The sequence below is a fragment of the Ixodes scapularis genome, unplaced genomic scaffold (assembly GCF_016920785.2).
Source record: "Ixodes scapularis isolate PalLabHiFi unplaced genomic scaffold, ASM1692078v2 PGA_scaffold7__128_contigs__length_106722199, whole genome shotgun sequence".
Lineage (NCBI taxonomy): Eukaryota > Metazoa > Arthropoda > Arachnida > Ixodida > Ixodidae > Ixodes > Ixodes scapularis.
The window spans coordinates 104,877,291-105,021,469 of NW_024609882.1; the positions used below are offsets into that span (position 1 = coordinate 104,877,291).

At 45.9% G+C, this 144,179-nt stretch overlaps 3 protein-coding genes across 3 annotated transcripts; 2 read left to right on the forward strand and 1 right to left on the reverse strand.

Moving 5' to 3' along the window:
- Positions 1-50,603: 50,603 nt before the first annotated feature.
- LOC115316744 lies at positions 50,604-52,146 on the reverse strand. The gene is made up of 6 exons (XM_040212213.1): positions 52,131-52,146; positions 51,861-52,048; positions 51,590-51,786; positions 51,286-51,499; positions 50,932-51,186; positions 50,604-50,834 (listed from the first exon to the last, which is right to left on the reverse strand). The coding sequence occupies exons 1-6, from the start codon at positions 52,144-52,146 to the stop codon at positions 50,604-50,606; spliced, it is 1,101 nt and encodes a 366-aa protein (XP_040068147.1).
- A 4,395-nt stretch (positions 52,147-56,541) lies between these two features.
- On the forward strand, positions 56,542-112,990 carry LOC120841333. The gene is made up of 5 exons (XM_040212214.1): positions 56,542-56,852; positions 57,054-57,169; positions 57,953-58,062; positions 58,810-58,950; positions 112,961-112,990. The coding sequence occupies exons 1-5, from the start codon at positions 56,542-56,544 to the stop codon at positions 112,988-112,990; spliced, it is 708 nt and encodes a 235-aa protein (XP_040068148.1).
- Positions 112,991-113,096: 106 nt separating this feature from the next.
- Positions 113,097-114,131, forward strand: LOC115314635. Its single transcript, XM_029973762.2, has one exon. It carries the CDS (start codon positions 113,097-113,099, stop codon positions 114,129-114,131), a length of 1,035 nt encoding a protein of 344 aa, XP_029829622.2.
- The last annotated feature ends 30,048 nt before the right edge of the window (positions 114,132-144,179 follow it).

The window sequence follows — 144,179 nt, forward strand, 5'->3', positions numbered from 1 at the left end:
AAATATAGTGAAAATGTTTTGACAAATATTAATGACATGCTGCTAGAACCAGTCACATGACCATGTCAATCTGAGTAAAATATTCATTTGAGAATGTGGTGACATGCACAAAAACTCACACACATAAAGAGGCAAATCCCATAATAAACCAGTCCGAGACATCCCATACAAAAATGGCCTATGGTCGTCTATGGAAAATTCAATGGCAGGCTATCACCCCCTGTAGCTTTGCATGGTCGGCCTTAGAAATTTATAGATACACCTACAGCCAGCTATAGAAAAGTTTAGGGCCCTGTGTCTAAAGACTCAGGGATATGTTTCAACAACAACAACAACAGCAACAACAATAACAATAACAATAACAACAATAATAATAATAATAATAATAATAATCAAGAATCAAGAATCAAGAATAATTTTTATTAGGTGTCCAGGAACGACCATGCGGTCTTGGTGCTGGCACACCGAAACTTACACACTACAAAAAAGTAGGAAAAAAACATAAAAAACTCAAAACATTGAGTAAAAAATATGATACATATAACGCATGCTGACACAAAGATACGATATACACAACAAGGAAAGAACGGAACACAGGGTCCGAACGCAGAGTAGGAAGACTACCACAACAACGAATATACCTTCTTAAAATAATATATAATAACATCACAATCACCGACAGGTTCAGAGAGACCCATACAAGAATCTGAGAGATCTGACAAATTCAGTCACACAAAAAATATCAAGATCACTTCCAATGCCATTATATGCCCGACACATACGAAACATCGGGTCCAAGATATTTAACGTTCGAGGAGAGTAAAAAGACGTTGTCAAACGGGTCGCTGTCCGAGGAACTCGCAAAGATATCTGTGAGAGCAGTTCTGAACAGTCGGCCATACCATGAAGGACTATGAAAAGGAAAACCAGATCTGCCTTTTCTCGACGGTGAAATAAGCTGTTCAAATGTAGGACGTCCAATACATTGTTACCCTTTGATAGAGATGTTTCATCTCGCAGATATCAATATCGATAAATAGATAAAAATTTGTTTTGCACTCGCTCCAGCCTTAGGAGGGTAGTTTTACAACTGCCATTCCATACAGGAGAAGCATATTCGAGTTGAGACCTTGTCAAAGAGCGGTACAGGGTTACAAACGTTGTGGGGTTTTTAAATACTCTAGTCGTTCGACAAACGCTACCGAGCGCGCGCAAGGCGCAGGTACTTATACGAGCCACATGGCTATGAAATCTCAAGGAGGAGTCAAAAAGCACTCCCAAGTCCCGCACTTCACTAGAACTGCACAATACGTCTGAGCGAACACTGTAAGGGAAACACGTCGTTTGCGTTTTGCGACTATAGGACATGACCTTGGTTTTCGAGCTGTTTAGTAAAAGACCGTTCAGTGAACACCATTTGCTAAATTAGTTTATGTCCTCTTGTAGAAACTTGCAATCTGAGATAGTTCTAATCTCCTTAAATATCTTATAATCATCAGCATATTGCAAAAAAGACGAGTTTACAATCTGCTTACACACATCGTTCACAAAAATAGAAAAAAGAAGCGGGCCCAGAACTGATCCCTGAGGTACCCCAGACGTGGCCGTGTACGTAAAAGAATACGCGCCGTTCGCACGAGCGACACATGTTCTATTAGACAGATAATTCTGAAACCAGTTGTGTAGCTTTCCACAGACACCAATACCACAAAGTTTTGATAAAAGAATGTCATGGTCAACCACATCAAACGCCTTACTCAGATCAAAGTAAAACACGTCGAGCTGGCCTCTTTGGCACACAACTTTGGATGCAATGGACATAAATGAAATCAAATTTGTTGTTGTCGAGCGTCCTGCTACAAATCCGTGTTGGTTGGAACTTAATACATTTCTTAAACGAAAGGACAATGTTTTGTGGACCACCGTTTCGAAAAGCTTCGAAAATGTACACAGCAGAGACACTGGCCTGTAGTTTGATGCAGTGGTACGACTTCCAGACTTGTAGACTGGGACTACGACTGACTTCCTCCACATATCAGGGAACACTCCTGCTCTTAAGGAGTTGTTGAAAATATCATAAAGGATGGGCGTAAAAATTTCGTGAAATGCTTTTACAAGTGTTGCTGGAATACCATCGTGACCTGTGGACATGGTAGGCCTCAGTTTTTTTATGCATTCCTGGATCATTCCCTCATCCACAGGCAGGGAGGAAATGGATTCGTTCACGCTAGGGGATGGCGGCTGTTGGTACCCACTCCTATTGTGTTTATCTACAGAACTGAAATGACGCGCGAATATATCACATACACTGGACGTGGTCACATTCTCCTCATTAAGTATAATATCAGGATGTATCAATTTTCCTCCTCGAGAACGAACATGTCGGTAGAGTTTTCTTGGGTTTCTCCCCAATTTGGACTCCACTGACTCCACATATATCTTATGATCAATCCTCTGATGTTGCTTACATAGGCGTCTATAATGAACGAACTCAGCCTCCCACCTGAGACTGCCAGTCTTTTTAAATTTGCGATGAGAGAAGCTTTTTTTCTTCAGCAACTTTTTTAAATACGGAGAAAACCACGAGGGAAATTTTGAATTGGTATGCTTCTTTAGAGGAATGTAATGATCCATTCCCTCCTGCACCGCCGTGGTGAATTGAAGAACCTGATAATTGACGTCAGATGATTGCAGGATAGGGGACCAGTCGTACGTAAAAAAGTGGTTATATAATCCCACATAGTCACCAGCAGCGAAGTTATGCAGTTTGTCTAGGTAAGTGAGACTAGCAGCCGGTATACGGCTGACAGGTACATTCAAGGTTATAGCCACCTCAAGTGCAGGGTGATATTTGTCTGTCGGTACTAAAGGCAATTCACTCTTAGTTACAGAAACGTTATCAATGTTTGAGAAACAAAGGTCAAGCATAGCGCCTTTACTATTTTTAACCCTGCTGAACTGATTCAGGGCCATGAAAGAGGCAAAGTCAACAAGATGACCGGCCTTCTTTGCACCGTAATAATTACTTGAAACAGCACTGTGAGTTTCCCAGCACACACCTGGTACATTAAAATCGCCAATTACTAATAGTTTGCATTCACCCAGTTTGTCTGCTATATCCTCAATTCCAAGGAGACAATCATTAAACTCCTCGGGTTCAATGTAATAATAATAATAATAATAATCAATAAGTTAGTGTTTTAACAGTGTCCAGGGACATCCAATTGTTTTTCTTGCGGGCGCAATGCAATAGAACGCACAAACAGACGCTTGCGCGCTCGCAGTCGCACTCATACACGCGCGCACGCACGTACACACGCATGCACACGCGCAAACCCACGCCCGCGCGCAGACGCACACACACGCATGCACGCGGACGCATCCACACGCGCGCGCACAAACACCCACGCGCATGCACGCACACACACGCAAATAATTACAACAAAGGAAACGTTGCTTAAGTTAGTTTCGGTTTCGGTTTACACAAAAAAGAAACAACCTAAAGTTTAAATGAAACCTAAGATTTACTAACTTTTTTTAATGTTTTACATTATTATTTTAAGGACATTTTTATTGTTACTAATATAATAATAATTTGCTTAGTATCGTTCTAAAAAAAATAACAAAAAATAAAAAAAAGTAAAAGAAACTCATGAAGACTGCGCAAGACCATCGCTATTGCAATCAGCTTCCGTTGGGCTTGGTTGAATTGTTCGAGAGGCTTCGGAAACCTCTTTTTTTTTACGTTTTAGCCGTTTTAGTGGATATTTTTAGATATCTTCCTTACGAATATCGTGTTCAAGAATAGCAAGTGATGACTGAGAGCTGGGAGACGCTGCGTCTTGCCAACGCCCGTAAGTTCAGATCCACCCATGCACGGCTTGTGCAAACGCCGGTAAGCAACTTTCTTTTGTTTCTGCGAAGTGGGCTGCTGTTTCAAACTTTGTCGTGTACCGTTTGCTTGCTAAGCTATGCTTGATTCTAACTATGCTTCTGCCCTGTGTTATTTTGTTATTTGAAAAGAGCGTATCTTCAAAACCTGTGGCTCGCTCCGGTGTGTGAGAAAGATTCCCGTGCGGCGGAACCGTGGGCATGTTCTGGGCGCCGTCGTGCGGCGCTCGTCCGACGACGCTTGTGCGGAGCGTTCAAGTGCCGTCTGACGGCAGTTCAAGCATTCAGTAATCACAGGTCATGCTAGTTCTGACGTCTTGCCCTAACAGCCGCTCGCCACCGATTTGTTTCATAAAGCGGGAGCGAGCAAAACGTTACAAGAGCGAGCATGCAGCATGATTTTTTGCATAAGCTAATAATGCCTGTGCCGTAGAGACGCGCGGTCTCTTCGTCATATTTCCGAGGGTAAAAGCGCTAAAAACAACGGACAAACAACGCCCTGTGTTGTTTGTTTCTTTTACTTTTCCGTTGTTTTTAGAGCTTTTACCCTCGGAAATTAGGTCATTCGCGTTTACCGAACCGGCACACTTCTTAAGTTTACGATTGTGTGATGCAAAAAATAAGAAGAGTTTAGATGTCACGTTTTTTAGTAGTGGCGAAAGCCCTTACAAAAATCAGAGCGGCTAGAAAAAGCAAAAGAATGAAAAAAGGTGGAAAAAAGTTAACTAATGTCAAACCTGAATATTTGATGGAGTTCAAAGACTACCACCGTGTCAACTCTCCCGGTTATTCTTTTTGTCAAAGAATAATAACCAATCGTATTAAACAAAAAAATGCCAACTATTAATTGGTTACAAAGTCGTAATTGGTGCAGTGCAGCCCTACGCTACTCTACTCTTTTGATGATATCAGGTAATGTGTAAATGTATAGGACAGTTCATAGCAACCATTTATGCTCGACCCATTATATTGAGTTTTTTCTTTATATAAAAGTTATATGAAAAAAAGAGCTCTTCCTAAATTAAGCCGCACTACTGAATGTACACTAGCGTGTAACGTTTATGTATGTTCTCAGCAAAAGAAAAGGATACATTAAAAAAAGGCCAATCATTTTGTTTCCTCTCTGTTAGAGCGTCTTTCACGTACACGGAAAATGTGGGTGTCTACGTCTAAAAGTGTGGAATTGACATTTCCTGCAGGGCTGGAAGGCCTGACTCAGTTTGGTTAGCAGCTTGAAACCTATGGGAACCTGGGGAACTGGACCACAAGAGTGAGAGTGACACCCGCCTTGCACTTTTTGAACGACGGCACCATGAGGAGGGGGGAGCTGCCCTAAAGTGAATGCAATAGCAGGTGGGTCGTTCCAGTGAACCCCTATACGGATGATACCAAGCTGAAAATTATTAATGAATGTGTTATTAAAAACATAGAATGTGAATGGCACGGACAAGAGGGAGGAGATCAACACAGCGCTGTGTTGTGTTCATATCCTCTGTTCCCATATTCTTCATGATTTCTTTTCAATAATTGGCTACTAACTAGTCCAATCATCAGCACTAGTCAATAAAGGTATGCTGCTGTTTATTAGTATGCATTAACACCGTACTTGCAGTTGAATCCTACAGTCATTTATTAATAAACAAAAACGAGGGTGCAAGCTAGCTAAACAGGCTAAACACATAATTTATTAAAGACGGGTTCTCTGAAGGATGACACAAACGCAGAGAAGTATCAAACACAGCTGAGTATTAATGGGCAAAAAATGAATAGGCGACCCAAAAAAGAAAACGTAGGGGAAGACATGAAGTCAGTCTTTACAATTTCTCGTCTGCTTGCCACCACTTTACAAAGGGAATTCCTTCCTGGGCCTTGCAGCGTTTGACTGTTCACAACCCCTGACATACCCGAGGACAGTAAACATAAAAAAGCAACCTACTAACATTTGGGTAAATGTGATTGAACAAACAACAGGGAATGCCTTGAGCTTTCAACCTAGGAAATAAAAAATATGCACAACATCAAGATTTAAAAAAACAGACGGACGCATCACACCTGTTTCTAACAAAAATATAGCCCAAGAAACTTCTTCCACTCGATGGCAAAAACACAGGGAAGGCACTAATAGATTTCTAGGTTTCATCATTGTTAGTGATTCTTTCAGTATACACTTGTGGTCACTCTCTTTAGTCAAAATTATTTCATCGTCATCATTCATTAAACCATCATCACTGTTGTGTTCTTTTAGGCCACACAATTATTACATTAGATCACGTGTTTTGACACAGCTGAACACAGATGCTTATTTTTCTGCAACGTTTATACTAAGTTCAATCGGTCCTTAATGCAGGGTTTTTTCGCATGAAGTGTTCTATGGGTCGAGCGAGAATTTCTAGCGGTCCTTGAGACATGTCGTGCTGTAAACTTATGTATTACTGGCTTTTCTTTGTTACTTTGTGGGATATGGCAAGCGATATTGAATTTATTGCAGGTCCCAGCTGCACCAAGCGAGTAGACTCACCGTCAAAGACCGCAAGCCGCTATCTTCAAGCCGCGCAAAGTGTTCTATGAGGTAAGCAATCATGTTTGGCAGTCTTTGGTACATGCAGTGCTGGGGGTTTATGTAAAACTGGCCTTGTCCGTTTGATCCAGTTTTACTTCAGAAAAAAGTGGACCTCTATAGTGGGATGGTGCACGGCTGCATGCACATGCACCCGGTATTTATTATATTTATATTTTATTATATTTATATATACATATATACAAAGCTTTCTATTTTGATTTAAACAAAGTTAAAAAAAAAAAACGGCATGAGTGTTACTTGGATGTTGACTTCAATGTGTGTTTGTGGGGCTCAGAGGACATTACATAAGGGGAAAACCCTTAGCAGTATGTTATTCAAAACTAATTAAGCAAAATGTTTTAATAATGGTTTTATGGGGTATGTTTCAATTCTAGTTTCAAAGGCAGTGAATAGTAAAGACTAACACAATTGACACAATTTGCGAATGGCAACAAGTTTCGAAATATTCAGTGCTAAAAATCTGCCTTTTCGTCGCCCAATTCTAAAATCTTGCGCTCAGAAGGCCTCAGGATGTCGTGCGGACGTGGTTGCTTCGGACGCACCTTCACTATCCTGGAAGTATGCCGCCGATGCCTCCGCCAAGGACACACTGTCGAAATAGTGACGACGTACCCGGTATGACTAGGTCACTCTTCTGCCCAATATTAACGGCACGAAATCTTGAGCTCAAGCTGAGCACGGTTTTTGCATCCGACATTAAAAACGCAAAAGTCGGACAATGAATACCTCCAACCCGCTTGGCTTTTTGTGAATGGTTTAAATAGGGATAGCCTTTAATAGTAACTGGCTTTTAACACTGCAGTTGCAATATGGTTCATAAAGCCATGAATTACAAAGCTAACAGATTTTGGTCAATTAGTCAACGTACTGTAACAGTTATCCCCTTTACTAAAGTGCGCCGAGTCCCACGAACACGCAGTGAAGAAGACATCGACAGAACTTTCACGGCCTTTTTTTTAAATTTTGTTAGGTTTCAAATAGAATGCTGTGCAGAGTGTATACACGTAAAATGACTTGTAGAATGTAATCATGTACATAATTGTTACAAAACTTTGCTTTTCACCCAATTAAGTATTGCATTTGTCATTGCAACCTTTCAAACATAAGCAAAGCATCCAGTTTGGTACTCAAAGTGTATTCTATTCGGCAATAAATCAACGGACTACTACTTGGTTCGCCTTTGGCTTCATTGTGAAAATAATAGGCATGTGCGAATCATGGATTTTGGCTTAAAGTGGATAATAATTTAAGATTATTAACTTTTCAGTTGAATGTCACATAGTTTCTGCACCTCTCTCCAAGCCCGTGAATTCTGGGTCCGTTTACATGAAGTCATCCAGCAGCCGCAGGTTACCTTTTGGGCCGCTGAGATTGCTCTTCTCTTGACGCAGACAGCTGATTGTATATTTTGTCAGAACACCTTTGTCTGTCACGCATTCGAGGGGTGCATTGAGGTGCAAACGCAACAAAGTATCATAGATAGCTGTAGAAATATATTATCACGAGCACCTTTTAATGTGTAATCACCCCCTCCACCGTTGAAAACCGTAGCCGTCAACCTCGACACGCTGCATGCTGGATTTTTGCTGCACCGGTTGGTGTTCGGATGGCCGGCGACTGTACTTGAAATGTAGCCCTTGAAAATTAATTTCTACAGCTACATGCGAAGCATTTTGAGGTTGGCTGTTTTCTGTAACCTTCATCTTTCGGTTTTTCAGTGTAGAGGAGGAGGAAAAAAATTAACATTGGCCAAGGGACAAATATTAGCATGTACCGTTATGGTCAGTCGGCAGCCCTATAGGGTTCATAAATGCAGGGTGGCGAGGTGAGAAGGGTGCGTCTGTGGCAAACATAGATTGTAGCACCTAAGCTCCCCGCCTTCTGTCGGTGTTTGTCCCTTTTTTTTTTTTTGCAACTTGACTTCCCTTGGCCATGTTCGCTGATACCGAAAAGAACCCATTATCGCACCCAATGAACGCTGGCGACCGATGACACCGCCTGACAAAGTGTGTCTGCCCAAACGTCCCTGCTTTTTGCCTTCTTCTTTTAGAGATATTGTTTCTCATCTGTGCATTTGTTGGTGGCCTCTTACCCATACAATAACCTCAAATGTACACAGGAAGGCTGCTGTCAGCAGAAAGAAAACCGGCCGCTGTAGAAGTTAAAAGTGAGAGCAAAGCAAAAAATCACCCATTGCGAAAATAAACCAGTGATGCGTGGGATTTTTCCGTGGCTTTTTTTTTATCTTCAAACCTGTCAGCTCATTTCTAACAATAAATGTAACAAGATACACGAGTCTAGCAGCGTATCACAATACATCGCAAAAGTATTTCACTACTGAAACACAAATAGATTTCGGAAATGCATTTCGGTACAGAAATAGAGATACTCACAAGTGCCCCTAAGATTATATCGCAATACTTGCATGTTGTGATGTTGCCCCGATTGTAATTCTTCATTCGTTTTACATTGCTGTGGACGCCGGTTACTTGTTCCAACATAAGCACTGTATGCCTGTGTGGAGGCTGGTGCTCATGGCCTTAACTGCAGCGAATAATAGCAGTTGACAAGAGCAAACATGTTTTGGCCTTCTACATTAAAATATGTTTTGCTTTATCCTTTTACCTAACGCAGGACGAGAACACCCCACCGGCACCATGTGTCCTCTAAAACAAGCAAGAGCTGGACGATGCAGACTTTCTTCACCTTGTTGAGGATCGTGAGCGCTTGTTCCCCGTTTTGAATGCAGAAGAGGGGCTGTGCATGTTGTTGGCAGCATATTGGCTTTTCAGCATCCAGTACGAATGCAAGGCCTCCAACACACTGGTTGCTCTGGAGAGGATTTTCCTTGGCTTGAGCGACACCAATCCACGGACAGTCGTAATTAAATTTTTGAACAAAGTTTGCAGAAAGGTATGTGGTTGAAGAGATGTTTTGTGAGCCGTTTTAAAAGTGTATAATCCACTTTTCTCGCCAGTATTATCAGGTTAATTTTTATTTTGCTTCCAGAACGAATTATAGAAGGTTTTATGGAGGCATGTTTTTTTTTTCTTTCTTTAAATGTTGGGCACTTTCTTTGATAACTAATGCTGACCTCCTGTAGACGAGGTGCTTAGAATTTAGCAGTACGAGTCCCTTATCCGTGGTCGTCTTCCAGAACTTTATAATTTTCTTTGTACGTGAGCAAGAGGATAACGTCTTCTACTGAAACGTTTGCTTTTTTGTCGTAGAGTGCAAGTTCATTCTGTAATATTTTTCGTTTCATGTTTGCAGATAGCATTCTTTATTTCATGGAATGGCATACATTGTATTTTCTATTTCTCAAGGTTCAATAAATGTTCAATTTAACACATTCTAATTGATGTCATGAGCTTCACCTAATGAAATACTGCTGTGCTTCAGTTAAGGGCTAAACCACCTCCCTCTACCCTGCTTCCAATTAGTAAACAGATGCGCGTAGGAGACAAGTAAGCGAAGCGTGTTGCCTGCAATCCTCTGAGACAAACAAAACATGTCAATTGATCTCCAAACAGGAAAACTTTACATGCTTTGTTTGTGGCAGACCATGATGTTCACAATGGTTCAGCCGTGCAGTGCGATGCTTGGGGCCACTGCTTGCTCACTTAGAGTTCGAGAAAGGGGAGTGCCGTAGCCCTTCCCAATTGCCCTCGGGGTTATGATGTGGCGTGCAAGGAGCTCCTTTGTATTACTTCTTCATGAGGTGAGCTGTGTTTAGTGTGACTCATTATTTCTTTATCACATGCCTCGTATGTGGTGATGTGGCAATCCCTCTAAGTGAAAAAGTGTAAATGTGTTCAGTAAACATGATGAGCTGTAGATCATATAATAATAATATAAGAATATGCAATACCATATATGATTTTCGTACAATTTACAAGTTCTGATATGTGTATTGGACACATTCCAATGAAATGTTCACTGGGGTCTATACTTCATTTCACCCTTCGTCCGAGCGCGGCGGACGCTACCAGCCAATCCAGCGTCGAGAGAGCGTCATGTGACCTTGAACTCCACATAACCAAAACGTAGCATGATACTCTCCCGGCGCCAGATTGGCTGGGGTGGCCCGGCATCCACTGGGCCACCCCAGCAGGTGCCCATTTCATGCCAAGCACCCTTTACCAAGGGTGTCAGCAAGCACCCTTTGTGAAGGGTGCTTTCCTGAACGCCATAAGGGTGTTAGCCAAGGGACAAACTGATTTACACCCTTAAGTGTGTAAAACCCTTTAATGTGTACTCAAGGCTTCTCTTTCCCATTAGTGCCAGTAAGCTTGTGTAAAGTGAAAAATATTGTAACTGAACAGTAGAGAGTTTTAGTAGATTGCTCCCATGACTCCGATAACGACACCCGATACTCCGCCACCGCCTCCCTTACGCATGCATGGTATCGTTATCGGGGCTATCGGAGGTATCGGAACGATCTACTAAAACTTGTTGCACTGTCCCTTCACCTAAAGTTACTTCTTTTTATTTATTTTTTTTTTACTGCTGCACTACCGGGGGATTTTAATAGTGGGACAACATACCATCCCTGAACCCACGACGACTGGAATGGTGGTCGCAACCAGCGTCGTAAGACTTAGTACTCAGGAAGTCCAATAAATATTGAGCAGCCTTGCAGCAGCTTCGCGTGTCATTACTATGCAGATGTTTCTGGGGTTGAGTTCTCAAACTTGACCTCCCGAAACTCTTGACAGTCTTCTCAGGGCTTAACACCCAAATTTTCTGGCAGTTTGTGATAAATTCTGTAATAAGTGTATAACTACAGACACTTTCGGCCAGTGACTGGCCCGCAGTCAATGGCCAGTGGCTGGCCAAACGTGAATGGCCAGTGGCTGGCCGAAAGTGACTTGCCAAAGGTGAATGGTAAGTCACTGGCCTTAAGTGAATGGCTAGTCACTGGCCAAATGTGAATGGCCAGTCACTGGCCAAAGGTGAATGGCCAGTCTCTGGCCTAAAGTGAATGGCCAACCACTGGACAAAGGTGAATGGCCAGTCACTGGCCTAAAGTGAATGGCCAGCGACTGGCACAAAGTGAATGGCGAGTCACCAGACCAGGACGAAAACACTTCTATTGCCGAGCACTTTGGCCAAGCTTGGGCCATCGAAAATCTGGTTGGCCATAGTACAGTTGCCAGCGATGGCCCATTCACAACGTGCTGCTTGGGAAGCTCTTTCTTGATCTTTTCCATTAAGGGAATCGGGATTCTTCGTGGAGTGCTCAGAGACAAAGGAACTGCATCCTTGCGTAACTTAATCTTGTAAGGCTGCTTCACGCAGCCAAGGCCTTGAAAAAGTTCCGGAAACTCGCCCTTTGGATCGACTATCCCGTTTTTCGTGTCGACTACCGCACTCAGTCTCTGCACAAGTCCCAACTCCACAGAGTGGCCTCTCGACAAAAGTGGTTCGTCTAGCTCTTCTAGGCAATTGACATCAGCGGATAGGCGCTTTTCTCTATGGCGAATATCTGCTCTCAGTACACCCAGTACGTTCAACTCTGTTCGGCTGAGCCTTTTTACTACTCTTTTGGCCTCAGCCAGAGGCAGTGCACCGAGGTACTGTCTGTAGATTCTTTCTGGAATCGCAGTGATGTCTGCCCCCGTGTCTATCTTGAAAGACACTGGAGCTGCCTGGACTGTCAGTACAATCCTCCATGCGTCTTCCTCGGCTGATTCAATGACTCCAAGAAAGGCGGGCTCTTCGGCTTTGATTTCTCTGACTGTCATGGAGCTGCGGCAAATATTTGCAAGATGTCCTATTTTCTTGCACTTGTTGCAGGTTGCTTGTTGAGCGGGACATCTATTTCGTGAATGAGAACACCGGCCACACAACGGACACGTTTCCTTTGTAGCCTCTTTGGAAGACCCTCTCGCATTCACCTTGCGCCTCAATGGTGACGCCGCGGACACTCGATTGAGACTGTCTTCTAAGTGAAGATCAGCTTGCTGCTTCTTCACAGTCTCTGACTGACGTGCCATTGTGGTTGCTTTTTCCAATGTCAGCTTCGCGTCGAGCTGCATCCGCTCGGACAACTTCCTGTCTCGGACGCCCACTACGATGCGGTCGCTGATCATTTCGTCGTGTATGTTGTCGAACCGGCAGTACTTGGCCAATCCATGAAGTGCTGTTATGAAGTCTTCTACTGACTCTAATGACTCTTGCACTCGCGAATGAAATTTGGCCCTGTCGTAAATTTCGTTCCTTCGAACAATGAAATGCTCTTCGAACGCATTTCGTACTGCGTCGTACTGCTGCATTTGCGTCTCTGTCAGCTTCAGCGAGCGAAGAATATCCTCGCTCTTGCCTCCCATGCAGTAGACTAAGGCGTTGACCTGTTCGGAACCGCTTTTTGCTTGGAGTCCACTCACCACTCGAAATCGCTCGAACCTCCGAATCCACTGGGGCCAGTACTCTGACTTGGAAAAGTCGAACACTTCCGGTGGATGGCATGCGAAGAGTGGAGCCGCCATGGCGATCCGAACATCAGGTTCTTGAGAACTGCCGACTTCTGTTGCCATCAGTTCGCAGTCGTCGTCCTGGTACACTTCTTACTAAAGTCCTCTCAGGGCTAACGTCCTTAACCAGTCCCTGCCACCATGTTGTGTTAGCATAGGGACAAGAACACAACCATTCCTTCTCGAGCCCAGACAAAGAGTGTTCTTTACTTCATCGTCCTCTAGCAGCCCCCCACCTCCGGCACGCGATAACGCGCGTAACCTAGCTTACTGAACATAAACGTCGGTGAGGTAACCTTTAAGTGCACATAAAGAAGCCATTCCTGGTAGAAATCCCTGAGCCTTACACTACGATTTATCCCGTTTCGTACGTGCTGATTTCAGATGTTTTATTTGTAATTTATTTTGATGTTGCAATTTGTCATTTATAATTTCCGAACCGGTTCGCGAACCGGTTCAGCGCCCCGAACCGGTTCCCGAACCGGTTCGCGGATCGAATTAATCGAACCGGAACTGAACCAGAACAAAATAAATTTACCTGAACCTGAACCGTAACCGAACCCGTATTTTTTTCGGTTCGACACACTGGTATAAACAAACACAGAACCACAAACAACGCACTTCCAACAATCACACAAACTTGTTTTTCACCTTCCAGTGAAAACTAGATTACCGCGCATATTTACAAATGTCGACGCAACTGCATACGAATAACGACAAAGAACAAAATTGCAATCTGTCGTGCGATTAAAAAAAACGATTGCAGCATTTTACTTGCGTCCTACATGACCAAGAAAGCCCGTAAATAAGTTGTTTCTCACCTGTCGATCGTATCCATACGTCCCACAATATCCGTGACGAACACATTTGAACACGAACTCCAAGAAGCTCTGTCGAGAGAGAGGTCTATCAATTAATCGACCAGAGTCTTCGTTGGCTAGTTGTCACACGTCACTCAAACCGTAGGCAGGACTTGTTTCCCATATCCACGTAAATGCCGTGGTATCAAGCGAACACAAAAAAAAAACTACCCGAGACAACGGTGGTGACAGAAATACGACGGAAAACAAGTCTCAAAAGTACCACACACGAGAGCAGCGGCGACGAAAGGCTTAACGTTGTCGACCCATCTCTTGCTGGTGTGCTCTCCCTGCGACAATGACTGGATTTCGATTCGGTTTCCTTCCCTTCTGAGATGTCTCGGCGTTCCTTTTCAAACAGTCAGCAGCTCAGCAGCTCACACACAACGTAAATTTACCAGAATCGGAGCCATGTGGCATCGGCAGCATCCAGCCGGTCCTTCGGAAAAGTGTGGGGTGCTGCGGAACTGCACGTAGTCCCGCGGTTACGAAGATACTCATAAATATAAATTTGGTACTCTCAACCTTGGTAGCGCGTTGTATATTACGTTTATATTATATATATAATAAATTGTACAAGACTGCGCCTTTAAAACGTATATTAATGTCGGATAAACGCGCATGAACGAACACCACCGCGCCGCTTGTCGAGGAACATTTTTTTTTTTTCACGTCGATAGCGTATTCTCACGTGGTTGCGCCATGGACTTCCTTCCTCCGCCATTGTGTAGTAACCTCTCAGAGCGCTATGGCCTTGTCTTCTAGGAAGTGTTGCACTGACACCACCACATCGCTCAGAACGCCACCAACGGCAATGCTTATAACCACGCCAGCCTTGCTACGTCAAGATGAAGCTGGTGGGACGAAGTCACGTTTGGTGGCCGGGCATCAATGATGACATCACGGCCAGAGTGGGCAGATGTGCGGTCTGCCAAGTGCATCGGAAGGCTCCACGGGCAGTGCAGCAGACACCGTGGCCCTTCCCGGAGCGTCCGTGGTCACGTTTCCATGTGGATTTCGGATGACCTTTTCAAGGTGTCTACTTCTTGGTGTTGGTGGACGCGTTCTCCAAGTGGGTGGAAGTAGTCCGCGAGCCGTCACCGTCGGCAGAGGCTACCGTGAAATGCCTGAGGTCCATCTTCGCAAGTCATGGGTTGCCAGATGTGATAGTGAGTGATAATGGTCCCGCATTCACAAGCGCACAGTACAAGTTGTTTCTGGACCGTAACGGGGTCAGGCCAATACTTATCCCTCCATACCATCCAGCCTCGAATGGCGCCGCAGAAAGGGTGGTACAGACTGTGAAAGAAAAACTCAAGAAGTCCGCGCCTGGGGATTTCGAGTGTCAGATCGCAAGAGTGCTGTTCACGTACCGGACAACACCACATGGTCTTACCGGACGCACCCCAGCAGAGCTGCTCATGGGTCGGCGCTTGAAGACAGCACTGGACTTATTGCGGCCGGATCTTCGGGGCAAAGTGCAGTTCCGACAGTTGCAGCAAAAACTATACAGTGACCGGTCAGCACGAGCAGAGCCGGTACCCCGGCCGGGAGATGCTGTTTGGGCCAGGAATTTCAGGCCGGGACCTCGTTGGGTACCTGCGATTGCTAAGGCGACCACCAGCGCATTGTCGGCCGAGGTTCAGCTGACAGATGGTGCAGTTTGGAACCGTCATGGAGACCACCTGCGGCATCGGGTCACGGAGGCTGGACTAATGGATGACGAATCGGGAGAACATCTGCCGCACTCCATCGGGCAGCAACTAGAGGAGGCAGATGGGGCAGCTCCAGATGGGCAGGTGGAGCTGGCGAGCGACTTCCGGTCCGGCATCACAGAAAAACCAGGGCTGTCCGTCAGCCCAGCAGGCAACTGTCGCCCAGAGGTTCCAGTAGCTCAACAGTCTCCAGCACTTCGAAAATCTACGAGAGTCCGAAAGGCGCCGCAGCGTTATTCGCCATAACCACGGACTGGTGGGGGAAGGGTGTTGTGGCAGCAGCTAGCGCCACGTACCGGGCGGCCGCCTCGTGGGACAGCGTGCAGCGGGCACGGGACAGTTGGAATGCTGGCAGGCCGATCTCGGCTGTGGGCAGCGTTTGCTCCGTCATTTTGTGTGTATACTACTGTACATATAAACCTGTAACAACTACTTTACCTCCTTTCGCAGTTCTTTGACATAATTTCTAATCTCCTTAACATTGTAGTAAGTGTCACCTCTAAATTTAATGCATTCTGCTCGGATCCCACGGCGCAGTTCATTCATCGCCTTAGCGAGGTCGTCGGTATCCCTGCTCATGTTTGCAAATCAATCTCTCGCAAATAGAAGAACACTCAGCCTGGCAGCAGTGCACTCGAAGATATTTAAAGAAACTGACTAATATCGCCAGCCTACTGAGGAAAAGCAGAAAGACTTAGGGCCGGTTGCACCAACGCCGCTTAGCCCAAAGCGGAGCTTAGCCGGGAACTTAAGCTAAGTTTTGGTTTCGTTCGGTTGCACCAAACTCGCTTATCGCTAAACCCAGCACTAAACTACGCTTAACTGAAGCGCTCAACATTGGGCGCTTAGTTTTTGGTTGTTTCTTAATCCTGGATTAAGAACATGGCGGCTGGTTTGTGGCGGTCGACGCGGTGAACGAAATTGGTTGTACGAAGTGTTTTAGGCTACAACAGCGTGAGAGTTTCGACAGAATGACCTTCGATTGTGACAAGGATGCAAAATATCGTCGCGTGAAGTGTTTATCGACCCCTGTTTTCAAGTTGGCTCTCCACTTTCTGTGCGTGTTAGCCCTAACCGAGATACGTACGGAGCTGTGGGGCTCACGTCTGTCTTCGCGTTGGTTATTCTGTCCACGACCAACTCTATTGATTCTGTCAACGAGCTTATTCGTATGTACTTTCTGATTTTCGCATAACTGTAACGTATTGTTATTTACCACTTTGTTTATTTCTGCTTGCAACGCATATCCTTCAATCGATCTCGGCGATCAGCTGATTCTCGACACCTCTGCCGTTTGCATCAGATTGCGGCGCTTTTAAATAATGAAATAGCAAAAATTAAATTTTTGTCGTTTTCTGAGTTTCGAGACAATCTTCAGTAAATGTTCCTTGTCTCGCGAGTAGAATCTTGGCTTCAGAAAACTGTATCGTTTCATAACCGTAACTTTTCTGGTGATCGCGCTTTTTAGGAATATTTTGGCGACGACAAACCGTAACGACTACAATACGAGATTCGTTCAGCGCTGTATTGGGGCAGGCTGGGGCCGGTGATGCGAAGAGACGACCGTTCTCATCGGCATGATGTGATGTACTAGGGGGAGTTTTCGTACTTCGAAGTCTGCCGCCGTCTATTTGTATGAACTCCAGATCTGCCTATATCACTCGCGAACGAGCTTCTGGTTCTCTATCAGCAGAAAATTAAAGAAAGAAAACACGGTTCTGGGTGACCTTTGCGTGTTCGAAAATTGACAGTTTGTACGGTCATCAAGGGATCTATCAACCAGTAGTATCGTTTTGGTGTATTGGTAGTTATACCTTCTTTCCCCTTCACTAAAACAAAATATACGTAGTTCTATTACCAAAGGGTTTGACACAATCAAGCCATTTAAAGGTGTCATTTCTGTGGTGACTGCACACCCCTTTCTATGCAGTCACCAACGGTAGAACATGCCGATCTCAGTTGCGGTAGGCGCACTGTGCAGAAAAAGTTGGTCCACCAGCTGTTGATCGGAAGCGTTCTGGTACAGCATCCAAATCACTGGATAGGAGCATTGTTTTTAACAAATGGGCTTTTAAGGCAGATGTTGAAAGAGATCAGGTTTGGTCTTTTCCTATGAGATGAAGGCTTCGTTTGCTTACACGACATCATGACACTAGTTGCAGCACCAGAGACGATTGCCTTAGGGAGGAAAGACAGGGCTCATGTTTGCATCTTAATGTTGGTGGTTAAGACCCCCCTTGAAAACAGTTGCATGCTGTGACTATCACATGCATTAAAGTTTTGTTCAACATCCCTTCAACTATGTGCTCCCATTTTGTTTGCTTAAAATGCTGTGTGCAGTGGCACAGGCAGGGGGGTAGTTTGAAAGGTCAAACCTGTCCCCCCCCCCCCAAACTCCCTCTCTGAAATCATCACTTTTTCTTTTTTTGTTAGTAAAGCAAGACAAATATTGAAGGACTACCACCCGAAGGTTTGGGACGGCTGTGCCTGTATCCGTCAGTCGTACAGTACATTGACTACTTTACGCAAATATGAAAGAAAGCCCCCCCCCCCCAAATATAATTCATGCTACACCAGTGACTGTGTGTATGCATACATAGACATATCCACCTTATGGAAGGGCAGTAGGATGTAGAGAAATGGCTGTTTTCCTGATTTCAAGTTCAGCCTGACAACTGGACACTGCACTTTCTGGCATTGTGGCAACAGCAATTCTTCATAACATGGTGCTTGAACTGATTGAAGCAGTACTTCCTGTGGATCTGAAGCTGTAAGGCATTGGTGTGTTTTCCTAGCTATGCCAACCGAACAGTCGCCTTGCAGGCTCTGATAAGAGCAACACTAAGACCATTCTCATCAACTGTGTGTTTACAACAAGCCTAAGTGCTCCTAGGCATGGCTTCAAAATGCTGAATGGGTATCATGAGCAACACCATCCTTTGACAAGTTTTCTGGTCAACAAGTGGATGCTCTGTATTGTAGAGAATCATGTTTACCTTTAGTTTTTAATAATTTCACAACTAGCTTTTTTATAAGTAATACATTTTACTGTACTCATGTATAATGGGGCAGCTTCTGCAGTCGTATTCTCCTACAATTCATTTGTGCGAGTGGTCTGGTACATCATTTGTACTGTTGTCACTGTCCCTAATCTCATTTTGTAATTGATAGACCAGAAGTCCAAGTTGGGCTAGTCTCATATTTGCAATAAGGAAGTGGTAGACTTAACACTTTGCCACCCCAGGCAGTCTAAAAGTGCCGCCTCCCCCTACACTCGCGTAGACATACATGCGCACAGATTGTTTCACCCCAGTTCTAGGGTATTCTTGATGGTGGCCTGGTACCACACCGTATCAGAATCTATTCACCCTGTGGTCAGTGTACTGTGCCACAGCATATATGCTATGGCCCTCTCGGTACACATGTTACCACATGCTGTTCAGTATCGTTGAAGCTAACAATCGTTAGGTAATCAGGTCCTTCAATATATTCCATTTCATTATTAAAATTAAATATAATTTTCACCAATGGAATGTGCTTTGTTGCAATGCACAAGTGTTGTGTGGTGAAGTAGGCATGAAGAAAACACCCTACACTGGCCCACAACGTTTTTTGGCAATGCAGTGGAGGGTACAGGCACGCGTTCCCTCTCCCATTTTGAGCGCTGAATAAAGCTGTGCGCGGGCTCTCCTCCTCTTCACTGCATTGCCAGGAAAAGTTGTCGCCAAGTATAGAGTGTTTTCATGGTACCTACTTCACCACACAACACTTGCGCATTGCAACAAAGCATGCCCCAAAGATAAAAATTCGATTTAATAATTATAATGAAATGGAATATAGTGAAGGACGTGACTACCTAATCTAAGGAGCCGACCTAGTGCTTGTAAGAGGTGGCCCGCTCCGGGCCACCTCAAACTACCTCCCTCATATACCTGTAATAAAGTTTTTCAGACAGACAGAGTACTGTATTTTAGTATTTTGGCTGCAGTTCGCATTTCAATAGATATTTATGCTTAAATTACTCTTGGCTAATAGCTCGGCACTAGCCCAAGAGTCATGCCTTGCTTATTCAAACTTTTGATCGTCAAATTGCTTACGGAAGTGGTTTGCATAATTATCAAAAACACAAAATATTCATGAAGGCTGATTTGGGCATCTTAATTATATATTTGGGAAAATAATTTACTAGGTAAGGGGTCGGAAACCTGTGGCCCACGGGCTAGCAGAACGATAATCACTCATCTAGTACACAGAAGATCGGAAGGTCACGTTTGAAAGTTGCATGTAAAAACCCCAAGTTAGCAGTCGTGCTGCATATGGAAGGTTTGCCCTCTACAGTGGTGACAGAAACCATCTAATTTCATAGCTGAGTGACTCAACACACTCTGAAGATTAAACATCCCATTTGATTTTGACGTTTATGATCATAATAAAGTCAAAGTAGATAAGTTTGAATCTATAGAAAGATATAAATTGCATATGTAGTGGATATGACCATACAAGGATGCCTTGGTATAAATTCTATATGTATTCAGTTACCAAAATTGGCTCATGAAATAAAGAAATCGAGAAATATGTATGGTCAGAGCCAGAATATAGGCGCTAAAAAAGATTCATGTTATACGACAGTGATTAAAAAATTATTAGCACTTCTGTTATCTTGAACCTAGAGTTGGTCACTCTGTCTTGTCAGCCCTTTTCGTACAAGGTTGCTGTCTCTACGGTCACTGCTGTGCAGGCAGTTGTGACTATGTGGTAGTTGTGGCAGTAGTGCAAGAAAGAATGGCTGCCCCGTCTGTAATTTGTACACGGCTCTCCTGAGCCGAAATGAATATCTATGTGTCTATCTACAAGTGGAGGAGTCATTGTTTCCGTGCTCTGAAGGGGTGTCTGGTGCCAATATCTATCAAAACCTTTGTGCACACTATATCATGGAAATGTTTTGCTGAAAAGAAGTGTGTTTGAATGGGTACAGAAGTTATATGAAGGATCCACAAGTGTCAGCCATAACGGAGCTTATGCCCGTGCATGTCGACGACTGATGACGACAGTGAGCGTGCTTGTGAGCTCATTCTGCCGGATAGACAAGTGACAATAAAAGATGATAAATAATTTGCGAATCAGCCAAGGCTTTTCGCATGTTATAATTCATGGCAGGCTTGGGTTTTGAAACATTTTTATCTAAATAAAATCTACAGGCGTGAATCATTCTTAATCACCCTTGTATTTAAGATTTTTCATCTTTTTTTCTTCAGTTTATTATTGACAGATTTACTGCTCCCACCGGAGAGCATGAATGCTAGATTGTGCTTTGCCATTTCTGAATGGTGTTCTCTTTCAATGAGTCAGGTTTTTGTTTTAAGCCAGTGATTTTCGGAACCTGTAACCTCTTCCCTATAGATAGTTGCAACTGCCACAGTGAGAGAAAAGATCAGTATAGTCATGTTAAGTGCCTCTAGAGGCTGGACATGCTTGAACCATTCTTGTAGCCTCATTTTGCAAGGTGCTGAGACACACCCGCAGGGCATTGGGGGACCTCCAGACGGCACTGAAATGCTGAGGACTATCACGTGATCGTCGTCGTCCCCAAATCATAGTCAATCATTGGTCTTTGACAATGCTGTTGCGACAAAGATTTCTATCTGGTGACCCAACGTCCCTCCAGATAGCACTGAAGTGATAAAAACTACCACGGGATGGTCGTTATCCTCAGGTTGTAGTCAGTCATTGGTCTTAGACGGTACTTTTACAACAAAGTTTTCTATCTGGTGACCCAACTTGCCTCCAGACGGCACTGAAGTGCTGAGAATTACCAAGGGATGGTTGTCATGCTCCGATTGTAGGCAGTCATTGGTCTTAGATGGTACTTTTACAACAAAGTTTTCTATCTGGTGACCCAACTTGCCTCCAGACGGCACTGAAGTTCTGAGAATTACCAAGGGATGGTTGTCATGCTCCGATTGTAGTCGCTCATTGGTCTTAGACGGTACTTTTGCAACAAAGTTTTCTATCTGGTGACCCAACTTGCTTCCAGATGGCACTGAAGTGCTGAGAATTACCACGGGATGGTCGTTATCCTCAGGTTGTAGTCAGTCATTGGTCTTAGACGGTACTTTTACAACAAAGTTTTCTATCTGGTGACCCAACTTGCCTCCAGACGGCACTGAAGTGCTGAGAATTACCAAGGGATGGTTGTCATGCTCCGATTGTAGTCAGTCATTGGTCTTAGACAGTACTTTTACAACAAAGTTTTCTATCTGGTGACCCAACTTGCCTCCAGACGGCACTGAAGTGCTGAGAATTGCCACGGGATGGTTGTCATCCTCAGATTGTAGTCAGTCATTGGTGTTAGACGGTACTTTTACAACAAAGTTTTCTATCTGGTGACCCTACTTGCTTCCAGACTACACTGAAGTGCTGGGAACCATTATGGAATAGTCATCGACCACAGATTGTAGATTCACTTTTGAAATAAAAAGTGTGATCACTTAAAATTATTCAAAATTATTTACATACGAAAATGTAATCCTAACATAGTGCAAACATATAGATGCTTACGGAACTAGATCATGTAAAATTTACTGAAAAGACAGAGGTTACTTCAGTTCATATTACGGATGCAACACTGACATTAAGCACATTAAGTTTCCCTGGGTAATATCTCACTGTGCTTAGGTGTTTCTAATATTTGGTGGCTTAGCCTGAATTTCCCTTTTCCGTAATGAAACTATACTGAATTTGTACGAACTTCATTCTGTTCAAGACTTGCTACATCACGGTAAAAATCAAGTGAACAAAGCTTAGAGACCGCTAACCTGGGCCGTGGAAAAATAAACTCGTGAAGCTATTCAACGATAGCTGTTAAACAAAACCTGTGTTGAAGAAAGTGTTGGCGGGTTGTTAGCTTATATTTCAATCTATTGGGTGACTATGTCTGACCAAGCAATATGTTGTAAGCGAGACTTTCAGTGTTATCTAGAAAATAGCCTGATAAGTAGAATTTCAATTGTGTAGTTCGTATAACTCACTTCAAGAGTGTGCAATAAGACAAACCATCAAAGGAAGCTTACATAATTGTTTATATAAATGTGTGTACCTTTTATGGACAATCAAATCTCATTAATTACATATACACTAGACATGTACATATTTGCATAGTTCAACAAATGTGTTTTTTATGAAATGGTAACTTGAGTTAGTTGGTAATTCACAAATAAAGACAACAGTGAGAAAGACAAATATGAAAATAAAAAAAAAACACAGCATGAAGCTTTCAATAAAGGGCGATTCTTTATGTATAAAGCCATAAGAATAAGCAACAATAAGAACTTTATTCCGACTAGTTCAAGCCACCTTTTGAGATGACATACATTGGAGAGTTTCAAGTTCATAATATAAGAGCTTCAGTGACCGAGAAAGCTCAAAATTTTCCCGATTGTGAATGTATTAGCTTGTTTCGTGTACGCCAACAGCCTAGCTACCGCCTCTCAACCTTTTGCAATTTGCAATAAATGCAGTCAAGGTCACAAAGAAGTTACAGGGAAAGTCTTGCGTAATTTGTCTAGTGCATTCTTCGATTATAACCTAACCAAACGACTAGGGTTTGAGTTATTGTTTTAAGGATCCCAAGGCTGCTCAAACCGGTCACCGTGGTTGCCGTTTTCAGGATATTGGCGTACTGGGGCATTTATAAAGTTGACAAGTAATCTTTGCCTGTGGCGGGACACATCGAGTTAAAAATTCACTTCTTGTTTTTTTGTGAACTCGACAGTGAAACTGAAGTCTGTTTGAGGCTGCAGCGGATGTTCAACGACGGTACAGTGCCGTTCTGTCACCTTTCTGATAGAAACGAGTACGGTCGTTGCAAGGACCTCGCGGCGATCTCTTGACGACTTCTATTCGACGATTTCTAAGCATTTTCGCAGCTGCCGTGGCGAGTTCGTCACTGTTTTGAACTTCATCGGTCTCAGGCATGACTTGATTTTAGTAGTCATCTTACCTGCCAACTTATTCTCAACGATGTTTTGTCTTCAGCGATGTAGCGAGTGGAGCGTCCTTCTCACGTTCAGTGAGATTTGGGCCCCCGATCAAAATGTAAGCACGAAAACTACTGTTACTGTCAAGATATTCTGTTATCAACCGATATTAAACACACAATCACAGATGTAAAGAGCATACATGTTTATTTAAAGCTCTCACTCCTGTTTTTAAAAGTTAAGCGAGAAAATTATTAAATTTGGAGACCTTAAATTCGTTACTCACCGAAGAAATACAGCGAAAAGCAGACGCCTACGACGCCTACAGCAGCAGTTTTTTTGTTTACATCACGTGATTCCTCTCCGCCAATCATATTCGTCCCTCTGAGCGTTCCCTAGTTTGCTCTGTTTGTCCCTACATTCCCTACGCAAATCCACCGTTTAGCTAGGGGCGCATCTGTAAAGCCGGCTTAACCTTGGTGCAACCGGAATTTAAACCCGTGCTTACCTGAGCTCGGTTTAGGGCGATAAGCCGGCTTAGGAAAGCGCCGCTTTGGGTTAAGCTAAGCGGCGTTGGTGCAACCGGCCCTTAGCGTGGTACTTCCAGCGTGCACCGCTCGTGAACTGTGATGACGTCCGTCCGACGCTGGCTTATCTAGGCAGGTTTTGTCACCCTTGGCGCTGCTCCCGGCTCCCTGCTCCTCTTGATGACGTGACGTTGCAGTACGTGCTGCGCTGATGTGCTGCGTCAGCGGGCGCGCCGAAGGCGACTTCACCGCGGGGCTCGTTATAAACTGCGGTGGACAGGCAGGTAAATTTAGCGTGCTGGCTTTCGGCGTGCACTGCTGTTGAACTGTCTAAGTGCCGAGCTGTCAAACTGCCGTACTGCGTGCTGCGCATCAAATCGTTGTCCTCAAATGAGGACAACTTTTTCTTGCAGAAAAAATCTTCTTTCACAGCCCTCTTACATTTCATTCCGCACTGATCACCAGTTCAAAGCTGGCATTCCATATTGCAGCACAAATATCGTTCTTGATTCATTCCTACGCAAGGCCGGCTCTGGGAGGAACCGCCTTTCCCAATCGATCAACTCCATTGAAGACGTCTCATTCTCCAAGACCGTCATAAAGGAACACGTTTCTAATCCTGCACAGCTTTAATTAGTATTTGTTTATTTTTTTAATATTGTACGTTTTGATTATGCATTTCTTAAACACCTTGTACCTGAGGTCTGCACGGTCGGGGCCCACCCGCGTGCTCGGGCTTCACGTGTACATTCATGAAGTTTCTTAGGGGGTTTAAGAGACACCATAACGGGGGAGACCCAAATGCTGAAAGCACGTGTTCGTGTTTCTATATGTTTTTCTACGGTTCGGTGTGTGCCCAGTGAATGTTCCTTTAGAGCACTATAGTCGGATGCAACCTGAGAACAATCTTTTAGCTCCACCCACAAGCGCATTGCGCCCATCTGAAGTGCCTCCGCCGTCGAGAAAGTAGTTCGCTAGCAACGTTGCTTTTTCTTTCTCCAGGAAACGTGTCTTAAACTACTACAATATTTATTTAATTCATTCAGAACATTTAAATAAGTTAGAATACGTTTTTTGTCAACGAAATAGCTGTTTAGTAAAGAAAGAAAGTCATGTCCAATGTACCGTCTTCCCAATTCATTTTCTGTCCAAGATATTGTCTAACATACCGTCTTCCAGCGCCTTCGATTGAGGGAAAGCGGTGCTAAGCCTCGCGCCCGCTTCGAAATTTTCGTTGGCGATATCGTCGCTGGATTCTCACGTTGTCGCGCAAAACCTGCTGCAAACGCATGCCGATACCATTAAGATCTCGTGGCGTAACCTCGGGCACGTAAAACACGGTGCAAAAAATCAGAATAATTGTCACGAGAAACTAGCGTCGCGTAGCTAAGGCCAGCAGCCATGTTGAGCTTTTTTTTTTTTTCAAAAGGATCGCGATTGGTTTACGGAATCGTGACGTCATGAAAACGATTGGCTGGCGTTTCTCGGCGTAGGATTACATTTTCCTCTGAGAGGCATTTCCGGTTTTTTCTTAGCTTGCAACCGACTATAGTGGCGCAGCAGTCATTTTCGTCACCGCGGTGGCGCTGCCGCCGTACAGTCACTTCTTCACATCAACACGCACACGTATGCCCCTATACAGTACACAATGCGCACACTCGCAGGCGCAAACCATATGTACGCACGAGCGCGTGCATCCACAATATGGATGAAAGGGTCCCCCCAGGGGAGCTTTTCCTAAACAACTCCTCGCAGACCACAGCAAGAGACGGCGATATTTTTGATACTTTTCTTCGCTTGAACGGAGCGGGAGTGGGCAATATAGAACTTCCTTCGTCTTTTGTCCGAACCCGTCATGATGTTTCCTTCCTCTTCAACTTTGACACAATGTTTTGTTTACTGCTGCTTGCCATTTTTAGTTCTTAGTCTCTTCCAATACCCGGGATCGGTTGCGAAAAAGAACGAGGGGGTGATTTTTCTTAACGAGCTGCCAAGCCCGCAAATTAATCCAAATAGTAATTCCAGAAAAAAAAAAGTATGCTTGCTGCATCGACTATTGGGTACCGCAGTAAACACATGTACTTCTGGCAAGCGAGCTCTCACGCCACGCAATTTGTGAAGTATTCATATTATGCAAAATTACAGCGGGCCTCGGCGTGCTCATGAAAATCAGCGTCGGGCCGGGGCGGGCCGGCTGTCGGAAATGGATAGCGGGACGTGGTCGTGCAGGGTCCAAGACACAGCGGGCCGGGCTGGGCCGGGCCCTAAATATCGGGCCGGGCACTAAATATCGGGCCGGGCACTAAATATCGGGCCGGGCATTAAATATCGGGCCGGGCCCTAAATATCGGGCCGGGCCCTAAATATCGGGCCGGGCCCTAAATATCGGGCCGGGCCCTAAATATCGGGCCGGGTTCTAAATATCGGGCCGGGCCCTAAATATCGGGCCGGGCCCTAAATATCGGGCCGGGCCCTAAATATCGGGCCGGGCCCTAAATATCGGCCCGTGCAGACCACTAGCTTGTACCACCCTCTCTGTAACACTCCCTGGGCCCTGAGGGTGTTGAAATGAATAAATCGTAGCAATGTGTTCGTAGCGTGTGAATGCGGCAGGCCCCGTGTTGTTGGTGTTGCGGCATCGAGACGCCCGGTTATATTGCCGCATATGAAGAGGGCCTTATATGTGGCGTTTTGTGTTTTCGAATATATTTTTCTTATAATATTTTGGGGTGCTTTATTGGGGTCTTCTTTTTCCCAGATACCATTTGGCGTTTCTCAATGTCGGAGAACAAACTGGTGTCGATCGGGGATTATATTGAAAGAAGCACGCCCGTGAGACCCCCCCCCTCACTCCCCCCCCTCACTCCCCCCCCCCGGAAAACGCGTGCTACCCGAAAATGAGGAAACCATCCCGGTGCCTCACGGTAAGCCCAATGCGTTCAGGAGCAACACGAAGCTGTTGACATAGACTTATTTCCGTGGAGCTTTCCAATTCAAAGACAGCTCCAATTCACCAGATTTGTGCATTATCAGTCGGGCATTACGCCAACCTCTTTCCCCCTACATGGCGACCCATACTTGAAGTGACGGGCGGAGCGATGATATAGAAAGTGATGCCGCACTACCGCCGCGTATCGCCGCGCAATCAACGGAAAAATAACAAACCTTCCGAAGTAAATAGACGAACTGCATTTCTTTTAGAGCGCAGGTCTTAAGCGCCCGTTTCTGGCTTGAGCGGCGTCGGCGGCGCCGTCGGCGTAACCAAGGTCATCCCAAGGTCACTCCAAGGTCACGTGACCCCCCAGGTCATGCGACCCCCAATGTCACGTCACCCCCGAGGTCACGTGACCCCTCCCAAGGTCACCTCAAGGTTACGCGCCCCCCAAGGTCACTCCCACGTGACCCCCAAGGCCACATGACCCCCCCAAGGTCACGTGACCCCCTCCTTCCAAGTCACGTGATACCCCCCAGGTTACGTGACCAGCTCCCCCCGAGGTCAGGTGACACCCCGGAGCATATTAAAGAATGAGGGGAGGAGGAGGAGAAGGAGGGGTCTACCTTCCCCTCAGTACCCTTCCCTCCTCCTCCTCAAGAGCTGAGCTCCAATTCGGCGTTACAGGGAGTTGTAAACGGCTTTCACTTTTTTCTCTTGAATCTCGGGGTTTTATGGCAAATCTTGGAATTATAGTAGCGTTTTACAGGGACAATAGCAGTGGCTAAATCGCAGGGCCCGCGCCGACTGCTTCTATACGCTCCGTGCGGGAACTATAGGGGGCGCTTTTAAAAACGCGCGCAGCGCCGCTAGCGGAGGAGCTGGCGTTCGACAGTGAAGCGCATTCAGCAGCCTGCGGCGCCTTTTCGCATGCCAAGCTGCGGCGGCGGAAGCGCGCACGGACAAAACTTTTGTTTTTTTGAGCCGATACGTTGAGGGTGACGTTGCATGAGTGCTGGGGCAGAAGGTAGCTGTTCTCCACTTCTTATATATTGAGTCTGAGTCGTTATTAGGGGTAATATCTCTAGTTGCGGCTGAAAAAGGAGTTGGTGCAATTTTCCGAAAAGCAAGACGGCCGCCACCATAATTGCTCTGAGTGAGAATTTATTTCGCTCGTTGCTGTAAACGTTGGACTGCTGGAACGATGATATTTGGAGGCGAGTGAGATGTTCACTAAGTTTATGCACGAAGTGTGCCAAGTTTCATTAAGACAACAGGTGTCAATGTTATGTTTCTAACGAATAAAGAAATAAAGCTGTACGGGGTATGCAAGATTGGACCCAAAATGTTGTGTTATAGCGGACTGTGCAAAGTGCAGATTTATGCACACAGGTGTTTGGACTTGACAGTAACATGAGACAGCACTTACAATACCAAAAAGAGGTGGCATAATTAAACCAGGTGGGAATTTGGTTTGGGCGGCGTAACTCAATGGGAACCGGTTTTGACCATGAAAGGGCTGTCAAGAGAGTACCACTGGTCGTGGGAGGTGGAGACGTTACAGGTAGGAAGGGGCTAGTGGACTGTACTTCCAATTGAAACATTTTTACGAAAGGTGGTTCCAAAGTTGTGAAAACAAAGTTGTCGGCCAACACACGGTTTGGCCGTCAAGGGCTTTTGCCGACAGCTGTTGTGTAATAACCTGTTGTGCGAGGTGCTGATTTTCGGCGTACAGGTACTTTGACATGATCTTAACTTGACACAACACTTATTATACCAAAAAGAGTTGGCATAGCGAAACCAGGTGGAAATTTATTCTGGTCGGCGTAACTAAATGGGAACTGGTTTTGACCGTCAAAGGCTGTCAAGATAATACCACTCATCATGGGAGGTGCACACTTTACAGGTGGGAAAGGACTAGTGGACGGTACTTCCAGTTCGAATCACTTTGCGATAGGTAGCTCTAAAGCCGAGAAAAAAAAATTGTTCTCTACAGAACTCGGGGTGTCAGCGTTTCCACATCCAAAAGAAGGCTGATCAAGAAAGCACACCACATAAACTTCCATACCCAAACGTCGATTCTCCAGTGATTCCGAGTTTCATTGTTGTTTTCTTTAGATTCCTATTTGTCACTTTTTTTTTTCTTTTTTTTTACCATTCGAATTTTTCCCCATGAAGTACAGATTGCGTGCCATACATGTCCGGAAATATCATCGACACGTACAATGGGGACAAAACTTCTCTGGAGGGCATTCCTCCAACGCAATAGGTGACCGGCGTTTGAGCCGGAAGTTTCGTCATCCGAAGCGAGGCACCACGTGACTTCACGCTTCCGGTTCGTCCGGTGCCGGTCGCGGTTCGTCCAGCTGCATCAAGAGCCCTTTTAGGCGTGGTGGCCGTGCTGTATTCGCGGTGAAAATGACTTACAGTTCCACGGTACGTTGTTCTAACGAAAGCCATAGAGGGAATAAGATGTTCCACTTCCCGTGTAACAAAGCATGGAAGCAACGATGGGCCGTCGCTGTTAAGCGAGTGAAAGAGCGAGATGACCTGTGACAGACAAACGTCGGTGACCGTTTATGCGCGGCCAATATTGTTACATGCCAGTACAACGTGTTCTCTCTTTCTTCGGGTAGGGCCAGCGGGAAATAACGATCTCTAACAGTGTTTTGGCACCCACCAAAAGCGTCTCGGTTAATCCACGAAGGGGTGAGCAGTGCTTGTCGCACAAGGCATCTGCGAGAACGCGGGATGAGATCTCGCAGGCAATCAGTTCATGGCAAGACGTTTCGTCAACATACAGTGCCATTGCCAGGCCGTTTAATCGTTACATCGACAGTTCGGATTAACATTTTCTGTGATGAGCCGCCGCAGACTGTTCCCGGGAAGCGGCGTGGATGGGCGGCTTGCTATAATATAAATAAACAAAAGGACAGGTAAGCTTTTTCTAATATAAAGAAACAAAAGCAAATGGGCAGGACCTTCATATTGACGGATAATAAAGCAGTAGCACGACCCTGCGTAGCTCATATAAAAATCGGTGCTCGTTTGTGTTCTTACTCGACATCATTAAAAAAAAAAAAACGTGCGGGAAGGGGAAAGGGGGGGGGGCGGGTTATTGTAGTTCACGGGGGACAACTGAGTTGAAGTACCAAAAACGCGTGAGTGTTAAAAAGCAAGGATTGTCACGTAGTGAGATGTCGACGAAACTAACTTTCGCACGGAAGTGGCGTTTTAATCGCGCGAGAAAACATACTAGCTGAGTTTAAAACGCCGTCTGTCCGACTTCTTTCCCCGTCTTAAACTTTTGATTGCCTGGAGATTTTCTTACCCAGGCTTAGCTGTTCTAACAAAGAGAGAAAAGTATGCCAGACCTCCGACCGGGCATTTCTGCTGGCCGTGTCTTACGGCTTACATTCGCGCCTATTTCAGTCGGTGATGTGATCTAACGTAACCATCAAAAATAAACAGAACCCAAATGAAAAACGCTGGGTCAAAAGGAAAACGAAACAACCAACCTGAGTTTTCATGCGAAGATCCGGAAAGCGCGGTGCGAGTGCAGCTTGCCGCCGGCCGCACTCGCTCTGCGCTTTCGTGACCGTTCTCGATGCTTCTGCGTACCGATTAGTACTTAACATATCCGTAGAAGTAACTTGAGACGGTCAGAAGTGTGTAAGTCACCCAGCAGCAGAGGAAGGTGGCCCGGATTGGTCGGGTTTCAACACCCGCACACGCTTCCTTAGCCGTTATGGGGCTGCGTCGGCTGCTAGCTACGAACCAGAAGTGAATATTACCCAGAGTTCTTTGAGGCTGCTGCCAAACGCCGGTCACCTATTGGCACTGCATACCCGCGAGTGTGGGATGGCATTTCAGTTCGTCCCATCGGCGCTAACACATGTCGGCGTTACTGGTACGAAAACACACGCAGAGCGCAAAGCGGAAGTGTAGAATATGTCAGCCGTGCCGACACAGTGGCAGACATGATCGGGGACCAAATTTTTCGCGTCGTACGGCACGGGTCCATCGTTTTCGCTATCCCACAAAACATCGGCGAGGTGAAAAACTGTGAAACTTTATCCCCACAAGATACGACGCATAACTATTGAAGCACTTAATGACGCAGCACAGGCAGCACTTCATGCTGTTAACCCAGCGTAACCGCACGCACCGCTCCGACTTCAATGCATACCTACGTACGCAGCGTGGTTTCGGTTTCGTTTTCTCTGGGGTTCTCACTGCCTACCTTCGGTACCAGCCGCTTGGCGGCGCGCCAGTCGCGTCGCACGGAGTGTATACTCCATCTCACAAGCATCTGCAGTGCAGGCAAAGGCTTGTGCAGGAGCGCGCGGCTCTGGAATGTGCATGCTACGCACGAGTTCTTGCGCAAACGGAAGCATTCTGTCGAGCTACCCTCACGCACCTGTGCTTTTACTGTAGAGTCTGTGAGATGGGGTATGAACCCCTTCCGAAAGTCTGCCCTCTGTTCGAAGTCGTGGACTACCCGCATAATGGCGGACACGAGCGCGAGCTTGTTGCGTTCGATCGCACTTCGGCTGCACGAGCCCTCTTGCAGCGGGAGCACAAGTCGAAGCTACCCGTTTGCGCTGTTTGCACGTTCCTGGGCGTCGGTTCTTACACCATATAGCGAGTGGGTCAGTTCTTGTGTCAATCGGTACCTAAATTTCGAAAGTGGTCTATACTGCGGGCTCTGACAAATTCTCGATACATGAAGTTCCCCATTACTGTATGATGCCTGGTTAAGGCTGCTTCACACATTTGTGTCTGTTTAGTCCACATCAACCAAAAACAGGAGCAACAATGAAGGAACCGGGACAACTATGGCTCCCTATTCTTTCACGAGGGAACATCTTGGATTGGTTTTCACGCTGTGTGCGGCAAATAGTTTTCCGGTGATTATGTTCTTGGTGTCGTTTCAATCATTCTGAACTTGACCAACGCAACTTTATGAACCAGGCTCGCTAATATAAATAATTTTTGAGTACTTAACGCCCTCCATTATATCCCAGGAAAACAACATCGTAAAAACTACACTCTAAGAAAAAACGGGTGTAGTCGGGTGTATCAGCAGCACATGCACCCCTTTCCTGAAAGATGCACCCTCAGTTGCCCAGCCAGTGTATTTGTGCACCGACAATGAGCATCCTCCTCTCCCTTAAAAACCTCTAGGTGTATCAGTGCACCGCCAGGCTAGCCACGCGCCCCGACCAGCGTGTGCTTGGATGCCCTCTTGGGGGTCACTTTTGGGTTGGTCAGTTTCTTAGGAAGTATGGAACTGTTTTGTTCACTCGGTATTGACAGTAGAGTAGACGCTATGCTTGTTTTAGGCCAATCGGATCTCCGGGTAGGATCACGTGACTACAGTCTCCAAGCTAGAGATAAGGCAGAGCACGGCATCTGCCTGAAGGCCAAGGCCACGGGTAGCATCCACTGCACTATTAACTTTGGGTCAAACTTTCAAGAGGATATAAGAGACAAATCCTCTAGCTGCATTCATTGTTGGGATAACCCTGAAGATAAGCCTTCGCGAGGGCGACCACTTTTGGCCTTGAAGGAGCTGCTATTTTCGTATACTCCTCTCTTTTCTTTCTCTCCCTAAGCTGAAAGCGTGGAACAGGCTACGCAGTCGTCGGACCGATGAACCGGAAGCTTTTTTTATGCCTTGAGTCCGCTGTCTGGGCGCGGGTAATGGCAAAAGCGTGATCATATGGCAAAGGTTTCACGGGTGACGTAGTAGCTCTTTCCGATCCGGGAATGTCTGATTCCCGGCCTAGTTTCTTGTGTGCCGTGCTGCGACCAGCGGGGCTGCCAGAGATTTCGTCCGTGACAACGTATTCGAGTGTACCAAGGCTTCCAGTGTTTAAAAAGTCCAACGTACATCGGCAACAAGCGATTTCTTCAAAAAAGCCCAAGGAATTCATGTGATGCGTTTAGTGTTCGGTTTGGCAAATTACTTCTTCTGCCACATCGTGTTGAATCTTCACAGACCCCTTTCTTTCCGTGTTTGTGTTTGTGTGGTTCTGCAGTGCCCGTGTCAACATCTATCTCGGATTACATATTTCAAGTCCGATATTTTCATCGTAAGTGCGCTGCAACCTACTCCTTTGCAGCAATTGACCGTTTCGTTCCTGATTACGTCTAAAATTAGGCACTGTCTATTTCCTAGCAGCCGGGAGAACAATTTCCACGAAATTCTATCGGCAGTCGCCTGCCATTAGCTGTCTACAATCATGTGATAACTGCAGGTGGCTTTCTTATGCTCCCGGCGTTTTGTGAACACGCGTTTCAAGGACACATTTTCGTTGATACACGTTTTCTAGACACGTTTCGTCGACACTAACGTTTCACCGTTACTCGTTACGCGAAATACAGGCTGTAGGGACATTTCGTCGTGCGTGTGTCTCTGAGGCGCGTGCTCACCGACCCAGCCCACCCGTTCCCGTCGCTTCGTGGCGACAGCATGCGGCGGCTCATTAAAAAAATGTTCACCCTACCTGTGATACCCGTATATATCACCTCGCGCATATAGCCTGGGGCGGCTCATTACAAAAAAAGGAGTTGTTTATAGAGGAAAGCTAAGCTGAGCTGTCGATGACACGTCGTTCGATGAAGTGATTATATCGCCAATGAGTGACGACTGCCGGCACGATTTCGGGTAAATAATTCTGCCGGCTGCTGAGAGAATAGACACTACCTAAGAATCACCCCGGTTCTCGTTCGCTCAGTAATCTCCTCAGTTGTGTAACAGCTTCGCTGTACATCTTCACATATCACAGATTGCTTGCACGTTTGTACTTGTTTACGGAATAGGCTGTCTAATAAACTTATAGGAGATTTGAAAACAATCCGTTGTGTCTGTTTACCTGCCTTTTTGCAACCACCTGGGCGCGTACATTTTTTACAGGTTTCCTTGAGGTGGGTGCACAAAGAGGTGTAATGGTACATCATTGAATGAGGTGTATACATGTTCCATATGAGCGGGGTGGGTGTAAAGCTGTGTAATAGTAAACCCTTTTGGCGGGTGTATCTCTGTTCCCTATGAGCGGGGTGGGTGTAAACAACGGTGTAATAGCAAACCCGGTTGGTGGGTGTAGAGAAGGGAATACTTGTACACCTTAAATTGGGGTGTACCTGCACACCGAAACGACAGTGAGGGTGTAATAAAGGAGTAGTGACACACCCCAGCATGGGGTGTATGTGTGCACCCCCGAATGCTGAAGGTGTACAAAAGGGTGCACATATGCACCCCTAAAGAGGGTTTATATGTGCACCTCGTTTTGAGGTGTACTTGTACACCTTTATGGGTGTAGTATATGTGGCAGCACTTACACCCCCTGTAGGTGTACCCACTACACCCTTTTTTTTAGAGTGTAGAGCGGAGAAAACCATGCAGCCGGAGCGGGGATCGTGGGTAGGCCCCAAAGGTGGCGCAGAGGTTGAATAGTTTGCACGGCCGCCGAGAGATGGTGCTAATAGGAATACGGTCTATTTTGGTGGCTTCGGTTTCCCCAATCTCGACAAAAACCAGTTTGCGATCTGTCGTCGAGGCAGTGTGCCTCGGTTCATGTTTTGTATGAATTATCTGTTACAAACGATAAACCAGAAACGAGGATGAGAGAGATAAACAAGGCAACACGCACACCGAAAAAGAATTTACAGTGTGTGTCGTGGCCGCACATGCGGGGAAAAGTGTTTAGAGCATGATCTTAACGGGAAAAAGTTCTGACCAGGCTTCCATTGCAAGAGGTGTAGATTTCAAATGAATAATGCATTTGGTTCAGCTGAGATGGATCGACGTTCAAGCAGTATTTCGGGATATACCAATCGGTTGAAATGGGTGGCCCTTGGCCCAACTAGCTCACAGGACAGTTTAGATTGACAACCTGTATTTAAGCAGCTTCTCCATGCAGAGTAAACAGAATCCACGCCTTGTAAATTCGGAACTTCATTTTGATCGGAAAGGTACAAACATACTTTGTGCCCGCAATTAGAGACCCAATTGGGAGCTTCCAAACTCCACACCGGTCGCTTTGTATACTATAAATATTGCCAAGCAGACGAAAACCTCCGAGTTTACAAACGGACAGGTTTGTGTTTCGGCAAGTGTTCGACGCAGCAACATCAGTCACCGCTCATTTACACTGGAAGCGGATCCGCACTCGCAAAGTGGTTGCGAACGCGGTTGTATAAATATCCGGTACAATTGCACACGCACTTGATGTCATCGAGTGCGCGTGCAATTGTACTGGATCTTTATACAACCGCGTTCGCAACCGCTTTGCGACCGCGGATCCGCTTCCAGTGTAAATGAGCGGTCATAGCGCCAGCGCTTTTACAGCACGAAGGGAACGTTCCGGTAATCAGTTCGAAAAACGAATTTCCCAAAGTAGCCTCTTCTTATCTCGGGGTAGAATAGGAAGACAAAAAACGTTCCGAGATATTGTTTTGCTCTAACCGAGGAACAGCATTGACGGAGTGCTGCCTTTACAAATGGCGACGGAAATACGGTCTCCTCGTCCCTCTTGAGGCGGTCGAAAAGATTTCAAGCGTGAAATTTCCTTCCGGAATGAGGCCGTAACGAAGCCGAGATGCCTTCGACGCGCGACATTGCCGCAAATCTGAGGCGATGTAAACACGATGAATCTTGGGTAGAAATGAAGACTGGGAACTCACGTGCCCACCATGCACAACGGAACAAAATTAACGAGCGCGAGTTGCTGGCACAGGGCGGCTAGACGCGTATTTTAAGTTTTGCAGCCAGTTTATTTCGCAGTCACTTCCTTTTACAAACTTTACGATGCGTCCAAGACTCCGTGGCTTCTCTAGATTCCCCCTTAGTTCTAAAAGCCATTCATCATGAAATACTTTATAAAAAGAAGCAAGTGGGTGAACATCGTAAAAACACCGCGATACTGACGTCTTTACTGTGTTCAACTACCACCACCTCGTTTGCGCCGTAGCCTTTTGTTCTAGTTGGTGAGACCTGTTGTGTGTTATCCAGGGATTCAAACCGTATCCGTAAACTAAACTAAAAACAGCTTAGGAGAGAAATGTTTTCGCTGACCATAACCGGAACGAGAGTCACTGAATGGGTTCCCAAAGTAACGCATTCCATTTCTTTTTGCGTTTTGCCGACAACGCCGACAACATACTCATTCTAGCCGATCATGTTTTGGCTCGGTGAGAATCAACGGACGGTAGCGATCACGTAGATCAAGCACCACTAGACTCACCTCCATCAGCACTTCAAGCGGCTCTAATCCCCACCATCTTGGGTCCAGCAAACAACTGCTCATCAAACGCGCGTTTACGCGTTGTCTTCTCCACGCGGTTACTGACGTCAAAAACAAGGAGGTTGCGTACTTGGTGGCACAATGCCTGCTTGTTGCGCTTTTGCGTGCAACAGTAGGTCGGAGGATGAAAAGAGACTCTTTCGGATCCCGTTTGGAAAGAACGCAACTGCAAGACGGAGGAAGAAGGCTCGGCTGGCCACAGTAAAATGGAAATATTTCGAGCCCACTGCAACAAGCAAGCTTTGTGAGGTGAGTGCCGATGACAGCTGGTTTATTCCGCGTAGTGGGAGTCCGAAATCGTGGTTTCGTTCTGTTGTATGGAGTGAGCCCCGGCAGTCTCTTGTCAATCTATGCAACGAAGCATTATCACTTAGGACTTAGGATGTTGTAGCTAAGGAGCCGAAGTGCTGTCTGACCTTGAAGCCTTCGGGGATCGACGTGTTGTCTTCCATTCATACTGTAGCCAGAAGGGTTAACCCAGAAGAAAAGGCCGGTTTTATAGATCATGCAATCAGTAGGATGGAAAGAGTAATGAATGTTACGTACCCAAAGGAAAAAAGAAATTCCGGGGAAGTTAATGCGGTTAAGAGGGAGTTGCAAACGAAGTCCTTAAAGTTGTTAGAAACAGATAAGTCCGGACGGTTTGCACTCTTACCTATGCCAGTATTCAAGAAAAAAAGAGAAACGGCAATGGATACTTTGTTTTCGAAATGGGTAGGGAACATTGGAAAGCTGGGAAGAAACATTTGTGCAGTACTGCATGAGGATGAATTAAACGATGTAGTAAAATGTATCACAAGTGCAATAAATTAAACATTGGGCCTCGAGTTTTTCCTAAAAGACCATAAGCCTGAAATGCCCCTTCGTGCGGTCATCAATGACAGTGGGACATGGCAAAAAGTAGTATGAAAGTTTCTACAAAAGGGGTTGGGTTATGCGTGCTTAGAAAATTCATTATCACTTAAAAATTCAAAAATGAATTGATTGACAGTTTGGAGACTCATCGTGGGAGGCGTTGTTCAGTTTTATCGATGGACATTAAGGATTTGTATTATTCCCTAGAAAATACCCGGTTAATGAAGAGAATCAGGAAGGCATTGTAGCTGAATCTCGTTAAATTGCAATCGGGCTGAGGTATAACGGTAGAAAGTTTCTTAACAAGTTCGCAGTTTGATCTGAAGTCAACGGTAGTGCAGTACCGAAGGAATAGAGCATCTACAAAAAGAAGGTGTTTGTATAGGGTCATCAGTCGCGCCGATTTTAGTAGAAGTTTACTTAAACCTTTTGGATCGTGCAGAGCACGATAACATACAGGGGTTTTCCCAGGGTACGGCAATAGTGAGAAGATATGTAGATGAAATCTTAATATGCACGTTTAGGGAAGGTCTAACAGAAACCTTAGAAGGTGTGATAAGGTCAACGGCTCCAGAATTTAAGTTTACGGTGGAAAAGCCGGACAATGATGTTCTGCAGTTTCTCGATTTACGTATTCACGTAAATCGAGGGTTATGTTGAGAATATGGTAAAGAAATTTTCAATTTTCTCGGTGAGGGCGGATGCCAAGAGGCTACTACCGTACTCTCCAGACTGTAGCCTCCACCCGGTGTATTTTCCGCACCTGGGGCTTAGTCGACAAGAAAATCTTCTCATACAGTGCTCACTCTGACAAATGTCTGCTTTCTCAACTCGCACAAAAACATATAATAAACATAAATTGTCATTAACATACTCTTTCATTCACAAAATCCATCTGGTATCGTCATAATGAACGATATTGAAAAACAAAAATCCTGTATAGTTCGCAGGGGTAAAGAGTCCGCACAGCCTAAAATTTGTACTTTCAAACTATAGCCCGGAAAATACTGTATGAAAAATTTATGGCTAAATATTCTTCAATTCAAACATAGTAGACCCTAGCTGCAACTCCAGCAAACGACCCGCACCACGACACCGAAAGCAATCGGCCGTAGCTACGGGTAGCGGACATTTCGTCGAACGCCATTTAATCGAAAGCCGTTTCATCGAACACCGCTTCATCGAATCGCCAAGGGCCGTTTCATCGAATTTCTCTGTTATGGCTCTGTACCGAGTTTTGGGGCATAACAGTGCTTTATAGATGTTTCACTTTGCATTTGTTAAGACTGAGGTTGTCTTAACTTGTTTTGTGTTACTTGTGAAATTGTTTTGAAGGTGGTGTCAAATTAATAAAAGTAAAAACAATTGGCATAAAAATAAATAAAAACAATTGGGTTTGCGACTTACTGAAAAGCTTTACTCATGTACATACATGACTGACACAACGACACTGAGAATAAAGAACAGACACTTAAGAGGGCGCGGTACCTCTATTTATTCGTCTGTTTCAGCCACCAGATGGCGCGCGGATCGTAACGTGGTTGAACGAGCAACTTCTAGATGGCGCCAGTATCGAAGTGAAAGACCCGCGTTATCCGCTACGTGAAATAGATCCCCAAAATGTGTCGTGTTCTCCCGACGGAGGAAGTTTCTCCCTCCCTCGCGCGCTCTTTGTATGTCTGCGGGCAGCCAGCTCAGAGTGCATAGCATTGGACGTCAGTGATAATACGCGCGGTGGCTGAGTCCGGCCTCCACTCTGTGTGATGCAGTGGGTGGCGCTCGTATATGTTCAGAGGTAGGAATAAAAATGTCGGTCCCCTTTAGCTTGGTTTCTTTCTTTTTCTTTTTATTTCAAGTGATTTAGAGTACCGCCTCTTCGAAATCGTCCTTTGCGGCGAGCGATTGAAAGTCAGGTTAGCATTTTATTTTGGTAAGCACTACACGTTCAATGAAGACTTCGGGCGGCGATGTAATTATGTCTTGCTTCCCAAAGTGTGTCCAAGGTGCGCAGTGACAATTGGAAATGGTATTGAAAGCGCGCGACCGTCGGTTGGTAAAATACGTGCGTTAGATTCACTTATTCAGTCTCATCATTTTTGCCAACGTCTTTTATCTGTTTCGACAAATGACATGGTCGAGTCTATTGATAACCTTAGCTAGGTTGGACGTACGGAGTGTCCGGGCTTTAAAAAAATTTGCTTCGTTTATGTGAATGAATATCTGTTTTCTCTTTTCCGTGCTCGGTGCTATGCAAAAATCGCTTAGATGTTATGGTAGCCTAGAGTGGCGGCGTTTTGCACGCTGTCTCTCTACTGCATTCGCTGTGCACAGTATGTGTTCAGATGGAATGTGTCAAATCGTATTTCCGATCGATATGATGGATTTACTTTGCTACAGTGTTAATTATATTTTCCTCATTTACACTGGTCCGTCCCTGATCTAAGCTAAGTTCAAATTCGAGGGTGCAACCAGACTTAGCGTCGTAACAGCCGTAATGCGCAGAAACAAATTAGTACCATGAAAGAAAAACAGAAGGATACGAGACGGCTCGGTGTTATAGAAGTAATGAGTGTTCGATCGAATGATGCCATCGTACGCTTTTTTCTTGTTGAACGGTCTGCATCGCTGGGAAACGCTCAAGGTACCAGCGAAGACAACGAGCTGGCGTGGAGTTTCGGTAAACAAGCGTCACTTTCATCTTGCGCTTTCAATTCGATATGGCGCAAATTTCGCGCGAAATAGTAACAGGTAAGGCAACAAAATGTAGATGTTAGGTCTGGAACACCACCAGACTCGGCCGTGTTGGGAGCATCTCTCGCGAGTCAATACGTGAAAGGTATTGCGCGTCGAACTGTACGTGCGAGTTATCCATTTCAGCGAAACCTTGATTTCGCAAAACTATTGTGTGTTAGAATATGCACCGTGTTAATCAGCTATGACTATACCCAATCTCAAAAGTTGCGCGCAGTACTTGGAAGCCACGAGCGAGAAATAAATGAAAGTTTGGGCCCGGACATTTCGTCGAACGCCGTTTCATCGAACACCGTTTCATCGAACGCCGTTTCATCGAACGCCGTTAGAGCCTGGAATATTTTTGCAGTTTATTTTAATTTTTATACTCAACGTCATCTAATTCTTCCTTTTTTTAAATCACAGTATGCAGTGACGAGATAAGTTCCATCGTGAACATATCCTCCTTTGAGAAGAAAGCCTCCATGAAACAATGAGCCCTCTCCATGTCACGTGAAACAATTTAAAAAAAAACAGAAAGCACGACGTGCTTTCTGGGAAGCGGGTAGGTGTTTTATTGTCTGACTGCGTGTACCTGTAACCTTGGGTTATGTGAGGATCCGAAAGGGTTTTGTCTTCTTGGGTGACAGAGTACACCCAGGGTGCGGGTTGGCCTTCCTAAGAAAGCGTCCTGAAGATGATTTATAGGCAAAAGGGTCGGTGATAAAGTTGACAGTGAAGGCGAGGTGGTTCCAGTCCAGGTGTAGCCCGAAACCATGTTGGCTGACACTTTGTGCAGCTTTTGTCTCAGTAGAGTTTGAAAACTAAAAAAAAAAAAAAAAGAAGAAGCAGAAACGTTTAATCTGAGCATAAAGCTGATAATCAGAGTATCATTATATTTTATTTCGTGTGCTCTCCTGGCAGAGTATCGTTTTATTATAAGCGTGCTGCCCTGGTAGTTAAATGCTTTTCGTGAATAAAACTTCAACTACGCGTATGTGTGCAAACGAGCTGGTGTGAATTGCACATTACCGAAACACCTAAATAGCCAATTAAAAAAAAAAACGACACAGACATTTAAAAGTGTTTTAAGTGTCGGTCCTTTACCTCCAGTGTCATGTTTTCTGACATGTACATGAGTAAAACTTTTCAGTAGGTCGCATACCCATTTGTTTTTATTTCTAGTAATTTGGCTCCACCCTAAAAACAGTTTCACAAATGGCTACCTTAGTATTAACAAATTTAAGGTAAAACATCTATAAAGCACTGTTATGCCCCAAAACTTGATACAGAGAAATTCGATGAAACGGTGTCTCAAATGCCCACGGTCCGTTTCTCCCAAATACCAGTCTTATCTTCCCGAGTAGCAACTCCGCAGTGATTCTGAATCATTCCGATGCTTTCCAACGTTTCAAAACTGTCAGACGAATATTTGCACACAAGTATACACTGTTTGCAGAGCTATCTACAGCGCTAAAATTCAAAAGTGCTGTGTTGGATTCGGGAACTGGTGTGGGTTTAGCTAATGAACTTTCCAGAGAACGATAGTAGTTGTCGGGGTTCCAGGCGACCGGACAGGTCGCAATTATTGTTTCATTAAAAATTGTATTTTGTAATCACAATCGTATCATCAAGGGCACGCCATTTCCTCATCACTACTTCTACGAACAGAGTTGCTGTATTCGTAGCACACGTAGACGGAAACGGAGACTGTGCCCAAATAATATCTTCTTTTGGCAGGTACTGCGCAGCGGTTGCACACAATGCCTCTAGCATAAACATGCTGCTCCACATGTGTATTCACAAGACGCGATACATCGTTCTCCCAACTTCGTTGAAATGGGCATGAAAGCGCGTAACCGCCACTTGGTGGAAGTTCTACTTAGGGGTGAAGCGTTTACCATAAAAAATCGTTAAATATTTGTTTTTTGTTTTTTTCGTTTCACTACAAGACTGGGTTCACTTCAAAATTTTTTTTTTCATTTCGTCTCCACAGCGTTTTTACGTCGGTACTTTCGTGTTAGAAAACATCACAAAATGTGTGAGAAAAAACTGTACGAACGATGCTGCATAGCCTCTTTTTTTGAACATTAAAAAAAGTAGTTGGCTTCCCTTCGCACTGCATGTTTTAGCATGGAAGTTCCTATTTAATTATGATGTCTTCACTTCCTTAAAAAAATATACGGTTACTTAAATTACCGAATTACAAAAACCTCAAAATTGCATAATTGTTTTTCGTTGGGACGCCATGGCGACAGCGACACTTCCGTTCGCTTGTCCTTTTCGCCAGCATTTCTACGATGAATCGCCAGGACCGCGACAGACAACAGCATGACACTCCGGCTTCTGTGACGTCATTTTTTACCACTGCGGGACCATTTTTAATGTGTGGGAGGGATAGGACGCTAAACACACCAGTCGGAAACGCGCTCCAGGTGCCATAGAACTGCTCCTAAAAGTAGCTGTCACGTGCTTTGCTCCGCGACTGTGATTCCCTCACAGCAGCTCTAGCTGAGGTTTGCCAAATTACGGTGAAACGGAGTATAGACAAAACAGAGAGGAAACGAGCTGCGAGCATACGCTAGTCAAACTTACAACAAAAAGGATTGGTTTTTCCCCAAGCTGGGCGACATTTATCGGGCATCTTTAGAGCTGCAACGCCCAAAATCACGCGTATACTCAATACGATTTTTTTTTCTCGCGTGTTTGTCATTGTTATAACGCCCTGGAAGCAATATATATATATATATATATATATATATGGTGAAGTCAATCTGAAGGGCTACCGGTAACTGCGAGCCACGAACATGAAGGATTCGCTAACATCCGTCAGTAGTGCGAACGGTAAATCGTCACGCAAACATATTCTCACAAGCTGCAAATATTTATTTGGGTTAGCAACTAGAGTATACTAACGGCACGTGATCATTATATACCCCCCCCCCCCCCCCCCCCAAGATACCATTTCTCGGTTCTTCGAGACCATTTCCCTAGTTTTCAACGGCCGCGGCTGCGCGCCCACGCCCCTGCCCTCGCCTACGGACGTGCGTGGGCGAGGGCAAAAAGCCATGCCCTCGATAGACCACGGAGCTACGTCGTGTTGTCTCTACCGCCAACAGGAGAGCGATAGCTCTGTGTGTTCCCCATATGCGTGTCGCGGTATGACTCTGTACGTCTGTACTGGAGGAAGATAAGAATATAGGGTATGTGACCCCCTCCTAAGCTAGCAAAAACAAACAGTGTGAACCAGCCTATAGAGTTCGTTTTGCATTTTATTGCGGTGCAGCACTACACGCTGACTCAAGGACGTAAACATGTGTTGGTCCCCAAAGTGTGTCCAAGGGGCACAGTGGCGATTTTTTGAGAAATCGTATTGAAGGCGCGCGAACGTTTGCTGGAAGATACCCGCGATAGACTCACTTTCTATTCTAATCATTTTGGCAATGATTTTTACTTGTTTCAACACATGACATGGTGGACTCATAAGCTTAGGTAGATTGAAACCACAGAATGTACGGTCTTTAGATTACTTGCTTCGTGCATGTAATTAAATAACTGTTGCGTCTTTTTTTTATTTGACGATGTAACAACCGTAATGCGAGAAAAAAAGAAACATTTGAACGAGGAAAGATTAGGATACGAGGTGCCACGATGTTATGGAAGTAATGAATATACGACGGATGCTATCGTACACTTTTCGCTTATTGGAGGTTTTACAAGTTGAACGTCGCGTTTATATCCGGTTCAAAATAGTATAACATAGACAAGGCTTCTACATCTTTTGAAGGAGCTTTTTCAGAAGAACTGGTGCTCCTACTTTGTCTGTGGTATTTGACGAGCTCGGTGGTTTCACAGAGCCGGCGGGAGAGAAAAGTAGGACTTTGCATTGATGGCTCTTACGAGCATCGCGATGGTCTACATCGAACGTAGAGATCATATAATAATATCGAGGAAAAGGCCCAGCATCTTTTTTATGCTTTGCTGTCATAAACGCAAAAGCTGGCAAAACATCATTTGCAATGACAATATTTAGTGTCCTTTTGCTTTATTTCCGCAGAAACAACCGGCGAAAGTCATTGTATCAGAAACAACTCACGCTGACGAACAGTTGAACAAAGGCAAAGTGTAGATGCAAAGCGAGCGCGCTTCGCCCCGTTCTGTATCTCGGGAACGGCCGATGCCAGCGCCCGCATTTCCCCACTCTCCCCTGCTGTCTTGGCCCCACTGACCTCAAACTAGACGTGGTAACCGAAGTCACATTTTTCCTTCACTGCATGGCAGCCTTCCAAATACATCACGGCTGGAGAACTGTGGTGGGTTGCTAATTACACAAGACAAATCTATTTACTATATAGAAACATAAATCTCGGGACGCACTGCAATATCCTGATTCATCACCCATCCCAATTTCTGGGTTTCTGCTCTCAGCTAACATCCAAAATCGAGAGTGAAGTCGCACTTGTCGCCATAACAACCATAATGCGCAGAAAGAAATATGAACGAGGAAAGGATAAAATACGAGGTCCCATGGTGTTATGAAAGTAACGAGTGTACAAATTATATTATAGAATATTTTTGTGTTGCCGCAAGAGAGCGGTTCCTTGTGCTTCGCTGGGGTTATTTGACGAGCTCGGCGGAGAGGTAGAAATTTTCTTACGACTCTTGTTACGAAAGAGGTTGGGTGTGTCACTCAAGTCTAAACAGAAACGTTCAAGAGTTCCTTCTTTTTTTTTTCTTTCCGTTTTCAGAACAACTAGGCACGAGACCCCAAGGATTAGTAGGCCACTTCACTAAGCGAAGCTATGGAATGTTGAGGGTGCTTAATTTTCTGTTAGGCACACAGAAACTCCCCACTTTGAACTTCTTTGTGCTAACTTCGGGAAACCGATAATCCGCAGTGCGAACAAAAACGACTTATCGGGGTGCCCAAGACATCGCTTTTGACCGCCTTGTAGATTATCTTTTGCGTGGGCCAGAGTTTGAAAGGAATCGCGATCGTTGAGGCGTTTGCTATGCGTCGCTGCAAACGTAACATATGCACCTCCTTCATGAGCATATCTCGAAAGGAGGTTGATTTTCAACGCCCGGAACGTTTGGCCGCCGTTTCCTCTGCGTGGCGTTACCAGTCAGCTTTGGAGATAGCGAGATTTAGGAGGCCGTTTTTCTCCTCCGTATCGGTATCCTCAAAGGACGCGTCGCAACTGAGCATGCACGCCTCCAGTCTTTTCTTCATAGTTCAAGGTCTCGTGGCGGATGACGCAGAGCTAAACTGGCGCTTAGCGGGTTGCGGAAACGATCTGCTGAAACTCCCTATTCTCCTCATTCTATTCTTCCCAACTACCTTTCCCTTCCCGGCCCTTTCATTCTCCCTTCTTTCTTACCCTCGTCCAGTTTGCCTTGCAAAAATATGTTTCGAAATCGAAGTAAATAAATATTGTTGCAGTTCAGGGTTGCGTTCCGGCGCTTTGGCCTTTTAGCAACTTCATTATCCGGTGTTCAACGTTTCGATGTTTGTTATTTTGATAATGCGAAGTTTGAACTCAACAAATCACCTCTATTCACCAAGAAAAAAACACATAATTTTAGGACAAACTTTATTATTCTGAGTTGATAAACATCCGCCGGTGACGAAAATACTAAATTGGTTACAACCGAAAAACTCGGGTGATTCGAAATATTCTATTCGGCCTGGGTAAAACCAAAACACTCCAGTCGGTGACTGTTCCCGCCAGCGACGGCTAGTTTCTTCGAAACGCCTACTCTGTAGAAGTTTGTGAAACATTTTATCTCGTCAATCCTCCATTCTTCCAGTGCCTATTCAGTGGTCGGTGTGGTTCTTGAAAGACAACGTGAACAACATTAGTGTCGTCCGGAACCATTGACCTTAGAAACGCGCCTCTTCGCTTGGGGAACTGAGATGCGTTAATTGTTATTTGTTTCCTTTGCCTACTACAGACCATTCAATACCTCGCCTTCTGGGTGCCACCAACTTCTTCTACTGGGGTGTGAAGCGCGTTCGAGCGTGTGCAATAGCTCTCTAGGCCAAAAGATTGTACACGGATTACGCGTTCACAGGCATTTTTGGTCGGGATAGATGCTCCCACGAGAAGAGCGTATGAGATATGTGAGTAGAATTGGAAATGTTCTTGTCGAATCGCATTTTTCTTCCTCTGTTATCAACGCTTTTTAGCGTCATCACGAGACGTTCAATCATGATAAACTGGTGTTTAAAAAAATAAGCACCGAAAAACATGCACCGACTTTTTGCTCAAAAATAAACACCGGAAAAAACATACTTTAATTATTACCCATGTCACCATTTTGGGATATTTGTGAATTTCCAGAAGAACAGCGAGTTATCACCTTCCCCTAAAAATACCCTGACTACAGAGCAGGCGACCCGGTTTTCCCCGCGTCAGATTCCGGTGACCACTAACCGTACGGAGCTCAGAAAACGTCCGTGAAAAGTATAAAGGAGGCAAAGAACGTTCTACTCTGTGCGCGTTTCATCCCCGACTTCCACGACCCCAAGGCGGAAGGACGTTTGTGTGAAAGATAACGATAAAATAAAACTTCGCGTCAGAAAAAAAAAAGTACAAACAAGCACAACGCATTGACGGACCACGAGGTTGTGGAACACCTCGCGGTCCGCTTGCCATAGGACGGTTGTCTTCGACCCATAGCTCCAAGGTGAATCTGCCACGTGCGAAAACACGGAGACTTATCCACCGAGAACCAGGAAAGCGAGACACGCACGCTGACGCCTCGGCGTGCACAATGAAACAGGATACGGGCGCGGAATACGGCCGCAGAAGAACACCTTACGGCGAGCCTCGCACGGTCGCTTCTTGAGACCACCTTCGCTCCTCTCGCTAACAAAACCATCCGGGCTGGAACACGATGGCTCGATCTCACCAGGAACCTCAACGTGCGAAGCTTCCACACACTGTCGCTTACGAGTATTCTCAATCACGCACTTCTTTAGCTTTCGCTTGCCGTAGGAAGCCTGCTTTCGACCCAAGACGCCAGAGGCGAACGCAACACTTCCGAACGGCAAATATTCGAACGCACGAAACGCCAAGCGCCGCAGCGTTGAACTGAACCGCGTTCGCTGTCGCTCGAACGAAAGAAGATCGCGTATGAATACAAAAAAAAAATGTGTGAACCGAACTACACAAACTACGGACAGAGACCGCCATCTAGCGGGAGGAGAACAAAATGCCAAACACACCAAAATGTTTTTTTGTTTTCTTTTCCGAAAGAAAGAAACTCGTTTTCGAAAATATTGCTGTAGTTCCGAAAAGGATTAACCTACACTAATTATTTTGATACCAATCGATTCCGTATTAAATTTTAGAGGCACTTGCGCGAACACAACTGTTTTCTAAAAATTGGTAGATTATGTAAAACGTCATTAAACCCAAAAGTGTCAAAACTTCCGTTTTGAGTCGATTTCACGATTTAAAAATATATATTTGTGCTAAATACTGAGAAATATAATCTGCGCCAATGAAACAATTAAGTATTAATCTCTTTATCGTAAGAGTTTCAAGCAAATACAAAGAGCGGTTCTCATGTAGGAATTTTTTGAAAACGTCAAACATCTACATGTATTCTCTAGGGCGCTTGGAGGTAATATGCCCTCTTAAAACACTTTTAACTGTCTGTGCTTTCTGTTTTCGTCTCATTTTTAATTGTTTCATGTGACACGGAGAGGGGTCATTGTTTCATGGAGGCTTTCTTCTCGGAGCAGGATATGTTCACGATGGAACTTATCTCGTCTCTGCACCCATTGATATAAAAACAGAAACAAAAGGAAAAAAGAGAGAATTAGATGAAATTGTGTAGAAAAATTGAAGTAAATTCCAAAATAGTACAGACTGTAAGGTTGTTCGATGAAAAGGCGTTCGATAAAACGGCTTCTATGAAACGGCGTTCGAGGAAACGGCGTTCGATGAAACAGTGTTCGATGAAACGGCGTTCGTTGAAACGGTGTTCGATGAAACGGCGTTCGATGAAATGTCCAGACTTGTACGTAATCCGTTACAAGTAGCGAAATTACTTGTAATCCCATACATATATGAGTAATTTAGTAACGGAATAATTACATATTTTCTAGAGTAATTTTAAAGTAATTCCCTTACATTTTTTACGTAACGGATTCCTTGTAATCCGTTACATTTTTTCACAGGACCAACCCCCCCCCCCCCCCCCACCGTCCCTTCTAATGAAAGTTCTTTTTTTCGTAAAGTCGAGGAGCAGTGACACTGTCAAATGGACCTTTTTCCAGTAAGCGTCTGCGCACGCGCACACCCTTTTCCCTTGACCTTGACCGCCCTTTCGCCATTCTTGGGGGGCACTGTTTTCTTGCGACACTAATCTGTTCCTATGGGAGAAGGCGAGTCCGGTTGCCCTCCATTTGTAGTTGGCGGCGAAACCTCCATGAGGCACTCCTTACTGGAAAAAGGTCCATTGACTTGCGCAAAGGGAGGCTTGCCACTCTTCAGTTCCGCAAAGCCTTTTTTTTTTTTTTGCTACACCAAGCCCCTGAATTCATTTTTTTAGACCCTAAAACCAATGTCAAGAACTCCAAAAAAACATTTCTACAAAAAAAGAAGAAAAAAAAGGGGGGGGGCAAGTTATATCCGCTTTTTTAGTCCCTTTGTTTTTTATTTGCGATCGAAGACGGGGAGAGGAGGAGAGCAAGTGATTGTGTGCCTCTACGAGAAGCTCGAGGAGGTAAGTGCACAGACAATAACTAACAATGTCCTTCTCGGTTATAGTGACTAGGACCCTTTTCATAATGCCACGAGAAAACGCTCCGTCTACCCTAAAATCCGCTAAACGAGATGTGATAAAATGTGAAGGTGTTATTGGCCGCAAGCATCCTCGTTCGTTGTTGCACACTTATAACCTTCTCTTAGAAAACAGGAAATATTTTTTTTGTTTTTTTTTTGTTTTTTTTTTATTTTATTTTTTTGTTTCTTTTTATTTTTTTTTTGTTTCTTTCACCTTATTTGACCCTGTTTTAAAAGCTACTTATTATTATTTTTGTTTTTATTATTATTTGTTTTTATTACCATTTGTTATGATTGTTTGTTTATTAATATTATTTGTTATTATTATTATTTGTTTTTTTTTTGTTTCTTTTTATTTTTTTTGTTTCTTTCACCTTATTTGACCCTGTTTTAAAAGCTACTTATTATTATCTTTTTTTGTAGTCCAACTTCTAGGGTTGGCCAACTTTATTTGTAAATTCCAGCCAGGTTATCTGCACCTCAGACACACTTTTTGTGAGTCAGCGTTCTTCTTCTTTTTGTTTTTAGCCCAGCAGGACTCATCTTATCTCACCCAGATATTTCCACAAATTAAACAGATTGGTGTCTAACGTAGACTTGATATTCTGGGCTTGAGGAGAAAAGGAAACTCGTGAGCGCGGGTCACAGTACTCTGCCCTTCGCTGCCTAGCTGTGGCATCAGCGGACGTCTATTTGGAGAACACCGAAGTAAACTGCAGTCTGTTCGTGCTCCGTGCGTTTTTGAACAGCATCCAAAAAGGTACGTACGGCAAACGTACGTTTACATTTCCTTGTTTTAATCGGCGTTCTAATTAATTGTTGTTGTGAGTGTACTTTTTTTTTCGATTACTTATATTTATATACTGGAAACTTTTTTTCTTTCATTCACCAACGTCTCAACCGAGGCTTGACATGTTCAGAACCAAAGGAAGAAGAATATGGAGCCAAACCTTATTTATTATTCAATTATCACCTTACTGTTACAAGTATGTCTTGCTATATCCTGGCAATATGAGCCGGTATGGAGATACAACAATTCTTATCATAGTTTTGACTAGGTGTATGATGACTTCTACTGCTTCGCGATTTAGACAGTGGAGAATTTTAGTAGGTCGGTCCGATGACTCCGAGAAGGATACCCGATAATCCGCCGCCGCCTTCTCGCATTCATCATATTGTTATGGGTGGTATCGGAGGTATCGGAGCGATCTACTTAAACTCTCGAATATCAGGCGCTGGCTACAGCGACGAAGCTTTGCTCTATCTTTGAGGTAAATGGTACTTCCACTGCTTCGCTGCAGAAGCCCAATGCAGAGCATATAACATTCGTGGGGAACAATAGGGCAGTTTCATCCAGTGCCTTAGTTCAAAGGGTGTTCAGCGTAGCAGTTTACATACTGAATAAGAATTAGCGAAAAATGTCTGACGAAACTTCGAGAGTCAGCTGTTTCTCAAAACACTCAGGGTCATTAAATGGAACAGGTTGCAACAATAAGAACTTGAATAACCCTCTTCCCGTTGTTTCTTAATATAGGCTGTAGGACCGTTCGTCGAAAGACAATTCGTAGCAGAGCAACTCGTAGCAGGGCGATTCGTCGCATAGGGCAATTCGTCATAGGGCACTTCGTCATAGGGCAATTCGTCATGATGACAATTCGTCACCCTATTGAAAAAGCTTCTTATGTGTTTAATTTTCCCAGTTTATCAAGTATAGTGCTTCGAAATGAATATTCACGAACGGAGCTCCTCGTTTGTTTGGTACTTTCGTTTGTAGTATATGCTTAAAAGTTGGCCTAAATACTCTACTTCCGAAATAGACGCTAACTACTTCTGTGGGTGCACCACAGTGAGCTATAACTATGTCCTACTAATTTTTAGAGGACAACCACACAAATGTCAGTTCACCGAAGGAGTTTTATTCGCATCTGTAACTCTGCAAATACCCCTCCGCTTACAATGCTATACTTCTAGCGCAAGCCTCGAGGATATCCATGTTGTCTGTTCCATCGTAGCGTCCAAGAATTCTTTGAAGGCGCTTGTTGAATGCCACCTGCTTCCGCGACACCCTTGTGGCAGTGACCCCGCTTGCCGCTTGACTGAGCTTCATTTCGCTTAGGGCCTGATCCTTTTTCAAGGAGTCGAGGAACACCCAGATGTTCGGTGAAGTGCACCTCACGTTGCCCTGAAAAACGAGAATAGGAGCATAAGAAATACGATATAAAAACTGTAAATTGCGTATGCTAGATAAATTAAGTAGAAAGAAAATTATGAGCAATTACCTGTAGCCCATAGTGCCATGCCTCCACACTGTTGTTTGTTCGCGGCATTCCATCAAGTGCCGCCTCGTACACTGACCACAGTTTCGGAGGAAATTGAGCCGAGCTGACGCCTTTCCGACGTGGTCGACCGACGTACACGTCCTCAAAGTAGTCAGCCAGTTGGATAGCCTCCTGTGGGAATACTTCCAACAAGTCTTGAAATGCTTCCGGGATAGCCCCAACAGGAAAAAGCGCCAAGGCTGGGAGCATTTTAACCTGTAGTTAAAACAGTTACTACATAGGGTACACTATACCTAAGAGCGAGGCTGTATCATAAGAGAAACCGAACATTATTTATCTATGCATAATAAAAACCCTGACTGCAAATGCCTCGTCCGTGCTGTAACGTGCTTGAAATCCCAGCGCGCACAGCTTACGATGAACCGACTGGGCCAGGTGAAAAAAACACCCTTGAATTCGGATATCCGAAATGACGCCACGGGCAGCGTTAATAGTAGCAATCTCGAAGTCCGTGTACAGCACACGAACAGCGCAGGGCCCGACGTTGTCGATGACGACTGAGAAGAACCTGGTAAGGTAACACGCGATGAGCACGATTTGCACAACCAATCACTTCACGTTACAATAGCTAATAAGGTTACAATTATTAGTGGTGTACCTTCTATATGTTTTCTCGGTTTTGTTCTTCAGGGCATGAAGTGTGTACAACTGGTAGAATAGTGAGGGCACTACCTTAAACGTCCCATCACAAAACCAGGCAGCTGCACTCCCTAAGCACTCCAAGTTCCGCTTCGTAGCAAACAAGATGATGCGGTTGACGTCGTTCTCCCCACTGTCGTGTAGTAGGAACGCTTCCTGCTTGAAATTCACGTGTATAATAAAACTCCATGATTATGAACCATTTTCTCTAGTATTTTTAGTAAACTAACCTTGAATTCAGGTGGGAGATGGATATCTTCTGTGCTGGAAGGAATATCATAAACAAAGGTTGCACGTTGCCTCTGTCTTCTAACTGTACGTCGAAGTGTTGACGTACATGGCAGCTGTGATGCAGTGCTGTCCGTGATCTCTGCAGCCGCGTCCAGAAGAATCTGCTGCACTGGCGTCCGTCCTCCAACTAAAAGGGAAGTAGAAGATTACTATCGAGTACAATTTACACCCACGACAAAACACACTAAAAAATACTCATGTATTCTCACCTGCGCTCTCCTTCATTTCTGAACGAATTTTCAGATAGCTAACCTCGATTGGGTCTGGAGCATGATAGTGGTTATTTGCAGCCTCAACAACACGAAGCTTAGAGACATCAGTCATGATCTTTGCTTTGCAGGTCTCTCTTCTGCGAAATACCCAGTAGATGGTTTCCTCAGTCCTTCGGTTAGTAGTATATAAAAATCCTTCACAAACCAGCATCTCTCCGCCTCTTGCAGTCCCGATAACTTCCATAGCGACTGCGAAGATACAAGCTTAGACCAAATATTTTAAAGCCTTCGGCAGATGTACGAACATGTCCTCGGACCTAAAAGGATGTGGCTAACAAAGAGGTCTTCAAAACTTTATCTTGTGAGCCTTGAAAAGTTAGTTCCGAACTTTCCGAGAAAAAGATAAGCGAAATCGAAATAACAAAGGCACTGAAGTCAGCAGTGGGTCTAGGCAGTTGCATCATCACCAGAACGAAACGCCAGGGAAAAGCGGTAAAGATGACAGGGGCCGAACAGGAGGAAGAAATGTGGTAAATATAATAGGCGCCAAAGAAGTCTCCAAACTTCTGCTTGTGGGTCCTAGAAACCGGGCAAAGGATTGTGAACTCTCCAAACAGGATACGACTAAAGAAGAAAAGCCTCCGACTATTCTGAAACCCCAAAAGTATGCAGACAACAAGGTGGTGGTCGAACTTTTCTTGGAATGCTTCTGAACTTTACCATTTACACATACATGTTCCATGTCCCCAACCCCCGATAGCGGTAAGCCTTGAAAAGTTTGTTCTGAACTTAAGCGGTAAAGATGAGAAGCACCGAACGATAAGGAAGAAAGATGGTAAAGATAATAGGCATCAAAGAAGTCTCCAAACGTCTGCTTGTGGGTCATAGAAACCGGACAAAGGGTCGTGAAACCTCTAAACAGAATAAGACAGAGCACCGAGAGAAGCAAAGAAAAAAAAGAAAAAGAAACATCGGAGCCTTATCTTCTACACAAACTTCTTCTATGACTCGACCCCCCCCCCCCCCCCCCCCCCCCTTTGCCACAAATGCACACTCACACACGCCGGTTTTCGACAGGTTGCCCTAGCGACGAATAGCCGTATGACGAACTGCCCTACGCGACGAATTGCCCTGCTACGAGTTGCCCTGTTACGAATTGCCTTTCGACAAACGGCCCGTAGCCCCCGGACGCAGCCTGCCGTCAAGCAATAGCCGCCGATGGCGGCACCGACGGGCTCCCGACCCGCGATGCAGCCTACTACAGTAGAGATCAGTAATTATTACTCCAAGTACCTTTGTGGACCCCACCTTTGTTTGAGGGCCAAGGTCTGCGCATTTTCCAACACAAAACTGTGACCCGTTGTCCAAAATGGGCACCCATCTCCGTCATTGCCCTTGTAGCATGTGTGACCTTAGCCACGTCCCGCTTGTGTTTTTTTCATACGGGTGCAATGAGTTCAGTTTATAAACAACACCACACTGGGAGTAAGGATCAATTCGTTAGTTGATTTTTCACCGGTCACATTGCATGAAGGACGTTAAAACCATATTTATTCGAATTATTCTCACTATGTCATAAATGACATACTGCATGCCTATTTTAGGCTTCCCGTTGTGATGCCTACAGAAATATGAACACGGTAAGCCTCTCGAAGAAAAGTAATTTTTAAGTTACTACTTAAACGGGATAATTATTCTCGGTGATAGTCACGAGCTCGCTAAAGTGGTTTACCATGCAAGCCTGTGTCATAAAAGAAAGAAATACATCCGAAATATTAAAGCAGGCATTTTTTACTTTTTCCTGACTTTCTTCAGCACAAGATTTTGATTTCACGGCAAAAAAGAAATATCGCGATTAAAGCATCACTCGAATAATTCGAAGGTTAATCGATGAACTGCCCAGTCCGAATATACGTTAAGTGAGAACGGAGGGTGGTCGGGAAAGTCTCGTGAGAGTCGCTAGCCCTCACCAGTGAAACAGTGTAGCTACGTGGGACCGGACATTTCATCGAACGCCGTTTCATCGAAGCCGTTCCATCGAAGGCCATTTCATCGAACGCCGTTTTATCGAACGCCGTCTTATCGAACGCCAGGGTGGCATTCCCGCTTCCTGAAGCTGGTCGGAGATGCCCATCCCGAGTTCTGGAAGTTTTTGACTTGCATCGCCGCAGAACATCAATTGACGGAAGACAAGCTGGAAGCGATGCTGAGTTCCCAAGAGCCTCCTCGCCAAAAGAAGGCCATAGCGGCAAGAAATGAAAAGGTCCGCCTTTTTTTATGCAAGCTTCGGGCAGTAAAAAACTATCAAAAGAAAGACATGAGAGGCTAGGAGGCTCACATGGCTAAAGTTGTTGCGCCTGCGCAAAACCTAAGCCGCCTTCTGGCCTCCATGAGTTGGAGTGCGCTCTTACCGGGAGTGCGACTTTTTATTCATTTGTTACAATAGCCTCAAGGCCCATCGGGTAAATACAGAGGGGGTGAACTAATAAGCACAACGTGCGAAACAAACATAAAAATCGGTAAAGATATTCTCATGGGTTACTCGCATCAAAATAAATTGTAACAGCTACAGGTTTGGTCATGAAAAAAAAACCTGACGACGAAATGGGTGAATTACACGAAAATTCACTCGATCCGTGCATAAAAGAGCATATTTCACACTTTTTATTTAAAAGGCATTCGATGAAACGGCGGTCAGCGATTCGATGAAACGGCGTTTCATGAAACGTCAATTTTTTCGATCAAACGGCTTTCGACGAAACGGCGTTCGATGAAATGTCCGGGAACCGAAGTTTTTAATAATTGATGTGTAAATAGTGTCGGCTACGCCTCAAGCAAAAGCAAGCCCGTCGTCTGGAACATTTCTCCAAAGCGAAATGTTCCAGAAGAAGCGAAAACAAAGCGTCTGGTTCTCGTGGTTTGCCCTGTGAGTGTACCGAGGGCTCATTAGGCTGCATAAAGGGAACTTTATTTCCCGGTACCCCCATCGCTAATGATGGAAATGAAAAAATTTCGAAATGTTCCAACCGATAGCCTCCTTTTCATGCGTATATTTATACCTTTTCTTCGGCGTTCCATTATCTTGTGTTTGCTCTCTTTGTGTCTTGTAGGAGGTCGAAAATTCGTCAAGCTGCGCTCAGTAGCTTGGGCGCCCCGATCAATCTGGGATGGGAACTTATCGCTGCTGGATTTCGCGTGGTGATATTTAAGAAGGTCCGCGAACGAGGCAACGAACAGACACACATCCGATTTTAGGCAGCGTGTTACGCAAATTTGAAACTCCTGTTGGAAGTCGTGCTTCGATAGGCCTTGGGCGTCAATTCTTCCCCGTCCTTTCTGCTTTTCATCCTCCTCCCTCGCAATGCAAAGTAATATAGCTTAATTCGTTGCCCTTTAAAAACAGCATGTTACAAAATTCGAGAATGAAGCACACCAATATTATCTGAAGCTGACAAACGCGTTCTATGATCCTCAATGTCTGGTGTAGGAATAGATCAATAAATATTGCATATGTGAAAAATTTGCATCGTTTTTTTTTTTTTTTTGTGCGTGGGTTGCTTTTTGTGTCCTCTGTGTTCCCACCTAATTTGTTTCATGCGTTTGTATCGACCGTTACGCCACAGTAGAAACCTATCGGAACCTAACAACTTTAGGTAACTCAAACGCAAGTTCATTCAGTAGCAGAACACTAGCTGCTACGTCGTAGCTAGAGTTCCGTGTTTTCGCAGTTTATATAATTTTTCTCGAATTTGGGGCCATTTTCCTTCGAGGTTTAATTTCCCACACAAATCAGGTGCTTTGTGGGTGACTTTATTTAAGTTTAACCACTTTACACAAAAAACACCAAATCTGTAGAAAAATACTCGCTAAAAAAATTCCCCGCAATTTGAAAAAAAAAAAAAATAAAAAGAAACACCCCGGAACCGCCGAACTTCCGTGGTAGCCAAGCTAATTTTCCCTCCTTTCCCCATTCATTTTCACCTCCATTTTTCTCCTAACGATTTCACGTCGGTTGCTTTGAGGTGAGAGTTCACTTGTCAAGGTCAGAGTTCTCCCGGAGAAGGAGGGTGCAGCACAACAATGTTATCTTGATTCGTTTTTTTTTTTCTTTTGAAGGTTTAGTTGTCGAGATTGCAAGGTACCTTCTAATGGTGAATAACCTTTGCATAAAGTGTATTTAGGGTTTGAACATAAAAGAGTACTACAGCCACCGTGATTGGTTGAAATGTGTAAGCAGAATTCAGCCGAAGACTTTCTGCATCCAAACGGGGGCGCATCGGCATTGTGCTCTAGGCGGAACCTTGACCCATATAAAACCCGACTGCCGCCAGCCCAATAGTCACAGTGACTTCAGCAGTTACATCAAGCAGACTCTATTTCCGAAGGGTCTTCGAGTACCTGAGTAGCCATGGCAGAAAAGGAATCGCCCTATGACGAGTTCTCAGGGCTTACGTTCATCGAAGAGCTACTCCGTGACGGTGACGAAGACCTGGGACACAGCTGGCCATCGAGTAGAGGGTCTCCTTTCACAAGTACGGACATTGGTCATGACAACGGGTCTCCAGAAGGTGCCGGCAACGCGAAGAACGGTGTTTCCGTCGGCTCAACGATGTGCCGGGTGTGGTCACAGGGGTGTTCTTGCGGGGACCCCAGGGATTGCAGCTTGACAGACATCCTGCAAGAGGACGGCAGTCAGATCAGCGTGGCTACCGGAGGAAAGTGAGTGTGCGCTTGGATTATCGTTCACGGCGGTTCTGGTCTTTTTATGGAACCAGTCGCAACCTCCATCGTTTCTAGAGCGTTGCTTATCGTTATCACAGTGGTTTCGTCGATTCAATGTATTGTGCTTGTCACGTTTTGCCAAAGAACATGTATATAGGGGGTATTACTAATTGAAACTCTTTCGTCTGTGCTGAGCAGGTTTCCGTGCCTCCACATCGCCATTAGTGGGCTGCTGCAGGACTGGAGGTACCTGCTAGCATTGGACTTCTGCGAGATGTTCACTGACAAGAACCAGAGGTTTCTAACATATACTGGTAAGTTTTCTTTTTTTATTATTATTCTTCTTATTTTATGTTGAAAGGGCCTGTTCCCTCGAAGTATTTACGATATTTGGATTTTTACTTTCTCTTCAAGACGCAAGAAATCAACATTAGATGCTTGCTCCGTAATCGATGCTTAATATTAAATTTTTATTCGCCACTAATAATTCAAGTTTAAGTAAGGATGCGGATGATCTGCTTCGCCATGGATATTTAAGTCTTGCGAAGGAACAGACGATTTGAACAGAAATTCGATGCTTTTCTGGAGATTTGGTATTATACATTCCTCTCTGATCTTACGGTACCGGACTAAATATAATTGTTAATAATTTCAAAGCCGACTGTTTTGTTGTTCATTCGACTTTAGTGTTCCCTTGCAAAGCCAAGGTCGGTCTATTTGCTTGCCTTATCAGACAGATGCGTTTGCCTTCAAAACCAGTGCCATTTCCTAAACAATGGCGGTGGCCGGTGTCTCTTTCTGAGGCTAAATCTACCGCAAGAGGGATTTTGAGGTCACGTAATCGGCACCCTAGAGAAAATAAACTACAGCTTTCTTGGGTTACAGGCAATTGGTTTCCGAAAGTCCTAACTCGCCTCGACTGTTAAGGTACGATTTTGCCCACAGGAGAGAGGTGGAAGGCTTTAAATGGGAGTGACATGTACTGCGTTCTCCCCACGGAGCCGGTCCTGTGACCTCAGGATCCTTCTTGAGCGAACTCGTTAGGTATTCGAATGAATTGTGGACTTGAACTAATATACGCCCCCGTTCTCCCCCAGAGCCGTATTACATGCCACGTCCGAACCACCTGGAGGGCCGGGACTGGATGAAGAGAGTCCATTATTTTAATCTCACGTCAATAGTCAACGGTGGACTTCAAAAGAGCGGGGTGAGTGGCGTTGCGTCAATTGGGTTTACATTCTTGCACAGTTTATTGTTATTTCCAATTATGCGACGTGTGCAAGCTGTAATGACTGTAACGCAACAAATATATATTTGCATAACATTAACTGTGCTGTAGGCACGACGCGGAGTGCTTGCACCAGTTAGTTCGTTTAGTGGTGATTTTTTTTCTTCCTATTGTTTTCCGATGTCTGTGGACAGCGCGATTATTTTCCAGCGACAGCTGTTAAAAAGAAATACGATTCCAACAGCTTAGGACGTTGACCGTAGATATTGCCAAATGCTCGGAGGAAGGCTACTTCCGCCGGCTTCAGTATTTGATACTGAGACAGCAGCGTGTTAAGTGAGCGCCAAACCGCCGCTACGCCACTGCTTTGACAATGTTTTCAATAAGCTTTTTTTTTTTGGCAAAATACGTCATCAAATTTGGTCGCCGATAAAGACTAGCGCGTGTACGACGTCATGCCTAACTAGCTCTTTGTCGATGGCGCAGGACTCGCCTGGCAGTACGCTAAAACCACATAAAAACCGGTCATCTACATTGCTTGATTAATGTTTTGCTGGCGAGTTGTTTATTGTGGTCATAGTAATCGGATAGCCTGTCCTGTATGTGTTCTTGGAAACGTCCCTTTGCTCACTGACTAATCCTCAGGGGATGCCTTCTGACCTTCCGAGTTATGCGTATCGACAGCAAAAGGCTCCGAGTGTTTACGATGTCTGTCTGTTGTTGCAGATGACTCTGACATCCAACTGCGAGTACCTGCCTACGCTGAGGATCATGGCATCTGGACATGGCGCAGCACTCTCTAGTTCTCCCGTCGTTCGCTTCGCTCTGAAGAAAAGCGAGCTCCTGGCGGTTTCTCTCAAGAGCGCAGTAAGTTCAGCTGCTATATTTGCACCGAAGTTACTGCCAGTATATACACCTTTTGCATGTAGCCTTTCACCCAGCCACGGTTATCCCCCTATCCGGTATGCGTTCCGAAAAATAAAAAGCAAGAGATTACAAGACCGAACTAATAAAAAAGTATAGAAGGGTCATAACAAGAACGACTGATGGTTGCAATTAAATTGTTAACACGTTCTACTGTCGAGACGAGAAGAAAGCGAGGTTTTCACGCATACCGGAAGTTCCAGAATTGAAGATGGCGGCACCCACGTAGGAAAGGTTATAAGAGCAGGAAAAATTTCGATGGTCGCTGCAAAATAGCCTGGCTTGCATTTTTGCAGTAGCGCTCGATGCCATAAGCGAGGTACGGCTGCATATTCTAATGACATTTCAATGCTAATTGTTTTGATTGAGTGGAGATACTTGGCAAGAACTAAATTAGCATCAGTCGCGGTATTAAACTCAGTACATATTGTAATCCGGCGTGTGTTCTTTCCAGGCACCAAACAACATGGGGACTTCGGCCAGGGAGTTCCTTCTTGTAAGACGATCCGTGATGAAAAGGTAAGCTGCGAGTTTATAGTGGGCTCCGTGCTTTGCGCAGTGTACTATTAATTTTGATTCTATGACATGAGGCTGGAAAGTTGGGGAAAGAACAAGTATGAAGGGCTGTCCGCCTTTTTGCTGCATCTATGCTATCGTATGACCACGTCCCTTGCGATATCTTTGTTACTTTTGTGTCAGCTAAAATAGTGTGAGTTGTTCAGCCTGTGCGTTTTCTTGTGCGTGTCGGGATTATGCCTTTGCACATTTTGAGGCCACGGAGTGATTCATGGGAAGATGGCCGGATACTGTCGTTAAACTGTTCACGTTTTACAGACAACGTAATTTTGTGCTGCAGACGCTCTTCACGCTGGTGCTTTTTTTGTTATAGCGGCACGTTTTCCAAAGAGGACCTCGTCCCCACCTCCGGACACCGAGAGAATCAACGCCCGAAACTCGCGAGGGGTCAGCCAAGCTCGCAGCCAGCTGGAGTTCGGAGCCGCTTTCCCCGAACAGGGAACAGCCTCCGTCCTTCTCAAGACCCAGGTCTCACCAATGGCGTCCCAGCAGTGACCTATAATGCCCACCCAGTCTTGGATCCACCAGTGCGGTTCCCCAGCATGCGCAGGCCACCGCCGAACTCGCTCTCAGGGGCCTCCTACACGCCACTATTGTGCGTACGACCAGAGATGGCGGCTCCTCTTCGGTACCCGGTCTGTCCCCAGCAGATGCATGTAACACCGAGGCCTGGCGGGCAGCTTGAACAGCCCTTCACCAGGAACGGGATGTCCAGCCGGTGCAAGAGGAACTTCTTCAAAGACCGCGTCTTTACAAGAACCGCCTTGGACTTTCCGAGCGAAAGCCTGCTGCCCGGGCCTCCGTCCGTTCCACTGTGTCGGGCTCGTCTCGCTTCGCCGCTGTGGGTGAACTGCGATCTGCCACCCAGCAGCCACGCTGCCTTTGCTGGTCTATATTAGTCAGGAGAATACGTCGGCTTTGCTCCCCTTCTTAGGAGATATCAGTATCTTGGATGTAATAATAAATATCAGCATGCGAATTGTATTGTGTGCTCTGTCTTGTATGTTATGGCCAGCTATCGAACAACATGGGGACTGCCTGCCAGCTTAGCGGCGGAACAAGATACAGGAATCGCGTTTGTATTGCCCTGCGTGTCGCCGATTGGGCGCGTGCGTGGCCGAATGGTTACAGTGCATGACTGTCGCGCGGAAAGTCGGTGTTCGATTCCTAGTCAGTGGAATGTTCCTCTCTTTGTAATTGGAACTTGGCTTCCTTGGAAGTCCGAGAACATTACATGCTGATCGAGCTCCGAATGTTCTACGCGCCGAACGTTCTGTGTCGAATATTGCGGAAACCCACGCGCGTACATAAGTGCCCCCCTGTCCAGCCGGTGTCGCTCTCGCCCCAGCGTCCGATCCTGCTGTTACTCAGTCCTTCCTTTTTTCGTCACCTCACATTTGTGACAACATGGAGTGATGTAGAAACTACGTGTTAGGCTGCACCTCTGTACAAATCGCACCAACGGAATTTATAGTTTTTATTTGCCTGCGCGTGTTTTATCCGTTGTCAAACAAAAAAAATATAAATAAAAATCGGGCTTCGAAACTTTTTTTTTTTTGAGGCAGGAATTTTATGAGGACATACGTGGTGCAGGAGCAATTCCACCAGTGTAATGACGTCTTGTTAAAGATAGGCTTGATTTTAAGGCGAAAACTATCATTTCTTTATGATCAGATTCATCGTCACTATAGTCTTTAATTATTTTATGCCCACTTGAGCTTTCGCGTTTCTTGAATTTTCCCGAGTGCGGCCGTTCAATAAATCGGACCCTAGATGTGCCCGTCTCGTTCTCACAACGCACGATAGGAGGTACTCACTGCTTGTGCGACTCTTGAAAGGAGACGGTGGTGTCGGGTGACATAAACAAAGAAGTGAGTACGAACTCATGCTGTACGCCAGTTCGGCCTTACTTGGCACAATGCGAACACCAGCGCAAAGTGCACTCCAGAGCTTCCCTCTGAACCAATAAACCTATTTACCCATTTTGTTCTTAGCCCAAGACTGAGGCAGGAAAAGAGGAAAGTTTCAAAGTAGAAAACTTTCAAAGTAGAAAAACAGAAACAAACAAAAGGAAAGTTTCAAAGTAGAAGAAAAGAACAAAATGGTTAACATGCACCAGCTCGCCTGCGCAAGCACTACATTATCAATAAACCGAGACTGTTTGCTTGTTTTCGTGAAAAAGGAGTGAATAGTCTCTGATTTTGTCTTCTGTCGACACTTCCTAACTATTTTTGCACCCACGAAACCTATGAAACCCATTTTACATAACAAATATGACAATTTAATCAGACGTTTCGTCTCCCATACAGGAGACATAATCTGTGATACCAAGTTAACAGGAGTGAAAAGCACCACAGCCTGAAAAAAGATCTTCTGTGATTCAGCTTTTCTGTGGAGCACGGAGGCATCCAATGGCGGCGAGTCATAGGAGGATCCCGAAGAATGACGAAGCATCGTAATTTTAATTAGATGTGAAAAAAAAATAACTTTCAGCCTTTCCACTTTGGAGAAGAAGGAAGAGCCGCGGAGCTGTAGCTTCTGTTCTCGCCGGTGGCTTTCCAGGCGAGCGATCAGCTCTTCATTTGGAAGGGAATCTGAAGCGCTCGGCGCAGTTTAACTTTAGGTGATACCGGCCTCGCGGCGGTTACGAAACCATTCCCACTGCTGCGCACCTCGCCGCTCATTCCGTTCCCGCTCTTCTTCCTCCGAAGAAATGTTGCCGCGATCTATGAGCGATGGCTGCAAGCGGACAACCGGCAAACACAACACTCTGGACAGCTACCGCCATCTATGAGCGACTGCGGCGAGCAGAGTTTTGTGTCGACATTTCTTTGCGGAAGACACAATCCTGGGGAAATTAACCCTTAAAGGGGGGTGCAACTATTTCCTGACTTTCGTCAAAAATTTGTGGAAGTTGACCTCTGATACTTCTGAAGTAAACAAGAGAAAACCGATTTCACCTGCGTGTCCTAATTGTTGCGCAAAAAAAAAAAAATTGAAATTTCGGAAACCCCTTAACTCACTCCCAGCCTTCAGGGTCACACCTAGTCACCCTCCTAGTGACGTAGCTCGGGGTGGCGTGTAGCTTCCGGTGTGCTCCCTCGGAGGACGCTTCCTCTCCCTCTCTCTGCTGACATTAGCGGGCGTTGTGCTGCAGCTTAGAGCCGAGCGAGGTCACGTAATCTTTTCGCCGTAGTTCCTTCGGTTGCCACTTGGGGCTGCTGGTGGTGGAAAAAGCTCGACTTTTGAATAACCCTAAAACGAGCGTGTTGGTAAATATACTTAAACAATCGGAAAGCATAAACACAAACTCGAGACGAAAACAGACGCATACAACTTTTTCAACTCTCAACGACATTTATTTCGTCTCCGTTCAAACGACGGCCATCGAGCAGGTTCAGGGGAGGGAGCAGAGAAGGAAAAAGGAGGAGGGGAGGAGGGGGAAAAAAACGGGTTATTCGCATTTCGCGGCCTTCCCTCAAGGCCTCTGGTCTAATTCCTCCTCTCTCCTCATTTTCCTCCTTTCCATCGAGGACAGTCCTCCTCGCCCTTTGTCCGCCTTACGCGCCCCGCCGCCATGTCTGAGCCGGGCCGGTCCGGATATTAAATACGGCGGACTAGTTTTTTTTTTTCTTCAAATATAAAGAGAGTTTTGTTTTAGAACACGAGGAAACTAGAGTTTTTTCACCTTTATTGAAATTACAAAGTAGGGGAAGACGTCTCTATCGGCAAATAGAATAACACGAGGAGTGTTGGAATCACTCGGACGTGAAGACAAGCTTTCTCCTTTTCCGCTAAACGCAAACAATTAAAAAAAAAAAAAATTGAATTTTTTTGGAACATCGGCATGCACTGCGAAAATATATTTCGTTTACCCGTTTATTGCAGCAAAAGCTGAGAGCAGGCAAACGATAGAATGCACCTCTCCTCGCGTCAAAATAGAGTTTCGTGGGCAAGGACTGCGTTGCAAGCGGGAGCTCGTGCCGTCGCTTTGAGCATCAATTGGGCACGCCCCCGCAAGGCTGGCAATCCTCAGCGTACGCTCCACTGAAACGTTTTAGTATCTCGGACGAAGTGCGTCTGGAGATTCGGCATCGCTGGAGTGAGGCAAATAAATGACACCACTGTGCGTGTGAAACAGGACTTTTCGGTAATTGTTAGCATCACCGATCGTTTTGTCAATCCAGCAGCTTGGTTTACTTCATACACATTTTATAAGCGCCGAATACTACCCGCAACTGTGCACATGCGCGCGGTGGAATATGCGACGTCTGCTGTTCACGCGCCCCGTGCATAAAACTACCCATCAAATACACTCACTTGTATTCCCTCCGATAAAATGAAAAATAGCGTGTGCTCGGTTGCCTTGCCAGCACTTTTCTCATTTATCACAAATATTAGTGTTTTGACGTTCTCACGCGCAAGGTACACCCTTGAGTTCACTCTCAAAGCGCATAAGCTTTGCCGCACACCCGCGGGCGTATCGTCCTGCGTGAGTTACAAAACGAAGACAAAAAGATCCTTCAGCAAAGCCTTTAAATGCAAGAGAATTTTTTTATTGTCAATAATTGATGTTTTATTAATCACAAATAACAAATCAGATACAAAGATGAAGACAAGAAAATATTTATTGTTACAAGGCTGTTGCCTTGTAACAATAAATGTTGTAACAATAACACTACACCCCTCTTTATTTTACTGGCACCCTAGTCTCTCGCGCATCGTTCTAAACTCGGCCGACTCAATGCAAGCGAGCTAAGAGTGAGCGAGTCAGTTTCTATACTCAAATGCGCGCGAAAAGACGTGTCTAAGTCCTTCGTGACGGTAGTATAGTTCCGTGTTTGTCTCGTCTCATGACCGTACAACGCGATCTTCATCGGCGAGACCGAAAGAGACAGGCAATGCGATTCAGAGTTTGAAAATTACTTACCTCGCAAAGTCTCCCTCGGAGGCACTCGAAACTTTTCCGACCGATCTGGTGGAGCCATTGTCTTCGCCGTTAAAGATTTTCCTTTCCCGTCGGGACGGCAAAAAAACTTCTTTCCTTTCACAATGCTGTTTGTGATATCTACAGCGCAGCATGATGGCATCGCGCTGCCGCCGAGATTGTGGTAAAATATGAAAAAAAAATTGAAAGCCGTTTACAACTTCCTGTAACGCCGAATTAGAGCGCAGCTCTTGAGGAGGAGGAGGGAAGGGTACTGGGGGGGGGTCAAGTGACCTTGGGCTGGGGTCACGTGACCTAGGGGGGTCACGTAACGATGACGGTGCCGATGACGTCATCAGTAACGATGACGATGCGGATACCAATGACGTCATCAGTGACGTCACTGAAGGCGTCATTGCGAACAACGGAGCCGCCGCTGCGCCTGGCCCAGCGATGATGTTGGTTTCGAGCGGACGACCCAATCGCGCGGGATCATGGGAAGACCACGGTCGCGTGCCGCGCCAGATCCAATTGAAGCGAGGGGAAAGAGAACTTTTGAGAAGGAAAGGGCATCGAAGAGGAGAAATTACTCTTCCCCATTTCAGACAATGGTTTGCGCTACCTTTCAGAATACAGGGGCCTTACTCTGGTCCGCTCCGCCCAGCTCGGGACGGAGGAATTTCATCTCCCTCTCGGAAAGGGCCAGAGAAGCCGAAGCAACGTTAGTGACCGAGCTCTTAGCAACAGCTCTTGTGATCGAGCTCTTAGCAACGTTAGTGACACCTCAGAGCCCCATAGAGAATACATGAGGTTTTTCACCAACTTAGAAAAATGCTCACATAATAACAGGTGCGCGGATTTTCTTGAAAATTTCGGCTTTAAAGACACTGAGTCATTATCGAGACATTAAGCGGAACAAATGTTTTATTATAAATTTACTTATATTCTTAAAAAATCATGAAAATGGTCACAATCAGCTCATTTGGCACTTGGGTTTGGAGCGAATTTACAAAATTATCTAAATGCAAACATAAAAATGTTTCGCTTTGTGTCTTTTAAATTTATTACGGAATCGCATAATATCCAAATTATTCATGTAAGTCGATCTGTTCCGTATCTACAGCAAATATAAAGAACTAAGGTGTCGGTGCTTATTTTTGTTGTTTTTAAGGTACCTCTCTCTCCCGTGCGGTGGCGCTCGCTGTCCACGATATGCGAAATCGTCCGTTCGGAGATCGGCCGGATCGGCGCAGTGCAAGGTGTTCTTCCGCGGCCGTCTTCCGCGCCCGTATCCTGTTTCATTCTGCCCGCCGAGGCGTCAGTGTGCGTGTCTTGCTTTCCTGGTCCTCGGCGGGTAGGTCTCCGCGTTTTCGCACGTGGCAAATTCACCTTGGAGCTATGGGTCGAAGACAACCGTCCTGTGGCAAGCGGACCGCGAGGTGTTCCACAACCTCGCGGTCCGTCAATGCGTTGTGCTTGTTTGTACTTTTTTTTTCTTTTAAAAACGAGATTTTTCTTCTTTTTTTTTTTTTTTTGACGCAAAGTTTTATTTTATTGTTATCCTTCACACAAACGTCCTTCGGCCGTGGGGTCGTGGAAATCGGGGATGGAGCGTGCACAGAGTAGATCGTTCTTTCCCTCCTCTTTATTTTTCACGGACGTCCTGTGACCTCCGTACGGTTTGTGGTCACCGCAATCTAATGGTACGTTTACAGCTGAAGAGAAATCCGCTGCCACGGGAGCGGATCCGCTCCCGGCGGCGGCGGCGACGAGCTGGTTGCGTTTACATCTATTTCCTTCGAGCAGTAGCGGCAGCGCCGGCTGCGGCAGCGGTTCCCGCAACGTCTCGTCAAATATGACGAGAAGGCGCGAGAGTTCCCGCCTCGGCTCTCTCTCTCCCGGGCGTAGCTGCTCCCGGAAGAACGCGTACTCGTGACGTAGGCAGCGGTCACCTCCGGTCAACGAAACGCCGCGTTCGGCGGCAGAAATAGGTCCTGGACCAAAACGGCTAGCCGCCGCGTTTTCCGCCCAGCGTTTCGCCCCAGCGGCAAAAGCTGGGCGGATTCGCTAGCGGATCCGCAAGTGTAAACGTACCAGAACGCGGGGAAAAACGGGTCGCCTGCTCTGTAGTCAGGGTATTCCTAGGGGAGGGTGATAACTCGCTGTTCTTCTGGAAATTCACATATTGCCCAAAAAGGTGACATGGGTAATGATTAGGGTAGGTTTTCTCCGGTGTTTATTTTTGAGCACAAATCGGTGAATTTTTTTCGGTGCTTATTTTTTAATCACCAGTGTATTATGGTTGAACGTCTCGTGATGACGCTAAAAAGCGTTGATAACCAAAGAAAAATGCGATTGGACAAGAACATTTCAAATTTCCGACTCTATTCACATATCTCATTCGCTCTTCTCGTGGGAGCATCTATCCTGAAGAAAAATGCCTAAGTCATTGAGCTGTGAACGCATACTCAGTGTACAATCTTTCGGCCTTGAGAGCTATTGTGCACGCTCGAACGCGCTTCACAGCTCAGTAGACGAAGTTGGTGGCACCCAGAAGGCGAGTTTTTGAATGGTCTGTAGTAGGCAAAAGAAACAAATAACAATCAACGGATGTCAGTTCTCCGAGCGAAGAGGCCCGTTTCTAAAGTCAATGGTTCCGGACGACACTAATGTTGTTGGCGTTGTCTTCCAAGAACCACACCGACCTCTGAATAAGCGCTGGAAGGATGGAGGACCGACGAGACAAAACGTTTGACAAACTTTTATAGAGGAGGCGTTTCGAAGAAACTAGCCGTCGCTATTCGCGACTCCAACTAACTATAGGTGGCGCCACTCATTTTCCAAGATGGCGGGTTTAGTGAGGGTCAGAGATGCGTGCCGCTGTTGAGCCTGTCTGGTGTGCTGGCTTTACTGAGCGACATAAATTATTTCTGGTAATACGAGGAAGCTAATGTTTTATGAGCGCAGGCAAGAATGGAGTTTAGCGTATTAATTACGGAAGGATGCCCGTTCTAATTCTGGAGCGAAACCGAAACTTACCTCTATTTTGGATTTAATTTCTCGTTTTAGGTCTTAATTTCGGATTCTTTTTATGACTCAAGATGTGTCTCACATCGTAATTATTTACTTAGAAAAGTTGTTCGCGGAAACTTTATTTTGTGGCATACTGTTCGATCCAGGCTGATATTTGTAGTTGCTGAAAAAATCTGGGCTGATATCTGTGCGTTCTCGCTGCCTTTTTCTTGCTGAGATAATTGTCATGGGAAATAATGACATTTATCCCAGCACAAGAATAAGTGAATAATTCCAATTTTTGCAATATGTCCACGAAACGCATAAACTAATAAACGCTGCTCTCACTGCAACAACTCAAAGACGGAATCCGAGTCAGACAGCTGAAATGTGTGTGCGTATAGGACTCAAATTATATCCAGTGTCTGACTGTATATCTTGATAATGATGCCAGAGTTTTTCATATGTTAAAAAGAAAACAGAATTATACCTTTCTGGAAAGACTATTAGGTAAAATAGCGTATTCTCGTGATCTTGGCGTTAATTGGGGGCATACATTGCCGCGCTTTGTATTAATAATAAGAATATTAAAATTCAAATATTTGAATAAGTAATTCTTCAAGCTTTAGAATAATTTGTTGCTTATGATATAATTTTAATCGCGCGAAGAAATATGACAATGAAAACTGTGCTGATTATCATCACTGGTTCCAATTGCTGCATTTTAATTACCAATAAAATAAAAATAGTCTAAAAGCAATGAAAACATCCTTGCTAATGTGAGAAATCCATGTAAAATACATTAGTTGTGGGTAAAGTATATTGTGCTATCAAAGTCGTGACTTTTGACAATCGGCGAAACGTCCAAAGTCGCCGCCAATATACTTCGAAACCAAATGCCCAAAAGTAAAAAAAAAAAAGAAGCTTTTTTTGAATCACTAGTTTTTTCATAATATTTATTTACTTTTGTATTTGCTCGCCGTCGTTTTGCCAATCTCAGCCTTTGCAGTTCGAAGGAACGCCTACCTGCTTGCACGTCTGCTCACTGCAGCACGTTTCGTTGGCGTAGTTGGAAGCCGGTGAAACAGTAGTGAGTCTTAATATTGCGTATACGAGCGAACGCAAGCGCTGTGTGTCTGCGTTAGCTTTGCGTGTTCCACACTGCGCGTGCGCGGAGCCCAAAATTGCGGTCTTGGATGGCGCACGGCGATGAGGCGCACGCACAACGTGGGGCACGCAACTCTAACGCAAACGCACACCGCTTGCGTTTGCTTCTATGTGCAATACTAAACTCTCTAGAATAGGCACAATCCCATACCGGCTGCAGCACTACGTTGGGACAGTGAAGAGTGTTGCTTGCATTCGGAAACGACATTTCGCGAGCCATGATCGCGAGCAGTTCCGCCGTGCCCGCTGAGCAGGAGAATCGGGGGACCCTCACTAGAGCGCTTCCCGTTTCCGCCGCGGGAGGGCGAGCTTCGAGCTGGAGACGCGAATAGGGCGGGAACAGTCACCGACTGCGGTGTTTTGGTTTTACCGCTGCCGAATATTTCCAACCACCGGAGTTTTTCGGTTGCAACCAATTTAGTTTTTTCGTCACCGGCGGATGTTTATCAACTCGGAATATTAAAGTTTGTCCTGAAAATTATGGCTTTTTTTCCTTGGTGAATAAAGGTGTTTTGTTGAGTTCCAAACTTTGCATTATCAAAATAACAAACATCGAAATGCTGAACACCGGCTAATGAAGTTGCTAAAAGGCCAAAGCGCCGGAAGGCAACCCTGAATTGCAACAATATTTATTTACTTCGACTTCGAAACGTATTTCTGTAAAGGAAACTGGATTAGGGCAAGAAAGAAGGGAGAATGGAAGGGCCGGGAAGGGAAAGGTAGTACGGCAGAATAGAGTGAGGAGAATAGGGAGTTTCAGCAGATCGTTTCCACGTCATCCGCCCTAGGACCTTGAACTACACAGAAAGGACTGGAGGCGTGCATGCTCAGTTGCGACGCGTCCTTTGAGGATACCGATACGGAGGAGAAAAACGGCCAGCTAAATCTCGCTATCTCCAAAGCTGACTGGTAACGTCACGCAGAGGAAACGGCGGCCAAACGTTCCGGGCGTAGCAAATCAACCCCCTTTCGAGATACGCTCATGAAGGTGGTGCTTATGTTATGTTTGCAGCGACGCATAGCAAACGCCTCAACGATCGCGATTCCTTTCAAACCCTGACCTACACAAATGATAATCTACAATGCGGTCAAAAGCGATGTCTTTGGCACCCCGATAAGTCGTGTTTGTTCGCACTGCGGATTATCGGTTTCCCGAAGTTAGCCCAAAGAGTTTCAAAGTAGAGTTTTCTGTGTGCCTAAAGAAAACGGAGCACCCTAAACATTCCAAAGCTTCGCTTAGTGAAGTGGCCTACTAATTCTTAGGGTCTCGTGCCTGTTCTAAAAACGGGAAGAAAAAAAAAAAAAGAAACTCTTCAACGTTTTTGCTTAGACCTGAGTGACACACGCAACCCCTTTCGTAACAAGACTCGTTACAAATTTCTACCTCGTTTCACTAGGAAGAGCAAAGAGAAAAAAAATGCCCTCCCCCTCTCACCCCGCAGGTCGTTTGCTCCGCCAAGTGGGCTGTGGTTAGCATCCGGCTGGCGTTCAAACTCAGTTTAAAATCGCGTCATTTTGGAAATTTCAAACGCGAATGCGCGGATTTTTATGTGTAATGTGCAATGCTATCCTCGATCAAAAGAAGACTAACCGTGTCTAATTGCAATGTTACTTGCGTGCGAATAAAAAAAAAAGAAGAAAAAACTGTGTCACAGTAGCCGGTCGCACCGGTGAAAAGTAAATCCGGTTGCTGTAGCTATTTCACTATACGAAGTTCGTACTGGTGTAGGCCTTTAGCGACAATGAGTGGAAGTCTGGAATAACAAATAAAAACGTGCTTTCCTGGCACAATAGACGCAGTGGTTGAGATGCCGGCTGACCCCACTGCTATTGAAGTAACGGAAGAAAGATACGTTATTTGATCATTTACTGAAATAAAACAACAGTGCACTAAAGGTTGATTTTAGAGCAGCCAGAAATATTTTGAGAACGCGAACCACTTCATAACGGCAGCCACTAGCTAGAGTTCGATGTTCGGTACACCCGGCCGGTACAGCTCAAAGATGGAGAACGGCGACCTCTGGTCTGCTAGCAAAGTCGGGCACGTGCCCTCTTTCTCGTTTTACCCCGCCGAACCTGCTGAACTTCCCAATATGTGTAGAGGGCGCTGCGGTCTAACAAAATGGCGCCGCCCTGAGAGCTCTAAATGGAATGGTTTATATATATGGCCTCGTAGGACCGCCGAGCTCGTCAAATAACCCCAGCGAAGCACAAGGGATCGCTCTCTTGCGGCAACACAAAAATATTCCGTAATATAATTTTTACATTCGTTGCCTTCACAACACCATGGTACCTTGTATTTTGTCCTTTGCTCGTTCAGATTTCTTTCTGCGCATTATGGATGTTATGGCGACAGGTGCGACTTCACTCTCGATTTTGAACGTTAGCTGAGGGCATAAACCCAGAAATAGGCCGAACTCACCAGCCAGTTTGACTACGCCACCGCTGCCGCAATGCATCGAGGGAACTTTAGTCTTTTTGCGCGTGCGAAAGCCTCGCTAGAGCTCTGCGCGTTCAGGGCATGAACAGTCTAGTGCACTGACGATTGCCTCCTGTGAACTAAAGTTATGGCTGCCTCGCGTATGCGTCGAATGCTTGATGAGGTGGGTAATGACTCAGGATATTGCAATGCGTCCCGAGTTTTATGCTTTTATATAGTAAATAGATTTGTTTCGTGGAGTTAGCAACCCACCGGAGTTCTCCAGCCGTGATGTATTTGGAAGGCTGCCATGCAGTGAGGGGAAAATGTGACTTCGGTTGCTGCGTCTAGTTCGAGGTCAGCGCTGGCATCGTCGGTCCCGAGATACAGAACGAGGCGAAGCGCGCTCGCTTTGCATCTACGTTTTGCCTGTGTTCAACTGTTCGTCAGGGTGAATTGTTTCTGATACAGTGACTTTCCCCGGTTGTTTCTGCGGAAATAAAGCAAAAGGACACCAACTATTGTCATTGCAAATGATTTTTTTCCAGCTTTTGCGTTTACGAGAGGGAAAACTTGCTATTTTGTCTCACCGGGACTGACGATGTCTGCTTCCGTGCATTGCCATTTCGAGGCGACTGCAAAGCATGGGGAGATGCTGGGCCTTTTCCTCTATATTATTATATGATCTCTATGTTCGATGTAGACCACCGCGATGCTCGTAAGAGCCATCAATGCAAGGTCATACTTTTGTCTCCCGCCTGGCTCTATAAAGCCACCAAGCTCGTCAAACACCACAAACAAAGTGGGAGCTTTCGCGTTTTTGCGGCAGCACCAGTTCTTCTGAAAAAGCTCTTTCAATAGATCTAGAAGCCTTGTCAATGTTTTATTATTTTGAACCGCATATAAACGCGACGCTCCACTTGTAAAACGTCCAACAAGTGAAAAATGTATGACAGCATCCGTCGTATATTCATTACTTCCATAACATCGTGGCACCTCGTATCCTAATCTTTCCTCGTTCATATGTTTCTTTTCGCATTACGGTTGTTACGGCGTCAAATAAAAAAGACGCAACAGTTATTTAATTACATGCACGAAGCATGTAATCTAAAGACAGTACACTATGTGGTTTCAGTCCACCTAAGCTTATGAGTCCACCATATCATGTGCTGAAACAAATAAAAGTCATTGCCAAAATGATTAGAACAGAAAGTGAGTCTTTAATGCGGGCATCTTCCAGCCAACGTTCGCGCGCCTTCAATACGATTTTTCAATAAATCGCCACTGTTCCCCTCGGACACACTTTGGGGACCAACACGAGTGTCGCTGTCGTCATGGCGTCCCAACGAAAAGGAATTGTGCAATTTCGACGTTTTTGTAATTCGGTAATTTAAATTACTGTAAACAATTTTTAAGAAAGTAAAGACATCATAACCAAATAGGAACTTCCGTGCTAAAACATGCAGTGCGAAGTGAAGACAACTACTATCTTTTTTTTTTTTTCTTGATGTCCACAAAAAAAGTCTATGCAGCATCGATCGTACCGTTTTTTTTTGTTTTTTTTTTTGCACATAACAGCGTTGTGGAGACGACATAAAAACAAACATTGAAGTGGGTCGAGCTTTGTAGTGGAACGAAGAAAAAAATAGCTAACGAAGTTTTCCGGTAAACACTTCACCTCTAAGTAGAACTTCAACCAAGTGACGGTTAAGCGCTTTCATGCCCATTTCAACGAAGTTGGGAGAACGATGTATTACATCTTGTGAATACACATGTGGAGCAGAATGTTTATGTTAGAGACATTGTGTGTAATCGCTGCGCAGTACCTGCCAAAAGAAGATATTATTTGGGCACAGTCTCAACCGTTTCCGTCGATGTGTGCAACGAATACAGCAACTCTGTCAGTAGAAGTGGTGAGGAAATGGCGTGCCCTTGATGATACGATTGTGATTATGAAATAAAAATTTTAATGAACCAATAATTGCGACCTGTCCGGTCGCCTGGAACCCCGATAACAACTATCGTTCTCTGGAAAGTTCATTCTACTATTTACACGTTTTGTGAAGTTCATCGAGCGAATAAAAATGCTCCAACAACGAAATAAACCTACACGAGTTCCCGAATCCAACACGGCGCTTTTGAATTTTAGCGCTTTAGATTGTTCTGCAAACTGTGTATACTTGTGTGCAAATATTCGTCTGACAGTTTTGCAACGTTGGAAAGCATCGGAATGATTCAGAATCACTGCGGAGTTGATACTCGGGAAGATAAGACGGGGACTTGAGAGAAACGGATCGTGGCATTTCAGATGATTCCGAGTCAAGAGGTCCACCGAGTCAAAAAATCCAACGCGTCAAAAGATCCATTATTGGACCCTCTGACTCGTTGAATCTTTTGACTCGTTGGACCTCTCGACTCGCCGTGGATCTTTCGACTCGTTGGATCTCTTGACTCGTTGGACCTCTTGACCCACATTGGATCTCTTGACTCGTGTTTGGCGAGTCAAAAGATCCAACGAGTCAATAGATTCGTTATTGGACCTTTTGACTCGTTCGGCTTCTTGACTCTCTGCCCGATCACCGGGGAAGGGGGAAAGGGCTTTGAAGAAGAGCAGGAAAAGAAAGAAAGGCAAAACTACGTTGAATGACGGCTTTCGGGTGGCAAGGATGGGAGTGAGGGTCACTGCACTTAACCAGGGTGGCATCCCGCGTCTAATAACAAAGCGACAAAGAAGAGGGAGATGAGAGAAGAGGATACGGTGGCCTCGGGGACGACCGATTTTGGGATACTGAATGGCTGGCTGTGTCACGGCGCTTTGCATTTTCATGTTTAATCGGATGGTGACCAACGCCATCTCTTCGTGCGGTATGCTTGACTAAGGCAGAAATTTCCCGAGAGTTGTGCACGCTGCACGTGGGGACGTAGGGTTTTTCTCGAATTTAGAAATCAACGAACAGTTAATTGGTGACTGAATTACGAGGCACGTATAGAACAACATGCGGTGCTGACGTCCCGCCCCTGCGGCGGTGCTGCTATCGGCATTGCGCACGCGCAGACGGTCCACTTGACGCGCTCCCTGCACACGTGCAGTGGCCACACCTCGTGTGGAAACTGCGCCTTTTTACGCACCTTGTGAAGGCTTGTATAGAAACAGCGCGTTGGTCTATACGCAGCATGAGCTCAACCGGAAGGAAGGGTTATGTGGATCATTTCGACAGTATAATGTTTGGAAGTCATCCAGAGGGTCAACATGTCGCAGCATCTTGCCGGCCAGTGCAGCGTGACTGCTAAATGGCACCCCGCTATACGCAGAACCAGAATCGGCTTACGTTCGTGTAATGACTACTGCGTGGTGCACCTAAAGACCCCACGCTATAATCCGTTTCACCTAAGGATCGGCCGCAGCGTATGCTCGAAGCCGAGAGCGAGACGCCTTGAAGACCTTTGTGTTCGAGGCATTTCAGAGTTGGAGAAGGACCCTAATGCCACTTGTCTTTCTGTGCATGCACACGCTTCACTGGCTCGTGTTCAGGTTGAGCAGCGCTGATCAAAAGCCATGCACAATTTTATTAGTCTTTCGATGAATCGCGAAAGTACCGATATATATATATATTTTTTTTTTTTATAATCACAGAAGTTTTATATTGCATATCCTTTTAATGTACGGCACCTAGTGGATTTTGTTCGTGCGAACTTAATTATTTTATTCGCACGTAATAAAGCCGAGTAAAAAACCCATTGTACTTTCCACATTCTCGCGACATATTTTGAGCCTTGCATCCCATGATCCATTACAACGACCGCTTATCAAACGCTAATTTAAATTTCGTTATATCTTGTATCGAACCTAAAAGTTTATTAAAAAGGGAAAGTTCACCATAATATCAACCCGCCTTTAAAAAATATATATATTTTAAATTACAATTTTGAATTATTTTTCGTCATTTGCCTTCCCATTGGCCAAATTCGATATCTTACCTGCACGGAAAGAACCGGTGAATTATCGGGAGTTCCTCTTTTCGAAGTAGCCATCTAAGGCGCATCCTAAAGGAGCCTTGAAACGATTTTCCTATTTGTGATAAATACTAGTTAGAATCAATCCCTAACGTTATTCACTAAATAAACTTGCATTAGTTTTTTTTTTCTAAGCACAGTCGCCAAATAAATTTGAGAAATATGAGCATCGTTCATCCCCTTAACTCGGAGCCAGAAAATGCGGCCACGTGGCCCGGCGCCTATCCTATACCTTTAACGTCAATCTTACCCACATGCTGGGTTTGACAAAGTAGAGAACGTGTGCTCAGCTCAAACATTGTTAGAGCTCGGCTATTCTCATCATTGTAGTGCTTGTACACGAGCCACTACCCGAGTTTCCACCGAGGCATTGACTGTTACGAACTGAAGGCGAGTGCTCACGTAGCTCGTGTCAAATCTATGCATGAGCCGCGCTCGACTGTCGTCAGTCGAGTGATTTCGATTCCCAATCACGTCATTCAGCTTTGCAAAAGCAAGACTGAAAGAAAGTAGTCCCCTTTTATCTTCGTGATTTCACAATTTCACCGCGACAGAGAAGTTTCTGAATCAGTGGCGGTCTGTGCGATTATACTTATGCCAGGCTAGGACCAGTACAAACCGGCAAATTCATGAACGTTCCAACCCGATAAACTTTCATGACCCCTTTAAAGGGGTCGAGAAATTATTTTGATGCTCAAAGAATCTAGTCCGTCAGGGACCCAGGAACCAGGGGGGGGGGGGGGGGGGGGGGCAACAGGGGCTTAGGCACCCACTGACATTTTTTAGAGGGTGCTGAGCATTATGCTGAGCCCCCGTGTGTCTGGCTCAAGGCCTACTGAACTGATTCCTACTATACAACGCCTCCCCGCGACTAGGGAAAAAAGCGGTGAAGGGCTTTCTGTGACTCCTTTGCAATATGAAGCGGCAGTTCTCGAGTAATTGGAGCTTCTGACCCGCAATGGATCTATTGAGTCATGTCTACCGAGTCAAGAGATCCAACGCGTAAAACGATCCATTATTGGACCTTCTGACTCGTTGGACCTCTTGACTCGCCGTGGACCTTTTGACTCGTTGGATCTTTTGGCTCGTTGGACCTCTTGACCCACATTGGACCTTTTGACTCGTGTCTGGCGAGTCGAAAGATCCAACGAGTCATAAGATCCATTATTGGACTTTTTGACTCGTGGGATCTTTTGACTCGTAGGATCTCTTGACCAGAAGCGCATTTGAGACAGGGGCACAACTGGAGGACGAACGCGCTACAATCTCATACCCTTCCAAGGTCATCGCTTGGACGACCGCGGGCGCCCAAGAAACCTTTCTTTTCTTCTCTTTAGGGAAACGGGGGGCGCTTATGGTCAAAAGGTCCAACGAGCCAAAGGTCCAACGAGTCAAGAGGTCCAATAGCCACGTGACAGCCGAGTCAAGAGGTCCAACTAGTCACAAGGTCCAATTCGAGTCAAGAGGTCTAACGCGTCAAGAGGTCCAACGAGTCAAAAGGTCCAATTTGTGTCAAGAGGTCCAACGCGTCAAGAGGTCCATCGAGTCAAGAGGTCCAACGCGTCAAGAGGTCTAACGCGTCAAGAGGTCCAACGAGTCAAAAGGTCCAATTTGTGTCAAGAGGTCCAACGCGTCAAGAGGTCCATCGAGTCAAGAGGTCCAACGCGTCAAGAGGTCCAACGCGTCAGGAGGTCCATCGAGCCTTATTTTTATCTTCTCTTTTTATAATGATATTGCTATTAAGGGGGGGGGGGGGACTGCTTGTGACGGTTACTGCCTGTTTGACCTAGTAAATGTTGGTTCGTTCGTTGTTGATACTTTGGGTCTGCCAAGTTTGGCAGGCCGATGGTCGTTGAAGTTCACAGGAGGCGATGGAGACTTTGCGCGTTCTTTGGCGAACCAATTTATTTTACAAACTATGTACATCTGTACAAAGTAAGGGAAGTTGGCATACTCGGATCGAACAGGTCTTACAAATGTCCAAATCAGTCCAAAATCGACCTCCCTCGCCCCGTCCGGGGCTTTTGAAGGCACTCACTCCTTCACCCTAAGGGAAGTTTTAACCAATGGTTTCAAACTTTTACGAAGTCACGTGGCGTCAATCCTCCAATGGTCAGCTGGGGGTTGACCCGGCTGTACATCAGGTTTGCAAAGGCCACGTCTGACAGCTCCGTAACATTGGCAGAGCCTTGGGTTTGAGACAGAGTGGCGCCGCACCAGAGCTCTTGGCCCGAAACTCGATCGTTGCCAGCGTACCCTGTGGGACGCTGGAGCACACAAGAAAACACGCGCACACACAAAACAAAACGTCCCCTTCGCGGAAGAGACAACGTCTTCGCCGCGGGGTGCCTGCTCGAGAGGACCGCGGTCACCCGTCGAAAGTAAAGGAAACAACGACAGCCAGGGTGCGTCCGCTTCCCCTCTTCCCCACACCCCCGCGCGGCCGTGGAATGAGGACCACCCGCTGAGGGGGTCCCTCGCGACTCCTTTACAGACCTATTTGAATCATTTTGGAGAATACAAGTACTACATAGCCATTGGAGACAAGTAGACATACTATTTGCCACAATGTATATAAATTTCAGTGTTAAATAAAGAATAGTGCCTGGCGACATATTTTGGACATGTAGAACTTCGCATCTGTGTTCCAGTCTCTCTGTTCTAGGACGTATTTATGCCATTTCTACAGAAGTGTCCTCTCAAATTCCCCAGATATAAAATACAAATGTACCTCAGCCATCTTGCGTATAGCCTTCCCTTTCATGTATCTCAGTATTTGTAAACGCAAATACATTCTTGGGTAACTTTGTCCAGTCCCGGGTTCTCGTATTTTCTATTAAAAATATGAGGCACTACTTTTTTATGCTTTTGTTTTTATTCATTGAGTTCACCGATTTACCAAAGAGGTAAATAACACATGAGAAGAAGCTCAAATATCACTGGAGGGCGTCTTTAAACGAGCCCAAATTAAACCACTTGGCGTCCAATAGAGTGCTGCAAATGAATGCAAGCATTGTCTCCTTGAAACGCTATGACCGGTGCAAGCTATAGCGGATAATTTTGGGCCGTTGGCTTACTCAAAAGCAGGGAGCAGCCACAAATACTTATGCTAGCAATATGTAACTCCTTTACTGCTCTTTATTTTTGAGAATGCTGTGAAATAACCTTTAAACTGAGCGTTTCATGATTATGCATTCTTGACACGAATTACCTTAGGGCCCGTTCACACTCTTGCCACCGAGTACGACGGAGAAAGACCAAACCGGTTTTTAAGCCTCTTGCGATCTCTTAGGACCAGCTCCGCTCAGCGCATCCGGTCCCAAGAAGTCTTTCTCGGTCGTACTCGGTTGCAAGAGTGTGAACGCGCCTTTACACGTGTGTATCGAGATCATTTACTTTTAGTTGAAATCACGCGATGTGTTAGTTGATTGAAATTGTGAGATGGTGGGTTAGTTGCTCAATCATTTTTATAAAATTGGGTCATAGAGATTGAAGTCTATTGAAGAACCGTTCGACTCGGAAAGCAGGTCGATCTCTGAAGCCGATAGATCTCTACGGTGTCCAGTGCTAGGCCATCGCGAATGGAAAAATGACTAACTTTACATGCCCTGCTGCTCCAGGGCAAACTGTCTATTCAAGTTCTTTGAAGACCAAGCACCTCAAAATATCAAGGAAGCTATTTTGACGAGACGTGAACAAAATTAAACAATTATTACAACTTTTGAAAATTATGTCACAGGAATGAAAAAAAAAAAGAACTATGTTGAGTTATCCTGACGTCAAACGCCATAATAGTGCTTTAGTGTGATGGTAGACGTCGAAACACCAAATAACTATGGACATATCTTTTGTATGTGACGAAAGATGTGTTCAAAATAGTTTTACAATTATTTCGAACCCGGATGTCGAAGTAGTCACTTCCTAAAAAAAAAAGGCATCTCAAATCTCGATATTCGCTGGGGAGAGCAACACGGGAGATGCAGATTTACGAATTTGTGGTCAGGAGTAGAAGAGAGAAGGCAAACAGGTCCCAAACAAACCAATGTTGCTATAAGCTTGACAGTTTATAACAACAATGATTTCCGGTTTCTACAAATCCAGTGCCCAGCATGTGAACACCACAGCCCAGCGCGCGCGTATCTGTCGCTTCAGAAACCAAGCAAATCACGGGTCATACGCATGAACACTGATTACATCACCGGCCAGAAACGATGTATCAAAGCCGCGTTCGTGAGATCCCCCCTGCCGTGTAGAAGTCTTCACAGCTCAACATTTTTTTCTTTTTCTTCGACATTTTCTTTTCCGCCTTTATTGTTAGTTCTCTGTTGTCTGCCTTTTTAATGCTTGAGCATTACCTGGCTCAGTCAGCGAAAAAGCCATCGGCAAAATCCGTTGTCGAAATCCGTGACTTGTCCAACACAATCCAACATAATAATAAAAAAAAAAAAACTCTGGGAATATTGGACCTCTCGAGGTACGAGTCAAGAGATCCAATATGGGTCAAGAGGTCCAACGCGTCAAGAGGTCCAATATTCCCAGTTTTTTTTCATTATTATGTTGGATTGTGTTGGACAAGTCAGAGATTTTGCCGACGGATTTTGCCGACGGCTTTTTCGCTGACTGAGCCAGGTAATGCTCACGCATTAAAAAAGCAGACAACAGAGATGCTAACAATAAAGGCGGAGAAGAAAATGTCGAAATAAAAGAGAAAATTGTTGAGCTGTGAAGACTTCCACACGCCAGGGAAGATCTCACGAACACGGCTTTGATACATCGTTTCCGGCCGGTGATGTAATCAGTGTTCGTGTGTACGAAGCGTGATTTGCCATGGTTTCTGAAGCGACAGATACGCGCGCGCTGGGCTGTGGTGTTCACATGCTGGGCACTGGATTTTTAAACATCGGAAATATAATTGTTGTTATAAACTGTCAAGCTTATAGCAACATTTATTTGTTGGGGACCTGTGTGCCTTCTGTCTTCTACCCCTGACCACAAATTCGTAAATCTGCATCTCCCGTGTTGCTCTCCCCAGCGAATATCGAGATTTGAGATGCGTTTTTTTTGGGGAAGTGACTACTTCGACATCCGTGTTCGAAATAGATGTAAAACTATTTTGAACACATCTTTCGTCACATACAAAAGATATGTCCATAGTTATTTGCTATTTCGACGTCTACCATCACACTAAAGCACTATTATGGAGTTTGACGTCAGGATAACTGAACATAGTTCTTTTTTTTTTATTTCTGTGACATCGTTTTCAAAAGTTGTAATAATTGTTTAATTTTGTTCACGTCTCGTCAAAATAGCCTCCTTGATATTTTGAGGTGCTTGGTCTTCAAAGAACTTGAATAGACAGTTTGCCCTGGAGCAGCAGGGCATGTAAAGTTAGTTATTTTTCCATTCGCGATGGCCTAGCACTGGACACAGTAGAGATCTATCGGCTTCAGAGATTGACCTGCTTTCTGGGGTCGAACAGTTCTTCAATAGACTTCAATCTCTATGACCCAATTTTATAAAAATGATTGAGCAACTAACCCACCATCTTACAATTCCAACCGACCAACACATCGCGTAATTTCAACTAAAAGTAAATGATATCGACAAACAAGTGTTAGGTAATTCGTGTCAAGAATGCTTAATCAAGAAACGTTCCCTACCAAAAAAAAAACACAGTTTAAAAATAAACCGGAATGAGTCCGGAATTTCAAACCGTCATATGGGCCCCTAAGCAAACCGGATTTCTAGAAACCGTAAAATGAACCGAAAATGCCCAGTCCGGAAACCCAACCGTAATTGGTCGAAGCGGAAGCTGAGCCGTATCTGGGCAATCCGTAGAGCTTCACCGGAATGGGTCTAACCGTATATTAAACCGTTTCTGAACAATGAAGGCAACGATCTTACAACTGAGCTTTTGCGTTGAGTAGGGTGATGAGAGTGGTAGTCAAGAAAGTTTTGTCTGTCACATGGGTTACCATATACGGATGTCTCCATCTTAAAGAAAGATTCACTAGTTCTATGGACACGTACATATAAAAACGGCAAGGTACTATCGGTTTCATGTTCGCAGGTGAACTGAATTGAGGGGTGGACACTATTCAAATTGCGGTGAAAATCGGTTACGTTCTCTCTGTTAACTATTACAAAAGTGTCATCGACATAGCGACGGTAGAACTTCACGGGGGAATAAATGCCAGACATTACCTTTTCCTCAACATATTCCATGACGAGATTCGAGACGGTTACGGAAACTGGACTCCCCATAGGGCATCCGCTGACCTCATGATATATGTCCCCATTAAAACTAAAATTAGTCTGGTTGAGACAAAAACGCAAAAGGAGTATAACGTCATCAACAAGGAGGGTTGTGCGAGTTGACAACGACTGGTCTGCCAACAACCGGTCACGGGCGACATCAACCGCCAGGGCGTTGGTGACATTCGTAAATAATGAAATCAGATCAAAGGATACCATAGCCTCGTGCGGTAGCAGGGTCTGAGGCCGTATAAGTTCAACAAAGTCACGGGAATTCCGGCCGCTAAACTCATTGTTTCCCGTAAGAGGGCTCAGAATCATAACCAGATATTTGGAAAGGCTGTAAGTGGATGAACTAATAACATATACAATCGGGCGTAGGGGGCAACCCGGTTTGTGAATTTTGGGGAGTCCATTCATCTTGGGTGTCGCGGCGTCAAAGGAGAAGAGACGACGGTATAGGTCGTCACTGATGCGTCCTTTCTTTTTCAGCTCTCGAAGGTGGTCAGCTAACTCTCTTTCGGACTTAGCAGCCGGATCTCTTGATAGCCTCACGAAATAGCGACGGTCATTTATAACTTCATACATCTTCTTCATGTAGTCATCCCTATCAAGCACAACGGTTCCTTTTCCTTTGTCGGCCTTTAAAGTCATAATGGAGCTGTCTGACTTCAACTCATTAAGAGCAATGCGTTCTTGTTGATCTAACTTTGACCCGGCCGGTTTCACATTGTTCGAAACACTGACAACGCGGCTTCTCGCGAAATTTACCCCTGTGACATCGTGCACATGTCTGAGTTTCTCTTCAATTTCAATTATGAAGTAACGTTTTGGAACGTACCGTGGAGCAAGGGCATAGTCCAGTCCTTTGAATAGCAGAAATTGCATGCAAGGGTTGGTTATAGTAACATAAGGTACGTACGGCAGAATTCCCTGCCATAAATAAAATGATTTGGCTAACGCCAATTTAACGCGAAATAGGTGCAAAGGGTTTTGCGATAGGAAGCGTAAACCGAAAAAAGGAAAAAAAAAAGAGACTGAAGGAAAGGAGAAATAAGAAAAAAATCTGGTGACGTGGCCAAAAAAAAATTCTGTTCATGTGATTTTTCTTGTTACGTGACCAAACAAAAAAAATAAAAAAATAAACGAAATAAAAAAAATACCACAAGAAAAAAAAAAGCCCGTGAAACTAGCGCGCTGTCCGTTGCGCCAACATAACTTTTTTTTTCTTTCTTTATTGCAAGTTGCGCCAACATAACTCTGCCTGTAATGCTCACGCATTCTCCCATCATAGGAGAAAGCTTAGTTGCCTTCGTAGTTTTTCATGCATGTGTTATTTTTATTTGTGGCAAGAGTTCACGTCCAGAATGCCTTTAGAGTTTTCGAGCAAAACGAGTTTTCTTCATCCGAGTCACCTTCTAGAACCAGTAGACCGCACTGGGTCGTCCGGCTAATCAAGCAGCTTTTTTCAAATTCTCTAACGTGCCCGTCCTCGGATCCGAGGTCGCCGTTTGACAAGATTAACTTTCTTCCACCTTTTAGCCGGAACCCCCACGGCAGCTTTGTTCCGTCCCCACTCCCTCTCGAGAGGATGGCTCGCCCCGAGGCTAATCCCATTCTCTAGACGCTCTTTCCACCCAACGATGGCCCTTTCCCTCCCCGTCCCCCAGCTTCGGGAGAGAAGGTTCTTCTCTCTAGAACGTCCCGTTTGTACAGCGGCCTTTAAAGTTCAGATTGTCCTCTCTGTATTGTCCCTTTTGTGTCTCCACTTTTAATGTTTAAAAAGTATCAACACGCTAAAATAGTACAATTTCCAGGATTTTATTTTCATTCCCCAAGTGTGATGCGGGAGCCGCGCCACGGAGCCCCGGTCGTTTCCGCTCTTTGTTATCGCTAGGATTTGACAGTGCTCAATCACAATGCAAGACACGCACAGAGCCACGCCCGCTTTTGCAATGCGCCGCCTAATAATGATATCTCTTGTGGAAACGTGCATACATCCGTCTTGCGGACTGTTAGCTCAATGACAGCACTTTCTGTAAAGGCGGATTCACACCGGGGATGTAAGCCAGCCGCGCGACCCTTCTAAATTGCATCGCAAAAAAAAAAAAAAAAAAAAAAAAAAGTAATTAGTTGGTCAATTTGGCGTGCGCGATGAGCGAGCCCAACGCCTTCGTTGGCGAGTCGCTTCTCAAAAACTCTCGCTCCGAACGCCGTTGGTTGGCTCGGCCTCTCAGCGACTATAGTCGGTTACAAGTCAAGAAGGTAGGAGAAGCTCCTTCCACAAGTGTGATGCGCCCGTTTCAAATCTCTCCGCAGTCGAAAGAAGAGTTCACTAGAAACGCTCCTTGTTCCGCTTCAATGGATTCCCACTTGTCTCCGATCCCACTTTTTAAGAAAGCGACCTTTGTATTCATCGGAGAGGGAACCGAGCCCCTGAAAGCAGCCTTTGTATCCATCGGGGGGGAAGCTAATTCCCGAAGGTCGTATTTGTTTCCGTCGGTGGGGGAGAACTCTAATCTCCCTCTCGTGGCTTCCACAATGCTAAGTCAAAGTCGAAAGATAAAGCAAATATGTACAGAAAGGCAAGACCCTCCTCGCGTGTTGTCCGCGACGTCACGGAAAGGGTGGGACGCTATTGGATGCAAAGGTGGCGGAGGGATATCTGATTCCCTTTGAGGGGCATTTGCCGCTACCTTCTTAACCTGTAACTGACTATTCGCGACTCCAGCGACCTATAGGGGGCGCCCCCACCAAACAAACATGGCGGCTGAGTCCAGGTCGCGGCGGCTCGGCCGGGCCGCCTGAACAGGTGGCGCGTTCAATTTAACAGATTTTCTTTTGTTTAATGCCCAATTTTATAGGTATTTGAACTGGGACGGTTAAGTGTAGCCGGTGCAGATAAACTTGCAAAGCATAGTTTTGTTTTGCCGGTGTTTTTTTGTTCTTTTCGTGTCAAACTTTCGTTTCTGAGATTTCGTTCAAAACCGAAACTATGGGCTCCGGAGAGACGGTAATATACTAATCAGTTTTGATCATCTAAGGAAAGCGGCGATGACTATAGAATTGTTCCACAGAGAGTAAATTTACAGCTAACTCGCATGCCTCGACCATGCGACTTACCTGTCCGCGAAATCGAGCTTTTGTGCGTATCTGCGTTTACAAAACAGCTCCAGTCTGCTCGGCAAACAACACAGGCTGCAGGAAAATTACGAAAATTAAGCAACCGCTTCTTGAGCCAAGGACCATGTTAACTCGCCGGCGCCCCACTAAGCAGCTGATACTCGTATTTCAATTCAGGTTTTAGTAGCAATCAAGAAGTCATTTTGACGAGCGGGTTATTACGTACTATGTCCCACTAAAGCGATATTAGTATATTCTTCGGGTTGAAATATGAGCTTAGTCGACTAGCTATAAGGTGAACTGCTGGATAAAAGTATAGTTGACAGACAGAGAGATACTACCTAAACTCAGCCATATAGTTCTAGCCGGCAGCACGAAGACAAACTGAAGAGAGTCTTCATCGGAAATTCACGCAGAACCTCTCTGCATTGAACTTTGCTTCGAATCCTGAACGAAAAAATGAGTATTTTTTTGTGGCCGGTCAACCTGAGCATTGTAAACGGATATTGCTGTTGGCTTTGACGGGGGTATAATCTAAATATTGGGAGGCGCAATAGATCAAAATGCCGTGACAGCTTCTAACGTCGCGAAACTCGTCCCCCACCTTTTGAAAACGGATAATTTCCCTCATTAATCGTATGCAGCAGGCAGGTTTTCCCAAATCAAGTAATTGCGAAATCAGCCCAACTCCTTCAGTGTGGTCCAGAGGCTTTTTGGGCGAAAAGCAGCCAAGATGAATAGCCAACGCGCAGACCGGCGTGGGTGGCTCAAACTTGAAGCCAACCGAACACAACCAAACTCAAGAAAAACAGCTATCGAACCTTCCCATTCATTTGACTGCAGCATTGGTGTTTCCTCCAGTATCAGTTACCAAGCAGTCGTCACTTTGAATGTGATTCGAGACAGACAAGAAATCAAAAAGTTTTTCCGTGATTCCTCCCCATCCAAGAAATCGAAAGCACGCGACCGTGTGCTGTGGAGTAAACGGGCTTTCAAACACGTAATAGAAGAAAACAATCTACTGAGGCTTTACCACGCTAACGGACATTCAGGCAAACTCAAGAAATATTCGGACCTTCGTCAAATTACATCGTTCGCCACCGCGCCGACAACACGTCTCCGCGAAAGCCATCAGAGGCGCGGAGGGGCGCGGAGCGACCTGGACCGGCTGGTTCCCGGTTTTCCCGCTTGGCGGCGTCCGTTTTGCTGGAGTCGCGAATAGAGTGCATCGTAAAAAGTCGGGTCAGCAAGCGGCTGCTCAAAACCCGTCACTTTTTGCCTGCGATGGTCGCTTTTGCGATGAAAGTTATGGCGCGACTAGATCGCATCGCCGGTGTGAACGCGCCATAATGTCGAACCAGTCTCACGGCGCGCCCCGATATTGGCTTGTGTACCTACGCGCGAGTGCAACCTCTGGCACAATTTATTTCCGTTTGCAAAGCCTGCTCAAGCCGCGTCAAAACATTCAGCCAACCTTTGGACTGCAGAAATCAAGAGACACCCAAAATAAGATAAAGTTGCCAGCCGAATAAAACTTGATTTCTATTTAATTAAGATGAAGACCACCCGCGTACATAAAATATTTCATCAGCCGAACTCCAAGGCAGTAAGCCCAGTTCTGGCACTTGTTTGGGAACTTTGGCCCGCAGCTGCCAGATCACAGCCAAACTATCGGGAAGCGAAGCCTAACTTGGGCGCTCGTTTGGCGACCCTTTCCCAAAGATGCCAGATCTCAACCGAACTACAAGGTAGTAAGCCTAACTCTGGCACATTTGTGGCGATTTTGGCCCGAATGTGCCATATCACGCGCCCATCATTTGGTACTAAACTCCAATAAATTTGATAGATTGATAGACGTGCTGCGCTGCGAAGTTCTACAGAACAAACGCGTGACTAAAAATTGAAAATGAAAAGGATGAGTTTACATTGAGGTGAGGAGAAACACAACGAACACAAATGGGCGCAGACTAACAAGAGTTGTTAGTCTGCGCCCATTTGTGTTCGTTGTGTTTCTCCTCATCTCAATGTAAACTCATCCTTTTCATTTTCAATTTTTAGTCACGCGTTTGTTCTGTAGAACTTCGCAGCGCAGCACGTCTATCAATGTACAACCAACTAGCCCAAACCCAAGTCCAAGATTTATTAATCCAATAAATTTCACAGAAAAAGAGTCTTTTCGTTTGTTTTTACGCAAAAACAGGCTTTCAAAAAGCTCGAGGTGACCATAGTACAGACAAACGAAAAAGAGTGGCGCTGTTGTCGCATTTAGCTCGGTCTCGGTGGACGCCAGCGGCCCAGGTTTCGACGGCGAGTTTCCCAACTGAGTGTTTTAGTAACGTTGAACCCTGCGTAATGGTGGCGATCACCCAATGTTGCTAGATGTTTTACTATTCCGGCTAATTTTTTTTTTGTGTTGCCAAAATTCCGAGACGGGTCTATTTTACAAGTAGCACAAAACAAGTTAAGACTACCTTAGTCTTAACAAATGCAAAGTGAAACATCTAAAAAGCACTGTTATGCCCCAAAACTCGGTACAGAGCCATAACAGAGAAATTCGATGAAACGGCTTTTGGCGATTCGATGAAACGGTGTTCGATAAAACGGCGTTCAATGAAATGTCCGTTTATTCGATGAAACGGCTTTCGATTAAATGGCGTTCGATGAGATGTCCGCTACCCGTAGCTACGGCCGATTGCTTTCGGTGTCATGGTGCGGGTCGTTTGCTGGATTTGCAGCTAGGGTCTACTATGTATGAATTGAAGAATATTTAGCCATAAATTTTTCATACAGTATTTTCCAGGCTATAGTTTGAAAGTATAGATTTTAGGCTGTGCGTACTATCTACGCCTGCGAATTATACAGGATTTTTGTTTTTCAATATTGTTCATTATGACGAGACCAGATGGATTTTGTGAATGAAAGAGTATGTTAATGATAATTTATGTTCATTACAAGTTTTTGTGTGAGTTGAGAAAGCAGACATTTGTCAAAGTGAGCACTGTATGAGAAGATTTTCCTGTCGACTAAGCCCCCGGTGCGGACTATACACCGGGTGGAGGCTACAGTCCGGAGAGTACGGTAGTAGCCTCTTGCCATCCGCCCTCACCGAGAAAATCGAAAATTTCTTTACCATTTTCTCAACATAACCCTCGATTTACGTGAATACGTAAATCGAGAAAATTGCAGAACATCATTCTCCGGTTTTTCCACCGTAAACTTCAATTCTGGAGCCGTTGACCTTATCACACCTTCTAAGGTTTCTGTTAGACATTCCCTAAACGTGCATATTAAGATGTCATTTACATATCTTCTCACTGTTGCCGTACCCTTGGACAACCCCTGTATGGTATCGCGCACTGCACGATCCAAAGAGTTTAAGTAAACTTCTGCTAAAATCGGTGCGACTGATGACCCGATACAAACACCTTCTTTTTGTATATACTTTCTTCCTTCGGTACTCCACTACCGTTGACGTCAGATAAAACTGCGAAATCGATAAGAAGCCTTCTACCGTTATACCTGAGCCCGATTGCAATTTAACGAGATTCAGCTACAATGCCTCCCTGACTCTCTTCATTAACCGGGTATTTTCTAGGGAATAATACAAGTCCTCAATGTCCATCGATAACACTGAACAACGCCTCCCATGATGAGTCTCCAAACTGTCAATCAATTCATTTTAATTTCTAAGTGATAATGAATTTTCTAAGCACGCATAATCCAACCCCTTTTGTAGAAACTTTGGTACTACATTTTGCCATGTCCCACTCTCATTGATGACCGCACGAAGGGGCATTTCAGGCTTATGGGCTTTTAGAAAACACTCGATGCCCAATTTTGAATTCATTGCACTTGTGATAGATTTTACTACATCGTTCAATTCATCCTCATTCAGTACTGCACAAATGTTTCTTCCCAACTTTCCAATGTTCCCTACCCATTTCAGAAACAAAGTATCCATTGCCGTTTCTCTTTTTTTTCTTCAATACTGGCACAGGTAAGACTGCAAACCGTCCGGACTTACCTGTTTCTAACAACTTTAAGGGCTTCGTTTGCAACTCCCTCTTAACCGCATTAACTTCTCTGGAATTTCTTTTGTCCTTTGGGTACGTAACATCCATAAGTCTTTCCATCCTACTGATTGCATGATCTATAAAAGAGGCCTTTTCTTCTGGGTTAACCCTTCTGGCTACAGTATGAATGGAAGACAACACGTCGATCCTCGAAGGCTTCAAGGTCAGACAGCACTTCGGCTCCTTAGCTAGAACGTCCTCTGTCCTAAGTGATAATGCTTCGTTGCATGGATTGACAACAGACTGCCGGGGCTCACTCCATACAACAGAACGAAACCACGATTTCGGACTCCCACTACGCGGAATGAACCCGCTGTAATCGGTACTGACCTCACAAAGCTTGCTTGTTGCAGTGGGCTCGAAATCTTTCCATTTTACACTGGCCAGCCGAGCCTTCTTCCTCCGTCTTGCAGTTGCGTTCCTTCCAAACGGGATCCGAAAGAGTCTCTTTTCATCCTCCGACCTACTGTTGCACGCAAAAGCGTAACAAGCAGGCATTGTGCCACCAAGTACACAACCTCCTTGTTTTTGACGTCGGTTACCGCGTGGAGAAGACAACGCGTAAACGCGCATTTGATGAGCAGTTGTTTGCTGGACCCAAGATGGTGGCGATTAGAGCCGCTTGAAGTGCTGATGGAGGTGAGTCTAGTGGTGCTTGATCTACGTGATCGCTACCGTCCGTTGATTCTCACCGAGCCAAAAAATGATCGGCTAGAGTGAGTATGTTGTCGGCGTTGTCGGCAAAACACAAAAAGAAATGGAATGCGTTACTCTGGGAACCCATACAGTGACTCTCGTTCCGGTTATGGTTAGCGAAAACATTTCTCTCCTGAGCTGTTTTTAGTTTGGTTTACGGGTACGGTTTGAATCCCTGGATAACACACAACAGGTCTCACCAACTAGAACAAAAGGCTACGGCACAAACGAGGTGGTGGTAGTTGAACGCAGTAAAGACGCCAGTATCGCGGTGTTTTTACGATGTTCACCCACTTTTTTTATATAAGGTATTTCATGATGAATGGCTTTTAAAACTAAGGGGGAATCTAGAGAAGCCACGGAGCCTTGTCCGCATCGTAAAGTTTGTAAAAGAAAGTGACTGCGAAACAAACTGGCTGCAAAACTTAAAATACGCGTCTAGCCACCCTGTGCCACCAACTCGCGCTCGTTAATTTTCTTCCGCTCTGCATGGTGGGCACGTGAGTTCCCAGTCTTCATTTCTACCCAAGATTCGTCGTGTTTAGATCGCCTCAGATTTGCGGCAATGTCGCGCGTCGAAGGCATCTCGGCTTCGCTACGGCCTCATTCCGGAAGGGAATTTCACCCTTGAAATCTTTTCGACCGCCTCACGAGCGACGAGGAGACCGTATTTCCGTCGCGATTTGTAACGGCAGCGCTCCGTCAATGCTGTTCCTCGGTTAGAGCAAAACAATATGTCGGAACGTTTTCTTGTCTTCCTTCTACCCCGAGATAAGAAGAGGCTACTTTGGGAAAGTCGTTTTTCCAACTGATTACCGGAACGTCCCTTCGTGCTGTAAAAGCGCTGGCGCTATGACCGCACATTTACACTGGAAGCGGATCCGCGTTCGCAAAGCGGTTGCGAACGCGGTTGTATAAAGATCCAGTACAATTGCACGCGCACTCGATGACATCCAGTGCGTGTGCAATTGTACTGGATCTTTATACAACCGCGTTCGCAACCACTTTGCGAGTGCGGATCCGCTTCCAGTGTAAATGAGCGGCGACTGATGTTGCTGCGTCGAACACTTTCCGCAACACAAACCTGTCCGTTTGTCAACTCGGAGGTTTTCGTCTGCTTGGCAATATTTATTGTATACAAAGTGACCGGTGTGAAGTTTGGAAGCTCCCAATCGCGTCTCTTTGATTGCGGGCACAAAGTATAGCGACGGAAGTCTGGCCAAGTGAAGTAGGGATATGTTAGCGTCGCGAAAACCAGCAGCGCCGAACGTTTCTTCCAGGGTTTTGCGGGCTTTGATCAAATAAAGACTGAGAATGCGACGAAGCAACACGACCACTTCTTTTGGTTAAGGTTATTTTTGTTCCCCATGTTTGTACCCTTCTAATCAAAATGAAGTTCCGAATTTACAAGGCGTGGATTCTGTTTACTCTGCATGGAGAAGCTGCTTAAATACAGGTTGACATTCTAAACTGTCCTGTGGGCTAGTTGGGTCAAGGGCCACCCATTTCAACCGGTTGGTGCATCCCGAAATACGGCTTGAACGTCGATCCATCTCAACTGAACCAAACGCATCATGCCCTGGGAATCTACACCTCTTGCAATGGAAGCCTGTTCAGAACTTCTTTCCCGTTAAGATTATTCTCTAAACACTTTTCCTCGCATTTGCGGCCACGACACACACTGTAAATCCCTTTTCAGTGTGCGTCGTGCCTTCTTCATCTCTCTCATCCTCGTTTCTGGTTCACCGTTTGTAACAGATAATCCATACAAAACATGAACCGGGGCACACTGCCTCAACGACAGATCGCAAGCTGGTTTTTGTCGAGATTGGGGAAACCGAAACCACCAAAATAGACCGTATTCCTATTAGCACCATCTCTCGGCGGCCGTGCAAACTATTCAACCTCTGCGACACCTTTGGGGCCTACCCACGATCCCCGCTCCGGCTGCCTGGGTTTCTCCGCGCTAGTTTTTACGATGTTGTTTTCCTGGGATATAGTGGAGGGCGTTAAGTACTCAAAAATTATTTATATTAGCGAGCCTGGTTCATAAAGTTGCGTTGGTCAAGTTCAGAATGATTGAAATGAATCCAAGAACAAAATCACCGGAAAACTGTTTGCGGCACACAGCGTGAAAACCAATCCAAGAAGTTTTCTCGTGAAAGAATCGGGAGCCATAGTTGTCCCGGTCCCTTCATTGTTGCTCCTGTTTTTGGTTTCTGTGGACTTAACTGACACAAATGTGTGAAGCAGGCTTAACCAGGTATAAACACAGTAATGGGGAACTTCATGTCTCTAGGATTTGTCAGAGCCCGCAGTATAGACCACTTTCGGAAGTCACGTGCCAATCGACATAAGAACTGACCCCCTCGCTATGGTGCAAGAACCGACACCCAGGAACGTGCAAACAGCGCAAGCGGGTAGCTTCGACTTGTGCTCCCGCGGCATGAGAACTCGTGCAGCCGAAGTGCGATCAAACGCATCAAGCTCGCGCTCGTGTCCGCCATTATGCGGGGAGGCCACGGCTACCAACAGAGGGCAGACTTTCGCAAAGGGTTTATACGCCGTCTCACAGACGTCTGCAGTAAAAGCACAGGTGCGTGAGCGTAGCTCGACGGAATGTTTCCGTTTGCTCGAGAACTCGTGCATAGCGGGCACTTTCCAGAGCCGCGCGTTCCTGCTCTAGCCTATGCATGCACTGCATGCAGATGCTTGTGAGATGGAGTATAGAAGCATCGGCGCCGGCCCTGCAATTTATCCGCTGCTATTGTCCCTGTAAAACGCTACGATAATTCCAAGACTTGCCATAAAACCCCGAGATCCAAGAGAAAAAGAAATGCAATTCGTATATTTACTTCGGAAGGTTTGTTATTTCTCCGTTGATTGCGCGGCGAGACGCGGCGGTAGTACGGCATCACTTTCCATGTCAGCGCTCCGCCCGTCACTTCAAGTATGGGTCGCCATGAAGGGGGAAAGAGGTCGGCGTAATTTCCTACTGATAGTGCACACATCTGGTAAATTGGAGCTGTCTTTGAATGGGAAAGCTCAACGGAAATAAGTGTATGTCAACAGCGGCGTATTGCTCCTGAACGCACTCGGCTTCCCGTGAGGCACCGGGATGTTTTCCTCATTTTTGGGCAGCACGCGTTTTCCCGCTAGGGTGGGGAATCTCACGGGCGTGCGTCTTTCGACATAATCCCCGATCGACACCAGTTTGTTCTCCGACATTGAGAAATGCCAAATGGTATCTGGGAAAAAGAAAACCCCAATAAAACACCCCTAAATATTATAAGAAAAATATATTCGAAAACACAAAACGCCACATACAAGGCCCTCTTCATATGCGGCAATTTAACCGGGCCTCTTGATGCCGCAACTTTAACAACACAAGGCCTGCCGCATTCACCCGCTACGAACAAATTGCTACCATTTATTCATTTCAACACCCTCAGGGCCCAGGGGGTGTTGCAGAGGAGGTGGTACAAGCTATAGTTCGTTTCATCTTCGGTCCGAGCGCGGCCGATGTTATGAGCCGAAGGGCCAATCAAACAGCGCAAAAAGCGCGGCGTCATGGCGTGCTCTCTGCGCTTGATAGGACTAGCCGGCGGAGGAGCGCGCACAAAGAGACGGCGAATACCGGCTGTTCCTATCAGCTCCAGAGAGCACGCCATGAAGTTGTTGTGTCTCTTTTGCTCTTCGATTGGCCCTTCGGTTCATCACATCGGCCGCGCTCGGACCGAAGCTGAAACGAAGTATAGAGGTCTGCGCGGACCGATATTTAGGGCCCGGCCCAATATTTAGGGCCCGGCCCAATATTTAGGGCCCGGCCCAATATTTAGGGCCTGGCCCAATATTTAGGGCCTGGCCCAATATTTATGGCCTGGCCCAATATTTAGGGCCTGGCCCAGCCCGGCCCGCCGTCTCTTGGACCCTGCCCGGTCCGTCCCGGCCCGACGCTGATTGTCATGAGCACGCCTAATTTCGCATAATATGAATAGTTCACAAATTTCGGGGCGTGACAGCTCGCTTGCCAGTACTACACGTGTTTCGGTGCGGTACATAATAGTGAATGCAGTAAGCGGACATTTTTTTCTCTCCGGGCCTAGGCAGCTCGTTAAGAAAAATTACACTCCTTGTTCTCTTTCGCAATCAAACCCGGGTATTGGAAGAGACGAAGAACTAAAAATGGCAAGCAACAGTAAACAAAACCTTGTGTCAAACTTGAAAAGGAAGGAAACATCATGACGGGTTCGGACAAAAGACGAAGGAAGTTCTATATTGCCCACTCCCGCTCCGTTCAAGCGAAGAAAAGTATCCAAAATAGCGCCGTCTCTTGCTGTGGTCTGCGAGGAGTTGATTAGGAAAAGCTCCCCTCGGGGGAACCCTTTCATCCATATTGTGAATGCACGCGCTCGTACGTGCAGATGGTTTGCGCCTGCGGGTGTGCGCATTGTGTAGTCTATAGGGGCATACGTGTGCATGTTGATGGCGAGAAGCGACCGTAACGAAAATGACTGCTGTGCCACTAGTACTCTGGAGGAGAATTCGCTGGACACACACCGAACCGCACAAAAACATATAGAAACACAAACACGAGCTTTCAGCATTCGGGTCTGCCCCGTTATGGTCCCTCTAAAACCCCCTAAAAAACTTCATGAATGTACACGTGAAGCCCGAGCACGCGGGTGGGCCCGTAACCGTGCAGACCTCAGGTACAAGGTGTTTAAGAAATGCATAATCAAAACGTACAGTATTAAAAAAAATATATATATATCTATATATATATTAATTAATGCTGTGAAGGGTTAGAAACGTGTTCAGTTATGGCGGTCTTGAAGAATGAGACGTTCTCCATGGAGGTGAACGGTTAGGAAAGGCGGTTCCTCCCGGAGCCGGTCTTGCGTAGGAGTGAATCAAGAAAGATATTTGTGCTGCAACATGGAATGCAGCTTTAAACTGGTGATCAATGGGGGATGAGAGATAAGAAGGCTGTAAAAAAAAAAATTTTTTTTTTGCAAGAAAAATTTGTTTTTTGTTAATTTTAAATTGATGCACAGCACAGAGTACGGCAGTTTGGCAGCTCGGCTTTTTGACAGTTCGGCAGCAGTGCACACCGAAAGCAACACGCTAAATTGACCTGCCTTTCCACCGCAGTTGATAACGAGCTCTGTGGTGAAGTCGCCTTCGGCACGCCCGCTGACGCAACACATCAGCGCAACGCGTACTGTAACAGCACGTGATCAAGAAGAGCAGGAAGCCGGGAGCAGCGCCAAGGGTGACAAGACCTGCCTAGATAAGCCAACGTCGGACGGACGACATCACAGTTCACGAGCAGTGCACGCTGGAAGTACCACACTAAATCTTTCTGCTTTTCCACAGTAGGCTGGCGATATTAGTCAGCTTCTTTAAATATCTTCGAGTGCACTGCTGCCAGGTTGAGTGTTCTTCTGTTTGCCAGAGATTGATTGGCAAACATGAGCAGGGATACCGAGGACCTCGCTAAGGCGGTGAATGATCTGCGGCGTGAGATCCGAGCAGAAGGCATTAAATTTGGAGGTGACACTGGAATGTTAAGGTACTTAGAAATTGTGTGAAGGAACTGCGAAATGAGATAGAGTAGTTAACAAACCGGAACCAGGGGGTTGACATCAAGATAGCCTACCTAAAAAAAAAAAAAAATACAGGAGCTGAGACTAACCAGCGTTCCAACAATTTGGAGATCCAAAGTGTGCCCTCGGAGGGAGATGCGCAAGATATAGTTAAAAGAGTTGTCGGCACCCTGGACGAACCCTTCACAGACTCTGACATTGACATTTGTCACCAAGTTCCAACGTTGAAAGAAGGCCAGCACAAGATTATTTTACGGTTCGTTTAGCGTACAGAAAGAAATAAAATCCTGCCAAAGTCAATGAAGCTTGAACTAACGACAGCGGCTCTCGATTACAGTGACCCAAGCGCACTGGTTTACGTGAATTAACACTTAACAGGTGGAGAAAAACGCTGCTCAAAGCCACCATCGCACGAAAAAAAAAAATGACGTTGGGGTGGAAGTATGTTTGGGCGAAGGGTGGAAAAATATTTTTACGTAAGGATGACACCTCTAAGGTAATTATAATTAACAGTCAAAGCGCCGTCGAGAAAACTACAACCTGGGGTTTCGTCAACGTAACGTTCCAGAAAGTGTTTTTTTTTTTTTTTTTTTTTTTTTCATGGTGGGAGGCCGCACGAATGCAAATATTCTGACTGCTTATCTTTCAATAAAATTTAGTACATGTATTACCATTCACATTTTTTAGTAATTCCTCTAAACACTAGCACTATCCGAAAGAAACAAGACAAGCGTGACTTATTCCTTCGACTATTATCTTGTAACTTTGACGTGATGGCATTTACCGAATCGTGGCTTGCTAGAAAAGGGTCTCCGCTTCATTTTAAAAATTACACATGTGAAACTTCTCCAGAAAAATAAAAAGGGGTAGTGGAATAGGCATGTACTTTAAATATACTACAAGGGGGAACGAAAACAAAAACTGAAATATTCAAATTTCGCTCGGAAATGAGTCAAACATGACGGATAATAACCGTAAGTGATAATTGCATGTTTGTATCTTGAACGAATGGCTATATTTTTCGCTCCGAACTGTGCACTCGAGCAAGCACTCGAAGAAACGTGAACGTAGAGCGCGATGCGTCATGGGATACCCGGCGCAAACAAAAGCAGAACAAAAATAGATTCCCCGCATTCTCGACGTAGCAAGGCTGGCGTGAGCATTGCCACTGGTTGCGTTGTGAGCGATGTGGTGGTGTCAACAGACCTTTGTTTGTACTCTCGTCCCCAGTTACCTAATAGGCGTATCCTGTATGAGCGACGAAAAAAAATCCAACGTTTCAACCTGCAAATAGTAAAAAGAAAGGGGAGGCAAAACGAGAAAGTGTGACGGTTACACTTATATCCTAAATGCCTTCTATTGGCGTGGCAAAGGCAAAACAATGTTTTCGCCCATACTGGAAGTGACGTCAATTCAAGATGGCGGCACACTTGCAGAAAATGTCTCTGGGGAGTTTTCGGAGATCGTCTGCGCCGTCTCTCAACGCTTTCCACAACCCGCTACGATACCTGGAACTTTACAGTCAAGGCCATCGTCGCGCAGGCGCAGTAGCGACCTCTTCGTTGCCGAGGGGGAAACGCGGTCTACGAAAACTCTTTAATGGCGTCAACGCGTTAAAACCGAGCCGTTCGAGGTACCCGTGGGTTGACGAGCGTGTAGCTGGCCAAAGGAGCACGTAGCTTCCACAGCACTGTCAGCTTAGTGGTGAACGGGGTGGGGAAAGCAACTCTTGTCCGAGTTTTGAGCGACGGGCTAATCTTCTAGGAGGACAATGGCTGTGTCCGGGTACACAAACGAGGGTCCGAGCAAAAAGGGAGTCCCTCCTTTCCGTCTTCTTGAACTGTTCGGTACAATGCGCGCTTTGTGAGTTGAGGAGGAAAAGTATAAAGAAAAATGTTGAATTCAAAAGAACGGCGCTGCTCCGATGGAACTTACTACGTCATGACTACGTAGCAAGTTCCTCAACGTTGCTAGATTACCTCCAAAATAGGTTCCACATGCATCCACCAGGTGCATATTGAAAGATCGTTTAGTCAGGTATAAAATTAGTTTTCTTTTGCCTTTCAACGAAAGACTGGTGTTTTTGAGATTATGCTGCAACATGCTACACATTAAAGCGCGAAACACATGTACGACGAAACCGTCCGATCCGACGTCCGACCGCGCAATACGACGGTCGGAGGCGAGGGTTTTCAACGCTCTCCGATGCTACGAAAACCCTCGACCCCCCAAGGTCATTATGGCAGTCCGCACGTCGGATCGGATGATTTCGTCGTACATGTGTTTCGCACTTTAAGCTAAAAAATTAGCCCTGAAATTTCCCGTACTCCTTTGGGCAGCAGGACATATTAGACCCACATTATCACATACAGCAAATAACTCGCTAGAGTGCGGTGTTCTCCAAACGAGTTAAAGTTCGCTAAAGTTACTCCAATTCATAAGGGTGGTTGCCAAAGAAGTCTCGAAAATTGTAGGCCGATTTGAGTCCCGACAATATTTTCTAAAATATTTGAGGCCATCATAATAGAACGCCAAGAATTTTTTTAAGAAATCGCCAAGTAACATGTGAGAAATAGGTGTATCAAGAAGGAATATCAACAGGACAAACCTTACATGACATTAACGAGAAACTATTACAATTATTGAAAATAAGTTAACAACCCTTGGCCTATTTCTAGACCTCAGAAAAACCTTCGACATTGTTCAACATAATATTTTATTCAGAAAATGAGACCGTTATGGTATCCGCAGTGTTGCACACGCTTTATTAATTAAGCCATATAACCGATAGTCTGCAATATGTAAAACAATTAATAAACATTCAAATACGCTAGAAGCGCGTTATGAAGTTCTACTGGGTTCTATACTGGGCTTAATACTTTTCCTTTTTTTATATTTCTAATATCGCGAGCATGCCCTGCTCCCCATATATAATAATGTATGGGGATGATACTAATGTTTTATTAGCGGACAAACACCTGAAAGTCTCGAAGGAACCGTGAACACTTATCAGGTAACGCTCTCTGCCAATCTATGCACTACAAAATCTTCATCATTTAATTTTTCCGCAATCTCTTCCCACTTCAGTCAATTTCTGCCCCTGCATGTTTATAAACCCTATACTGAACTGCATCTTTTTCCTTCTCCTGGAAGGCTTCCTCCACCCTTCGTATTTGCAGTTGGAACCTCAGCTCCCGGGGGGCTCCACCGGCTCCTAAAAACACATTTGCCATACAGTCCATTCTCCGCCCCACCCCCATCTTCTTCAGCTCGCCATAGTTGATGCCGGCTCGGCTGAACGTTGGAATCAGACTCTCCTGGTATACACCAACTCATGTTTACAAACAAACCGCAGCGCCCCTAGCGGGCGCCACCGGCGCCGCGCATGCGTGGTGGTGTGTAGGAAAGAAACTCGCCGTCGCCCATTAAGAAACCATTAAAATGCGATGCTGTCGGAGTCGTGTGAGTCCCCCTGCGATTTTTCGCGTTCAAATTGTTGATCGTACGTCTTCCCGGCAATGTCTTACTACCTGAGCGGCCTCAAGGAAATTACCAAGGCTCGTTACACCGCAAAACTTCGCGTGAATAATGTTACATGCGGCGATTCAATCCGCGTGGACGCCGCAGAATGTACGCTAAAGCCTGATTCGCATGGCGAGAATTCGCTCGCAATTTTCAGTCGTGACGTCGCTCGGGCTGCAAAAGCGTGAGCCGTAGCTGAGAGGGTCGACGTCGATACTGAAAATCGCAAGCAGAATCGGACCAAGTGAATCAGGCATAACAAGTCGGTGATGGCCACTGGTAACAATGATCAACATCTCCTTGTATCTACTGTTTACATCGAGCCTGCTTACCAACCTTCAAAGTTAAGTCTTTTGAGGCCTGCGCTTACTTCTTATCGCAAGTACCGGTCAAACATTTGGTCTACGAGCCGGTGTCGTCTAATGGCGCATTCACACTGGAAGCGGATCCGCGTTCGCGAAGCGGTCGCGGATGCGGTTCGCGAGCGACCCCGTTCAGACACACCGAGAGGCGGTTGGCGGTTTCTCGGCGATCACGCGTGATCTTTTGAGACTTGCCTTTGGCAACCCTGTTTTACAATCCAAAATCCACTTTAATTCAAGATTCAAAGCCAAACTTTTGCTATTTTGGGACTCGGAATATTTTTCTCCGGGATGTTCGCACTCATCGAGAGTTAAGGCAGCGAAAAAAGAAGCATGGTCCCGCCAAACTCGCCTGTGATCGCTTATGGCCTGAATGTCCAACGAGACTGAATGTTCAACGAGCCTGAATGTGCTATCGGTCACGTGACAGGCGAGACGGAATGTACAACGAGACGAAAGATCCAATCGAGACGGAATGTCCATCGAGCCTGAATGTCCAACGAGACGAAAGGTCCAACCGAGACGGAATGTCCAACGTGTCTGAATGTCCAACGAGACGGAACATCCAACCGAGACGGAATGTCCAACGAGTCTGAATATCCAATGGATGTAGAATGAACCTTGCAAAGAATTTAGAAGACATTTCTTTGTTGAATTGTAGGATTACTGATAGTTACGGCGGTGAAAAATGCGTTCGATGAAATGGGGAACAGGACATTTCGGTGCGGAGATATCGGTACGCGATCATTTCGGTATGTGGTCGCTTCGGCACCGGGCTTTTCAGTACCGGGACTTTTGATGCACGGCTGTTTTGGTGTGCCGCTAAGCTTGTCCCATTAACGTTGCCTCTGTGAATTCTCCAAAATGAAATTAAAATTACTCTCATGTTTTAGAGCGCAGCTCTTAGGGGCCCGTTCCCGGCTTGAGCGGCGTCGGCGTCGCCGTCGGCGTCGGCGTCGGCGTAATCAAGGTCATCCCAAGGTCACGTGACCCCCAAGGTCACGTGACCCCTCCCAAGGTCATCTCAAGGTCACGTGACCCCAAGATGACCCCACGTGACCCTTTGAAGGTCACGTGACCCCCAAGGTCACGTGACCTTGGGGGTCATCTTGACCCCCAAGGTCAAGATGACCCCCAAGGTCACGTGACTTGGGGGTCATCTTGACCCCCAGGTCACGTGACCCCGTCCCGTGAGGTCACGTGGGGGTCACCTTGGGGGTCACGTGACCTTGAGGTGACCCCATGTGACACCCAAGGTCACGTGACCCCCAGGTCACGCCTCCCCGAGGTCAGGTGACCCCCCTCCCCGAAGTCACGTGACACCCCCCCCCCCCAAAGTCACGTGACCCCCGGAGCATATTAAAGAATGAGGGGAGGAGGAGGAGAAGGAGGAGGGGTCTACCCTCCCCTCAGTACCCTTCACTCCTCCTCCTCAAGAGCTGCGCTCCAATTCGGCGTTACAGGGAGCTGTAAACGGCTTTCACTTTTTTTTGTAGACTCCATAAAACCCCAGAAACAATGTATTTATTGTTCGTTTTATATATCTAAATTTAAAGATGATTTCTATAATTAAAAAACTGACGTTTAAAAGGTCCCACTTGCTACGAGATAAAAGACCGAACTCGTTGACCATTAACAATCTGTCACGCGTCTGATTTTAGAAGGGTCGTTCTTCTGGAGCGGAAACAAATTTGGGACCCACGAGAGTTCTGAGAATCGTTAATCGTGCTTATCCTCAGCCACAGTTTTTCCGTATTGTACGAGTAGCTGTATTTTTCTTATGCGTGTCCCTAGTCCCGCAAAGATGATGTCCCTCGCAAGGAAGAAAAATGCCGGATTGAATTTTTAGTATTATCATTATTGGTATGTGAAGTCGGTGTAGTCTGTGTAATTACACTAAATTGTAGTTTTTGATTTCTTTTTTACAAAACGAAGGTTAAAGTTTTAGACATTCCTGATTGGACTTCTCGGTCCCCAGAAACAAAAATTCGATCCTCATATCAATATCAGTGATAGAATACAACGTTCCTTTTATTAGGCCTTTGTGCAGGTAATGTCCTCAAGTGGTGAGCTTTTGTCCGGTGATTGTCCGGAGGATTCGGCGCGTTGACGCTTATCGCGACGATTAGTTTCGCATGCTTCGGCCACCAAAGCGATTCCTGTCGCAGTGAACCATGTATTAAGCAACAAAAAGGCAATATTACTTATTAATACAATAATTTTTAAGATTGCCTTCTGTCGCTTCTGCCTTTTCTGGTCACGTGGCTTGCAGCAATCGCACCGATACGCGCCCAGGTAACATACCGAGGCTCCGATCGGATTTCAACTGGTTCTAACTCTGTCACAGAGCCGCTGCGACAGTGCGACCGTGATTTATTCATATGCGCATATTACAAGTGCACATATGACCACGGTATTAGGAAGTCAGCCCCTCGCTCGGTCTTCCCAAATTCCATAATGCTAGTGTTGCGAGTGAACATAATTTCGAAAAACCTGGGTACGACTCACTATCGGACCCTTGCCGATTCTGAGAGCTGCATTTGTCATCCTCTCTTTTTTTGGAAAGAAGGTCTCATTGTTGACCCCCACTGTCACCGGCAATCTACACACCAAACCCTAATCAACTCTTTTCGACAGTTCGGCAAACGGGCACTTTCGCCCCATTCTTCATTCTGCGAATCGGCCTAGGGCGAATGCCCTATTCGACGAATTGTCCTTCTTCCTGTTCTCCAGAGACCAATGGAATTTCGACGAAGTGACCGGATTCGTGGTGCAATACGCTTCCCCTACAAGAATAGAAAGCCACGTGGAACGATCTATTGTTATATTTACACATGATGTAGGCTATTAGTACATGCGGGTGTGAACCTTCTGCTGCACGCCGAGATTGATGTGTTCGCGTCCTTTATCCGCAGTCACGCTCAAACCTACCAAGACGTCATAAACTACCTTGACATAATGGCGAGCTTTGGAGTGCTTCCAGAAGCCAGTTAATTTACGTGGGCGTCTGAAAACCACTATGCATGTCACATGCAAAAAAAAAAAAATTGCGTACTGCGTGATACTAGTATTATCGCTCTACTCGCTGACATACAAGCCTATTGGCTGGGAATGCATGCGTATGTAAACTACCGACGACTGCAGTGTACAGTGAGTAGTTGTCAGTTGCAAAGGTAAACGAACAAAATAAAAATTTGTCAAATTCACAATTGTTCTGCATTTACTCAGGAATTGTCCGGTCACACCTACCACCACCCACAGGCATTTATAGACGCGATAGATGTAGATTTTATTTAAAAAAAAAGATATCTATACTTTTTTATTAGTGGGAAATTAAGCTTGTGCAAACTCTTGATGCCTCGCACCCACAGCACCCACAGCTCCTTTAAAAAAAAATTAAATATAGACTCTGCGCATAGTCAGTGGCGCTGGCGGGCGGTCATGTGTTTACAATGCGGGTCTCCGTATGTAGCTCATCTATATAAATCGAAATGGGCAGGGATCAGGATTGAACTAGCAATTCCTGGGATGTGAAGCGCGACTTTCATAGACGTCCCCCAATTGCGATGCACTAGAACACCCGTACTTGCATCCCTATTATATATTTCAAATTGGCTGACCTATGTCATCGGAACATTCCAAACATTTGAACTGTCAATATCAAAAGAGCGTTTGGGGTCGTACAATCGACACCTTTAACCGATTGGTATACATAGCTGCGCATCGGCACTCAGTTAAGTAACCATCAAGCCTTCCTATACATGAAATTATAATATTTCTGTCTCCTCTGCTTCTTTGTCGGTACGTCAGCGTCGGCTTCTGTGGCACGACGTTTTAGTATGATGAAACTACAGTGATGCCTGCAGGAACGCGGACTTAATATACACACAAGTTTGTACATTTAAGAAGGAAAATTATCCTAGCACGTGAGAGGCGAGACGGAATGTCCAACGTGCCTGAATGTCCAAAAAGACGAAAGATTCAACCGAGACGGAATATACAACTAGCCTGAATGTCCATCGAGACGAAAGATCCAACCAAGACGGAATGTCCAACGAGCCTGAATGTCCATCGAGACGAAAGATCCAACCGAGACGGAATGGCCAACGAGCCTGAATGTCCAACGTGCCTGAATATCCATTATTGGATCTTCCGTCTCGTTGGACATTGAGGCTCGTTGGACATTCCGTCTCGGTTGGATATTTCGTCTCGGTGGACATTCAGGCTCGTTGTACATTCCGTATCGGTTGGATCTTTCGTCTCGTTGGACATTGAGGTACGTTGGACATTCCGTCTCGCCTGTCACGTGCTAGAATTATTTTCCCTTTTAAATGTACAGACTTGTGTGTATATTTAGTCCGCATTCCTGCAGACATTGCCGTATTTACATCATACTAAAATGTCGTGCCACAAAAGGCGACGTTGACGGACCGACAAAGAAACAGAGCAGACACAAATATTATAATTTCATCTATAGGAAGGCTTGATGATTAGTTAGCTGAGTGACGATGCGCAGCTATGTATCGATCGGTTAAAGGTGTCGATTGTACGACGCCAAACGCTGCTTTGCCAATTTGAAATATATAATAGGGATGCAATGTACGGGTGTTCTAGTGGATCGCAATTGGGGGACGTCTATGAAAGCCGCGCTTCAGATCCCAGGAATTTCTAGTTCAGTCGTCATTCCTGCCTATTTCGATTTATATAGATGAGCCTCATACGGAGATCTGCATTGCAAACGCATGACCGCCCGCCAGCGCCACAGACTATGCGCAGAGTCCATATTTAATATTTGAAAAGGAGCTTTGGGAGCTATGAGTGCGAGGCATCAAGTGTTTGCACAAGCGTAATTTTCCACTAATAAAAAAATATAAATATCTTTTTCTAAAAATAAAATCTACATCTAACGCGCCTATAAATTCAGGGGGGTGGTGGCTGGTGTGACGCGTCAATTCCTGAGGAAATGTAGAACGATTGTGTGAATTTGACAAATTTTTAATTTTTGTTCGTTTACCTTTGGAACAGACAACTACTCACTGTACACTGCAGTCGTTAGTAGTTTACATACGCATCCATTTCCTACCAATAGGTTTCTATGTCAGTGAGTAGAGCGATAATACTAGTATCACACAGTACGCAACTTTTTTTTTTTTTTTGCATGTGACATGCATAGTGGTTTTCAGAAGCCCATGTAATTTAACTGACTTCTGGAAGCACTCCAGAGCTCGCCGTTCTATCGAGGTAGTTCATAACGTTTTGGTAGGTTGGAGCTTGACTGCTGATAAAGGACGCGAACGTATCTATCTCGGCGCGCATCAGAAGGTTCACACCCGAATGGACTAATAGCCTGCATTATTTATGAATATAACAATAGATCGTTCCACGTGGCTTTGTATTCTTGTAGGGTAAGCGTATTGCACAACGAATCCGGTCACTTCGTCAAAATTCCTTTGGTCTCTGGACAACTGGAAGAAGGACAATTCGTCCCGATTCGCAGAATGAAAAATGGGGCGAAAGTGCCTGTTTGTCGAACTGTCGAAAAGAGGTCATTAGGCTTGGGTGTGTAGATTGCCGGTGACAGTGGGGGTCAACAGTGAGACGTTCTTTCCAAAAGAAGAGAGGATGACAAATGCAGCTCTCAGAATTGGCAAGGGTCCGATAGTGAATCGTACCCGGGTTATTCAAAATTATAAAAGTCGGGTTCTTCGTGAATATGTTCACTCGCAACTCTAGCATTATAGAATTTGGGAAGACCGAGCAAGGGGCTGACTTCCTAATCGCGTGGTCATATGTGCACTTGTAATGTGCGCATATGAATAAATCACGGTCGCACTGTCGCGGCGGCTCTGTTACAGAGTTAGAACCAGTTGAAATCCGATCGCAGCCTTGGTATGCTACCTGGACGCGTATCGGTGCGATCGCTGCATGCCACGTGACCATAAAAGGCAGAAACAACGGAAGCCAACCCTAAAAAAGTATTGTATTAATTATTAATATTACCTACTTGTTGCTTAATACATGGTTCACTGCGACAGCAATCGCTTTGGTGGCCTAAGCATGCGAAACTAACCGTCGCGATAAGCGTCCATGTGCCGAATCCTCCGCACAATCACCTGACAAAAGCTCACCAATTGGGGAGATTAGCTGCACAAAGGCTTACTTGAAGGAACGTTGTATTCTATCACTGATTTTGATATGAGGATCGAATTTTTGTTTCTGGGGACCAAGAAGTCCAATCAGGAATGTCTAAAACTTTCACGCTCGTTTTGTAAAACAGAAGAAAACAAAATCTACAACTTAAAGTAATTAAACATACCACACCGACTTCACCTAATAAAAATTATAATACTAAAAATTTAATCAGGCGTTTTTCTCCCATGCAAGGGACATCATCTCTGCGGGAGTAGGGACACAAATAAGAAAAATACAGCAACTCGTACAATACGGAAAAACGGTGGCTGAGGACGCTCGTGGGTCCCACATTTGTTTCCGCTCCAGAGGTACGACCTTCTAAAATCAAACGCGTGACAGATTGTCAATGGTCAACGAGTCCGGTCTTTTATCTTGTAGCATGTGTGACCTTTCAAACGTCTTTTTCATTTTAGTTATAGAAATCATCTTTATATTTAGACATATAAAACGAACAATAAATGCAATGTTTTGGGGGTTTTATGAAGTCTACAAAATCCACGAGCGTAATTTCAATATCATTTTGGGGACTTCACAGAGGCAACGTCAGTGGGACAAGCTCAGCGGCACACCGAAACAGCGGTGCATAAAAAATCCCGGTACTGAAAAGCCCGGTGCCGAAGTGACCACATACCGAAATGATCGCGTACCGATATCTCCGCACCGAAATGTCCGGTTCCCCATTCCATCGAACGCATTTTTCACCGCCGTAACTATCAGTAATCCTACAATCCAACAAAGAAATGTCTTGTAAATTCTTTGCAAGGTTCATTCTATATCCGTTGGATATTCAGACTCGGACATTCAGGCTCGTTGGACATTCCGTCTCGGTTGGATCTTTCGTCTCGTTGGATATTCAGGCACGTTGGACATTCCGTCTCGATTGGACCTTTCGTCTCGTTGGACATTCAGTCTCGTTGGACATTCAGGCCATAAGCGCAGTTTTCCCCCCTCGTTGTTCGCTCTTATCATTTTCGAAGTTGTGAGCGGTGGGGCGGACCGTGGTGCGGGGGAATGTGTTCGGTGCTAGCGGGTCGTGGCTTCGTTGGTCGCGGACTCTCCTCTCGTCACTCGCTCGTCGATCGAGTCTACTGTTTGTTTGACATTAAGCTCCAATAAACGCCGTATGGATTACCTCTGCATTGTCTGGTACGTACTCTTTATTCCTTGAGTAGGTTCCCTTTATTTATTTTATTAGTAGTAAACGTTACAGGTCGAGCTAGCGCAGGTACCCGGACCGTCCGCGGTAGTGCGTTGGCTACGCAAGCAAACTCACGACGTCTCTATCGGCCTTCGTGGTGGTCATGCACGGTGTCGAAAGCTTTGAATAGTTCACGCGACTATCTTAGTGGGTAGAAAAGCTGACATTTTGGTCCATCAGGGGCGCGTTCCGACGTTCTACAGGCAGAGATTAAGAAGGCAGCGAGCTTGGGCTGTGGCACCCGGAAAAATAAACAAATTATTACCCGAACCAAATCACCGGTGCGGAGCCCGTTAAAATTATGAGTCAATACTTTTCGCGGCGGATTCAAGTGACGGACGTGAACATCAAGTTTCTCTGTTGATTTGTCGAAAGCTAAGACTACAGGACTACAGGCGTCCAATGCGCTAGGACTACAGCGCCTTGGACGCCTCACCAGCGACAGGTGCCATCTTGTTTCGAAAGCCACTGACGTCACGTCAGCGTCGCGTTGTGATTGGTTGCCGCTTTGCGGTTCGTGAAAGCGGTTGGGAGAAATCGGTCCCGAAGGGGTTGGCAAAAACGCGCCCGAACCGCTCGATCCTAGCCGCTTTGAGGTTGAGAACGCGCAGATCCGCTTCGCGAACGCGGATCCGCTTCCAGTGTGAACGCGCCTAAAGAGACGTTCTGTTTATTGTTTCTTTACTCTAGAAACAAAAAGTAGATAATTTTATTTTAAACAGTTATTTTAACTGAAAAGTGTGAATAATATGCATTTACATAACTTTAAAAAATAACTTTTTGCTACGGTTTCAACGGTGTCCATTGACGCGCTTCTCAACTGGGGTTGTTTGGCCTCTGAACCGTGTAACCCTGGACAACTTAGTTGAGCTCATTGACAGTTGGCAGATATCAACGATCGTTGGCTTAATGGCAGTTGAGAGCTCTGGTGTGACTATGGTATAAGTAAGTATACATGACGCTAGGTCATGAGCCATGACCAGCTGGACAAAGCACACAATACGATTTGGCTCATGATGTTTATTATTAAATATAGCACGCATGCTCCCGCAATCTGTCCTTTACAAATGGTCTGTTTTGCCGATGTATACCTTCTTACACTTCAGCGGAATGCAAGCGAGAGTGGACAGAGGTGGGACCAATATCCCCGGATGTGTTATACAGCATAAGAGCAAATTTGTGCTTGCGTAGATGGAGTAGTTTATTGTGTTTCGCTGAAGTGTAAGAAGGTATACATAGGCGCAGCAGCCGTTGTGTAAACGACAGATTGTGGGAGCATGCGTGCTCGGTGATGTCATCACCGTCAGGAAACTTCCCGGTGCACTGCGATAGGTGCGGGTGCATTCCTGTTCTAATCAATACTAAGGTTCTGGCGAAGCATCTTATAAAGATTACTAGAGAGATTGCGGAAGCGTTTTTTTTATTTTTAGGTACAAAATTATGTGTGTCAGCTCGCCCTCCATTTGTTTATTTGACTGTGAAGTTGTGGTCATCAGCAGTTTTTGACACAATGGTCAGTTGATATGATGTGACGAAGGTGATGTAATTTGATTGGATCTATGTGTGCACAACGGTGGGTATAAGCTCTCCGCGTCGTGTGTATAGCCACTTCCGATGGGAGCACACGACGTCGTGCTTATAGACTCGGTCATTTGTGTTAACTGATGATACTAATGTTTCACTACTCTGTAATAAGATCGAAAATTGTTTGTCAACAAAAATGAAGACTTCGTATTTTATACCAAACATATCAATCATTGGCCAATCTTCATCACCATTGTCACTGGCATCTTCGTCGATATACCAATACTTGATTTCATTAGAAGAATGCCGTTCCAACTTGTCCATTCCGTTCAAAGCAAGTTTTGGTGCATGTCAGGATAAATAATTTTCAACGTGGCAGTAATGTTTCGGCCTTTCTGGGAGGATGGTTGTTTTCCGGGTCTCCGTCTCCCTCAGGTTTCGATCAGGACCGGGTGACAGTAGAACAATGTGCTGTGCTATGGTGGTCTGCCATTCTCGGCAGTTAGGAACCGGAGCAGACATGATGGAAGTTTTGATGAATACATTTACACTGACGAGCGAATATAAATACAGTGGCTGTCTTGCTGCTGCTGCAACTCGCAGCTGCCTAACGCCAACAGTTGCGCTTTGGCGCCAAATCCGTTGCTGCGCACAGCAAGTTCTCTGTCCCGCAAGACAAACTTACGCGGCACTCGGACCGCGGGAGACAAACATAGTTCTCCGCAGACCTGTTTCATTTCATGTCCTGGCTCGCCAGGACCTCGAAATCAGTACACTGACACTGGGCCTCTCCAATCGGGGATATCAAACAGTCCTATTGGCCCCAGCGCCAGCACCGTCTCGATGTATATGAGGGGAGTCGCAAAGGCCTCCCTTCCACCCTTTCCGCCTCCGCTCCACGAAGACTCCTCCAACCTGGTTCTGGGAAGGACTACTCAACTCGCTTCCCACGCTTCTCAAGGGGTGATCCGTCGGGGCACTCTCCACAGATAGCTCAAGTTGGGTAGTCTTGACGAGCTGTCGCAGCTAAACGAGGAGGCAATTTGTGGCATCCTTGCAATGGCTAAAGTTGCAAAAGGGGGGCGTAGATAGTTAGTGATGCACGTGGATGTCGTGGAGCTCATTGGCCTTCACACTTATTAGATAAGAGAAGCCTTCGAATGGTCCAACAAAATTGGTGTGAGTGGTCTCCCCAGTTCGAGCAGCTGGTGACCAGTTAGGTGCTGGTGCTGTTATAACCGAATGGTTTGAGTAGCTGTAGATGCAGCTCTAGCCTGAATGTTGTATACCGGTTTCGAAGTTTCAGGTAGCAGCTATGTTGTGGAGAATGGCAACATACTCAGTGATGCTCTCTGGTGGTACTTGATGTCGCTGGTGAAAACAAACATTACTAAACAGTTCTGGTGGCGTCTGGTTGAAATTTTCATTGAGGTGCCTCACACTTTTCCAAACACAAATTTTGAAGGCCAGCAAGGCCCGTACGGCATCAAAGGTTGACTCACTGCACAGTGTGAGCAGCATTGCTAGATTTTTCTTGGGGTACTGGTGATGTAGAACTTAAGAAGCTGCAACGATGAGCTAGAGTTTTGCTCGGGGTAAAATTCCTAAGTTCTTCTGTGATGGCTGTAGTCATCCATCTTCAAGGTTCGTCACACTTACTCAACCAGTAATTGCCTCCCTTACTTTTCATACTCTCATTCATTTACACTGTGAAATGCTTACGATTGACAGGAAGGTAAGCCAGTGCACGTGGCATCAATAGAATTCAGAATACTATCTTGCGGTACATGGCTCGTGCTCAATGCTCGCATCTAGCATCATCTTGATTGGTTCAAAAAACATATTAGCACTGTTGTGGTTAAAGCTTACTTGGGAGGCTTAACACGTTGCTAACTGCTTCTCTTCTCTGCAGGCACCACTGAACGCTACTCACTGTGGGAACCAACTTCCACTAGCAGGATATGCGGCATCCACTTCAACGAAGCTGGGCGAAAAAAGTATGAGGAAAAAGCACCCCGCTTTTTCCCAACCAGGACACTTCCGAAGTGTATGTATTTCGTCTATTTCCTTTTCACAAGAGTTCTTTGTCTCTGTTTACCTAATCGCTCACAGACAACCATAAAAGATTGCACAGCAGTGTCGGCCAGGATGCGTGTCTTGTTCTCTGCAAAAGCAGCCACTTTGGTTTACTTAGAAGAGAGTGAGATCTAAATATCTTGCATGCTAGTCACATCCGTGTACACTCTGAGAGCCAATGCCAGGCCAGCATGGAATATGTGAACTGAATGAGAGGTCATATAGCGTTACGTCTGCTAGGATATTCTGAGCCAGACTAACCGCCTTGCGAACAGACTGCTGGGTTAAGTTGGCAGACACTTGGCCAGGTGCAGGAGCCATGCCTAATGCATGTGTGCACTGTCATCACTGCAGTAATTGTAAATGTGATAGCATTATGGGCTGCCAAGTGCATGCCATGCAAGAAAACACTGCGTGAAGACTTAATCAACTGGAACATTCTGGAAGAGCTAACTAAAAATTGAAATAGTGACTGCTACCAAGCTATTTGAATTTGCTATGCTTGTCCGGGTTATTTGACTTGTCATGTGCTGTATAGATTGTATAACATTTTTTAACTAGCCACATTTAACACCTGCCTCATCTTTACATGCAGATGTTCCTGGGTGTCCAAAGGCGTCTTCTACAGGGAAACACTGCACGTCACAGCCATTGCTGCCACGGCTGCAGGCACACTGTCTGTCGGATCTTGACCTGGGACAGACAGTAACCTTGCCTGCTGCCCAGAGGCCAGTATAGCCTGACTGCCCCTTGGCCTCTGATGGTGCCCCTGGAGCTGATGATGCAGTGGCTAATGGTAAGCTTCTAATCCGACTGAAGTAATACCTAAACAACAATCACCAGCGATTTCAGAGCTCCAGTGTTGGTGGTTTGTTGCATTTTGTTCCCCTCTGAGCTGTGCAATGCTCCTGGTAGCTACATGGAACACGTAAACATAGTGGTGTGCAGTTTACAAATGGCAGGCAGGTGGCAGGTGCATTAAAAGGGCCATGAAACAATTCTGTTGCTTTCACTAAATGCTCCTCAAAGTAAATAATGGACATCTATAGCCTGTGAAGTCTGTGTTAGTTTTTGTTTCATGCACAAAACAATCGCAGAAAAATGTGAGCAGCATTTACCCCTATAATTCATAGCCAGAACAAGCGGCTGCATGGTAGGGTGGCAACTGTATACCAGCAAGCAACGTTTAGCGTTGCTTCTTTAGAGTTATCCCGTCCGAGGTGCCCGCGATCTGACGGAGGCTTATTGCGGACGAGGCGCTGTGTAACCGAGCTTTCCGTTGCACACCAAAAGATCCCCAGGTGGTCGAAATTAATCCTCAGTCCTCCGCTGGGGCCTGCCAGATGCCCGTCGTTGCTTTGGCACGTAAAACACCCAAATTTGACTTTGAATTTTGCTTCTCTAAAGTTGGCATTGCCCCGGCAATTCCAAAGCGGGACAAGCAAAAGAGCGCAAGGCAACAGTGTGTTGTCAAGGGCTAGTGCAGTGTTCATTCCCGTTCCGCAAGAGCACTACGCTCACGATCGAACTTGCGCAGATCGTTCTTTTGCTAACAAAGCCTTTTTCTGGAGTTTTTTTTTTTTCTTTTTTTTTTTTTGCCAATGTATGTAGCGAGGCAATCAGCACAGGTATTTGATAGACGACACCCTGTGCTTTTAGTAGGCATACAATCTTTAGGTCGTGGCGTGAGTGGCCTGAGGTACCCAAGCTTTGACAATGCTTGCCGAACCACGCACACACGTGGTTGGGCAAGACTGCGTGCCTTCTCGTGGCCTAAGGTGTCGATCAGCTTGACATTGATTACCAGCGATAAGTACATTGCTCGTTGTCAATGTGCCATGCTCTATATCCAGTCGGCTCGCTGACCAGGTGGTGCTGTTCCGTGAACCGCCTAACTTTCCCCATATCTTTCATATTTGGGGTTCAGCAAAACTGGTAGGGCAGCGGGGCCTAGACCGGAAAAGCGAAACCTCACCTGCCTAAATCGGGACGTCTGGTCACATTACATAAGCTGCACTCATCTATCGTCAACCTGAGGTCCTCCCCATCTCTCTGTCAACATTGTCGTTCCCATGACTATGAAATGGCCCACTTCTGTTTTTTTAAAAAACACTGTCAAAAAAGTTTCTGGCTCGATGGCACAGCATGCGAGTATATTTCTGTCATACTAAGTGGGTAACATTCAAACCCAGTGATGTTTCATCATTTCTTTATTATAAAATCATACACAGGAACGTTTATAGTAGTTTATGATTTTACTCTTTGGATCAAACGTGACGTATATAATACAATTACTGTACTGAAGTTACTGTAGTTTCACTACTTTCCTGAGTCATTTATTACCTTTAAATTACTTTTTTTTATTTTCGGTCATTACTAGTTCACTGTAAATACTTTTCCCAGGTAACTTCTACTCAAATTCAAATTACTTTCAAAATCTAGTGGTTCAGAGCAGACGACAAAGGCAGCCGTTGCTCCCTCCCCAAGCGATTGCGACATCAGCAAGCGAGAGCAGCCTGTAGCAGACGACAGAAAGAAAGAAACCAACCTTCTTTATTTTCCTGCTTCAAAAGGGAATATTAGGATTTTACGTCTCAAAGCAAGTGAGGCTATGAGCATTGATGCCCCGAAGAGTGTTTGGGGAAGAGACCACTCAGGGTTCGAAACCTTCACTATGCACTCGGGAGGCTGAAACGGAACCTCTACTCCACACAGGTTACCTACTTTCGTGCTTTAAACCCGTAAATTACCTTTACTATTACTATATTATCGTAGTTTGTAGCGATGTGCAAGACACTCCGAAGTACCCGGGCCAGCACAGCCAGTTCGTTAAATACAAGGGGCCTATCCGAGCAAGTGCCTCAGTTGGATGTCTGTTTTGAAGGAAAAAGGGGAAGTTCTTGGACGAAAAACTCGAGAGCCAATTGCTTCTTTGGGCTAATAAAGAGTTTCGGTGAAAGCATGAGCCATGAAGTGACTGTCTTTCTATCAGACTAAGGGTATTTCGTTCCTGGGTTAGAAGGTCAATTTGTCTTTTCCTGCCATATATATAACGAGACAAATATACAGAAAGTAACTTCCAAAGTAATACCTTACTTTTTAAAATAGTTAGTTTATTCAATTACTGTTGGAGCTGTGTAATTGCTACTCTACTCAAATTACTCAAAGCCAATACTCAGTAACTAAACTTAACTGCTTTCTTTTTTAGTATCTTGTGCATTTCTGGGTGAAACCATGATGTCATCTACCTTCTCATTTTGCAGATCACCAGTACAGCATCATGACTTCAGTGGACCAGGCCCTGCGTGAGCGCATGAGACAAGTCGAGAAGCTCTCCTCGGAGAATGAGAGCCTGCGCAAGGACAACGACTGTCTACGAAAAAAAGAATGAAGCCCTGCTCAAAGAAGTGGCTCGCCTGAAAAACATATATGATGAAGCGGAGCAAGTCATTGATGCCACGGTGCCTCCCCAGGTCTTCACTCTCACCGATGTGCAGCAGGACAGCGAGAAACTCGCTTTCTACACAGGATTTGAGTCCCTTAAGAAATTCCGAGCCTTTGTCAAGTTCGTGCAAAGGGGCTATGACTCCTACAAGCAGCGTCCAGCTCCCCAGGGAAGGCCACTGAATCTGTCCATGGAGGACCAGCTCCTGCTCGTGTTGTCACGCCTCCGGGTGGGGCTTCTGGAACAAGACCTCGCATACCGGTTCGGTGTGCACGTCACCACAGTTAGTCGGGTATGGACCTTCTGGGTTGGGTTCCTGGCAGACCACCTTGCACAAGTGAGCTACTGGCCCTCCCGACAAGTTGTTAACAAGTACATGCCGGAGTGCTTTAGCAAGGTGTATCCATCGACTCGGGTAATCTTGGATTGCACGGAAGTATTCAACGAGACGCCCAACGACTTCAGGGTGCAGAGCGACACTTATTCTAACTATAAATGCCATAACACTGCCAAGGGCTTGCTGGGCATCACCCCTAATGGGTTTGTGTCCTTCGTGAGCGACCTCGCACCTGGCCGGGTGTCGGACAAAGCCCTGACAACGAATTCCGGACTGTGTGCCCTCCTCGAGCCCGGTGACTCCGTCATGGCAGACAGGGGGTTTGTGATCTCCGAAGAAGTAGAAGCTGTTGGGGCCACTCTGAACATCCCACCCTTCCTTGGAGGAAAACCGCAGCTCTCTCTGGAGGATGAAGCTAGGACGAGGGCCATCGCCAAGGTCCGCATTCATGTGGAGCGGGTCATAGGACAAATGAAGTCATTTCGCATCCTGAGAGGAACTTTCCCCAACAGCATGAGCCGGAGCTTGGACTCAGTCTGGAAGATCTGTGCGTTGCTCTGCAACTTTACACGGGAGCCTCTTTTGAGCCGTAGTTAGTGTCGGGAAGCTGCTTCTAGAGACGACCGCCGACTACAGCGCCACGATGTTCGCAACAGGAAAACGCACGAACCATGCCGGGGCACTCGCTGCGACGCAAGCCAGTGCATGGTGACGTCGTCCTGTGTCGATCATCGTATGTATAATCTGCAACGCAAACCGTTAACGTATACCTACCCAACGGCTACGACATGGTGGCAGCAATGGGATCTGTCTACAACACGAAGTCAGTGAGCAACCGCTCTGGGTAGGCCGTACGTACTGTGCCAAACGTCCAAGCGCAAGTGCGAGGAACATTAGGCCTTACCGCCAGGCTGGCCAAGGCATGACAACAAACCACGCTGACCTGCTTGAAGTTGACAAGCTCCAAGCAAACTATGCAGGCAACACATCTCAACCTGTTTGTGGTAGAGCTCTGCGAGAAACTTAACTTCCGACTACTGGAAGACTGGAAATGCTGGTTCACAAGGTGGGAACGCAATCGAGTGATTTCAGGCTTAATAAATCAAGACAAGACGCAAGTGAACACTCATGCCGGAAGCCTGAGGACATCCTGGCCTCGCTGAAACTAACAGACGCCGAGGAGCATAACCACGATGCTGTGACACGAGCGTTTGGAAAGCACATCATGCCAAGAATGAACGTGATCTATGTGCGGGTGAAGTTCATCAGCCGAAAACAAGAGGAACATGAAACTCAACACCTTTGTTACGGATCTCTATAAGATGGCCTAAACATGCGATTACGGGGAACTGAAAGAATTGATAAGGGATCGACTCATCGTTGGACTCGTCGATTTCGAGCTGAGCGAAAGACTTCAGCCGAACTCGGAACTGACATTAGAAACTGCCATCTCGACGGCGCATAATTCCAAGGTAGTCAAGCAGCAACAAAAAAGCTCCAGGAAAGCAAACAAGCGACCGAGGCGGTCAATGAAGTCGGGAAGAATCGCCGCAAGAAAACCACCCATTCGAGCATCTCACCAGCACAAGAACAAGACCGAAGCAGGACACTGCAGGCTGTGCGGCAGCGTACACGACCACACGAAAGCGCATTGCCCTGAGACGTGCAACCACTGTAGGAAAAAGGGCCACTTCGCATCAGTGTGCCTCTCACAAAAGGGCAAGCACAAAACACAGACACACTTCTTAGAGCGCAACAAAGGTGTTGAGGAAGTTTACCTCGGTGAGGTCAAAACCCGGTCTATCACGGAACCATGGAGACTCACCATCACTGTCAACAGCTCGCCTCCAACGTTCAAAGTTGGCACCGGAGCAGACGTAACTGCAATTGCACGCAACAACTACAACAAGGAGACCATGTGACCCCTAAAGACCTCAGCACAGACGCTCACTGGTCCAGGTCAAACGCCAATTGCGCCAGTGGGGTACTTCAAAGCCACAATTGATCGGAGTGGTACAAGTACGCAAGACGTCTTCGTCATCAAAGGACTGAGTGAGGCATTGCTAAGCAAACCAGCAGTCAAGTCTCTTGGCATACTACAGCACCCACTTGAGCCTGGGGAGACATGTGCACGATTAGCCAATATCTTCGATCTTGTGGCGTGCAGCCGCTAGCGGTCACAAGAAGTAGACGTTCGTGCAGACCACCGACCCAGTTGGACTCGTAGCTTTCTTCTCTTAAAAAAGGGGGGTGTCGTGAGGCTGCACCTAGAGGCGACCGCCGACTACAGTGCTGCGATGCGCCAAACAGGAAAAGGCACGAACCTTATTGGGACACTTGCTACGACACAAGCCAGTGGTGATGTCGTGCCGTGTCGGTCCTCGGATGTATAATCTCCAATGCCCCGAATAAACCGTTATCATTCACGTACCCAATGGCTACAACAGTTAGAACCCCCGATTGTGTACGTTGATAGGCTAACTGCCTTAGTAACCTTGAGGCAGCTTCCTGGATAAGAGAGTGTTGCGGTCTTGCAGATGTATTTATATTTGAGATGTTGTACAAATCAGACATTGCCAAAGTTTTCCAGGTTTGACTTTATAGATTGCCTTCATGTGTCATAATTAGTAACTACGGAGCAGGTGCATAAGCAGTTGGGGGGGGGGGGGGGGGTCTAAAATTCCAGAATGTGCTTATGACCTGGCTATAAGGTATACCAGTAACTGAGGCTTCGAGAATGCACAAAACTATATCTTCAAACCTTGAACAACTGCTAAGGTGGATGTATGGTTAGCAATATTCATGTTTTGTGCTGTTGTAAGCCAGGATTCATATTTCTGCAATGGCCCCTTTCATAGCAAGTCTGTACTTCATTTAACTTTAAAGCACGAAACACGCGTACAACAAAACCGTCCGATCAGGCAATACGACGGTCGGAGGCGAGGGTTTTCAACGCTCTTCGGTGTTACGAAAACCCTTGCCCCCCAGGGTCATTCCGGCAGTCTGCACGTCGGATCGGACGGTTTCGTCGTACATGTGTTTCGTGCGTAAGTCCTAGCGCAGCGGGCGGTACGAGATGACACGGTCAATCAAGCAGCGTTGAAAGTGCAATGCCACTCTGCACTTTCTGCATCCGAATGGATCTCGCGGCTATGTACTTTGTGACGTTGCGCCTTCGTCGTTGCTTGATTGGCCCCGTCGTCTTGAAGCGTCCGCTGCACTCAAGCTTAAATTGAAACATTTTTTTTTATAGAAGCATACGTTCGAAATTAAGTATCCATTTGTATTGTACCCATCTTCCATGATGACATGTACCGCAATCATGTATGATCAAGACTGTGACGTGATCATGCAAGATTAGTTGTCACGTTAATACTAATCGCGTGATTATACGTGTCACGTAATCAAGAACACCTTAATTCGACGTAAAACTTAAGCATCCGTTTGCAGCAGTTGCACAGTACTGCTGTATCTTGTTTCGCATTTTAACAAGAAAAACGCACAGCAATTTCAACTACAATTTTTACTTGCATGCTGTCATGATCTCTAGCTTTGAAACTAAATCTGACGCAAACATTTTTCACTTTTCAAAAGCCAATTTATTTGGCACTTCACGTCGCCGCTCAGGCTTTTCGGTGCTTAAAGAAGAAATCTGTAAGTCGAGGAACCATTATATCATTCCATAGTTCCTCGTCGAAGAACACCCGAGTAGAAGTGTAGTAAGTTGGGCGAGTTGGTATGATGACATGATGAACAGAACAGCGCACACAAAGACAAGGACAGAGAAAAGGAACATGCAGGACACACAAGCGCTGTGTGTCCGGCATGTTCCTTTTCTCTGTCCTTGTCTTTGTGTGCGCTGTTCTGTTCAACACCCGAGTAACCCAACAGTCTACCTCCCAATCAACGACAAGATCACACCATTCCAGTCCCGTGAGAGCAAGCTGCCCAGTCATTTGATGATAGTGCTTATGATTGCTGTCTATCTTGCCCTCTTTGATAAAGTCTGCAAACCCTCTGCGCTTCACTTCCTCGAAGGTTTGAAGACCTGCTGCGATTGCCCGGGACGCAGTCTTGACTTCGACAAGTCCATACTCTTGGATGTCCTCGTCCCAAACGAGGCCGTCTGGCGATGCCCCCAGCATGGGAAGGCCGGGGTTCACGCAAAGTCCAACACTGAAGACCTGAACCCTCTTCTTGATCTGGTAGCGTTGCAGGGCAGCTGCCTCATTCTTCAGCCCTGCCTTCATATGGTGCGTTGCATCATGTGTGCCAGAGAAGATGTTTCGTAGAAACGTTTCATTCACCGCAGCTTTCCGCTTCACAATGTCCCCAAACTGGGATGCTGTGATCCTTTTGCCTCGTTCAGAGTTCCACAGCTTGCTTCTGCTTTGGCCACGTGTCTCTTCTTCCAGGCTGTGAGCTTGCTCAAGTGTCACAACACAGGGATCATTTGGTGGCATCTGGAGGGTCCAACACTCCTTGATGGGCAGGCTGATTCTTGCCACAGAAGCTGCGTCATCCAGGGAAGGACGCTCCTGAACCTTCCTGGGCAAGGCCGTAAATGCAGCTTCCTTGATCACATCCGCAAACATAGGAAATATTTGTTTATAATGCAATTAAATGCAAAGGTGCAAGCGAGCTGGACAGTACTGATGAAAATAATCCCTGGAGAAGGGGAACAAGAGGGACAAAGGACAAACACAAATCTCCAAACACAGCTAGGTGACTGGTGCGCGACCGAAAAAATCCGCCTGGTCCGGGTATCGAACCCGGGACCTCTCCATTACAGGTGGAGCGCTCTACCAATTGAGCTAACCAGGGGTTAGACATCAGTAGAGCAAACGGGTTTTATCAACCGCCACCAGTCTAACACCAACAAGGGTGAAGCTTGCAATTTAAGGTTATGATTATAATGCAATTAAATGCAAAGGTGCAAGCGAGCTGGACAGTACTGATGAAAATAACCCTGGAGAAGGGGAACAAGAGGGACAAAGGACAAACACAAATCTCCAAACACAGCTAGGTGACTGGTGCGCGACCGAAAAAATCCGCCTGGTCCGGGTATCGAACTCGGGACCTCTCCATTACAGGTGGAGCGCTCTACCAATTGAGCTAACCAGGGGTTAGACATCAGTAGAGCAAACGGGTTTTATCAACCGCCACCATCTAACACCAACAAGGGTGAAGCTTGCAATTTAAGGTTATGATTATAATGCAATTAAATGCAAAGGTGCAAGCGAGCTGGACAGTACTGATGAAAATAATCCCTGGAGAAGGGGAACAAGAGGGACAAAGGACAAACACAAATCTCCAAATACAGCTAGGTGACTGGTGCGCGACCGAAAAAATCCGCCTGGTCCGGGTATCGAACCCGGGACCTCTCCATTACAGGTGGAGCGCTCTACCAATTGAGCTAACCAGGGGTTAGACATCAGTAGAGCAAACGGGTTTTATCAACCGCCACCAGTCTAACACCAACAAGGGTGAAGCTTGCAATTTAAGGTTATGATTATAATGCAATTAAATGCAAAGGTGCAAGCGAGCTGGACAGTACTGATGAAAATAAACCCTGGAGAAGGGGAACAAGAGGGACAAAGGACAAACACAAATCTCCAAACACAGCTAGGTGACTGGTGCGCGACCGAAAAAATCCGCCTGGTCCGGGTATCGAACCCGGGACCTCTCCATTACAGGTGGAGCGCTCTACCAATTGAGCTAACCAGGGGTTAGACATCAGTAGAGCAAACGGGTTTTATCAACCGCCACCAGTCTAACACCAACAAGGGTGAAGCTTGCAATTTAAGGTTATGATTATAATGCAATTAAATGCAAAGGTGCAAGCGAGCTGGACAGTACTGATGAAAATAACCCTGGAGAAGGGGAACAAGAGGGACAAAGGACAAACACAAATCTCCAAACACAGCTAGGTGACTGGTGCGCGACCGAAAAAATCCGCCTGGTCCGGGTATCGAACCCGGGACCTCTCCATTACAGGTGGAGCGCTCTACCAATTGAGCTAACCAGGGGTTAGACATCAGTAGAGCAAACGGGTTTTATCAACCGCCACCAGTCTAACACCAACAAGGGTGAAGCATGCAATTTAAGGTTATGATTATAATGCAATTAAATGCAAAGGTGCAAGCGAGCTGGACAGTACTGATGAAAATAAACCCTGGAGAAGGGGAACAAGAGGGACAAAGGACAAACACAAATCTCCAAAAACAGCTAGGTGACTGGTGCGCGACCGAAAAAATCCGCCTGGTCCGGGTATCGAACCCGGGACCTCTCCATTACAGGTGGAGCGCTCTACCAATTGAGCTAACCAGGGGTTAGACATCAGTAGAGCAAACGAGTTTTATCAACCACCAACAGTCTAACACCAACAAGGGTGGAGCTTGCAATTTAAGGTTATGAATATAATACAATTAAATGCAAAGGTGCAAGCGAGCTGGACAGTACTGATGAAAATAAACCCTGGAGAAGGGGAACAAGAGGGACAAAGGACAAACACAAATCTCCAAACACAGCTAGGTGACTGGTGCGCGACCGAAAAAATCCGCCTGGTCCGGGTATCGAACCCGGGACCTCTCCATTACAGGTGGAGCGCTCTACCAATTGAGCTAACCAGGGGTTAGACATCAGTAGAGCAAACGGGTTTTATCAACCGCCACCAGTCTAACACCAACAAGGGTGAAGCTTGCAATTTAAGGTTATGATTATAATGCAATTAAATGCAAAGGTGCAAGCGAGCTGGACAAGAATGACGAAAGAAATAACTGGAGAAGGGGAACAAGAGGGACAAATGACAAACACAAATCTCCAGCGGACAAAGAGCAACAAAAATCTCCAAAGGACAAACACAAATCTCCAGCTCGCTTGCACCTTTGCATTTAATTGCATTATAATTATAACTTTAAATTGCAAGCTTCACCCTTGTTCGTGTTAGACTGGTGGCAGGTGATAGAAACCCGTTAGCTCTACCGACGTCTAACCCCTGATTAGCTCAGTTGGTTGAGCACTCCACCTGTAAAGGAGAGGTCCCAGGTTCGATACCCAGACCAGGCGGATTTTTTTCGGTCGCGCACCAGTCACCTAGCTGTGTTTGGAGATTTGTGTTTGTCCTTAGTCCCTTTTGTTCCCCTTCTCCAGGAATTACTTTCGACAAAAAATTAAAAAGTTTCGCCTCTTGTAGCTTATGATAAGAACAAGCAATTTCTTTTTGTTGCATGCTTCATGTTCAAACTTATCTTAAGTTCAGTTTCAAGTCAGTAACTTGTGGAAGATATGTGCCAAATTATTTGACCATCCTATATTTTGTTACTGAGAAGAGGCACATTAAAACTGAAACTCAGCTCAAGCTTTGACACTCCGTTACTAAAAATATAAAAGAAAGGCTTAAGCAAAAAGCAACAGAAAGTTAGCCCGAAATATGATACAAAAAATTTTGCATTAAAATATGCGGCAGTTTTTGAAATACAAAATTAAAATGAAGACGACCATCCATCCCCCCTTAAAGGGGTACTGCAACGAAATTCTAGTGCTTATTTTATTGTCCAAATGTCAACCATGCTCTGGCGACACCACAGAGGCACCAATTACTTTGCTCAAAAAAACACCAAAACATTATTTAAGACGAATAAACCGAACGTCGCCACGTCGAACTACACATAAAGGCCGTGCCGCTCCGCAAAAGTATGACGGCAAGCTGCGTGCGTGCGAGCCCCTCGGCGGGCCCGTGAAAATCAGCGTCGGGCCGGATCGGGCCGGCTGTCGGCAATGGATAGTCGGACGCGGGCAAGCCTTAGAGACGGTGGGCCGGGATGGGCCCTAAATATCTGCCTGTGCAGACCTCTACCTTGTATCACTCCCTGGGCCCTGAGGGTATTGATATAAATAAAGAAAGAAAGAAATTGTAGCAATTTGGTTGATGCATGTGAATGCGGCAGGCCCTGTGTTGTTGGTGTTGCGGCATCGAGACAGCGGGTGAAATTGCCGGATTATTTTCATCATAGGAAATATGTCGTTCTCCACAAAATCTGCATGGAGCCCCTTGAGGGCGGCCTGTGAAACATCCACATGCACTTGTGCAGTGTTCGTCGCACCTCTCGACTTTTTGTTGGGGTCGTGCTTCACAAAGTCCAGCTCCTTGAAGATTGTGGTGCTTGCACTTCTTTTCGACGAGGATGGGCCCCATTGTCTTGCTCCCTCCGTGCACGCCAGTGCACCTGGGATGAGGGATCGTCCTTCTCTGACCAGGTCGAGCATATGCCAGAGTAAAGCTGTCACATGCTTGCAGACACCACCTTTTCCAGCCTTGCAAGCACAAGAAGCCTTCGTTACCTGTCCATCTTAGCCGATCACCGCATGTACTGGGTAGCGCTTCGCAAGGCTCATTGAAGCCTCGACATCAGCCTTGATGATGGTATCAGAAGCACTGGTAGTGTGAAGAAAAATGTTCAACACTTTCTCGGCCTTGAACATCTTGTACCCAAAGATGAAGTGCTTCTGGGCTCCTGCTGCATGGCCACGCTCCCTGATGTGGGTCTCGAAAAACGTGGATGGAAAGTCCTTGAGCTGCTTTGTCCAAGGGCCGGCTGGAAGTGGTGGCTCTAGTGGCTCCATGAGTCCTTTAAAAAAAAGCGAAAATTAAAAAAAAAAACGTTTAGAAAGAGGTATGGTTACACGATTAACACAGATTTTTAATGTCTTAGTGTTGCTTTGACAGAGCCCAAAATAACCTAAAAGGTACACCTTGAGCTGACATCTTGACTAGCGAAATAAAATTCTCGAAGGAACTGCGAGTTTCAAGGTGTCTGCCTGGGTGACAACACATCTCTACACTTAACAAAGGGCGTTGGCAAGTGATAACCGCAGAGCAGACTGATCATGAATGCATGCCAAAGGCGCATACAAGCCGCGACGTTGAACCGCCGGCGCTTGGTAAGGGCTCGCGCCGCTGCGTGAAGTTGTCAGGCGCCGCAGCGTTGGATATGCCGAACGGTGTTGCGGTTGTGCAGGCATTCGGACAAATGATTCGCGACGGCAAGGCGGCGTGCTGCATCTTGGTCAACTAAGCGGCACTCGAAGGCACACGCTACAGTGTGAGTTAATGAAGCGAGTGCGGGAAACTAAATCGCTCGGTTCTCGCGTCGCGATTGTTGATTCAGAGCTCTGCCTATCCCAATGCCATGTGCGCGGGTGGTAATAAACGGCTCCTCTCGACTGCACGCGGGTCAAATGAAAATGAACCAAAATGAACAGCTAACAGCGCGATAGGAATCGGTAATAACGGTAGTACTCACCCGGGGAACGACGCGCAAAGCGGCGTGTTGTCCGTCGGCACTCCCGTCGAAAAAGGCAAAATAAAGACACAAATACAATATATATACAAGAAATATCGCGCGCAGAAGAGAATAAAAACACTTAGAAGCAATAAAAAATACACTGGAATAGATAAAAACAGATAATGTAATCGAAAAACGGAGGATTAAGAGGAGGCAAGCGACAAGGCAAGGCAATCTCAAGGGAGAGCGGCCAGGCAAAGGACAGTATTTCCCACAATTCCTCGCGCGCGGGCCGGGGCGCTTGGGAAAACTGCAAATCGTCTATTCCACGAACGCCACCCGCTTCAAGTCCGAACTCGTCGACCACGCATGGACGTCAGGACATCAATTTGACTTTGACAAGGCGAGGGATAAAAGGTGGGGACCGAGGAAGCTGCTGGAATCTTGGTTCATTCAGAACGACAAACGCGGAAGTGATTCATCGCTGGTAAACAAGAACCGTGGCCCCCTGCCGGACGTGTACACAAACTTTATGCCTAAATAGCCGAACTTTTTTGTGCGACTCTCAATCGCTCTGCGCTCTACTGAAGATGCCTCCCGCATGGGAGGCGAAACGTTTAATTAAATTGTTATTTTTGTTATGTCAAGCCGTTTTTGTTATTACATTTATCATGTCTTCGCCCGGCTTCTGGAGTATTTCTGCGCTCCTAATTTCACCGGCACGACAGCTATGGGAGGCCACTGCGAGCGAGTGGGGAGAGAAATAATTGAGGCCTATCGGATGGCGACAAGCCCGGAAAACATAACCACCCCGTCCATTTCGCTCTCAAGAAAGGAGATTATCTTTCTAATGGTGAATTCCGCTCGCAGATCTCGAGCGCTCCAAAAGCGCTCCATTTGGAGCGCGCATATTCCGCTCGCAGATCTGGCTCAAGTTGGTCATCTTCCGCTCGTAGATCTCTGGCAGCGCCCGCTCCACGGAGCGCCCCAAACTCCGCCGAACTTGCTCTGCGGGGTTTCACGGATCTCTCCGGAAGCTGACAGAGCGGCCCACGTGACTTCCGTCTAAATCGGCGGTGCGCCTGCGCGGCGAGGTTGGAGAGATGGGGGGCCGGTCGGGTCGTGGAGTCGGATCTGTTCGGGTGCGTCGGTTGTTTACTCTGGATTGTGACGGCTCGAACGCTTCTACTTCGCGTAGATCAGGGATAAAAAGCCGGGAATGTGGAGCGTGGCAAATCGTAAGCGCTGACTCTGTGATCGCTTAAGGAAGAACGAGAAAAGGAACGACAGAAAAGCCGGAGGCAGACGCAAGGTTAGGCCTATTCATTCTGCAGCCAGTGATTGTTTGCCTTTTTGCACTGCATTCCGTCGGCGTTTTCCCGTGAAATAAAGCAAGAAGTGGTCAGGCAACGACCGCGCAAGTGATGGTTTGTTACCTCTGTGTTTATTAAAGTCGTACTACAAATCAGAACTCCACCGCTGACAATCGCTGTCCGTGCCCCGCCGCTTCGAGGCGGCCGAAAGGTATGTGACGGTGCCGAACGCGGACGTCTTCGTTATTTGTGACATGGGCGCCGTGGTACGTATAATTTCGCCCGGTCTGTGTCGCGTGTTACTTCTGCAGCTAAGCAGTGACAGTCGTCACTGGTCGTTGGAAAGATTAGCCGGCTGAGGCGTTGGTGGGTCTGGTCAAGTTCGAGCAGCGGCCATTTTGTGCGGCGGAGGGAGAAGGGGGTGGCAAGGGGTGTGGGGGAGGTCGCTCCAAAAATGCAAGTTTATCTTCCCCTCGTCGATTCGGAGCGGGTCCCACGGAGCGGAATTTTGCCTCCCTCGCGGATTTTGGAAAGCGCTCCAGATCTACGAGTGGAATTCACCATAAGGCCCTCAATGGAAGCCGAACGCTGACAGACTAGGCAAGGCGACAAGGTCACTGGAATAAGCGGCCTTTCCTTTTATGCGTTGTTGATGGGGTCCCTATCATTTCGTCGAAACTCGTTTCGTGGAATTACGTTTCGTGGACAACTTTTCGTGGACACACGTTTCATGGACACACGTTTCGTCGACACTGACGTTTCGTCGACAATTGTTTCATCGACAGCACCACCGTAAAACGTTTCGTCGACAAACTTTTTTTTTTTTTTTTTTTGCTGTTCCGAAAGGAATGCCGGAAACTTAAGGTACAAGCGGTTGTAACAGATGACAAAGACGATGCCTAGCGCAGTTGCCCTCCAAGGTGAGCAACTGCGCTATCCTCTCGCTCTCATCCGTAGCAAGAGCGCGCAGGACTTCGCGCGCGGCCTATTTGGATATTTGCATGTTCCGATGCCAGTTTATGGAAACGAAAGTTACTGGAAGAAGAAAAGTGGTGGAGAAAAATATGCGTACGCGCAAAACGAAACTTCGATCCAAGGGTGGGTTGCGGAAAAGGGCGTAAACACTGATTTTTTTTCTTCATATTGGTTATTTTGAAACAAAAATACAGCTTGCAGTCTTTTATTGAAACATTACAACCCTAATATTTCACTTGAAATTAAGCATGCTCATTACCCTCAATTATTCAAAAGGAAAAGTGATGCAGTGTTTTACTGGCTACTGCGACTTATACGCGAAAAGCTGTTTAGTCGCACTCGTTTCATCGTCATTTATCCTTAAGGGCCGTTTAAAAAGAACATGACATAAAGGGGCTGTAAACAATGTCAGATAAAGATAAATAACAAAAGCACGAAAACCAATAACACTCGCATACCGCGAGCACGCTGCCCGCGAGTAAACCTAAAGAAAGCTACATTGCAATGCAAAAACAGAAAAACACGAGAATCGGTAACATATAAATAAAACATTACATCAAGTTTAGTCTTATTACACAAAGTAAACCATAGTTGATATCAAATGAGCAGCCGCCACATGCAAGGCCTTGGAGGCGGTAGTACCACTAGACGAGATCTGTCGGCAGCAGCTGACTGGTCCTCACACGCAACATTCAAGTGCTCTTTTATCGATGCCAGCAGACAGATACCTGGGGCAAGTTCGTGACCCAGCTCTTTGCATAAGGAAGGAGCGGCTTTCAAATCTCATGTTCTTTGGTCACATATTCGTTTATGTGCATGCAAAATTTTAGTACAGACATAACATACGTAGAACTATAGTGCTATTTAATATCCAGAAGCTAAATATGCTAAAGTCTAAAAATCGTATGCGGTCTGGTAAGTACAGTATGTTGAATACCCGGTGTTTTGAGGAGAAAACAACCGTGTTTTATCACCGTAAAAGTAAACTACGCGTAGCCGAATGCTCAGTTTCTTTCAAAGTTTATTGCTTGCGGCTAAGACCAGACGCCAATTAGCTTAAAAAACAATTTATGCAATTTTCAACGGTAGAAAGGCTGCGTGCACCGCAAACAGGCCTCGTTTTTTCATTCACAATTTTTTAAGAGCTTCAGTGTTTTGACGTGTGGACTATTTATGCTACGTTCAGGTGGCTCTTGAGGATTCTACCAAAATACGCGACGCGCGGAAAGATACACTTGCTCTGGAAACGATCCTGTCACTTTTTTCGAAACAGTCGGAGTGCCGGCGGCCAGCCCGCGAAGGGTTGCATTCGATGACGTGCAGACACCTCGATCACGTAATCTGCCAAAAGCGTAGCCCTCAAGAGCAGCGCATAATGTTGAATATGTTAAGAATCTAACTTAAGAAAGGAGAGTGGTCGAGAACAAAACTTCCCGGCTTTGACAACGCTTCCCCAAAGGTTCGGGCAAAGACACGAGCGAAACCATACAAATCGTAAGTTCCGAAATCAGTGCGATCAATGCACCCCCCCCCCCCCCCCCCAATCCTAAAAAAAAAAAAAAATTGCGATAGTTTAAGGTGGTGAGGCAAGATGGCTGCGCACTAGTTCGCCATACTTGGCCCAGTCGGCCATCTTTCATCCATCCATCCATCCAACACAAGGCCGCGCGCCGCGCAGGCGCTGAGGTCGCGAGGAGGTGCAGCTGGCGGAGCCAGGAGCTGAGAGAGCGAGCTGTCGACGAAACGTAGCAACATCTGTCGATGAAACGAGCCGGTGCTCGTTTCCACGAAACGATCTGTCGATGAAACATCGCAGTGTCGACGAAACGATTTGTCCATGAAACGTCGTTCGACGAACTGATTGCCACCGTTGTTGATGCCCTTTCGACCTCGCCTTTTGCAAATCCGCCCCACCTGCTTTTGTGTCTTCGTGTGGCTGTCAGCGAGCGTGACAGCCGCTTTAAGCAAATCAAAAGGGTGAAGCGAAACGCGTTACCCAGCGTGACCTCCCTACGTAGGACGCGTAGGGCAAAAACGTTTGGACGAAAATTTGTCACGTGACTTTCTCTGTCACGCTGATGGGATCTCTGGGGCTGTCGTTTTCGCCGTTTGCCTAGTTATAGAAATAAGCGGGCCACGTAGGTCCGGTTTTCGAACTGCGCTCTTCAGTGTTCTGTTGCTTTCGTGCGTTGCAGACGCGGCCGTGTCTTTTCGTCGTAAACGGTCGAAATACGTCCATGCCGATATTTCGGTAACAGCCATTTTTTTCACCGGAGTTCGTGGAATACTTGTGATGTGTTTGTTGTACACGCTTCGACAAAAACTGCTCTTCGCCGACGACGAGACGTCAGTTGAATGTGCGCAACCTTCTTCCACAAAGGTGTTTGTGGGGTGCCTGAGTTGGATTATGCATCTATCAAGGATTACATGATATCACTCTTTTATTAGTAAGTGCACTGCAAGCATGATTCTGATAGTCGTCCTGCTTTCCTCTCAATCTCCGCGGTTTTCGTGTGATGAGTTTTGCTTGGCATGAGGACAGTGTTAATTGTATTTTCTAATTTGCTTTTCGTTTTACAGAGAAGTGTGACCTTTGTGAATATGTTGAGAATACACTGTGTGTAATGATAGTTGTTTAATAAACTTCTGGGAGCGATCGAAAAAAATGTGTTTGTCCGTATAACTGATTGGATATGCAACAAATGACATGCAACGTACACATACTTGCACGACGTTCGGCCAATGCGGAGCAGACGCATCGTAGAGTTTTCGCACAATATTGCGCGAACGCTAGGCCGGGGCGAAACAGCTGTACGGCAATACCTGCCGGGTATCAAACGGTGGTGCAAAACTGGACATTTGAGCGATATTGAAACCGACTTTCGGCCGGCACTGGCACGATACTGCAAAGTATTGCCGTGCTGCTTGGGAACGGAGATGATGACGTCTTACCATCGTGTTTCCAACGCTTATTTAATTTATTTCTCTTCTGGGACGCGTAAAAGAGCACTTCTGTGACACACCAGAGATATTCAAAACTTGGGATGGCCTCTCGGCTTTCTTTGCCACTTTTGGCACTTATTTGGCACTTCAGTGGGTAGCCAGAGAAGAGCCAAACTTCGGCATGCCCCGAATCGACAAATTAAGATTTACTGCGACAGTTATGGCTCAAGTCTGGCACTTGCTTTGGCACAACTGTGGCGGACCAGAGAAAAGCGAAACTCGGCGAGGCCGAAATACCGAAATTAGGCGTTGCTTTGGTAGTTATGGCTCAGGTTTGGCACACTTCGGCACTCCTGTGGCGTACCAGAAAAACACCAAATTTTGACGTGTCCGAAATACCCAAAGTAGGCGTTGCTCTGGCAGTTATGGCCCAAGTCTGGCACCAACTTTGGCGCTCCTCTGGCGGACCAGAGACACGCCAAACTTTGGCATGTCCAAAATACCCAAATCGGGCGTTGCTTTGGCAGTTATAGCTCTAGTATGGCACTACTTCGGCAATCGTGTGGCGGACCCGAGAAAAGCTAAACTTTGGCACGTCCCAAATACCGAAATTAGGCGTTGCTCTGGCAGCTATGGCTGAAGTATGGCACCAACTTTGGCGCTCCTCTGGCGGACCAGAGAAACGCCCAATCTTGGCACGTCCCAAATACCGAAATTAGGCGTTGCTCTGGCAGTTATGGCTGAAGTATGGAACCAGCTTTCGCGCTCCTCTGGCGGACCAGAGAAACACCAAACCTTGGCATGCCCCGAATGCCCAGATTAGGATTTACTATGGCAGTTATGGCTCAAGTATGGCACCAACTTTGGCACTCCTCTGGCGTACCAGAGAAGAGCCAAACTTTGGCATGCCCTAGCATCGCCCAACTAAGGCTATAGTTAGGCACCGTACTTTGGCACTGATGAGTGCCATGGTGCAAAGACCTAACTGCGCCAAAGTTGGGCCCTTATGTTTGCCAGACCTTTGCCCAAGTTGGGCATTCCTCTGGCGTGCTACCTGGGCAAGCAAATCACGGGTCATACACACGAACACTGATTACATCACCGGCCAGAAACGATGTATCAAAGCCGTGTTCGTGAGATCCCCCCTGGCGTGTGGAAGTCTTCACAGCTCAACAATTTTCTCTTTTATTTCGACATTTTCTTCTCCGCCTTTATTGTTAGCATCTCTGTTCTCTGCTTTTTTAATGCGTGAGCATTACCTGGCTCAGTCAGCGAAAAAGCCGTCGGCAAAATCCGTCGGCAAAATCTGACTTGTCCAACACAATCCAACATAATAATAAAAAAAAAAAACTGGGAATATTGAACCTCTTGACGCGTTGGACCTCTTGACCCATATTGGATGTTTTGACTCGTACCTTGAGAGGTCCAATATTCCCAGAGCTTTTTTTTTTATTATTATGTTGGATTGTGTTGGACAAGTCACGGATTTCGACAACGGATTTTTCCGACGGCTTTTTCGCTGACTGAGCCAGGTAATGCTCAAGCATTAAAAAGGCAGACAACAGAGAAGCTAACAATAAAGGCGGAAAAGAAAATGTCGAAGAAAAAGAAAAAAATGTTGAGCTGTGAAGACTTCTACACGGCAGGGGGGATCTCGCGAACACGGCTTTGATACCTCGTTTCTGGCCGGTGATGTAATCAGTGTTCATGCGTATGATTCGTGATTTGCTTGGTTTCTGAAGCGACAGATACGCGCGCGCTGGGCTGTGGTGTTCACATGCTGGGCACTGGATTTGTAGAAACCGGGAATCATTGTTGTTATAAACTGTCAAGCTTATAGCAACATTGGTTTGTTGGGGACCTGTTTGCCTTCTCTCTTCTACTCCTGACCACAAATTCGTAAATCTGCATCTCCCGTGTTGCTCTCCCCAGCGAAAATCGAGATTTGAGATGCCTTTTTTTTTTTAGGAAGTGACTGCTTCGACATTTGGGTTCGAAATAATTGTAAAACTATTTTGAACACATCCTTTGTCACATACAAAAGATATGTCCATAGTTATTTGCTATTTCGACGTCTACCATCACACTAAAGCACTATTATAGCGTTTGACGTCAGGATAACTGAACATAGTTCTTTTTTTTTTTTTCATTTCTGTGACATCATTTTCAAAAGTTGTAATAATTGTTTAATTTTGTTCACGTCTCGTCAAAATAGCTTCCTTGATATTTTGAAGCGCTTGGTCTTCAAAGAACTTGAATAGACAGTTTGCCCGCGCGCAGCATGGCATGTAAAGTTAGTCATTTTTCCATTCGCCGTGGCCTAGCCCTGGACACAGTAGAGATCTATCGGCTTCAGAGATCGACCTGCTTTTCGGGTCGAATAGTTCTTCAGTCGACTTCAATCTCTATGACCCAATTTTATAAAAATGATTGAGCAACTAACCCACCATCTCACAATTCCAATCAACTAACACATCGCGTAATTTCAACTAAATATAAATGATATCGACAGACAAGTGTTAGGTAATTCGTGTCAAGAATGCTTAATCATGAAACGTTCAGTTTATAGGTTCATTTCACAGCATTCTCAAGAATAAAGAGCAGTAAAGGAGTTACATATTGCTAGCATAAGAATTTGTGACTGCTCCCTGCTTTTGATTAAGCCAACGGCCCAAAATTATCCGCTAAAGCTTGCACCGGTCATAACGTTTCAAGGAGTCAATGCTTGCATTCATTTGCAACACTCTATTGGACGCCAAGTGGTTTAATTTGGGCTCGTTTAAAGACGCCCTCCAGTGATATTTGAGCTTCTTCCCATGTTGTGTTATTTACCTCTTTAGTAAATCGGTGAACTCAATGAATAAAAACAAAAGCATAAAATAGTAGTGCCTCATATTTTTAATAGAACATACGAGAACCCGGGACTGGACAAAGTTACCCAAGAAAGTATTTGCGTTTACAAATACTGAGATACATGAAAGGGAAGGCTAAACGCAAGATGGCTGAGGTACATTTGTATTTTATATCTCGGGAATTTGAGAGGACACTTCCGTAGAAATGGCATAAATAAGTCCTAGAACAGAGAGACTGGAACACAGATACGAAGTTCTACATGTCCAAAATATGTCGCCAGGCACTATTCTTTATTTAACACTGAAATATATATACATTGTGGCAAATAGTATGTCTACTTGTCTCCATGCAATGGCTATGTAGTACTTGTATTCTCCAAAATGATTCAAATAGGTCTGTAAAGGAGTCGCGAGGGACCCCCTCAGCGGGTGGTCCTCATTCCGCGGCCGCGCGGGGGTGTGGGGAAGAGGGGAAGCGGACGCACCCTGGCTGTCGTTCTTTTCTTTACTTTCGACGGGTGACCGCGGTCCTCTCGAGCAGGCACCCCGCGGCGAAGATGTTGTCTCTTCCGCGAAGGGGACGTTTTGTTTTGTGTGTGCGCGTGTTTTCTTGTGTGCTCCAGCGTCCCACAGGGTACGCTGGCAACGATCGAGTTTCGGGCCAAGAGCTCTGGTGCGGCGCCACTCTGTCTCGAACCCAAGGCTGTGCCAATGTTACGGAGCTGTCAGACGTGGCCTTTGCAAACTTGATGTACAGCCGGGTCAACAACCAGCTGACCATTGAGGGTTGACGCCACGTGACTTCGAAAAAGTTTGAAACCATTGGTTAAAACTTCCCTGAGGGCGAGGGAGTGAGTGCCTTCAAAAGCCCCGGACGGGACGAGGGAGGTCGATTTTGGACTGATTTGGACATCTGTAAGACCTGTTCGATCCGAGTATGCCAACTTCCCTTACTTTGTACAGATGTACATAGTTTGTAAAATAAATTGGTTCGCCAAAAAACGCGCAAAGTCTCCATCGCCTCCTGAGAACTTCAACGACCATCGGCCTGACAAACTTGGCAGACCCAAAGTATCAACAACGAAGGAACCAACATTTACTAGGTCAAACAGTCAGTAACCGTCACAAGCAGTCCCCCCCCCCCCCATTAATAGCAATATCATTATAAACAGAGAAGATAAAAATAAGGCTCGATGGACTTCTTGACGGGTTGGACCTCTTGACGCGTTGGACCGATTGACGCGTTGGACCTATTGACGCGTTGGTCCTCTTGACTCGATGGACCTCTTGACGCGTTGGACCTCTTGACACAAATTGGACCTTTTGACTCGTTGGACCTCTTGACGCGTTAGACCTCTTGACTCGAATTGGACCTCTTGACTCGGCTGTCACGTGGCTATTGGACCTCTTGACTCGTTGGACCTTTGGCTCGTTGAACCTCTTGACTATAAGCGCCCCCCGTTCCCCTAAAGAGAAGAAAAGAAAGGTTTCTTGGGCGCCCGCGGTCGTCCAAGCGATGACCTTGGAAGGGTATGCGGTTGTAGCACGTTCGTCCACCAGTTTTGCCCCTGTCTCAAATGCCACGTGCACGGTCCGTTTCTCTCAAGTCCCCGTTTTATCCTCCCGAGTATCAACTCCGCAGTGATACTGAATCATTCCGATGCTTTCCAACGTTGCAAAACTGTCAGACGAATATTTGCACACAAGTATACACTGTTTCCAGAATTACCTACAGCGCTGAAATTCAAGAGCACCGTGTTGGATTCTTGAACTCGTGTACACTCTAAAAAAAAGGGAGGAGAAAGGGAGGAAAAAACGATGTTCCTCCCTGTCGCCAACGGAAGGGAGGAAATTGCCCTTGTTCCTCCCTTTCACCGATCCAGATGCAGCGCGACCTAGTGGCGCTTGAAAAAGGGACGAAAATTCTTCCTCTATATTCGTGGCGACAGCGGCGGTCGAACCGCCGCTGCCACCCCAAACATGTTTAATGGCGGTGACGGCAATTTGAGCGCTTGGTAGCTTGGTTGCCGTCACCTCCGCGAGAAACGTATACTCTTGAAATAAAGCGTACGTACCATACAGCGAAAGGTAATCCGTGAGGCGTTTATTTCAGTTCTGTATAAAACAGAACAGCATATCCAGTCGATAGGAACGAGCACTGCGTTGCGGCGAGCGACTCCGTCCGACACACGCTGTAGTCCGTCCACATCGGAAAAACGACCGGCTTGCGGGAACACGCGTTTTTCAAAAAACATATCCCCGCACAAAAAACGACACTGCAATGACGATTCGGGGAAGGGACGAGGCAACGGATCCGGAAAGCAAGGTCAACTATGCATTCGGGAAGAGTCCACTTGGAAGAAAGGGTAGTACAGACTTTCCATTCTCGTTGCGGGGCAAACTGGGGGCGGAGGGCAGATCCGCCGGCTTGAAGAAACGCATGATTCGACAAAGCCAACGGTTCACCGCTGCTTCTTTTTAGTTTGCGCTGCGCCCCATCTCCTGCTACATGTCAAAACTCGCACTAAAAAAAAGAAAAGAAAAACTCCGTTTTTTACGTGTTTTTTTTTAGAGCGCAGCTCTTAGGCGCCCGTTTCCGGCTTGAGCGGCGTCGGCGTCGCCGTCGCCGTCGGCGTAATCAAGGTCACCCCAAGGTCACGTGACCCCCAGGACACGTGACCCCTCTCAAGGTCACCCCAAGGTCACGTGACTCCCAAGGTCACGTGACTCCCCAAGGTCACGTGACCCCCAAGGTCTCGTGACCCCCCGGGACACGGGACCCCCCAAGGTCACGTGACCCCTCTCAAGGTCACCCCCAGGTCACGCGACTCCCCAAGGTCACGTGACCCCCAAGGTTTCGTGACCCCCAAGGTCTCGTGACCCCCCGAGGTCACGTAACCCCCCGAGATCACGTGGCCCCCAGGTCACGTGGCCCCCTCCCCCCGAGGTCAGGTGACCCCCTCGGAGCATATTAAAGAATGAGGGGAGGAGGAGGAGAAGAAGAAGGGGTCTACCCTCCCCTCAGTACCCTTCCCTCCTCCTCCTCAAGAGCTGCGCTCCAATTCGGCGTTACAAAGAGTTGTAAACGGCTTTCACTTTTTTTATTCGGCTGACTTAGTCTATTATCACGCGATCCCTTTTGTGTCGCGAAACGAGCGCAGCTAACCCGGAGTCAACAACCTGGATCTCAAACTCGTCGCAAACGTACTGGACGTACTTATAAAGGAAGCAAACATGAACATAAGCACTCGATAATAAATTTAAATACTATTTAGATAAAGAGATGAATAGAAGATTACTAACAATTGCTTTACGAAACTCTATTTTAGCTTTAGTGTCCGAAAGAGTTCCGTTGCGTTAGCTCTCGGAACGCTATATTCTGCACAGGGCTGGAAACGTTCTACTAGAACACGAAAACGCGGCTCCGCTACGGTATATATAGCGGAAGCCATAACGGATTGCGTATGGAGTTGCGGGAGTGACAAAACGATCTATTAAAAATCTCAACACGGGCTTTTTAACTATCTGACTCGGGCAATGTGATGTTTTCAAGCGGTTGCATTATATCACCAAAGACAGTCTTATTTTAGTTGTCTGCTGAGGATACCAAAGTCATGGTTCGTGGGCCTTTTCACGCCCGGCACTTACTTTTTATAGGAAAAACACTCCAGATTAGTAAATTAAAACAATTCTAAATTTCTGTAACACCGGTGACAAAGCATGAACCAAGATATCTTGTCTGCTGTTTCAAGAAGTCTTGTTAAAATCAGTAATCTTGTTTGTTTGAAAATCCGTTGAACTTGTGCAACAATTAAGATGATTAATTACCCCACCAAGACTGAAAATAATTACACTGGCACTGAACACCGCAATCAAGCAATAGTTTGATTGCAATGTTTAGCACAGTGTACTGCATTTCAGCACTGCATTGTCAAAATAATTTATCAAACTTATTCAGAAGAAAATTATTTAATTTTAGTTAATTAGCCTAATGATCTACATTTGCTTTGCTCGGGCTGTTGAATTAAGAGATGGGGGCTATTCCACAAGACAATTCAAATAATGTATTAAGTAAGAGTAATATTTACTCCACCTTTCCGTGTTTATGTGCCAAATGATAGCAGTCACCGAAAAAGTCGGATTCAAAAATAAGACTGCCATATATAGAGCTAGTGGGAACTTGGCGTACGTAGAGAGACGAGGGGGCCCGGTGTTGCTACGTTGTTGCTGTTGTGTGCGTGGTTGATCTGCGTGTGTTACGTGTATTATGTATGTTCAGTGATGTATGTTCAGTGATGTATGTTCAGTGATGTATGTGCATCTCCACCATGTAGCGTTCGAAAGTCGGCAAAACCTAAAGAAAAAGAAAAAACAACGCCCTACGACTTTTTTTTTTTTTTTTTTTTGCCGTCTTGAGCGCCATCTGTTGAAAGCTATATCACTTACACGAGGGGAGGAAGTTTCCTCCATTGAGAGAAAAAAAGGTGGCAATTTTCCTCCCTTCTTAGGAGAGCAAATTTCCTCCCCGTTTTGTAGGAGGAAATTTCCTCCCTTTATAGAGCAATATAAGGGACACGCGAGTTCCTCCTTTAAGGGAGGAAGTACTACTCCCTTTTTTTTAGAGTGTAGGTTTATTTCATTGTTGGAGCATTTTTATTCGCTCGATGGACTTCACAAAACGTGTAAATAGTAGAATGAACTTTCCAGAGAACGATAGTTGTTATCGGGGTTCCAGGCGACCGGACAGGTCGCAATTATTGGTTGATTAAAATTTTTATTTCATAATCACAATCGTATCATCAAGGGCACGCCATTTCCTCATCACTTCTACTAACAGAGTTGCTGTATTCGTAGCACACATCGACGGAAACGGTTGAGACTGTGCCCAAATAATATCTTCTTTTGGCAGGTACTGCGCAGCGATTACACACAATGTCTCTAGCATAAACATTCTGCTCCACATGTGTATTCACAAGATGTAATACATCGTTCTCCCAACTTCGTTGAAAAAAGGCATGAAAGCGCTTAACCGTCACTTGGTTAAAGTTCTACTTAGAGGTGAACACCCGTATTCACCAAGCGCGAGTAGCGCCTGTTTAACCACTGACTATGGACGTCATCGACTAAAATAATCACGTGGCAAGCGATAGTCGCCGCTAAGTGAGCGCTTGGTATTCACCGGTCGTGTTTAGGGCCTAGTCGCCCGGTGCGACTAAGAAGTCGACTAACAAATCTTAGTCATAGGTTAGGGCTAGTTTAGCCGGTGTTTAGCGGGTGACTAGCGGCTCAGCGCCATGGCCGACTCGTATCACCGCTGACCGCCAGCGCTATAACGAAGCACTTACTGTTTCGGAACGCTGGGGGACATATCTAGAAAGAATCGGAGGAGCAAATATTGTGTAAATATCCATGTTCAACGGCCAGAGGTATTGCTTAAGCGATCTCAGCAGGGCGCTGGACGGCGCGAAAAAACGCATTTACGGGCGCTTCCATATTTGTTTATGTCGCTGGCAATGCGGCTTCCGTGTTTCTCCCTGGTATTGTTTTAAAATTTGTCTTTGTAAAACTCTGTCTCGGAGAATATGTCTCTCATTGTAACTTTTTTATCCTGATAAACATTTAAAGCTTAGTTTTTATACGAAAAAATACCCATTTACGCAGTAGCGTTTAAGTATGCATATGCGTGACCTATCTTTTTACGTCACTTCCGCTTGTTAGTTCTGACTAGATAGTCACCCGCTCGCTTCGCGCTCGTGAATACCGCAGAACATAATCGCTCGTTAGTCGCGGATTTCTCGTTTAGCTCGCGACTACTTAGTCGTGCTACTAACCTTAAAACGCCGCTAGTTAGTCGCGCCTGGTGAATACGGGTGGAAGTGTTTACCGTAAAACGTCCTTAGCTATTTTTTTCTTCGTTCCACTACAAAGCTCAATCCACTTCAATTTTTGTTTTTATATCGTCTCTACAGCGCTGTTATGTGCGGAAAAAAAAACGGTACGATCGATTCTGCATAGACTCTTTTTTGTGGGCATCAAGAAAAACAAAAACAAAAAGATAATAGTTGTCTTCACTTCGCACTGCATGTTTTACCACGGAAGTTCCAATTTGATTATGATGACTTTACTTTCTTAAAAATTGTTTACAGTAATTTAAATGACCGAATTACAAAAACGTCGAAATTGCATAATTGCTTTTCGTTGGGACGCCATGACGACAGCGACACTCGTGTTGGTCCCCAAAGTGTGTCCGAGGGGAACAGTGGCGATTTATTGAGAAATCGTATTGAAGGCGCGCGAACGTTGGCTGGAAGATGCCCGCATTAAAGACTCACTTTCTGTTCTAATCATTTTGGCAATGACTTTTATTTGTTTGAACACGTGATATGGTGGACTCATAAGGTTAGGTGGACTGAAACCACAGAGTGTACTGTCTTTAGATTACATGCTTCGTGCATGTAATTAAATAACTGTTGCGTCTTTTTTATTTGACGCCGTAACAACCGTAATGCGAAAAGAAACACATGAACAAGGAAACATTAGGGTACGAGGTGCCACGATGTTATGGAAGTAATGAATATACGACGGATGCTATCGTACATTTTTCACTTGTTGGACGTTTTACAAGTGGAGCGTCGCGTTTATATGCGGTTCAAAATAATAAAACATAGACAAGGCTTCTAGATCTATTGAAAGAGCTTTTTCAGAAGAACTGGTGCTGCCGCAAAAGCGCGAAAGCTCCCACTTTGTTTGTGGTGTTTGACGAGCTCGGTGGTCTTATAGAGCCAGGCGGGAGACAAAAGTATGACCTTGCATTGATGGCTCTTACGAGCATCGCGGTGGTCTACATCGAACATAGAGATCATATAATAATATAGAGGAAAAGGCCCAGCATCTTCCCATGCTTTGCAGTCGCCTCGAAATGGCAATGCACGGAAGCAGACATCGTCGGTCCCGGTGAGACAAAATAGCAAGTTTTCCCTTTCGTAAACGCAAAAGCTGGAAAAAAATCATTTGCAATGACAATATTTGGTGTCCTTTTGCTTTATTTCCACAGAAACAACCGGCGAAAGTCACTGTATCAGAAACAACTCACCCTGACGAACAGTTGAACAAAGGCAAAACGTAGATGCAAAGCGAGCGCGCTTCGCCTCGTTCTGTATCTCGTTACCGACGATGTCAGCGCTGACCTCGAACTAGACGCAGCAACCGAAGTAACATTTTTCCCTCACTGCATGGCAGCCTTCCAAATACATCACGGCTGGAGAACTGCGGTGGGTTGCTAACTTCACAAAACAAATCTATTTACTATATAAAAACATAAAACTCGGGACGCATTGCAATATCCTGAGTCATTACCCACCTCATCAAGCATTCGACGCATACGCGAGGCAGCCATAACTTTAGTTCACAGGAGGCAATCGTCAGTGCACTAGACTGTTCGTGCCCTGAACGCGCAGAGCTCTAGCGAGGCTTTCGCACGCGCAAAAAGACTAAAGTTCCCTCGATGCATTGCGGCAGCGGTGGCGTAGTCAAACTGGCTGGTGAGTTCGGCCTATTTCTGGGTTTATGCCCTCAGCTAACGTTCAAAATCGAGAGTGAAGTCGCACCTGTCGCCATAACAACCATAATGCGCAGAAAGAAATCTGAACGAGCAAAGGACAAAATACAAGGTACCATGGTGCTGTGAAAGCAACGAATGCAAAAATTATATTACGGAATATTTTTGTGTTGCCGCAAGAGAGCGATCCCTTGTGCTTCGCTGGGGTTATTTGACGAGCTCGGCGGTCCTACGAGGCCATATATATAAACCATTCCATTTAGAGCTCTCAGGGCGGCGCCATTTTGTTAGACCGCAGCGCCCTCTACAACATCGGGAAGTTCAGCAGGTTCGGCGGGGTAAAACGAGAAAGAGGGCGCGTGCCCGACTCTGCTAACAGACGACAAACCCGGAGGTCGCCGTTCTCCATCTTTGGGCTGTACTGACGGGGTCTACCGAACATCGAACTCTAGCTAGTGGCTGCCGTTATGAAGTGGTTCGCGTTCTCAGAATATTTCTGGCTGCTCTAAAATCAACCTTTAGTGCACTGTTGTTTTATTTCAGTAAATGATCAAATAGCGTATCTTTGCTCCGTTACTTCAATAGCAGTGAGGTCAGCCGGCAACTCAACCACTGCGTCTATTGTGCCAGGAAAGCACGTTTTTATTTGTTATTCCAGACTTCCACTCATTGTCGCTAAAGGCCTACACCACTACGAACTTCGTATAGTGAAATAGCTACAGCAACCGGATTTACGTTTTACCGGAGCGACCGGCCACTCTGACACAGTTTTTCTTCCTTTTTTTTTTTTTATTCGCACGCAAGTAACATTGCAATTAGACACGGTTAGTCTTCTTTTTATCGAGCATAGCATTACACAATACACATAAAAATCCGCGCATTCGCGCTTGAAATTTCTAAAATGACGCGTTTTTAATCGAGTTTGAACGCCAGCCGGATGCTAGGTACAGCCCACTTGGCGGAGCAAACGACCTGCGGGGTGAGAGGGGGAGGGCATTTTTTTTTCTCTTCGCTCTTCTAATGAAACGAGGTAGAAATTTGTAACGACTCTTGTTACGAAAGGGGTTGGGTGTGTCACTCAGGTCTAAGCAATAACGTTCAGGAGTTTTTTTTTTTTTTTTCCCCGTTTTCAGAACAGGCACGAGACCCCAAGAATTAGTAGGCCACTTCACTAAGCGAAGCTTTGGAATGTTTAGGGTGCTCCGTTTTCTTTAGGCACACAGAAAACCCTACTTTGAAATTCTTTGGGCTAACTTCGGGAAACCGATAATCCGCAGTGCGAACAAACACGACTTATCGGGGGGCCAAAGACATCGCTCTTGACCGCATTGTAGATTATCATTTGCGTAGGTCAGGGTTTGAAAGGAATCGCGATCATTGAGGCGTTTGCTATGCGTCGCTGCAAACATAACATAAGCACCACCTTCATGAGCGTATCTCGAAAGGGGGTTGATTTGCTACGCCCGGAACGTTTGGCCGCCGTTTCCTCTGCGTGACGTTACCAGTCAGCTTTGGAGACAGCGAGATTGAGCAGGCCGTTTTTCTCCTCCGTATCGGTATCCCCAAAGAAGGCGCCGCATCTGAGCATGCACGCCTCCAGTCTTTTCTGTGTAGCTCAAGGTCCTAGGGCGGATGACGTGGAAACGATCTGCTGAAACTCCCTATTCTCCTCACTCTATTCTGCCGTACTACCTTTCCGTTCCCGGCCCTTCCATTCTCCCTTCTTTCTTGCCGTAATCCAGGTTCCCTTACAGAAATACGTTTCGAAGTCGAAGTAAATAAATATTGTTGCAGTTAAGGGTTGCCTTCCGGCGCTTTGGCCTTTTAGCAACTTCATTATCCGGTGTTCAGCATTTTGATGTGTGTTATTTTGATAATGGAATGTTTGGAACTCAGCAAATAACCTCTATTCACCAAGAAAAAAAAAGCCATAATTTTCAGGACAAACTTTAATATTCCGAGTTGATAAACATCCGCCGGTGACGAAAATACTAAATTGGTTACAACCGAAAAACTCCGGTGGTTGGAAACATTTGGCATCGGTAAAACCAAAACACCCCAGTCGGTGACTGTTCCCGCCCTATAGCGACGGCGAGTTTCTTCGAAACGCCTCCTCTATAGAAGTTTGTCAAACATTTTATCTCGTCGGTCCTCCATCCTTCCAGCGCTTATTCAGAGGTCGGTGTGGTTCTTGGAAGACAACGCCAACAACATTAGTGTCGTCCGGAACCATTGACCTTAGAAACGGGCCTCTTCGCTCGGAGAACTGACATGCGTTGATTGTTATTTGTTTCTTTTGCCTACTACAGACCATTCAAAAACTCGCCTTCTGGGTGCCACCAACTCCGTCTACTGGGATGTGAAGCGCGTTCGAGCGTGCGCAATACCTCTCTAGGCCGAAAGATTGTACACTGAGTATGCGTTCACAGCTCAATGACTTAGGCATTTTTCGTCAGGATAGATGCTCCCACGAGAAGAGCGTATGAGATATGTGAATAGAGTCGGAAATTTGAAATGTTCTTGTCCAATCACATTTTTGTTTGGTTATCAACGCTTTTTAGCGTCATCACGAGACGTTCAACCATAATACACTGGTAATTAAAAAATAAGCACCGAAAAAAATGCACCGATTTGTGCTCAAAAATAAACACCGGAGAAAACATACCCTAATTATTACCCATGTTACCTTTTTGGGCAATATGTGAATTTACAGAAGAACAGCGAGTTATCACCCTCCCCTAGGAATACCCTGACTACAGAGCAGGCGACCCGTTTTTCCCCGCGTTCGTTTACACTTGTGGATCCGCTACCGAATCCGCCCAGCTTTTGCCGCTGGGGCGAAACGCTGGGCGGAAAACGCGGCGGCTAGCCGTTTTGGTCCAGGACCTATTTCTGCCGCCGAACGCGGCGTTTCGCTGACTGGAAGTGACCGCTGCCTACGTCACGAGTACGCGTTCTTCCGGGAACAGCAACGCCCGAGAGAGAGAGAGCCGAGGCGGGAACTCTCGCGCCTTCTCGTCATATTTGACGAGACGTTGCGGGAACCGCTGCCGCAGCCGGCGCTGCCGCTACTGCTCGAAGGAAATAGATGTAAACACAACCAGCTCGTCTCCGCCGCCGCCGGGAGTGGATCCGCTCCCGCGGCAGCGGATTTCTCTTCAGCTGTAAACGTACCTTGCGGTGACCACAAACCTTACGGAGGTCACAGGACGTCCGTGAACAATAAAAAGGAGGGAAAGAACGATCTACTCTGTGCACGCTTCATCCCCGATTTCCACGACCATAAGGCCGAAGGACGTTTGTGTGAAGGATAACGATAAACTAAAACTTTGCATCAAAAAAAAAAAAGAAGAAAAATCCCGTTTTTAAAAGAAAAAAAAAGTACAAACAAGCACAACGCATTGACGGACCGCGACCGCGAGGTTGTGGAACACCTCGTGGTCCGCTTGCCACAGGACGGTTGTCTTCGACCCATAGCTCCAAGGTGAATTTGCCACGTGCGAAAACGCGGAGACCTACCCACCGAGAACCAGGAAAGCAAGACACGCACACTGACGCCTCGGCGTGCAGAATGAAACAGGATACGGGCGCGGAAGACGGCCGCGGAAGAACACCTTGCACTGTGCCGATCCGGCCGATCACCGAACGGGCGATTTCGCATATCGTGGACAGCGAGCACCACCGCACGGGAGAGAGAGGTACCTTAAAAACAACAAAAATAAGCGCCGACACCTTGGTTCTTTATATTTGCTGTAGTTACGGAACAGATCGACTTACATGAATAATTTAAATATTATTCGATTCCGTAATAAATTTAGAAGACACTAATCGAAACATTTTTTTATGTTTGCATTTAGATAATTTTGTAAATTCGCTCCAGACGCAAGTGCCAAATTGGCCGATTTTGACCATTTTCATGATTTTTTTAAGAATATAAGTATATTTATAATAAAACATTTATTGCGCTTAATGTCTCGATAATGACTCAGTGTCTTTAAAGTCGAAATTTTCAAGAAGATCCGCGCAGCCGTTATTATGTGAGAATTTTTCTAAGTTGGAGAAAAACCTCATGTATTCTCTATGGGGCTCTGAGGAGCGCCCCCTCTTAAAAGGATACTTCAACGAAATTTGAAATATTCCCGTCGTGTTCAAAAATAGGTTGAACATGATCCACAATACATGTAAATGACAATCGCACGTTTGTATTTTGATCCTGGTGGATGTATTTTTCGTTATAAACGGCCCACTCTGGCAAGCGCTCGGAGAAGGGCCAGCTTAGAGCACGTGACATCCAACGCAATCGTGACGTAGGTCGTCTCAAGACGAGCAAAGCTACGGCGAGGCTGACGTCGAGAGGATGGCCTAGTCGTTCCAGCCACCGAAGCGGCTGCTTTTGTGCGAATTTTGAGTAATCTTCTATAATCTTCTAGGGGGACAATAGCGACTTCTGCGACACACAAAAAAGATTCTCGGGAAGAGGGGAGTTCCTCCTTCCCCCCTTCTCTCGTCGTGGCCGAAGACGAGACAACCTCCGTCACTAGCTGTCAAGGTTCCTAGACGAGCATTACAAACGAGGCGTTAGCGACATCCACCAGGTGCTCTTTGCTAATCGTTTAATTCGTTTTAAAATTCCTTTTCGAGACTTTCTTAACAAGATATGGGTACGCTCCAAGTGATACTGCTCTTTTGAATACATATAGACCAAAAAATGAGCGCCGAAATTTCGTTGTAGTATCCCTTTAAGAGCTCGGTCACTAACGTTGCTTCGGCTTCTCTGGTCTTTTACGACAGGGAAATGAAATTCCTCCGTCCCGAAGTGGGCGGAGGGGACCAGAGCAAGGCCCCTGTATTCTGAAAGGTAGTGCAAACCATTGTCTCAAATGGGGAAGAGTAATTTCTCCTCGCCGATGCCCTTTCCTTCTCAAAAGTTCTCTTTCCCCTCGCTTCAATTGGATCTGGCGCGACACGTGACCGTGGTCTTCCCATGATCCCGCGCGATTCGGTCGTCTGCTCGAAACCAACATCATCACTGGGCCAGGCGAAGCGGCGGCTCCGTTGCTCGCGGCCCGGCCGTAGGCTTTTTTCATATTTTACCACAATCTCGGCGGCAACGCGATGCCATCATGCTGCGCTGTAGATCGCACAAACAGCATTGTGAGAGGAAAGAAGTTTTTTTGCCGTCCCGACGGGAAAGGAAAGTCTTTAACGGCGAAGACGATGGCTCCACCAGATCGGTCGGAAAAGTTTCGAGTGCCTCCGAGGGAGACTTTGCGAGGTAAGTCATTTTCAAACTCTGAATCGCATTGCCTGTCTCTTTCGGTCTCGCCGATGAAGATCGCGTAGTACGGTCATGAGACGAGACAAACACGGAACTATACTACCGTCACGAAGGACTTAGACACGTCTTTTCGCGCGCATTTGAGCGTAGAAACTGACTCGCTCACTCTTAGCTCGCTTGCATTGAGTCGGCCGAGTTTAGAACGATGCGCGAGAGACTAGGGTGCCAGTAAAATAAAAAAAAAATCACACCATCTTCCCGAGGGGAACGATGGGGTGACGCGGAGCATCGCAGATCGTTATTTACGGTGTTATCAACGGTGTTAGTAACGTTGTTAACTTGCGTGTTATTACGTTGTTAACTTGCGTTGGTTACCACACATCGCGTGAACGTTGTTGGAAACTCCGCGTTGCTCCGCATCCCCCATGGTTCCCCTCGG

What these genes read in the sequence shown, in the direction of transcription:
- LOC115316744 (XM_040212213.1), bottom strand. An exon ending in ATCTCCCACCTGAATTCAAG is followed by an intron (nt 51,787 to 51,860) that starts GTTAGTTTACTA and finishes AATTTCAAGCAG; the next exon opens with GAAGCGTTCCTACTACACGA. An exon ending in ACGAGGCATTTGCAGTCAGG is followed by an intron (nt 51,187 to 51,285) that starts GTTTTTATTATG and finishes TTTTAACTACAG; the next exon opens with GTTAAAATGCTCCCAGCCTT.
- LOC120841333 (XM_040212214.1), top strand. Translation starts at nt 56,542, where the DNA reads ATGGCAGAAAAGGAATCGCCCTATGACGAGTTCTCAGGGCTTACGTTC. An exon ending in AGCGTGGCTACCGGAGGAAA is followed by an intron (nt 56,853 to 57,053) that starts GTGAGTGTGCGC and finishes TGTGCTGAGCAG; the next exon opens with GTTTCCGTGCCTCCACATCG. An exon ending in GTGGACTTCAAAAGAGCGGG is followed by an intron (nt 58,063 to 58,809) that starts GTGAGTGGCGTT and finishes CTGTTGTTGCAG; the next exon opens with ATGACTCTGACATCCAACTG.
- LOC115314635 (XM_029973762.2), top strand. Translation starts at nt 113,097, where the DNA reads ATGAGAGCCTGCGCAAGGACAACGACTGTCTACGAAAAAAAGAATGAA.